General features: G+C 36.4%; 2 protein-coding genes across 5 annotated transcripts in view; one reads left to right on the top strand and one right to left on the bottom strand.

The window, feature by feature from the left end:
• Positions 1-10,385: 10,385 nt before the first annotated feature.
• On the bottom strand, positions 10,386-92,863 carry NiPp1 (nuclear inhibitor of protein phosphatase 1). 4 transcript variants are annotated; one of them, XM_090372119.1, is made up of 8 exons: positions 92,650-92,863; positions 81,735-81,795; positions 70,302-70,544; positions 28,009-28,162; positions 22,781-22,998; positions 22,513-22,648; positions 17,972-18,036; positions 10,386-10,847 (listed from the first exon to the last, which is right to left on the bottom strand). In XM_090372119.1, the coding sequence occupies exons 3-8, from the start codon at positions 70,356-70,358 to the stop codon at positions 10,491-10,493; spliced, it is 987 nt and encodes a 328-aa protein (XP_090228245.1). In that variant the 5' UTR covers positions 70,359-70,544; positions 81,735-81,795; positions 92,650-92,863; the 3' UTR covers positions 10,386-10,490. The 4 variants fall into 4 exon arrangements, with proteins under 4 accessions (XP_090228245.1, XP_090228244.1, XP_090228246.1 ...); XM_090372118.1 differs by lacking the exon at positions 70,302-70,544; XM_090372120.1 differs by lacking the exons at positions 70,302-70,544; positions 81,735-81,795; positions 92,650-92,863 and adding an exon at positions 72,497-72,551.
• An 11,811-nt stretch (positions 92,864-104,674) lies between these two features.
• LOC150087555 (transmembrane protein 14C-like) overlaps positions 104,675-121,896 on the top strand; it is a 17,731-nt gene continuing 509 nt past the window's right edge. Inside the window, exons 1-2 of the mRNA XM_090372534.1 lie at positions 104,675-104,923; positions 112,457-112,558. Coding sequence (XP_090228660.1) covers positions 104,848-104,923; positions 112,457-112,558 — 178 coding nt within the window. The 5' untranslated portion in view covers positions 104,675-104,847. The remainder of the gene's footprint in view (positions 104,924-112,456; positions 112,559-121,896) is intronic.

The raw sequence follows: 121,896 nt of genomic DNA, 5'->3' as shown, positions 1-121,896 counted from the left end.
ATCCATAAAAAAGTCAAAAAACAATGTTTCTGGGGTGGGCGAACGGATTAATTGGATTTGCATTAATTTCAATGGGAAAAATTATTTTGGTTTGCAAATGGAGTCAAAGAACGAATTAAATTCGTGACCGGAGTGTACCACTGTACATGTTTGAACATTTCTTTTTTGATTCAATCAATTCAGCGAGCACAGTTGCGAGTGCTGCACAAGCATGAGGGAAATTCCAACTTACAGTGTTCCATGGAACACGAACATAACCCTTACGTAAGTCGGGGAGTTCCTGTATATATATATATATGATCGACCACCATTTCGCAGACACCCTGGAACTGGTCTACGGACTGGGGTCTGCAGATCCCTTGTGGGTCCGTAGACCCCGGTTTGGGAAATGCTGGTCTAGAATGTTTTATATGGCTTTCATACCATTTGGAAAATCATCCCTGAAAGGGTTAAATAGAATATATGGTAATATATACAGTACTACTCAATACATTATGTACCGAGAAATATTAAGTAATTTATTAGGCACTGCTTTAAATGCTCCACAATATTGAAATATTTGCCTTTCAGAATTCCTTTTTGTAGATAACACCATCTATAGGATTAAAACCCAACACACTTTTAAAAGTATAAATTTTCTTTATTCCACATATAACAATGACATCCACTTTACACATGTTATAAAAACCCATAACTATTCTCTTCCAGTTGGGGAAGGGGATATATCCAAAATACATTTTTTACATTTTGTAAAATAAAATTAAAATATCCCTGCTCAAGTATTTAATTCTCTTTTCATTAAAATTTTTTTATGGAAAAGAAATTATTCATAATTATTTAAAATGGCATCTTTTATTACTTTACTTAAGTAAAATCAAAACAAATCCTGCCCTCTACTAATTTATTAAAATAAAATGATAGGTGGAGGCATTTTGAGTATTCCAGTTTTTTTAAATTGAAACATACTATTAGTATTTATATGTACATAAATAAAATTACTAAAAACTTCTTTTATGATATTAAAAATAACCTATTGGTAAAGAATGCCATTATGGAGCATCCCAATGTGCTTTAGCCAAAACACATGAAACTACTTTATAAGTTACACAAAAGAGAATCATATATTTCATATACAAAAATAAAGTGCAAAGTCTTTAATGGTCATAAACTTAGGGAAAAAAAAAAAAAAAAACTTGCCAAAATGAGTCATAAGTAAATATTAAAATAGTGCCTTTTTATTGTATTTGTACCTGGTTAGAATGTTTTATATGGGTAATTAAGTTCTGAAAGGCATTATTTGCACTGCACATTGATAAGGAGTGTGCAGTGAAAGACACAAATATACAAATTAAAAATTAATTTCCAAAATACTTAACTTTATAGCAGTTGATTCCTTCCCTCCTTTTGATTAGTCAAAGGACATAATTACTATTTATATACTGATACGGCTAAGGATTACAAAACAGTTCCGTTGGATAGATTGCAAATAATCAGAATGAAGTTCATTTAATTATATATTAAAAGCAAATCTACTGGCAGCATTTCAGTTAGGATGCATGCTTCAACATTTTTGTTCATATTTTGATGTTCAAGTTGGTCCAAATTTTGAAAGGCACATTAATAATGCTAAAACTGCTGGCTGCTATTTTAAATCTATTGGTTCTACCTGCACAATAGAGTGCAGGTAGAACCAATAAATCACACACAAAGTATTTCACACAGATGTGAAATACCATGTGTTAACATATTTTTAGATCATCATATATGTGAAAGCTGAATATAAGATCCACACTTCAGCCCAGTGTTTCATATCCTGTGTGATCAAATGTTATCAAACAATCAAGTATGAAACACATGTAATGAAATAAAATAAGACACATTCATTGAAAGGACATAACACTAACTGCACGGTAATAAATTAGAATTTATTCACTTATTTGTGAGTTTTGCATACAAATAAGTTTAATTTATTACTCTAGAGTTATGCTGTTATACTTTTATAAATCTTTCATTCACAGCAATTGCATTTATTATTATAAAATTTTTAAAGCTGCAAAAAAAAAAAAAAAAAAAAAAACACAAAATAATAAAATCTGCAACCTTTAGAACCATAACGTTTCTATAGGTTGCAGAAATTGTATTATGGAAAACTTTTAATACAGTTCAATTTCCAGCGAGAGAGAGAGAGAGAATTAGGTATTATGGAAAATTTCTTCCAAATCATTAATAATAACAGGTAATGAATGTGTGCCATACAACATAACAGGAAAATTATGCATGTCAATATAAACAAGATAAAAAACACTGTACAAAGTCTCACTTCGTTTATGTTTAGAAGGTACTTAAATTTACTTCACATATGATTTTTTCTACTGTTTTCAATTAACTATCATGTTTTTACACTGTGGTAACCATAATATCAATGGATGGCACTTGTTTTTAAGGATCCATGTAAAAAAAAAAAAAAGTGATACTTTCTCTATTTTAATACTATTGCTTATTTAGTAATCATAACTGCACAAAATGCAAAGGTTGTTGCAGCAAAAGTCTATTCATAGTAAACAAACTGCAGTTAAACATGCAAAAAAGGGAAAAAAAACAAAAACAACAGTAGAAATGGAAATGGCAGTGATGTTTGCTTGATTATGTAGCACTAAAGAAATGGCTCTCTCACTAATATCCCAATATTTAGACAAGCAGATGGTCACACTCTTTGGTATGTATTCATGAGTTTTCTGCCACCCAGTGCAATTTTCTCATACTACAGTAACCTTTTGATTTACAAACAGTAGGTGCTCCTGAAATTATAAATCGGGAGGGAGTTCATAAATTGGGAGAGAGATTTTCTCATAGATACAATGATACGAGAGGGATGTGTTTCAAAAACATGACAACTAGAAGAACCATAAGATTTATATATTTTCTGACAACAAAATAATTTTTTTTTTAAAAATGATTTTAAAATAATAACATCTTTATGCATTATACAGTAGAGGTGGCCTGCATGTCAGGAGCATACTTATGAAACATATGAGTGCAAGAAAACATTCTGGCTTAAGGAAGTCACTATAGCACTACAGTTTAGCCCAAAGGTTCCGAATTGTTATGTGCAGAGGATGGTTGATTACAAATGATTAACCCTACCCCACAGTCAAATTTCAATATGATTAATGAAACTCTGCACTTTTTGCAGCTGAAATAAAATTTCAAAAAGCTGTTTAGTTACTTGCTAGCAACATGAAAGACTTTGTTAAAAATAGCAAATAGTTTCTGCAGGCAATAAATTAACTATCCTAAACAGAAGTCGCTTTTATATAATAGTTTATATATAGCATCATGGTAATTTTGAACTTTCAACATATGTGCCCGATGTTATGTTTTAACAAAAATGTATTTTACAGTGTGCTATATTTAACTGTAAGCTTTATATTTAACACAACTATGTGTTGTATATGAATGTGTTAAATATGTTAAACCATACATAAAAGCTGATATTATTTCATTCTTACCTATTTTACTTTTGAAAGGTGATGCTTTATGAAACTGTGGAAAAGTCTGCAAGATCCTATTCACGAGATTATATAAATCAGATGCTTGGAGTTCATCACAGTGTTGGACTTCATAACGACATAACTATAGCTAAAATGTAAAGTGATCTAAGCTATTTTCTGTGATGCAGAAATCAGAAGTATTATTAGTCAACATCCTCTCAGCACCAATACATGATTATCAAGAACTGAAACCAGCCGACCGGGCTAGCCGGGTGGGTAAAGTGCCTGCCTGGCAACCCAAAGGACGCGGGTTCGAATCCCGCCTCGGGATTTGAACTGAGTACTGCAAAAACCTTGGGAGGTGCATTATGGCCATAGAAGCCGATGCGCCAACAACTACAAAAAAAACAAAAAAAAAAAAAACTGAAACCTCAAACTATTCACTATTCATTATTTTTGAATAGCAAATGGTTTGATGAAATAATCTTTGTGCCCAGTCAGTGTACACAGTGTTAAAAGATGCTATAACATAACTGATTATCTGTTGCACTCAAATTTTGTAATATTATAAATGGATAAAGAAAATCATATTAATAAATAACGTAATTACTGTTTTCTTACAAATTAAAATGAATATACTGCTGATACTAGAGCAAATTTTTATTTCAAAAGGAAATACTGTTACCTTATGTGAGCAGAAAAAAAAAAAAAAAATATATATATATATATTTTTTTTTGTATGAGGTTTCTATATTCACCTTTAGAATGTCCTTGCAGTCTTCCTGCTTAATTAAAGTACTAGCATCACTATGGCAGAATTCTGTGTTCGTTGCCTCTTGAAGTGAGTGTAGACACTATTTCTTTTTGATTTTCAGTCCTTAATTAATTATGTTTATTTTATCCTTTTACTTTTTTAAATTTATTTTATTTTTCTTCCATCACGGTAACAGCAGTTCCTATTTAACAAAAAATAGCTGTAGCGAAAACATATTTCAACAATATGTTCACAAGGTAAAAAAACGTTGAATCATTTGTGATAATTCTGTTTATGTTTTTGTTATTTAATGTACCAGGAGATATGTTTCTTTGTTAATATTTTATGTAATCAGTTCTATTCTATCTCTAATTAGTTTCATTTATCTTACCTGTGTCAGATGTAACAACTGTTCCCTTTCAAAATATCTTCAATAAATGCTGTGTTAAGCATTTATTGTACTGTCATGGAGGAAAAAGAAGCAAGGATTTTAAATATCCACTGTCTCAAATTCAGATATGTAAATGTTATGTGGGGGTGATGTGAATCTTACCTAAGTATAAATATAGGGAATAAATATATATATATATATATATATAATAGGCTGGGAAAATTAATAGAAGGTAAGAATTGTAGGACACATAAATTACGGAGTGTTTTACTAGGTATGGGATGAGAATGTTAATTAAAGTAGTGACTATAATGGAATTGAAAATAAGAACGCCCTGGGGGGAGGGTAGAAGGGTGACCCCATCAAAGGCAGATTAGCAGGTCAAGTTCGATACAAGGGCGAATACATCGGTGAATTAACGGCGATAGATGTCAAACTGTAGGGGGGCCGAATGACATACATGGAGAGTTCAGTCACTGTTCTTTGGGGAAGGAGTGTCCGTGGAGAATGAGACCATTGCCAAGGGGGATGAACAGTTATGGATATTAAGGAAACAGCCAAAAATAAGGTACTATAAGTGAATAGAATGAAAACCATGGGTTGAGTGCACTTGTTCGAATTACAAGAATGACAGGTGCTATAGGCATGACCCAATGGAAGTAAGGATTAGTGGGGCGATGACAAGGAAGGTTCTGGAAACTAGAGAAAAATATACTGTCCTCATCCATGAACATATAGTCATCCAATGAGGATGGGGGCCCTGAACAGGTAGAAAGCCAGCAACCGAATGAGGGGAGGATGATGTAGGAAGGAGAGGAGTGATTGGTCAGAAAGTGAAGTTAGAGAAACAAAGAAAAAGGCAGGAAAAGAGCAGGAGAACGAGGAGAGAGGGCGAAGAGAGAAAAAAAAAAGGTGCACGTCCGAAGTAAGGACATGGATGAGGTGTGCAGTGGGTAAGGTTAGGAAAGGAGTTATGAAAGTGGGGTAGTTCAGGAAAAGAATGTGAATAAAAATGCAGCAGGGAAAGCAGAGTAAGAAAGAAAACAGAGAGAAAGGGATTGAAATAAGAATAGAAGAAGGCAATTCTGCTTAAGCAAAGAAGAGTGATTCAGAAAGGAAGGGAGATAGTCCGGTAATTCTACACAACCACTTGGAAGACTGCAGGACATAGGAAATCCAAAGGAGGAAGCCCATCGAGGTAAAGGAAAGAAGTATAACAAGGACAGAGAATGTAATTTTTTTTGTTGATTATAAAAGGAAAGAATTAAAGCATGTGAAACTTGATGAGTCGTCTGTACCTGAAATTTATATTGGACAAGTAATAAGTAAATATAACCAGTAGATTTTAAAAACAAGAGAATTCTATTGCTAAATTAATAATAGTGAAAGAGGTTAAAGGCTCAGTAAGCCCTCGATGAACTAAAAGCCTTGGTAATATAAGAGTGTAATCCTGGATCATAACTAGAGAATTTTAACAACAGTGAGAATGCTATGTCACTCCTACTACATAAGAATATAATAATATGTATAAGCACTTTAGGCACCTAACATAAATATAAGAGATTGAAAAGGATTGTAATTCCAGGATATAGGCTGTATTGTAGATCTTGAAGGTTATAAATTTACATATAAATATATAGGTATCTTAATTATCTGTGTAAAGAGGTTAAAGAAATGGTATAAGAAACTGAAGCCATATCTTTTATCCTAGAGCAGCCATGTGTACATATAGAAGAAGCAATATAAATTGCAATTATACTTTAATATGTATATGAATGTCAATTAGATGTATTATATGAAATTCCTTAGAAGTGAAAATTAAATCTGTATTTTTGTTTACCTTACCAAATGATTTCTATTAATCTAGAGAAACCACACAGCCGAAAATACTCAATGATACTATCTTGGATGGGAAAGTAAGCAAGAAAGCCTCAGAACTGAGATCTCCTGATCTAAGTAGGCAGTCAGATGATAGGGGGCTTTGGGAGGTTGAGGCACCAGCTGGATATACAATACAGTTATGTGTATGTAACAGCTACCTATAGGGTCCCAAAGAAAGCTCGGTATATTAAGTAGGCCCAAAATTAAGCTTATCAAAGCCCTTGGATATAAATAATAAACCAAAGTCCCACAAAGGTGAATTCTACAACACATTATCAGTGTCTCCTAACATTCATTTACCTATGGAATCAGAAGGCAATGGCTACTCTACAATTTATTGATGTGCTGGTGGAAAATACAGCTCATGCATAACAAGATATACCACACAAAACACTTAAGTATGCAGGACAATTTTTAAAGTATAAAGTTGTGTCATTAGTGGGAATGACTTCTACTGGGATGTAACTTGGGAGGCTTTGTTGAATGAAATACTGTCAACTATAGTGATACTGAAGGGAGAAAATCATAGATGGCTTTTCGAAGGTGTTGTTACCTTGTAGAGCATTTTAGGAGAGTGTTAACAATGGCAGGCCCAGAACCTTGCATAGGATTATTCCTGCCATAACACTGTCCTGCTATTGCTGATCTTATTTGTAGGTTTCTTTGAGAATGTAGCAGCAGCAGCAGAAAATATCTTCAGGTGGGCAGGAGCAGCAGTGCGTAGCACACGCTTCTTGATTAGACCGGGGTTCGAGCCCGTGAGCCACCAAATATGGAGGATGCGGAAAGGTTAGGGAATGACCACCACATATCCCCGGAGCGATATGGCCTTAGTTGCTAATGCTCCTAAAAACCAAATAACAACAACAACAACAACATAAAATATCTGTACACCTATGCATTAATGTTATTTACAAAATAAGATGTCACTAATGTAATACAAATATATAGGCAAAATGTGTATTAAGTCAAAGAATGGATCAGATGAGAATAGGTGTTATTTGTATAGTTAGCTAATCAGTAATCACTTAATAGTTTTCAAAAGGGGGGGGGGAGGGCAATGAAATGGATCATTTGTGGCAAAATTAGTGATATCTAGTTCTTGTGCGATAATTAGATAGAAACCATGCACTTAAAATATGGACAGATGTTATTAATAGAGGGGGGGAAGAGAATGAATATACAACACCTGACCTTAGAATCAGCAATTTTGCGATCACTGGCAAGGTGCTGAACAAAATTACTGTAGTCACCTATATGAAGTGACCATTGCTATCACAAAGATGAGAAAGGTAGTAAGACATTAATGAGAAAGAAGGGTTCTCAAAGCATTATCAAGATCAGATCGTATATTCTTATATATTTGTTTACAGTGGTGGACAAAAAAACTGCATCACCTTAAAAAAAAGTAACATTTGTAGTGAAACGTATAAGATGTTGTTTGATTACAGTCATTTTGTTTGTCACAAAGCAAAGGTATTGCATCAGATAATGCTTCTATTGCACTAGACAGTGATTGTATCAGCCGTTTCTATAAATACGGTGTTGGAAGGGTATACATGCTCATTAGTATCCTGTTTTGCGGAGGTGTAAGCATGGCTTCATATGTTCAGTTGGCACCAAGAAAAAAAAAGTGTAGCTGTTGCTCTGTTCTAGGAAGGGCTTTTTACGTGTGCTATCACTGATAAAATAGGCTGCCAACCAGTCAACAGTATCCCAGGTGCTGAAATTAAAGCGTGAAACTGGTGATGTGAAGAGAAGACCTGGATGAGGCTGTAAGAGAGTGACTACGCCTTCCCAAGATCAATATCTAAAACGGCTATGCCTTCGTAATCGCCGTGCTAGTGCTCCTGATCTAAAACTGGACTCTGAGATGGCCTCTGGTATTGAAACAAGTGCATGAACTATCCAAAGACGGCTTTCGGACATTATGTACCAGCAATTGAAAATTGGCTTTAGATGGACATAATGTCATCTAACGTTGCTCAGAAGAAGCCAACAAGTAAGATTTAGCTGCAGGAGCATTGGGCAACTGTGTATCCAGAAGTTGATTAACTCCATGGCAGATTGTTGCAAGGCTGTAATTGCAGCTCGAGGAACAACAACAAAATATTGAGGACTTATTTTGCTGATTTACAGTACATAATACTATTACGTTAACTTGTCTTTGGGAAGATATTTATGGCAATTAGGTGTATCAGGTGGAGTCTTTTTTATTGAATTTTATTCAAGAGATATATATTCCATCTAACAAATGCATTTCGAACATTTCTAAAACCCACAATGCAGTGCAAAACACATTATTTGCAAAATTCACAAGTGATGCAGTTTTTTTGTCTGCCATTGTATTTTTAGTGCTTGTAATTTTAGTACTTATTTTAATATAATTTTATTTCTACAGCAGTTTTATTTTATGATGTTATTGGTCTTGCACCTATTTTAAAATCTTCTGCGTTTCACTAGGTATGAAAATTAAATTATTCAAATTATTCTCTGGCAACCCTGTACAATCAAGGCTTATTATAAGGAATGGCAAATTAACTAAATGATTCATATTTATCGATTATTCTTATGTTTGAAAAGCAGGCATAAGTTCTCTTTCACCACACACACACACACACACACAATTATAGCATATGAAGACATGTTTCTCAAATAAGATAAAATCGCCGCCATTTAAATGAAAAAATAAATGACTTAGATATAAATATAATAAATTTTCATTTGGATTTGTAGCTTTTATTCATTTCAGGATGATTTCCTGATATTATATCAGAAAACCACAGCCATGAGATATATTAGCTGCACCACTTAGTTATGTTTGGATAGAAATCATTAAATGAAAACTGAATAATTTCTATCCACATTATTCACATTTGAATGACACAAAGAATCTTAGACATAATAGTTACCTATGCGTAAATTTTTCATACACTAAATAAAGAGGAATTAGCACTAATAATATAACCAATACATAATTTGTAAGCATAAAGTTACAAAAGAAAACATAAATTAAAAATATATATATTTAACTATCATGAAAGAAAAGTTCATATAAGCAGAAGAGGATAAATGTAATATAAAATATGGCAATATAGTAATATCACATTCAAAATACTGAGTCTTCTTTTTTAAAAATCAATGATGATTTTAATCAAATGGTGTAAGAGTTGCATTATAAATAAAAAAAATTTAATACCTTAGGGCCTCAAATATGATAAGAACATAAATTATTTTTATGCAGTGAAGTATCACTCTCACACATTCTTACGTAGACAGAAGTGAACAACTCTACTTACTAATCAGATTTACTTAAAAAGTCAAAAATGGTATACTGAAATCTTTTAAGTTACAGTTATTATTACTGCACAGTTTAAAATATATCTGCTGATGAACAATCTTGGTAGTAATTCCTATGCAGTAATATAAGTTGGAAAACCACACAATTTCAATAAAATTTTCAAATAGTGAGAGGCCACCACAAAATACTTTTTTTTAAGACTACTTCACTACTCTTGCACTAGTAATATATTTTATAAAAACTATTAAAAAGGGCAGTTTTCAAATTATATTTTAAATTTTCCAATGTTAGGAAACAATTTGTGTTACTTGCTACATATGTAAGATTCACAAATTAGATTTTTATAGTAATAAAATTTAATAGAGTAAGGATTTTTGAAAGCTTGCACCAAGTTCAAGTTTTTGGAATGAAAAGTAATTTATAAGGAAAAAAAAAAAAAATAAAAATAAAATAAACAGAAATTTAAAAAAACATTACAAAATGTTTGGATGCTTTTTGATTTTGTGAAAGTTTAAATGAAAGAATTTAAGAAAAACAAATAGCAGAATAAAAATAAAGGCAATGAAGTGAAAGGAGGCTGTTTATTAAGAAAAAAAAAATTGTTGATATGCATAATTGCTACAGAAAGAAAACACTGTACAAGAAAATTATAGGCTCTGCTCTTTCTCACACCTATACCAATAAAGATGGTGTAGGCTTTTTTCCTGGCCAGGCTTCCTTGGCATATTTTTTCTTTTTTGGTTCCGGAGGGATATTTTCAGGAACAGCAGCATGATGCGCAAGGGCAGCATTATAAGCAGGTGTTTCAATTGCTGGAGTAAGATCTACATCAGGAGCAGGATCTGGTAAATGTAGTCCTAATTTGCTTGATAATGAGGAAGAAAATAAAGGACTAACATGACTATATAATCCTAGATCACCACTTAGTCTTGTGTATTCATTAGCACTATATGAATGTCCACTTGAAGGTTTGGTAGATTCTGCATTTAATGTAGGCCCAAAAAGACTTGGTGTGTCTATCTTCTGTCTCTGAAATTTGAACATTAAGAAAATAAATTTAAAAGAAAACAAGCAACAGGTTATTTCCAAACTGTATTTGTGAACTTTGATATAATTTGTGTGTGCATGTACATATACATATGATAATTTTAAGAAAGAAACTATTAAATATTAACTATAAAATACTGGATAAGATCAATGCTATTGGAATCAACTAAACATTGCATCTCTTGAATATATACAAATTTATTTAAGCTTATTTAATAACTGCTTGAAATCGCCATAGTGGCACAAACAAGTGTCTGAGAATACTTATGATATTATTACATTCCTTCAGCAATAACATAAGTGAAATAATATTCAAATATATCTCTCAAATGTTCAACAGGGTTAAGATCTAGAGAATGTAACAGCTACTAGATAGTAGTGACAGAGACATCAAGCAAAATGTATAGTGGCATTACTATCCTGAAGCAAGCATTTTGATCAGAGTAGAAATGAATAACTTGCAGGATGTATGTAGTTGCTTAATATGATTATATACACATTATAATAATTTGCCATGGCAAAAGATCGATTCTATATAGAAGTATTACCTAATAATAATAATTATATATATATATATATATATATATATATATATATATATATTAGTAATATATAGAAAGTGTACAGGAGAAGGTTATTACTTTGGAACCTACAGTATACATGAAGAGTTAAAACAAAACTAATATATAGAACTAAAAGAAATTAATATAAAATGAAATAAGGTGAAAGCAGTTAAGATAAAATAACACATTGCCGTATAACGATAATTTCGATGTCTTCTTCAGAGGCCATCCATTAAAATTATGAGAAAGAAGGCAATACGTAGGTCACTGTTTCCGAAATGGTCTGTATGCTTGGTAACACACGTGAAATGAATTTGAATTCAGCAGCAAAAAAAAAAAACAGGGCCGAATAAGGTATGCCAAAAATTATATGTAGAGCATACAGGTTAGAAATGACCTTACAGAGGTGGGAAAAGATCAGAACAACTGAAGTAGGAATAAAAAAAGTGAAGAAAAAGCAAAAGAATGAGAGGGTAACGAACTTACCTTTGTCATGTGGTTCAGAAAATGTTAAAATGGAGTCTGTCAAAATAGTCTGTTGAACTAGCAGTCCCAAGTGTTAGAAATCAGAAGTGATAGACATAAAAAATATATTTAAATAACTAAGCTAAGCTGGAGGGATGTGTGAATATATATAATAATGACGTGTTTGGTGATAAATGTAAATTAAATACATGAAGGACACACTTCCCAGGATAGGTGAGAATTTTTAATAACTACAAAGTATCAATAAACAGAGGCTAAAACTCTGTAAAAGCAAAAGACAGTTTGGGTAAAGGAAGGAGGTAGCATCTCGATTTTGCGTTCGTAAAATTAATGGCTCATGAGAAATAAGATGCAGAGGAAAGTAGAAAGATAAATGAAGTAGAGATAATTAGGTGGACTCGGGTAGTAATTCCATTCCTGTAGATAGGACCCTGAACATAATGTTCAGGGTCCTAACTACACCTTGAACATTATGTCCAAGGTCCTATCTACATGAACGGGATCAGCCACCCCGAACTACCCGAGTCCATCTAATTATCTCTACTTTCTTCTACCTCTACATCTTATTTCTCATGAGCCATTAGTTCTACAAACAAAACATCGAGATGCTACCTCCTTCCTTTACCCAAACTGTCTTTTGCCTTAACAAAGTTTTAGCCTATGTTTATTGCTGCTTTGTAAGTTATTAAGGTATAACTGTTTTTTGAAAGGTTTAAAGCTGATTTTCAGCTGATATAGACCATACTTGAAAATCAGCTTTAAACTTTTCAAAAAACAGTTATACCATGATTTGCTTAATTTCTGTTTTAAGCTCTCTTACCATCATAACATCCCCATTGAAGCCTTCCAACTATGGATTAATTCAGTGCTAACTATGATGCTACATTATAAGTCATCGTTGCCACATGTACAACCTAGAACCCACTGCTTTACGTACCATTGTCATTATTATTACTATTTTTATGTTAATCTAATTTAATTTCAGGTTACCCTTTTACCTTGCTGGCAGTCAATTTTTTCCACAGTAATTAGACTTGACAGGTCAGCACCCCTACTCAATATAACCATTTGTCTATATTTCATTATGGTTGCTGGGTATTTCTACTAGTTATAGTAGAAATACCCAGCTCCACAGCCCAGTTTAATACTTTTTCTTGCTTGCTTAGTCGTTCAGTAATGTGATTATATCCTATTATTTTTATCAATATTATATATATATATAAAAATAATGTGTAGTTCATAGAATAAATAGTGTCTGCAAAAATGGAAATGAAAAGTACACAAGGTGCCAGAACTAAGAGAAGTTTAAGGGATAGTAAAAAGTGGAAGTGAAATAGTGGTTAAACAGGTGAAAGAATTTGAAAAACCTAGTGTAAAAATGAACTGGGACTAAGGGGAAGGGGAAATATATATACAAGTAAATAAATAAATAAATAAATAACACTATATTCAGATATGGGAGGGCAATTTTAGCAAGAGGTCGAATCAGGGGATGGCAAATATGCAGAATCTGAATATAGTAGATGAAAATATGATACATCGCCAGGAAATTTATCAGAGGACTACTCCTGACCATGTATCAGGCACTGCATTTCCAAACTTGTCTGTAGTATTAGAAAAGGAGGGGCAAATATGTGACCTTTTATCGTAATAATAGTAGACAAGGTAGTCCCTAAGCAGTGTAAAAAATGTAAATGAAAATAAATACAAATATATACAAATTTACAAAAGTGTAATGTGGAATGCATGAAAAAGAATAGACAAACAAATGGTATAGGGAATGGTAAATTCTAGGGGAGGGAAATCGGAGAAAAGATGTTCAAAAAAAGGCAAAAATAGCAATAGGATTAAGGATAGACAGAGCGTTCATATCACTCTCATATTGCACTAATAGTTTTATGAACGAGAAAAAGATAGAAAAGACAGTATAAAGATAAAAAGTGTAGAAAGTCATTAAAAATACCAAACTTACTGGGTGTGTAAGGCCCAATCTTAAAGAAACGGTTCTGGCATAAGCAAGCATTAATAAAAATGGGTATTAATACCATAGGCTTGTAGAGAAGAAGGGAAATCGAAACCAAAACTAAAAGTCACCTGGAGTCATTCAGTAGAGCGGAGAAGCAAAGAACACAACCAAGATGCAAAAGGGAGAACATGACAAGTCACCGAGTTTTTACAGATAGGGATGACCTCTATCGTTGAAAAAAATTATGGGAAAGATGCCTAAAAACATGAAACGTCAGACAGAAGACTGCGGACATACCAAAATGTGAAGGAATATGCGAAACAGAAAATAGAACAAGAATAATTCCGAACTACAGGAGATAAAATTCGGTAAAATTTAGATGATCAGATATCAGGGTTTGTAGATTATGGCTCCAAATTTCCAAGATGACAAACTGCAGTAGAAAGAGAAAAGCACAGTTAGGCACATCTGCAGTTGATTGGAGGTTTAGTGAATCCACTGAAGAGCATGACAAAAAACTTTTCATGGAAACATAATTAAAACATAATTTCCTATGTTTCATGTTTTTATGTCATCTTTCCCATAATTTTTTTTAACGATAGAGGTCATTCCTATCTGTTGTTCTAAATCTATAAAAACTCGGTGACTTGTCATTTTTCCCCTTTCGCATCTTGGCTGTGTACGTCGCTCCTCCACTCTACTTAATGACTCCAGGTAACTTTATAAGTTTTGGTTTTGATTTCCCTTCTTCTCTACAAGCCTATGGTATTAACACCCATTTTTACTAACGTTTGCTTATACCAGAACCCTTTCTTTAAGGTTTGGGCCTTACATACCCAGTAAGTTCAGTATCTTTAATGACTCTTTCTACACTTTTTATCTTTATACTGTCTTTTTCTATCTTTTTCCCGTTCATAAAACTATTAGTGCAGTACGAAGGTGATACGAACGCTCCGTCGTCTATCCTTAATCCTATTGCTATTTTCGCCTTATTTTGAACATCTTTTCTCCCCTTCCCCTCCCCTAGAGTAAATTCTAGGGGAGGGGAATTTACCATTCCCTATACCATTTGCTTGTCTATTCTTTTTCATACGCTTTACATTCATTTGTATTATATTCCATATTACACTTTTGTAAATTTGTATTTATTTTAATTTACATTTTTTACACTGTGTAGGGACTACCTTGTCTACTAGTATTCCAATAAAAGGCCGCTATATTTGCCCCCATTTTTCTAATACTACAGACAAGTTTGGAAATGCAGTGCCTGATACATGGTCAGGAGGAGTAGTCCCCTGATGAATTTCCTGGCTATGTATCATATTTTCATCTACTACATTCAGATTCTGCATATTTGCCATCCCCTGATTCGACCTCTTGCTAAAATTGCCCTCCCATATCTGAATAGTGTTATTTATTTATTTATTTACTTGTATATATATTTCTCCCCCCCCCTAGTCCCAGTTCATTTTTACATTAGGTTTTTCAAATTCTTTCACCTGTTTAATCACTACTTCACTTCCACTTTCTACTATCCCTTAAACTTCTCTTAGTTCTGGCACCTTGTGTACTTTCCATTTCCATTTTCACAAGACTATTTATTCTACAAACCATACATTATTTATATCCTTTTGCTTACTTACTGCTGCACTGTGCATTTTGGAGCATTAGACATTTTGGAGCATTAGATGCTTTTGTTATTTTCCTTTTTTTGCTTATTTTGCTTCTTAACTGTTATATATTCCTACTATATATACAAAGGGTACTAGGAAAGTTTTGCAATACAGCTTTGTTTATTTAATTTTTTCAAAGTAATTTCCTCTACATTCAATACACCTCTCCATCCTCCGAAACCAATCTTTAAACCAGTTCTGCCAAGTTTCATTAGGGAGTAAAGCACACTCGTTGTCCCGAGCCCGTAGAAGGTCCTCATCACTGGAAAACCGCCTCCCTTTTAGCTTCATTTTCACATGCGGGAACAGTGCAAAGTCGCAGGGAGCAAGGTCTGGACTGTAGGGAGGTGCTTGAGAAGTTTCAGTCCTGTCGTGGTCAAATATTCGGTGCAGGCTTTGGCGCGGTGTGCTGGAGCATTTTCGTGATGGAGGTACCAGGTGTCCATTCTTGACTTTGGCTGAAGGTTCTTCATAGATCCAATGACTTTAGGCAGGCATTGTTCAGTATACCACTTAGCTGTGATTGTCTTCTGCGTGTCCAAAACGATACGTTCCACAATTCCACTCGATTTGAAAAATACAGCTATCATTTTCTTCTTTACAGATCGGGATTTTCTGACAATTACGGGTGTGTCGTCATCATCAAAGACCCAAACTTTGTTTTGAGCCTTGGTCGGCAGATCGTAATAGTACAGCCAAGTCTCGTCACCTGTCACGATGTTGTTCACATACCGAGATTGTCCCTTGTCAAACTTTTTTAACATCTCCCGGCACCAAGTCACACGTCGTGTCATCTGCTCTTCAGTCAGTTGATGCGGCACCCAGAGAGAACAAAGTTTCTTCACGTGCAAATGATCTTGCAGAATCGAACGAATTGCTGGTGCATTTAGGCCCAAAGTATCCTCTATCTGTTGGTAGGTCACTCGCCTGTTTTCGTCAAGCATTTTCCTCACAGCAGTAACGTTTTCCTCCGTAACTGACGTTCGTGGCCTTCCCGGCCACTCAGAATCCTCCAGAGTGAAATTTCCCCTTTGGAATTCTCTATACCACCCGAATATCGTTGTACGATGTGGACAATCATCATCTTAGTCATTTCTTCTAAGCACTGGTCTATGGTTAAACCACGCACGAAATTATACCGCAAAACTGTCCTTATCTCATTTCGTGACCACGATGCCATCGCAAGCACTTTACACTCTCACTACTAATGAATAACTGAGCCCATCGACTTGGCGCGGCGGCTACTATGCACGTATGAACATGTCTCAACATGCAGCAACAAGCAGCTTCCTGTGATTCATTGTTGCGTCATATTGCAAAACTTTCCTAGTACCCTTTGTATATTGAGGAATTAGAATTTGCAAAATAGAACAAGAGTATCAGATCAGATTAATGCCATCAAAATATTGATTAAACATTACATCAGTCTGTAAAACATATATTACAGTATTTATTGAACTTGATGCAGTATAGCATGATACAGTATAATGAATAGCATGCTGTGCACATACACTCTCTCTCTCTCTGTCTTACACAGACACAATTAAAATGCCTGGGTCTGATTCTGAATGAAGTTGAGGGATGGATATATTTATTATTTTTTTTAATCAAGGAAGGCAGGAGCCTCTAAGGATAAGTTTTTAAGGGCTGAGTTAATTCCTTTTTTTTTTTTTTTTTTTGTCCATCATGGCACTATGAACCACGAATTCATTCCTCAAGGTGCCAGTGGATAAAGGAAAGATATGTAAAGGTGTTGCACTGGCTATGAGGGGCAATTTGGCAAGGCACCCAGAATGATGGGCAGTGAAAGAATGGAAATTGTTACATGACACTGCACCAACATACAATATGTTCAAACCAAACACTTGCAACAAGAGCTTGTTAAACACAATACTGTTTTGTTACCATCTCACACCCTCCTCTCCCCCGACTTTACCTGACCTCTCATCATGTGATTTTTTCCTCTTCCCTAAAATGAAACACTCTTCAAGCGGCTGTTGTTTCCCGCCAGTGAAAATAACTTATGATGCAAATCAAGATGTTCTCCATGCTATTCAGCTAGAACATTTCCAGAACTGGTTCCCAGACCTGCAAATCAAGTATAACTTAATATACAGACCTGAGAACTTTTTGATCATATTTATTATTCTGTAAGTGTGACTATTTACAATCTGTTTAATTGCTATTTTTATAAAGTGTGAAGTTAGATAAGCAAAAGTATCAAAATCAGCCAAAACTATCTCCAGTCATTACATCAACAAGGAAACCCAGACCTCACTGGAGCTGACCTTGAAACTATTCCTAAACTTAAAGGCGCCTCAGTAGCCAGGTGGGATAGATGATATAAGTGACACTCTTCATTAATAAAGACGGATTTCGCATCAGCAAATATTTTAAAGTTTCTGATGATCAACCTACCTTATTTGGAATTATAGCTGTCTGGATCAAATTCCTAAATTTTCCTACAGATGGGTCAACATCCTCTGAAAAACCATATTTAATTATTAATTATAATATAACAGAATCTAATTTAGTAACACTCCAGTAGCATTTGCTAGTAACATCTATCTTAATCAATCTCTTTCTCTATGCAAAAAAACAGAAACACCACACATATGAATTCCTTAAAAATCATTTAAGGAATTCATACATGTAATGAATTTTGGTAAAGCAGTTAATGTTTTTTTAAATATATGATTTCTATCAAGTGCAAAATGTGGATATCTGGATATAAGCAGCAGTTTTAAGAAAACAGAATTGTTTTGTAAAGGGAGAGAACTAACCTGGTTAGTAATTATGAAAGTCACGCATGGAGTGGATGCAGGAAATAATTCTGATATTGTCTGGATTTAAGCAGAGCATCTGGGTATATCCTACACAAGGGTTACTGTAGATGCTAGAATATGTTGGTATAGGGGGTAAGATCATTAGGTGGATTGTGAGATGGCTGCAGGAGATGAGAGAGAGAGAGAGAAAGTTATTCTTTTAATGGTACTAGCTGCAGTTTGTCACTCACACACGCATTGTGTATACTCACAGGCTGATTTGGTATGTGGGCTGAAATAGCTCATGAGGGAGAACCCTATTCCCTCTTCCTGAGATTCATTAACTACAGCCTCCAATGAAGAGTTCTTTAAAAATTTCTCCAGTCGTCAATGGGAATTGACTCCAGACCTCTTCAAACAAGTGGCAGGGGGGGCCATTTGTTTGACAGGTTTGAGTTTGATTTAAATTTTAAAATAAATTTTTCATTTCATTGGAAAAAACTATTTGTAAGAGGGATGCTGTATAAATAAAATAGCAGATCCTTTATTTTAATTATATCATACAAGCTTATGCTCATTGTTCAAGGATGAAACATGAGCACACACTTCAACAAAGCATGTGTTTAGTACATACTATTCTCATCTCCACGCAGTAACCTGTTCATGCACTTATGGAGTTTGTTCAGTTGATAATGATGTGTTTTTCACATCTTGTAATATTTCAAAATGCTGAAGTGTATTGAACAGCATGAGAAAGCATGTGTGTTAAACTTTGCTTTAAAATCAGTTGCTTTAAACTGCAAGTAAAACATTCAATCTTCATAAAATACCATATAGAGACTTTGCAATGGGCTATACATAATTTTTCACCTGGTACTGTGCAATTTCAAAGGTAGGGCACCTGTTGAAACTGATCTGGGCAGCCCTCAACAACAAATGAAATCATGTTGTTGAGGGCTGGTTTGTTTTGGAACAGCAACTTGGATGTGCGGCGTCTCAACCACGGACCTTACAGGAGTTAAAAGATCTGCTGGTTACGTGTTGGAACCAGATATCACAAGGCACATTTAGAAATCTTGTAGCATCCATGCCTTGCCGGGTATGAGCTGTTTTGGCTGCAAGTGGAGGACCAATGTCATATTAGGTAGGTGGTCATAATGTTTTGGCTCATCGGTGTAAATAAAAAATCTCTGGCTTGGGCTTTATTAAAATATATCAGTTCTTCCTGGATTGAATATATATTATTTTTTTTATTCAATAACTAGCACATAATTATATTTGATGAAGTATGCCACAAAATTCACATTTTTCAAGTATGTCTGCCTGCCATGAGCCCAAAAAGGTTGAGAACCACTGCCCTAGCGGGTCAAACAATAAAGATTTCTGTTCTGAAGTTCTCAGACACTTTCTTGATGTGGGTCAAAGAAAAACTTGGAAAAGTGGGACAACACAAAAGACTGGTTGCTTTGCCATGACAACGGGCCATCACTTTGTTTCCACTTGTGTTATAGCCAAACATGGAATTACTCAAGTCCACCAACCTCAATTCACCATATATGACTCCATGTGACTTTTGTTTTAGTTTCCTAAACTGAAAAAACACTGAAAGGATGTCAAACTGATGTCATCAAAACAATGAGTAATTCAATGTTAGCAATGCTTTTGGCAATTTTGAAATTGGCTTTGTAGAATATTTTCAAGAGTAGGAAAATGTCGGGCACTATTTTGAAGATAAATTGCTCACTCTATAAGTATGCTCATATATTGTAGTAGGATATTTTAAAAGTACTTCATTGTATTATATATATTACATTATATTGTATTATATATCTAGTAGTAAATATATTTTCTGCAAAATGTAAGTAAGAATAGCATAACTTGGGAATGGTCTGAATAAGGGTGGGGAGGTCATCTAACAAGGTTTACAAGCTTGTACTCATTATGGCACATATGCAACACTATCTTTAGCTAATGGTGATCACTTCTGCGTGCCAGATGTGGGTTGTGCAAAGATCATAAGTTGAAACTGACCATACATTGTACAAAACCGAGTTGCAAAAAGCAAGTAGATGCCCTGGAGGATAAAAAAAAAGTTGTGTATGGTGGGGGGGGGGAGCAGTTACTTAAATGTCCAATTCTGGCCACACAAAGGGATCAATTGTGATATTTTAACAAAGATAAATTTTAGAAGTTATTATTTTTGGAACTTAACTCTCCATTTTTTTTTTTTTAACCTGGTAACTAATTACCTTAAGTTGGAGAAACAACTGCAAAAGTAACAGATTTCACATTAAGTTAGTTCAGAACTAATACCTTGTATTTTTAATTTTTTTTTTCCTTAAGAAAAAGAAATTACAAAAATAAACTTACAAAAAAAAAAAAAAAAAAATTCATTATCAAAATCATTATCAGAGGGTTAGCTTGGATTTCATGGTATGTGAATATTTGGGTCACAGCCAAATATTCACATATTCACAAACTGCAACGCAAAGATTGTGAGGATTCTATAATCTAACACACAAACTGTACTAAACCATTGGAAGGATATTATAATAAAACTATAACTTGCACTCAACTGCTGGTTCCTATTTCTAGGAAAGACTCTACTATTCTCTAAGACAAAATAAAAGTTTAAATAAAGAAATTCCATTTATACTCTGGTTGAAAACTTCAATGTCATTGTTTTATTGCAGCCAATGTAACAGCACAGAAGCTAACAATGGGTTGAAATGTGTTTACACATACTACCCCCAGGGCCACAATCTAAGTTCCCAAAACAATATCATTTTATATTTTGTTGTTTTTTTTTTTGTTTTTTTTTTAAGATTGTGGGTTGTAATGTGAAAGAAAATCTATTGACAATACTTTAGAATAGCCTCAGCAAGATAATTCATGCCTGCATGAAAATTAACACCAAACTGGAAAATTAGAAACAGTGAAAAATTGATAAACTTCTGTAAATTATGAAAGATATAAATAATATTAAATTAAATATTTATAATTTCCAGAGAAAACTTCAGCAGGTTTTAACAGTTTTCCTGTAAGGAACAATTGATGTTTTATTGTCATTAACTGTAATCACTACACAAAAGAAAATTTTATATCCAGTGCAGAGAATATCATGGCATTTTCATGTGATATTAATATGACATTGCAGAGACATTATTTAAAGAGATGAGGAAAATCATCTGATCTGGTACAAATTTTGAAACAAAACTGTTACTGAAATCTAATAATATTTTATATAACTGAAAATATATATTTTATATATATATATTACAAAAACAAAAGAATAAATATATTTTTCATTTCACATATTCCCTAGTTCCAGTATTCTTTAATTTAAAAACTTGCATTCAATGTGAGCTCATGGGATTTCAAAAAAAAAAAAAAAAAAAAGAAATTTGAAAGTAGGGCTGACAAGTCAAATGAGAGAGTGCAGTTGCACATGCAGTTGAGTTCAAGCACACATGACTCCTAAATATAGTTAATAATTGTACTCATTATCAAAAATGTTGAGTTCAAAGCCTATGACTTAGCGGTCATGCTGAAATATAAACAGAATTTTTTTTCTGTTACTTTCCATGAAATAACAATGAATTACTGATAAAATTAAAAAAGTTGTTCTCAGAAGAACTTTTTTTACTTTCATCAGCCAACTAACTTAAGTGGTTTTTAAAAAGTAACTTACCCTTATCTGATTATAATGCAGATGAGCAGATTTTCTGTTACATTAATGAAGTACAAACTTATGATCTTTTAACAAAATTTGGTGTTTCTGGGATCACCCTTCTCTATTTAGTATGGGAGTGTTTGTAGTATGACTGTGGGGAACATTGCTATTAACTGTTATTTATAAGAACTGACCATATTTCTATAAACAAAGAATTTTAACATTTCATAAAAACAAGAAAATATAGAAATCAAAAAAAAAGGTTGTTTTATTTAATAACCACTTTGATATAGTTAAGTGTTTTAGACACTGTAATGTATTTTGCAAAAATTTGATTAGAGATATTTATTTTTATTATCTCACAAAAGTTTAATAAAACACAAGAGAAGAATTTCTTTCTCTCCATAATACCCTCTCCTCAAGGAGGTGCAGTTATCTAGGATAAATACAGATAATTTTCATGAATTAAACTTATGACTTCAAAACATGTTATCTGGGAAATGCAGCTTAAAATAACCTACCTGGATTGATTATTTCTTCTCCATCTATGAACCTTACTATAACACTTTTTCTTTTCCTATTTGATTTCATTTCTTCATCAGGAATGCCCAACATACTTATTCTTCTGTTATGAGCAGTATTAAATTCTGTTAAATTCTGCAGGATAAAATTTAAAGCACAGATATAAGTGGAGAGGTGGCTGTAGAGAAAAATTACAAAATAAAGAAAACTATTTTTAAAACTTGGCTAACAACAGTATTAAAAAGAGATCAATGCCACCTCACTTACATCTAATTCAGTTTCTGTTTCTGGTAAACCTAAAAGTCCTCCTTCTATTTCTTCTCCTTTTTTTTCTGGCTCTTCAGAAGAGGGTCTGTTGGCTTTTTGAGGTCTTTCTCTTAAGATATATGCACGAGTTGAGGCACCAAAATGAAAAGTTGTATCAACAGGAAGTTGGGTTGGCTTAAATGATTCCAGTCTCACACTACCAATGAATGTGCCATGGGCTAAAGAGAACAATAATGCAATTAATTCAGAGAAACAATAATGCAATTAATGCAATCAATAACATCAATTCCTTATTGATGTTGTGTAAAACAAAGGACTATCATATATGTACAATTAAGGTAAGTGAAGAATTTTAGATTTCACAGTTAACTTGCCAAAAACCCATTAATGACAAGAACAGTAGAAGAGTCAACAGATATGAGAATACCAAAGAAAGGTTCTCTATATATATCTATATAAAACAATAACTTTGTATTAAATTCACAAACTAACTAAAGAACCATGCTAAATATACTACTACTTGTATATTAAAATCTTGAGTCTGTCTTAATATTGAAGAAGGCAGTGACTGAAAAGTTTTGAGCATCATCATATAGCAAGAAGGATGAACTTGTTATTTTTTACATAACTTCCCTCTTTATGGATATTTCTGCCACAATTTCTGTAATAATTTAATCCCATGCTCAAATAAAGTTTTTATCCAAGTTCTCCAAATACTGGCATCAGTCATGACACCTCAAAATTAACTATGCATTAATAATTTTTCATATGGCCAAATATAAAATAGTTAAAAGACACATCTAAAATTTTCCAAACATTGCAACATTATGCAGTATGCTGTAAAATTGATTAATATTATAAAAGTGGTAATGATATTAAAATAAATTAATTTCTCAAAGCATCTCAGTTATGCTGAAGAGTTTTTTTAAGGAAATTTAAGCAAAATTAATTCATAATCATAAATTGTGAAATATTGTTGAATTAAAAATCACACAGGTTTTATAAAGAAATAAACTATTCCAACACTTTATAAGAAATTTGGTAAAGGCAAATATGTATTCTCTGTTCTTACTCATTGTACATGTGAATAAGAACATGGTATGGGGTTTGCAACGTGATGCTAAATTTATTATGGTGTATAAAGTATTGGAATAGTTCAATTTCTTAATGGATATCACCCATGAAGAAAAAGTCAAGTTTAATGGCTTTAAATGTCTTTCATATCTTAACCCCATTAATTTTATAATAATTAACCCACTTCTTGGTTAGAACTAGTAATATGATACACCATGTCCACATATTGCTAGTTCCAATGTTGCCAGGTTCTCCTCATTCTCTTTACTGCTTTATTTATCCTACATTTGCATGTGACTTTTATAGCTATTATTTTCACAGGAAGGCATGCATCTCCTTTTTGTAATATGCAAATTAATAAGATGGCCTATTATCACCAAGTGCTCAATCTTTTAATAATACCCTTGTTACTCTGGTTTTTAAGCCTACCATAACAGGCACATCTCAAATTAAGTGTCAAGCAGTTTTTTAAAGGAATTCCAGATGTTTTCACATTGTTAAGGAGAGGCCCAATGTTGTACACTGTAGAGCCACCTTCCAATACTGGCACAGAGAGAAAGCCTCTTTCGATTTGATGATGAAAACAAAGGACTAAATATATATATATATATATATATATTTTTTTTTTTTTTTAAATTATTATTATTATGAAAAGTCACCACAAGATATAGCTTGAAATTACTTTGATTACTGCCATGAATTTATAGCAGGGGTGACCAACTTAATTTGTGATGCAATCTACTTTTTTTTTCTTCAAAATGTGCCACAATCTACCATCTCAAAGATTTCATTGCGCATGGTTAAAAAAGTTAATCAACACATACTGAAAAATGTTGTTTATAAATTTTAAAATTGAACACAATTCAGAATTTTTAAATTCACACGTATTTAAATTTTTAATTTATGTGAAGTTTGTGTCTTCATGTCATCTGCAAAGTTTTCAAAATTGTGGATATACTGTGATAAGAATCTTCTGTATGCAAGTCCGTAAGAGTAGAGCGATTCTTCGTCTTTGTTTGTTTCAAATACGAAAAGGCAGATTCACATAGATATGTGGAACCAAAACAGGAATTTAAAAGTTCAATGCATTTTTTTACATTTGGGTACTTTTTTCGGCTTACATAATTCCAAAAGTCTTTTTCTGATGATCTGTCTTTTAGGACGATATCGTTTCACAGTGTAATAGTTTAATTTTCAAGTAATAGTTTCTGCATGTGAAAAATCTCAGAGATTTTTTCTGTAATTTGTTTTTTATCTAAGTCAACATTAAATGGATAAGAAATATATTGAACAGTCTTCAATTGTTTTAAAATCACTGAATCTGGTTTTAAAATCATCAACAACTTTTTAAATTTCAGAAACATATTTCTCACTATTAAATGCAAAAACAGGATATTTTTGCAAATGATCTTGATATTTACAAAATGATCAAATTTTTTTTCTTTGAGATCTTTAGCCATTGTGAAAATTGATATTTATATGCAGAAATACTACTAATCATGTCACCCACATTTTTATTTTTTTTCCCCTTGTAATTCCAAATTCAGATCACTTAATTTACTGGTGAAATTTGCCAAAAAAGCAAGATCACACAACCACTCTGCATCTTGTGGCTGCTGATAATAAATTCCCATTTGATCAACAAATTTTTTAATTTCATTCAGCAAATTTCAAAATCTCTGTAGAAACTTACTCCAACTCAGCCACCTCACATCTGTGTGTAATATCAGATCTGGTTCATTTTCATTGAGTTGCATTTTGAAAAGTCTCCTTTGAAGAGATTGTCCTGTGATGGAATTCACGAGTTTTAAAGCTATGTCCATAACACTTTTAGTATTTAATCTTTTGCTGGCTAACACTTGATGGTGGATGATACAGTAGTAACTGAAAAAATCTGGGAATTCATTTGGCACAATGCGATGAATCCATTAAGATGCCCCATCATTGCTTTAGCTTCATCTGTTGTTATTGATAGGAGCTTAAATAGTGGTAATTTAAGTTTTTCAATAAAATTTTTGAATGTGTTAAATATATTAAGCCCTCCAGTTCTTTCTTTTCACAAAACTATATCCAACGCTCTTCTCTAGTGGCAGAATCATCAAACACTATATGAATAAAAATGAGCAACTGAACTGTATCACTGATGTCTGTAGATTCATCCAGTTGTAAAGAAAAGGATGCACAATTAGCAATATGAGCACACAATTGTTCCCTCACATTTTTACTGATTTTTTTGATGCGTCGCATCATAGTATTTTGAGATAATTGCAGATCTTGAAGGGCACTTTTAATTTAATTTTTGTACTTGAAATTTTCAAAAAGAGAATCTGTTATTTCTAAAAATGCATCTTTGATGAATGACCATCAGAAAATGGTTTACATTTTTTTGCAAGACAGCTCACTTCAAATGATGCTGCAGTTGCAGCTTTAGATTGTAAATGAAGAAATTTTGTTGTGCGAATAATCTGGATTTAAATTCTTTTAATTTATTTTTTCAAAGGTCACTATTAGGTGGATAATCCAATTGGTATTTACCATGGAGTGCATTGAAGGGACTTTCTAAATTTCCTTTTTTGGGTATAGCCACGGAAGCATTGCAAATCAAACGACAACATTACAAAAAAGTATTGTAGTTCCCACTCTCTCTTGATAAAAATGATACGTTTTACTCTATTTCGTAGTATTCATTTTAAATCAAAGGGTATTAAATTAATGTATAAGTACTGCCAGTTATTAATATTAAGTGAGCTAAATAAGAATTCGACACATACACGATGTTCTCCACAACGTAACAGCGTGAATTTTCACTAGACAAGCCTAATGGCTGCATGGTGACAAGAGTAGTCACGTGGTTCAGCAGATTTGTAATAAGCTTATGCAGTGGAGTGCATAATAATAATAATATTTAGATTTTGACTAATCGATTTTTTATATATATTTAAAATTCGCTGTGATCGATTGAAATTAAAGCCGCAATTGACTTGTTGGCCACCCCCGATCTATAGCAACTGAAAATGGCCAATTTCACAGGCATTACAAAACTCTCCTTTCTATTCCAATTCACCATCAGAAAACATATTTCTGAATAAGACGTGTACATAATCAGCAAAACAGAAAGAAAGATTATATTCTATGACAAAAGATGCAAATAAACATTCAGCATGTATGACATCATCACAATGAAATGATAACATCTATTTTTGCATTTTTTTCTATGCACTGCACACTGGCCTTATGTTTGTCAGCATAAGGACAGTGTGAAGCACATACACTTTTTTTCAGATTTTACAATAAATGGAAAATCTTGCATATATGTCTTCTGAAATTTTTGTTGTTGTTGTTGTTGTTGTTATTTGGTTTTTAGGAGCATTAGCAACTAAGGCCATATTGCTCCGGGATATGCGGTGGTCATTCCCTGACCTTTCCACATGCTCCGTATTTGGTGGTGACGGGCTCGAATCCCGGTCTGATCAAGAAGCGTATGCTATGCACTGCTGCTCCTTCCCACCTGGCTACGGAGGTGCCCCTGAAATTTTTGTCATATTTCTTTAGCATCTTACTGAAAGATACTATGAAACAGCTTCATGATACACAAGTATTATTAAATGATCACAGAGAACATTATTATTCTGGGTTTGTATTTTGATGTAGCCTAGCACATCTGACAGTCAATTTGTTAATAAAAATAATCAGAAATTCACAGATTTTTTAAAAATTCCAATTTTAAAGTAGTTTTACTATTTTTTTTTGTAAAAAAAAAAAAAAAAAACTTTTTTGCAAAAAAGACTAAGAAACTCTGTAAATCTGTCAAGTTGGCAGCCATGTTAATTAAACCAAGTGAACTGTTATGTGTACAGTATTACGAAAATTAAGTGATGCATGCACACAACTACTTAATAATTGGCAATATTTTTGGATTACATGTTGAATCCAGTCATCAGACATAATCAGGAAAGACAAAGCTGGCTAATTCATCCATTTTCATAAAAATTACACGTGATACAAGAGTAGAAGACTGAGACAGAATTGGCTAAACAACAGAAGTAGACAGTTCTAAAAGAATAACTTAAAGTATTGAAGAACAAACAATAAATATTTGCTTGAAATTTTAAAATGGTACAACAAATTAAGAATTTCAATAAAATTATACATACTACTGCCAAGGTCCACTAAAAAAGCTCGATTAAGATGCTTGTGATATACTAAGGCTGAATGCACTCTAGAACACGATGCATGATCAATACAGAAGTCATTTAACTGGGGATTTCGTCCAAAAAGATAGCATTTCTTCTCATCGATCATCAATTTCTAAAAAATTTGTGTAAAAATAATTAGTAACTTCTTTTTATCCCTCTTTGGTAAACTTACCATTTATCCATAAAAAAAGTTGTATGTTAGTGTAGAAAATTGGTGCAGAGTTCATTTACCTGCTGAAATGGAACACAAGGAAAAAGCTAAGTATCCACAATAATTAAACAGGGTAAAAAAAAAAAAAGTAAATTTCTTCTTCAGTAAATTTTGGTGATTCTTAGCATATGTTAATGCTGACTTTAGAAATATTTCTATCACATTAATAGCAGAACAGCTAAACGATGCAAGGAAGTGGACCAATCACTCAACTTTTTCCAACACCAAAAGTGTGACCATTTGATCCTGCATTAAACTTTTACCTCAGCCACCTTGGAAAGCAAATTATGTCATGATCTAAAAAATGCTGCTCAAAGATAAACTTCCTGAGATCCAGCCTCTATTACATCCCCCAAGATTCTGCATTTATTCCCTCATCCCAATCATGTCTCTCCTACCAGTTAGAATACACCATTTATTCAATTTACTGATCCCTTCAAGGCCTCATACACCTCAATCAGGTCTTCACCAAGATGATAGTCACCAAATTTTGCAGTACAATCATTGTGAAAAATTCATTTCTGAGATTGTATTTTGCAAAAGCACATCAAAACCTAAATGCGTGGTAGTACCGCAATGTTATGACAGTGCAGAAAGGGCTGATGTACTGTTTACATATTTTGGGCATTTTGTTTCCGAAGTTTATTATTATTAATATTTTTTTCTTTTTACTACTTTATCATATGTCACTGTAGACTGGTAAGGGGATGTTGTTCATTAAAAATTTCATTATAAATCTATCAACAATTAAAATGTTTTTTTTTTTTTTTTTGTTAGTTGTTGGTGCATCGGCTTTTGTGGCCATAATGCACCTCTCAAAGTTTTTGCATTTTTTTACTCTGATCCAAGCCCAAGGCAGGATTCGAACCTGCAACCTTTGGGTTGTTAGGCAGGCACTTTACCCACTTGGCCAGCCCGGAATTAAAATGTATAGCCAAAAAGCAAGTAAAACAGAAGCTGTACCAAAATATAAAGAATATTTAATCTTGCCATGATGTCCATCATAACCTCAAAAGCCATTAATCATACTTGCACATAATGGAAGAGATGGGGATTAAAACTTACAATAAACAAAGTGTAGGTGTTACACTGAATGAAAGTCATCTATCACTTAGTAATACCTGGTAAGAGAGGGGCAGCATTGCTTTGTGTGAAGTGGATGTCACTCCCTGCCTCACCTAGGTGGTTATCTCGAATATACAAATTTTGTACTAAGGTGCAGCATTTCAAACCTTCTATATGGTGGTGGTGGTGGGAGGGTAAACCCAGGGTTAATAAAAATCTCATCATTGTGAAGTGAAAGCAGAGGATCTAGATGTCACAGAATGACAGGGCTTAACTGAAATTCAGTTTTGACTCACAAATGGGACCTGAATATCAGTTCCATTAGCATTCTAGACTCCTAGGCAGCAAGGCCTAGTCTGTCATGCCTCAGAGAATGTCTGTTACAACCCTTGAGGACTATCACTTCATTTGCCCATCCCTTCTATTAATTTATCAAATCTTTATTTAAAATTACTAAAGCTGCCCACTTTCACAACATTAAATTTTAAATATTCAATTACTCTCTGGCTAAAGGCAAACTTCTGTACATATTTCATCCTTAATTGAAAACAATTAAAATGTATATCCCCTTATATCATCTGAGAAGGAGTAGAGATGCTATGAGCATTTACTTTACTTAATGCTTTTAAAGCATTAAACATCTTAATTACATCTCTTAGATGCCAAGTAGACATTCATCTTTCTTGATAGAGAATAATTTTTATGCAAAAAACTAATCTTGTTGCTCTTCTCTGTGCCATTTCCAACAGATTCATACCATTTCTAAAATTAGGGATCCACACTTACATGCAGTATTCAAGCTATGACAAAACCACTGCTTTATACACTAGATAATCACCTCTTTATCCCTTCTGGTAAAGTTCCTGTATATTGCAATTGAAGAGTAAAAAAAAAAAAAAAAAAAAAAAAAAGCACTCTTTCATATATGTGCTAGTAATACTGGTTTATGGTACAAAAATTAGAATTACTATTAGTAGCGGCACATGATGCAACAAAGCAAGAACTCAAACATCAGTTAAAAAAAAAATCTGTCCATCTATAATAAATTGTCTAATTCTTCCTTAAAAATATTAAAACTACCCACTTCCACAACAAGAATAAAAGTTTGTTACAAAAATTTTTTTATGTGTGTTGTCTGATTAAAGATGCCATCAGCATTTAGTTTACTCAATCCATTTAAAGCCCTAAACACCTCAATTGGGTCTCTTTGTAGGTGCCATTTCCAGAACTGAAGTCTTTCACAGTAACAGTACCCTTTTGTGTTCTTGATTAATCTTGTTACTCTTCTTTGCACCCATTCCAGCAGATCCATCAAATGCTAGTCTTTTACATCTGATTGAATATCTTAAGCACTTAATAGTTTCTAAGAATGCAAGCCTTATTAACAGTACAAATTCCTGATAATTTCATAATTAATTGTTTTCATAGTAAAAAAATAATTCTAGCATGATTTGTCAGTCAATCTAAGTTTTTTCCTTCTTGAGAGATTTTTATTCAGAGGATGAATGTTTTCCCTATAGGGCATAAAGATAATACCATTTTACATCTCCTGTAAATATTTTTAGAAATCTTGGATCACAATCATAAATTTTAATTTTTGAATGCTTCTCTCTTGTTTTCATCTGATTAGCAGTTAAAAACTATGGAACAAAGTTACATAATTTTTCACATTTAAAATATCAGATGTGGTACCCTAGAGAATTATACAAGGAGCGAGGGAATGATACCAGAAGTGGGGAAGATGGATTGCAAAGTAGCAACACATACGACATACCCGATATTCTTCCTGATGAGGTAGAACATGCATTGAAGAGTTGCTTGTTAGTTGGTTGCTTTTTTTTTAGGAGCATTAGCAACTAAGGCCATATTGCTCCGGGATATGCGGTGGTCATTCCCTGACCTTTCCGCATCCACCGTATTTGGTGGTGACGGGCTCGAACCGCGGTTTAATCAAGAAGCGTGTGCTACGCACTGCTGCTCCTTCCCACCTGGCTACGGAGGCGCCGATGCATTGAAGAAAATGAAGAATCGGAAAGCCCCGGGGGAAGATGAAGTTACTGTAGAGTTGTTAAAATTGGGAGGAATAGACATAACACAAAAACTGGCAAGGCTTTTCACAAAGTGCATTAGAAAAGGTGTGATGCCTAAGCAGTGGAATAATGCAATCATAGTTTTGCTGCATAAGAAAGGAGATAAATCAGAAATTGGAAATTATAGACCAATTAGCTTGTTATCCCATATCTACAAGTTGTTCACAAGGGTCATTACTAACAGATTAGAAAGAATACTTGATGAGAATCAACCGAAAGAGCAAGCTGGCTTTAGGACAGGATTCTCAACTATGGATCACCTTCACGTAATATCACAGCTAATGGAGAAAGCAAATGACTATAAAACACCATTATGCCTGGCGTTTGTGGATTATGAAAAGGCATTTGACTCCATACAGCATAAGGCAATGTTTTGGGCACTCGAAAGACAAGGCATAGATACTCCATATATTATGATTTTGAAGAAAATATATGAGAGTGCTATATCCTTTATTAGACTAGACAAAGACAGTAGCAAATTTAAAATCGAGAAAGGAGTTCGACAAGGAGACACAATATCTCCGAAGCTGTTTACTGCTGCCCTTGAGGAAGCCTTCAGAAGATTAGACTGGTCGCAGAAAGGAGTCAATGTGAACGTAGAGTACCTAAACCATTTACGATTTGCAGATGACATTGTGGTCATAAGCCACGATCCCAAAGAATTAGAGGAAAATCTTAATCAGTTATGCACAGTTAGTAAGGATTTTGGACTAAAGATGAATATGGCCAGAACAAAAGTAATGATGAACAAGTATGCCACGGAAAGGGAAATAATGATTGAAGGAGCAGTAATTGAAAAGGTGGAGTCGTATACTTATCTGGGACAAGTTATTAGCTGTAATAATGATAAATGGCTGGAAGTCAAGATAAGAATAAATTTTGGATGGACAGCATTCAGGAAATATAGTCACATACTGAAGAGCAATATCCCAGTTTGTCTGAAACGTAAAATAATGAATCAATGTATACTCCCCACCATGACTTATGGAAGTGAAACTTGAGCACTCACCAAAAGAATGGAAGAGAAGCTAAGAACTACACAGCGAAGAATGGAACGAATTATATTGGGAATCAGACTGTTAGATAAGAAGAAAAACACATGGATTAGGGAGCAAACTCAAGTAAAGGACATTCTTATCAAAACTAAAGAACTAAAATGGTTTTGGGCAGGACACATAGCTCGAATACATGATGACAGATGGACTAAGAAAATAACAGAATGGTACCCAAGAGGAGCTAGAAGAAAACCTGGAAGACAAAGGCGGAGATGGATAGATGAAATTCATGAGTTTTTGAGTAGTAAATGGATGGCCAGTGCTCAAAACAGAAGGAACTGGAAAGTTGCTGGAGAGGCCTTCATCCTGCAGTGGATTGAAAATGGCTGATGATGATGACCCTGGAAACTACCACATGATATTCCAAGACTTAAGTCTTCAATTTTATTTAATGATTAGCCCAAAGATTGCTACTATATAGAAGACAAATATTCATCATTTACAGACATGCTAGGTCTACATTATTATCCTTGGTGATAATCACATTCATCTTTAAAGACTTTATACTTTTTAAATATCCTAGTTTTTCAAATACAGATATATACAGTTATACCCAGTTATTTATTAACAAATAAAGTACAAATAAAATAAAAATATAAGTACAAAAACCAGTAGCTTTCGGAACACATGTCCCTTTATCAACTGATAAGTTAATATAAAATTTGAATACATTACAAGCAAAGTGTGGCACGTTAATCATGCGTCATTGTTGTAGCACGGACGTGTGCTGCTTTACGCCAGTGATCATCCATCAATAAAACGGTTGTCTCTAGGATGGGATGTAGACGCATGCCTTTCTGGCGATTTAATGCCTTAGGATTGTTTATTATGTTTAGTGACTCTAGCCATAGGCGGTGGCGAAAGTGTTGCGCGTGGTCCACTATCTCAAAGTCGCGCTTGGGGTCAAGATCGTGGTTGGTAGCCAAAAATGTTCTGCGAGTGCGAACTGGTCAGTTTCGGCAAGCCGGATTGCTCTGTCGTGTTCTGTGAGGCGATCCTGGAGACGTCTCACCTACGTAGCAACTGTTACAGGCCCTACAGGTGATACGGTACACTACATTGCTGCGTAAGGCAGGTGTGGCAGGGGTCTTCACACTGGAGACAAGTGAACGTAGGTTCCTACCGGGTAATTGCACACATTTGATGTTGTAACTTCTAAGGATCTTCGAGATACGTCCTGACACTCCTGGATAGTACGGAATGTAGGTGGACGATATGCCGACTTGCTTCGGAGGTCTTGGGTTGGATGTAAGTTCTTCTGCCTGTAACAAGCATCTGTTTAGTACATGGGATGGATAACCGCATCTGGTTAGGTCCGCCTTCACACGGGAGATCTCGTTACGTCTAATTGTGTCGGTGCTGGAATGGCTCCAGGCCCTGGAGAATAGGGTGCGGGCAGTGCTATTGAGATGGCTTGGAGTGTGGCCGGACCCGTAGTTGGTGAATTGACCGCACCACATGGGTTTGCGGTATACTGAGGTCTCTAGACGTGGGCCTACGCGATGCACTAGCACGTCCAGAAACGGGAGCGAACCGTTCACCTCTGATTCTACGGTAAACTTGATGAAATTGGATAGGGAGTTGAGGTGTTCTAGTAGTACCGTTTCAGAACCACGTGGTATTATGGTAAAAATATCGTCGACGTATCTACACCACGTTGTAATAGGTGTAGGTGGGTTCTGGTGTATCTGCTCCTCCAGATCTTCCATGGCGATGTTAGCTACTACGGAACTGACAGGGGCACCCATAGCAGTGCCATGTACTTGTTTGTAGAGTGAGTCTTCAAAGGTGAAGATGCTGCTAGAGAGGCATAGGTTGAGGGCGGTACAGATGTCATCAGTGGATAGTGACGTCCTGGATTGGAGGCTTAAGTCGCTCTCAAGGAGCCTTCTGGCGCAGTGCACGGCCTGTTGGACGGGAATCGAGGTGAATAAAGAAACCACGTCAAATGATGCCATGACAGAGTTGTCAGGGATTGAAATGTCCTTAATGATCTTAATGAATTCACTGCTGTTTTTAACGGTGTGAGATGTATTACCTATAAGAGGCGAGAGGAGGCTCGCGATATGTCTGGACAGTTCATACGTTGGGGCACTGCAGCAAGACACTATAGGTCTGAGAGGAATACCCGGTTTGTGGATCTTTGGTAATCCGTAGAATTGCGGTAGTTGGCAGCCAGTAGCACGTAGAAGATGGTGAGTCGTGGTCAGGATCTTCTTATCTTTAAGCCATGCGTGGACAAGTTTATTAACATTTGCTTCCAGACGTTTCAAGACTTTAACGGGAGGATCAGGTAGAGGTTCATATACGTTAGGATCGAGTAATAGGGCCAAGGCTTTCTCTCGGTAGGCTGATCGGAAAAAAAAGGAGTTAGCTTCTATGCTTAAGTTTATGAACTTGCGCTGTTGGCGTGAACGGTAGGTATCCGAGGTCTGACTAGCCCGATGGCAGATGGTATGTATAAGGTTTGTAAATACAATAGGCGAGACCTTACAAGGTAAGGTCTCGCCTATTTACGCCAACAGCGCAAGTTCATAAACTTAAGCATAGAAGCTAACTCCTTAAAGGCGAACACTCGTTCAAGCGACACGACTTCTTTCGTCCTGAATCTAAGTAACAAACAACTGTCCAACGAGCAGCTGAGTGTTTTATCAAACGGTATGAAATTCGCTGTTATACCATCGAAACCTCCCATCACACAGCTCGCTATGGGTATAGAAGCCAGCATTACCAACCTTCCCGAAGAAACTGCCAACGAGATCCGATTCAAGACTGCCGCAATCCTCCGCAACACTCGAAAAACGTACTCAAACCTCAACCACCGCCAGCGTGCCGCCCTGTCATCTATAAGAAAAGACAACTCCATCATTGTACTTCCTGCGGATAAAGGGTGCCGGACTGTTGTGCTGGACCGATCAGCCTACCGAGAGAAAGCCTTGGCCCTATTACTCGATCCTAACGTATATGAACCTCTACCTGATCCTCCCGTTAAAGTCTTGAAACGTCTGGAAGCAAATGTTAATAAACTTGTCCACGCATGGCTTAAAGATAAGAAGATCCTGACCACGACTCACCATCTTCTACGTGCTACTGGCTGCCAACTACCGCAATTCTACGGATTACCAAAGATCCACAAACCGGGTATTCCTCTCAGACCTATAGTGTCTTGCTGCAGTGCCCCAACGTATGAACTGTCCAGACATATCGCGAGCCTCCTCTCGCCTCTTATAGGTAATACATCTCACACCGTTAAAAACAGCAGTGAATTCATTAAGATCATTAAGGACATTTCAATCCCTGACAACTCTGTCATGGCATCATTTGACGTGGTTTCTTTATTCACCTCGATTCCCGTCCAACAGGCCGTGCACTGCGCCAGAAGGCTCCTTGAGAGCGACTTAAGCCTCCAATCCAGGACGTCACTATCCACTGATGACATCTGTACCGCCCTCAACCTATGCCTCTCTAGCAGCATCTTCACCTTTGAAGACTCACTCTACAAACAAGTACATGGCACTGCTATGGGTGCCCCTGTCAGTTCCGTAGTAGCTAACATCGCCATGGAAGATCTGGAGGAGCAGATACACCAGAACCCACCTACACCTATTACAACGTGGTGTAGATACGTCGACGATATTTTTACCATAATACCACGTGGTTCTGAAACGGTACTACTAGAACACCTCAACTCCCTATCCAATTTCATCAAGTTTACCGTAGAATCAGAGGTGAACGGTTCGCTCCCGTTTCTGGACGTGCTAGTGCATCGCGTAGACCCACGTCTAGAGACCTCAGTATACTGCAAACCCATGTGGTGCGGTCAATTCACCAACTACGGGTCCGGCCACACTCCAAGCCATCTCAATAGCACTGCCCGCACCCTATTCTCCAGGGCCTGGAGCCATTCCAGCACCGACACAATTAGACGTAACGAGATCTCCCGTGTGAAGGCGGACCTAACCAGATGCGGTTATCCATCACATGTACTAAACAGATGCTTGTTACAGGCAGAAGAACTTACATCCAACCCAAGACCTCCGAAGCAAGTCGGCATATCGTCCACCTACATTCCGTACTATCCAGGAGTGTCAGGACGTATCTCGAAGATCCTTAGAAGTTACAACATCAAATGTGTGCAATTACCCGGTAGGAACCTACGTTCACTTGTCTCCAGTGTGAAGACCCCTGTCACACCTGCCTTACGCAGCAATGTAGTGTACCGTATCACCTGTAGGGCCTGTAACAGTTGCTACGTAGGTGAGACATCGAGACGTCTCCAGGATCGCCTCACAGAACACGACAGAGCAATCCGGCTTGCCGAAACTGACCAGTCCGCACTCGCAGAACATTTTTGGCTACCAACCACGATCTTGACCCCAAGCGCGACTTTGAGATAGTGGACCACGGGCGACACTTTCGCCACCGCCTATGGCTAGAGTCACTAAACATAATAAACAATCCTAAGGCATTAAATCGCCAGAAAGGCATGCGTCTACATCCCATCCTAGAGACAACCGTTTTATTGATGGATGATCACTGGCGTAAAGCAGCACACGTCCGTGCTACAACAATGACGCATGATTAACGTGCCACACTTTGCTTGTAATGTATTCAAATTTTATATTAACTTATCAGTTGATAAAGGGACACGTGTTCCGAAAGCTACTGGTTTTTGTACTTATATTTTTATTTTATTTGTACTTTATTTGTTAATAAATAACTGGGTATAACTGTATATATCTGTATTTGAAACTATGGACCCCAGTACTCCAAGCCCATTTGTTACTATCCTAGTTTTTAATAAATCTTTTTTGCCATGGGCCATTAATAATTATTCAATCACTTATATAATGTCTTGTATATATAATGCCTTGTATCCCCCCAATCTAGCAGCACACTGCTAGATTGGGGGGATACAAGGACTAATAGATTAACAGTAGCCACTGGCAGAGGTGAAAGTGATTCTTGCACTGCTTCTATTGGAATGAGCCGCAGCCTGGAAAATAAGATGCAGGATATTTCAGAGACTGCTGGGAATCATTGGGGTACAAGTAAACACATGGGTTGTGTTAGGGTAGCTAAGAAAAAGAACAGGTGCATGTATACTTGTGTGTACACCAATGCTAGGAGTTTAGTAAATAAATTTGATGAATTTGAGGTATTGCTCAAAACATCAAAGGCAGATATTGTGGGGATTTCAGAGACGTGGTGTCACACAGATATAAGAAATGCAGAACTGGAATTTGGGGAGTACAATGTCTACAGAAAGGATAGACAGGATAGGAAGGGAGGAGGGGTTATGCTATTAGTTAAAAAACACATAAAATCCAAGGAAGTGAAGCCAGTCGACATCGCTGGACAGTGCAGTGTCGAGTCAGTTTGGTGTGACATAAGCATTGGGAGATCAAAATTGAGAGTAGGAGTGTGCTATAGGCCTAATGACTCTGATGAGTATAATAAGAAACTGTTCGGAGAAATAGAGTGGGCCAGTAAATCAGAGTCTTATAATGGGGGATTTTAATTTCCCAGATATTGACTGGAATTTGGGGGCTGGTCACTCACACAGTAGCAAGGCTTTTGTGGATTTATTGGATGATTGTTTTCTACATCAGCATGTTCGGGAGGCAACTAGAGGGAGTAATACTTTTGATTTGATTATCAGTAGTGATTCTTCATGCATTAAGAATCTGCAGATAAATGAACCACTTGGTGGCAGTGATCACAGTGTGCTGAAGTGGGAGTTACTCAAAGAGGTAACTACCATTAGGGGTAAAGGGAAGGGGTATTGCTTTCGTAAAGGCGACTACAATGGACTGAGACAGTATTTAAATTCTATACAGTGGGATCAACTGATGATATTGCCAACAGTAAATTCAAAATGGGAAGCATTCAAAGAACTTATCGTGGAAGCTACTAGGCTTTACATACCAACTAAGAAATATTGTTCAAGGTTTAGGCCTAAATGGTTGTCAGATGAACTAATGAGGCATATGGCAGAGAAGAAAAATGCATGGGATACATACAAATTAACACGTGACACGGACGCCTATGATAGATACAAGTTGATCTGTAACCAAGTTACAAAGGAGGTTAGGCAGGCGAAGGCAGATTACGAGAGATCCTTGGCAAGGGATGCGAAGAAAAACAGCAAAGAGTTCTTTACTTATGTAAACTCTAGAAGGAAGGGGATGAATCAGATTGGTCCACTTGAGATCGATGGGTCAACTGTTGATGACCCTGCTCGGGTAGCTAACAAACTAAATGAATATTTTGCATCGACATTCACACATGAGGAGTTATTCAGCGAGGGGAATGCCAGAGGTGTATTCAATTCTAGCAGTAAGCTAGAGAATCTTGTAATAACTGAGAGCAAAGTGGAGGAGAAATTGTTGAAGATAAACACAAGAAAGGCACCTGGGGTGGATGGGATCTATCCAGTTATATTAAAGGAGGCAGCAAAGGAGGTAAGCAAACCCTTAGCCATAATTATGAGAGCTTCCTTGGACTCAGGGGAGGTACCCATTGACTGGAGATGTGCAAATGTGACCCCAATTCACAAAGGGGGATCAACGGCTGACACAAGTAATTATAGACCTGTGAGTTTAACTTCTGTTCCCGGAAAATTAATGGAGGCACTGGTGAAAGAAGCACTGCAGGATCATCTAGACAAGACTTCAGTTATAGCTAGGACACAGCATGGTTTTGTTAAGGGGAAGTCTTGCCTGACCAATTTGATTGGATACTATGATGCAGTCACAAAAGAACTGGATGCAGGGAATAACTTTGATATTATATACTTGGATCTTAGAAAGGCTTTTGATACTGTTGCACATGGAAGACTGCTGCACAAATTGGAGCAGTGTGGCATTGGAGGCAAGTTGCTGCTATGGATAAAGGGGTGGTTGAGGGGGAGAAGACAGAGAGTGGTAATCAATGGACACTGCTCATCGTGGACTAATGTTATTAGTGGAGTCCCTCAGGGTTCAGTATTGGGGCCTTTATTGTTTTCTGTATTTATAAATGATATTGATGATGGTATATCAGGCTTAATGTCCAAGTTTGCAGACGATACGAAGGTTGGCAGGGTTGTCAAGGACACTACTGACACTATGCTGCTGCAACAGGATTTGGAAAGGTTGAGCAGATGGGCTTCGAGGTGGCAAATGAAGTTTAACATTGACAAATGTAAAGTACTACATATGGGAAACAGCAACCCCAGAGCAGCGTATCACCTCTGTGGTACTACACTGACAGTGGTAGAGAATGAAAGGGACCTGGGGGTGGTGGTGCAGGCAGATATGAAGTTCTCTGAGCAGTGCAGACGAGCTGCAAGAGTAGCTCATGGTGTATTGTCAATGATATATAGGAATTTTTCTAGCAGGGATAAGGAGGTGATTATTCCCTTGTATAAGGCAATGGTCAGGCCACACCTAGAGTACTGTATACAGGCCTGGAGGCCTCATTTCAGGAAGGATGTAGAGCTGCTGGAACGAGTACAGAGAAGGGCAACTAGATTGGTGAATGGGACAAAGGGGTTCTCTTACGAAGAAAGGCTTAAGTTTTGCAAATTACAGTGTCTGGAAACTAGGCACCAGCGGGGTGATCTGATAGAGGTGTACAAAGCCTTGAATGGTTTGAGCATGCTCAATGCTGATGGGATTCTTCCTCTAGCTCAGAAAAATCACCTGAGAGGGCATAAATTCAAATTGAGGAAAGACAGATGTAGGATAGATGTGCGGAAATTTGCCTTTAGCCAGCGGGTGGTTGGTGGGTGGAACAGACTTCCATCCCTTGTCGTGGAAGTTGATAGCCTAAATAAGTTTAAGGCTCAGCTGGACAGGTATTTCGAACGAACAGAGGGGTGAAGTGGAAGTGGTTATTTTTATTTATTTATGTTACTTTTTTTTTTTTTTTTTTTTTTTTGGCTGATGCTGCTTAAGCTTGCTTTCTTGCATCAAATGCCTCTACTAATGCTAATGCTAATGCTAAACAATCCTAAGGCATTAAATCGCCAGAAAGGCATGCGTCTACATCCCATCCTAGAGACAACCGTTTTATTGATGGATGATCACTGGCGTAAAGCAGCACACGTCCGTGCTACAACAATGACGCATGATTAACGTGCCACACTTTGCTTGTAATGTATTCAAATTTTATATTAACTTATCAGTTGATAAAGGGACACGTGTTCCGAAAGCTACTGGTTTTTGTACTTATATTTTTATTTTATTTGTACTTTATTTGTTAATAAATAACTGGGTATAACTGTATATATCTGTATTTGAAACTATGGACCCCAGTACTCCAAGCCCATTTGTTACTATCCTAGTTTTTAATAAATCTTTTTTGCCATGGGCCATTAATAATTATTCAATCACTTATATAATGTCTAAGGCTGATATCTTAAAAATATGAAATTTTAGAAATATTTTCAAAAACAATGATATCAAATTACTCACCATCATCAACATAAATCAATATACACATAAAACTAAAATACCACATACTGTAAAAATTCTAGACATTCTAGGTTAAAAATAAATTTATAACTTTTTATTTAATATTCAGATATTTCGAACAAATTAAGTGCAGGAACATTTTTGATTCCTAGCTTATATTAAAAAACCATTTAGATGTTGTTGCTCTAAGTATGACCTGCTACTTATTATGGGCCTGAATGGAACCTTCTTTATGTGCTTTTATGCTAGCAAAATTCTAGGAACTTCAGGATTGTTGTGGTTGAGTTTGAAGAAGTGTATTTGTTAATCTCATGCATTCTGAGTTTTTATTTTAATTTTTCTTTTGTATGCTTTTGAGTTTCTCTTAACTGCCTTGTAAATGGTCATGTCTCAATGAGAATACTCTGACTCATTAAGCAAAGAATGATGTGTTTTCTGTCCAAGAGATGGAAATAGTCTTATTTCCATCTCTTGGACTTAGAAGTCTGAGATTATAAGGCTCTTGTTTTGAGGGTTTGTAATTTTGCAAAACAATAATGGGTTTTGTGCAAACTCAGGTTGATCAATTGACCTCTGGAAAAAACAGGTGTGTGTGTCCAAGAAATGGTGACTCATTTTAAGTAGGCTCAATGTTTCTTGGGTTCCTCTAGGTCAAGGATCGGCAACCTGTGGCTCTTTAACTTTTAGCCCACATATACGACAAGCTATGTATTTCGGCGGGCAAATATTTTCGAACATGAACTATATTAAAAATAAATCAAGAAATTGTCTGAAAACAATGTGAGTCTCTCAGCATGTTTAAAGATGAAAATTATGGCATACTCGCCTGGTGTTGAGAGACTCACTCAAGAAATTCAGCAGTAAAAGTCACATTAATTTGTACCTAATTGGATGTTTGTTATGTTTTTTCAGTAATAAACAATATATTTCAAAAAATATATTTTTTTGATTGAACACCTTCCCACTCTATTCAATTTCTTAAAAACCATCAGTAACAGACACTCTTGGGATGAGGCCTTTGGAATGTTCGGTACTTAATAAAACAGTTTCTATTACTAATGCAGAGTTAATTACATTCCTTTTAACCAAGCAAACTGATGTATATATTATTGTGATGCAGAAAATTCTAACAAGAATATCAGGAAACTAATATGTAAAGTCGAAGTTACTGTGTAACAGAGCATTAGGATTGCATTTAGATTTCATTTTATTTGTTTAGTTGGCTGTTTTGGAGATTTATTGGATACACTGAATACTCTGGTCCTGGTGGTTATATGATTTATTATTATGAATCAACAGGGCTTACCTTTATTTTTTATATAGGAAGCTTCTTTTCCAACTCTCCTTATCCATATTCTCCATATTCAACACAACTACTACAAACTACTTATTGCAGAAACCTTAGAGATGAAACTACATGCAACTTCAATCAATATCAGTAGGCCATTCCTATTGTCCGATGATTGGTCACTTATATGCATGCGTGAAGAACAAATACTACAACATAAGACAAAAGTTTCGGATTAATTGTGAGTAGCTCTCTTCCTGTGAACATGACACCCCGAAAAGTTCTAGTCCGACTTAAGGAATGTAGAGAATAACCCCCCACCCACCCCCATATCCAATTATTAGACCCCTAAATTTAAAAATTACTCAAAATTCCTGCCACAGCACCAAAAAGAAAAAATCGATCCTTAATTATTAGCCAGTTTAGACCCCCAAAATCTAACTTTATGACAATGTCTTGCAAAATTGATATCGCCTTCCCCATGAATTATTAGCACGTTGGACAAGGAGAGTTGGAAAAGAAGCTTCCTATATCAAAAATAAAGGTAAGCCCTGTTGATTCATAATATAATAGAATATAGGAAATATTGAGCACTTAAAAGCTCTCTAGTATCAAATGATTTATTATATATTATGTCTGTAAAAGTGTGTCCACAGATTGATTTGCATATTGTGTGGGCTGAAAAACTTTGAATAAATCATGGAGAAAAACCCCACTCCCTCAACCTGAGGTGAGCTAACTAAATCCAAACTAAAGAGGCCTTTAAAAATTACCAGATCTCTGCAAATTATAAAAAGTGAGAAATCTGATATAGTGTCAGAGAGAAACAATTTCATTAGACTAAGGATTAAATTTAATTAACACATACCCATAATAAAATATTAAATTAAAATAGTGTATATGTGCTGATAAAAAATTATAATTTGTTATTTCATCAATAGAGAGTATGATTAATATGCATATGGAGAGTATATGATTAATAAATAATAATAATAACAAAAATAACATTAAATGCAGTTACAGTACTGAAAGCTTTCAGTAAATTCTGTCAGGAACTGCATTTCACTGTCCAGCACTGCTTGCTACTAATCCTACAACTCTACAGTGGTGGATGGCCAGGTGTCAGAAACATAATCACACAGCGGGTTAAGGATTCCTAATGGATTGACCTGAATGCGACTGGATGACTTCTTCAAGGATGCACAGATAGAACTAGAGGAATAAGGACAAGCATGAGATGGTCTGCAAACAGTTCTTTTTTGATGGTACTGTCACACTCTCAGTTTAAACCGTTTACTTAGTGATCACTAATAGTCTCAGACAGAAACTGCACTGCCAAGATTTTTTTGTGTCATTAGTCAGTTTTGCAATGCTTTTCAATCAGCTTGTGCAGCTCTTCACTTGTGTTTTTCCTACTGCAGTCAAGAAGCTCTAATGATCAGTATTAATTACTGGGATCTCATATACAAAACTAACTGACTGTTTCTTCCAAGCACAATCAAATAGATGGGGTCAAATGCTTTCTCTTTCTCACTGATTTTAGTGCCTTCAGTAACATTATGGGATTTCAAGAAGTCCTTTGTTAGCTGTTGTTGTTCACTATCAGACTTTATCAGCTGGTAGAAAGTATGTGAGATCTGGAATACACTGATCATTTTATTCAATGAACGTTTGTCACTGGTCAAATCTAATGTGTGATTTTTTCTTTTTTTTTTTTTCTTTTTGTGAAAAAAAAAAAAAAAAAAAACTTGCTTAATTACATAAAGGAGTTTCATTGAGGTACTGACATATCTTTCAGTCATTTAACATCTAAAATGCAGAATTTTGTTCCCTCCTTGTCTTCCCTTAAGATCAGAGTTCTTTTGAAATATTGGTAACACCATATGATATAGCTTATGATATAGCTTATCATTAGAAATGATTTAGAACCTTCTAATTTTAAGCTGCAACATATAATCAATCAGTTATACTTTATTTTTATGTTGTAAATTTCAAAGTATATACTTTTGATTTTTGATCTTAATTAGCTTACTGTGTTAACAAAATCATGAAGTTTATAAATGTGGTGTAGAAAAATAAAAATATTTAAACAAAAACTGTTACCAGCACTATATGTACAAGCAGAATGAAAGATTTATAAGAATAAATGCCTATAACACTGAATTTTTAATGAATGAATAGTCCAAATTTATTGTACCAAATATAAGATTACCTGAAAAAAAAAATAATAATAAAATAATAATAATATATATATACAAAGCAGAGACAGTCAAATAACAAATGTTTTGTGACTTTTCTAATTTAAAAAAAGCAAACTGACTTTGGATACCAATTTCGAAGACATTATTCACATTTTGGATCTATTTATGATAAAATGTTTCATAGTTTAAGAACAAAATTTCTTTCTGAGCATGAGTCAAATAAGCTTTTTTAAACATGCAAACAACGATATGGTTGGCTAACATATTTGTAAACGGGTAAGTAACGTGAGTAACAATGAGGACAATGGATGGCTAAAATATTACCTTTGGTATCTCTTTCTATCATCAAACATTATAAAAAAAAAAATAAATAAATATATATATATATATATATATATATAGTAGATATGGCAAATAGTTAACAGTTGAAAGGTAAAATATTCAATTGTGAAGGTGATGCAAACAGTGGAAACTATAGCAAAAACCAAAAAATCAAAGACCTAATAAAGGTGAGAAGAGCTGATTAATGCCATCAATGTCTAGATAAAACATTACATCAGTCTTAATAACTATGAACCTAGTATGAACAAGTAGGTGGTAACTAAGGGATGTGATATCAATCCTAGCTGACTTTGGTCCATGGTATAACCTAGTAGGGAAACATATAATTGTTATAGGCAAAATAAAACAAATAAATAAGGATAATTACTAAATTCCCATGTCAAGCCAATTGCAGTATAGATTGGTGGATACACATTACAAAGGACTTTATCGAGGGCTAACCCTTGCAATGTGTTTACCTACAATTAGCGAGCTATCAGTTTCTGTTGTCCTCTGCTTGTTATACCTGATGAATCATAAGGTATCATAAGGATATATAATTCGTTAAGATATACTAGATTATAGTATGAGATATTTAGATAAGGTGGGGGGGGGGGAAACAATTTTAAGGTGGTTAACAAGCTAGATGACTTTAGCCCGACCGATAGCCCAGACCATGAAAACAATGTAAAAACCAAATAATGGTGATAGTAGAGAACCAATAATGCTTTATAAACTTGTTATTTGATGATAAAAGATAGTCAGCTATGCTAAAGAAAGGAGAACGGAAACAAGGTTATAGGAAGGTGATAGCACCTCAATCCCCCTCGAATTGCTCTAATAGTTCTTGAGGTATGAAATGTAGAAAAAGATAGTGTATAGTTAAAGTGAAGGAAGAGTGGTAAAGCAATTACTTCGGAAAATACCGGGAGCGTAACTTCCCGTCTCTTGTAGTAAGAGAACCTGGTATTGCAGTAGAGTTGTATAGCCAAAATTTGGAAAGCATAAAATAATATAAAATAAAATAAAATCAAATAAAATAACATAATAATATAAATTATTGAATGAAGAAAAGAATGGCTAGTTCCTGATTACTTACAGCAATGTGTAACTAGTAAAGCAGACTTACCACAAAGCTAGGACGCGGGAAAAAAAACCACGTTGTGGCATGCGTGTTAAAATATATAGGTATTGTATATGATGCCAGCGCCCTCTTACTGGCAAGTAGTTGGATGCGAAAATAATTTATAGCTTAAACCAGGATGGCCTGCGAGCCAACGGTAAGCTAGGCAGGTGGTAGATGGTTCTCCTGAAAATGAAGGAAGAGTAAGGCAAGAAAGAAGCTAAGAATTGATTACTGCCTTAGAAGCAAATACAGGTACAACTTTTTCAATGAGTGTAAGCTGTATTAAATATGCTCCTAAGGCAGTGCCTAGTTATATACATATTTACAGGCTCTGTAAAACCGTCAAGATAATATAATCCAGTGGTGGAAGATTTACTTCCTCAAAACAGCAGTTATAATATGATCGTGGTCGGTGTTATTATGGTATTTTTTTAAGGCTATTTGCATGGCCGTATGTAGGTTTATATTTGTGAAGCGTATTGGGAATCCATTCTCAGATAACTTATGCTTAAAGACTGTAAGAGCTCTAATTATGTTGTCTGCGTTGTTGCATATTTTAACTAATCTAATACTCTGGGATAATATTAAATTTTTTTGGATTCTTATGGAGATGTTTGAGTGCCAGTTAGTAAGGCTGATGGTGTTAAAGCCAAACGTATTTCGTTTGTCATATACGGAGGTATTTAACTGATTATTATTGTGCAATTGTATGCTGATATCCAAGTAATTGGCTTTTTTAGTGCTATCTATGTTGGTGGCCACTATTTCTAAATCAGATGGGTAGACATGGCCGGCATCAGTGAGGAAATTAGGATGATTAAAGACGATAACATCGTCGATATATCTGTAAAAGGTTATATCTTTGTTGATATTAACTTCAAAGTGATGTAGGTACAGATTTGCTACCAGACTAGAACTGCAGGCACCCATGGCGATCCCAGTTTTTTGTTTATATATACTGGTGCCATTGTAGATGTAGCTTTTGAATATGCATATATTTGTCAGGTCATTCCAATATGGAAGATTGCATGGTAACAGGTTATTATGTTCTTGGTAATAGTGGTCGAGTACATGTTTTAGGCTATCGTGCGGAATACTGGTAAAGAGATTTTTAAAGTCATAGGTGCTGATATGTTCAGTGGTATGTTTATTGTGCTTTAGAAAATCCAGAATAGGGTTGTTATTGCGGATAGCTCTAGTGTTATCAATGCTGTTGAAAATGATGTTTAGTAGATAGGCCAGTTTTTTATGTGGCTTTTTAGCATAACTATTCCTACAAGATGTAATAAATCTGAAGCTGATAGGTGTTTTGTGGAATTTTGGTATACAGTAGACAAATGGAAAATTAGTGTTTGGGTTGTTAAATTTTAATTTTTTATGCATAGCTAATAGTTTTTTCCTGATGGTGGTATTATTTGTGTATATATATATATATATATATATATATATATATATATATACAGTGTATATATATCTGTGTATATATATATGTATATATATCTGTGTATAGAACAGTGTATATATATATATATATATATATATATATACACTGAATTTTTAATGAATGAATAGTCCAAATTTATTGTACCAAATATAAGATTACCTGAAAAAAAATAATAAAATAAAATAATAATAAAAAAAAAATAATAATTTTAATAAATTTCTACTTTGGAAAATTTTCAGACATTTAGCTAGTGGATAATATTTAGGCTGCAGGGTAATGACATTCAAGAACTAATTTAAAAGAAACCATCAAACATTTGAATAACTCAGGGATACATACAATACTCAATATTAGTTTATTTCTTATCTTATGATGCATTAGAAACACAGATACTGTGGTAGTGAACAGTTCAATTATCAGTATTAAAGTAATAATTGCTTTGATTCTAATAAAATCCATTATCTTAACATAGTTCCTAATATAATAAATAAAAGAGTGCATTTTATATATAAAATGTCTTTACATATTTATATATAGATCTAAATCTACTGTCTTATAGCACTACTTATTTATGTTCAACTCTGATGAGTTTCTACAGGCTGGTTAACTGTAGTCCTGGGATAGCATATACAGTAACCATTATGCATTTGAATTCACACACCACTGAAAAATATGCACAGCTCAGTTTACTAAGCACTATTATAATGATGTATAAAATGAAGTTGTTAAGCTCTATTTGCTACTTGTAAATGTACTGGAGTATAAAAAAGAAACTTTTTTTTTTTTTTCTTTTGAACAAAAACACACCATGACTTTATTTAATCTGGGTGAAAACAATTTGGAAAGAAATTCTGAAAGAAGAGTAGGAAATTGAATGATGTGAAGAAGGTGATCAAACAAGAAAGAAAAAATTTTATTAAAGAGGTAAAACTTGGGACGTATTTCTGTAGGTAAAAAAAAAAACCACCCCTAATCCCAAGTGCTTTGCCAGATGATGCTTGTCTTATCAGCAAGGATGTGTTGTGAAGAGGAAACACAATGAGGATCAACTAATCAGAGGCCATCAGAAAGCAGTATATCAAGCAGGCTGGAAGGAGAAGTAGCATCCAACAATGTACATGGAAGCTAGATTTCACAGGTACAGTGATCATAGCATATATTTTTTTAAGTATCATCAATCATCTGATATTTTTTATATAAACGAAGGATATTTTGTGTGATAAACGTAGGTAGAAACTTACCCTCTCTCCTAGGAGGAACTAATCTGCTGTTCCAGCCTTACAGGAAGAGCAGTGTTGTATAGAGTGCACTGTTGGATAATGATGCAAAATATATTGGGGGAAAACAGAATTACAGGGAAAAGACTGAAAAACATTACTAGAGTTAAAAACAGGAAAGTCTGGTAAAGTAGCAATTGCTGAGCACTCCATGCAAGAGCATGCTCACATAAATCACAGGAGCAAAAATTATCGATATCTCCATAGTCACTATTTGCAGAAGTGGTTGGAGTTGAGTTATAATGAAGTAGTGGTGACATGAACAAGGACTGAAGTACAACCGTAAATTCAACTACAGTCTGTAATAACCCAATATATGGCAAAGGAATAACAATCAGTTACATGATAGGCACTAACTCATATTCCTTTTTAGCAGCATGTTGGTGCCAGCCTACTTTGTTATTAATGATATGAGCAGTGCTTTTGCACATAGCTTCATAACATTTAAGCCATTTCAAAAATTATTTAAGTTGCCTTTACAGCATGTTTCATGGTTTTTGACCATATATGATAACTTATATAGTTTTTCTTCTTTTTTATACCACTTTTTGCTGTTAAAGTTTAATCTTTTGAATACATTTTTAATTGAAGTATGGGTCTTAAAAAACCCACCAGTGGACCTAACTTAATTATATAGTTTTTCAGAGAAAATAGTGAAGGTGCAATTTTTGTAATAACACTGCTGATAATATCAGTACAAGTTAATTAAGACAATAAACACACGAGACTGGTTACAATTATATTTTTAGAACTTTTAGCCTCATAAAATTTAAATCCAACACACTTTATACATAGTTAAAATAATACAGTGCACTATTGTAAAAAACGATAAGTATAATTTAAAAATGTGCAGATGATTTCTTTTGGTACATCCTGCCTGGAATATCACAGTACACCATCCAGCAGTAGCCTGCCAACATATTCCAGAAAACTAGGTTAGCAATTTTTTCCATTGTCCTGATGGAATTGTTGCACTTGCACACCACTCAGAGAGCTGAGGTTTTGGGGAAAGATGTCTAAATGAGAATCCAGAATTGAAATTTCAGTGACATACAACAACCCATTTCTTTATAAACATACAATTTCTGAACTCCATCTTTACATGCAGGAGACCTGTAGTTACCCAAAATGTTTTCACAAAGTCATCTGAAAGCCTGCCATGCTTTTAGTTCTAATATACTGAAGCATTTTTCAAAGCTTTCATCCTGCAGAAGCTCTGTTTTGAGAGCTAAAAAAGATTGCCTCTTTCACAACACTGATCTTTGGAAATGTCTTACTTAAGTAACGAAATCCTTTTAAATTCATCTTATCTACTGCTTTCACACTAATGGAACATAATGCACACTACTATGAGTAGCGTGCGTCCTGGCTCATACATGCTTAGAGGTCAACCATATCTGTTGTAAGTCTATAGCAGAGCAGCTGTCCCACATGCACAGTAAACAACATTTTTGGAAAGGCAAAATCAGAAATGTGTGGAGGGGGGAGAGAGATTGGCCATATGACATAAGCCAATGCAGAACTTAAGCTCTGATAACATCAGTGTGATTCCATCATTGTCTTTTTTTTCACTAGTTACATTATGATTATTTTAGATGAACAAAGGAAGCAATGAATGGGGATTGATGGCCTTAAATTGCCATTCTGCAAGAGACAGCTTTTAAACTTTGCTGTGAGGAGTCAATGAAGTGATGCCCTTCAGATGTAATGTGTCATTGTAGCAATTGCTCAAAAAACTCCATTGATAACAAGGCCACAGCAGAGTGGACCATTTACTGTAAAAAATATAGCCAAAACTGGTTTCTTTTTCAGTAGTGAGACACTGATTAACCAAGTGTTTCTGCTTTGGTCTTGGGGTAAAAAGTTTGGCTTTATCTCTGGAGAGGGTTAGATCTCTAATGAGGACATTATGATTTAGTTAGAAAAGAGCACATATAGCACAATCTGCTGAAAATTGATTTTTACACTTTCGAGGGATGATTATGAACGTTTCAGTACATTCACTCAATTTTACCTGAAATAATTTATAATCAAATAACTACAATATAAAATAAGGATAGACATATTCAAACAATTACATAAACACAAATGTATAAACAACAATAATAAATAAATAATAATTATATTTATGAATTTTGGCTGAATAGGTATGCAAGTGCTTACACAAATGCTAGGAGTGCCAGAAGTATTGTAAACGAATTTCATGAATTTGAAGTGCTGGTCAAGATATCACAGAGAGATATTATTGGGATATCAGAGATATGGTGTTACATGGAAATAAGGAATGCTGAATTGAAATTTGGGGAGTACAATGTGTACAGAAAGAATAGACAGGATAGGAAGGGAGGAGGGGTTATGCTGTTAGTTAAGAAACACAAAATCTAAGGAGCGCATCCAGTTGATATAGATGGACAGAGCAATGTTGAGTCAGTTTGGTGTGACATAAGCACTGGGAAAGCAAAAATGAGGGTAGGAGTTTGTTATAGGCCTAATGACTGAAGAGTACAAAGAACAATTATACAGAGAAATAGAGTTGGTCAGTAAATCAGTGACTTATAATGGGGAATTTTAACTTCCCAGATATTGACTGGAACTTGTGGTTTGGTCACTCGCACACTAGCAAGGCTTTTGTGGATTTATTGGATGATTGTTTTCTCCAGAAGCATGTTAGAGAAGCAACCAGAGGGAGTAACACTCTTGATCTGATTATCAGCATTGATTATTCATGCATTAAGAATTTACAAGGGGATAATCACCTCCTTATCCCTGCTAGAAAAATTCCTGTTTATCACCATGAGCTACTCTTGCAGACTGTCTGCACTGCTAAAAAAAATTTATATCTGCCTGCACAATTACTTCCAGCTCCTTTTCATTCTCTACCACTGTCAGTGTAGTACCACAGAGTTGATACGTTACTCTGGGGTTACTGCTTTCCATATGTAGTACTTTACATTTGTCAATGTTAAACTTCATTTGCTACCTCAACTTTTCTAGATCCTGTTCAACAGCGTACTGTCATTAGTGTCATTAACAACCCTGCCAACCTTTGTATCATCTGAAAACGTGGACATTAAGCCTGATATATCATCAGTATCATTTATAAATACAGAAAACAACAATGGACCCAACACTGAACCCTGAGAGACTCTACTAATAACATTAGTCCACGAAGAGCAGTGTCCACTGATTACCACTCTCTGTCTTCTCCCACTCAACCATTCCTTCATCCATAGCGGCAATTTGCCTACAATGCTGGCACTACTTCAATTTGAACAGCAGTCTTCCATGTGCAACAGTATCAAAAGCCTTTCTAAGATCCAAATACAGGATATTAAAGTTATTCCCTGCATCCAGTTGCTTTGTGACCACATCATAGTATCCAATCAAATTGGTCAGACAAGACTTCCCCTTAACAAAACCATGCTGTGTCTGAGCTATAACTGAAGTCTTGTCTAGATGGTCCTGCAGTGCTTCTTTAACCAGTGATTCCATTAATTTCCCTGGAACAGAAGTTAAAACTAACAGGTCTATAATTACTTGTGTCACCTTTGATCCTCCTTTGTGAACTGGGGTCACATTTGCACATCTCCAGTCCATGGGTACCTCCTCTGAGTCCAATGAAGTTCTCATGATTATGGTTAAGGGTTTGCTTACTTCCCTTGCTGCCTCCTTTAATATAACTGGATAGATTCCATCCACCCCAGAAGCTTTTCTTATGTTTATCTTCAACAATTTCTCCTTCACTTTCCTCTCAGTTATTATGAAATCATCTAGCTCACTGCCAGAGTTTAGTTTACCTCTGGCATTCCCCTTCCTGAATAACTCCTCATGTGTGAATGTAGATGTTGTTATTTGGTTTTTAGGAGCATCAGCAACTAAGGCCATATTGCTCTGGGGATATGTGGTGGTCATTTCCTGACCTTTCCGCATCCCCCATATTTGGTGGTGACTGGCTCGAACTTCGGTCTAATCAAGAAGCTTGTGCTATGCACTGCTGCTCCTGCCCACCTGGCTACGGAGGTGCCTGAATGTAGATGATCATTCTCAGATGACTGCCAACTAAATAAGTATTTTGAATCTACATTCAAACATGAGGTGTATTCAAGGATGAGAGAGCCACATGTTTATCAAACTCCAACAGGAAGTTAATTGATTTTGTAATAACTGAGTTGCTCTCAGTTTTGGAGAAATAGTTGAAGTTAAACATAAGAAAGGCATCTGGGGTGGTTGGCATCTATCCAATTATATATGTGACATGAGTAATTACGGATCTGTTAGTTTGACTTTGGTTCAGGGAAAATAATGGGGGTCACTGGTTAAAGAGGTGTTACAGGATCACCTAGACAAGATAACAGTAATAGCTCAGACACAGCATGGGTTTGTTAAGGGGAAGTCTTGTCTGACCAATTTGATTGGATACTATGATGTGATCACAAAGTAACTGGATGCAAAAAATAATTTTGATATTATATACTTGGATATACTTCAGGAAAGCTTTTGATACTATTACACATGGAAGACTGCTGTACAAATTAGAGCAGTATGGCATTAAGGGCAAGTTACTGCAATGGATAAAAAGATGGTTCAGTGGGAGAAGACAGAGTTGTTGTTGTTGTTATTTTGTTTTTAAGAGCATTAGCAACTAAGGCCATATTGCTCCGGGGATATGCAGTGGTCATTCCCTGACCTTTCTGCATCTTCCGTATTTGGTGGCTCATGGGCTCGAACCCCGGTCTAATCAAGAAGCGTGTGCTACACACTGCTGCTCCTGCCCACCTGGCTACGGAGGCGCCAGAAGACAGAGAGTGGTAATCAATGGATACTGCTCTACGTGGACTAATGTTATTAGTGGTGTCCCTCAGGGTTCGGTGTGGGGCCCATTGTTGTTTTGTATGTTTATCAATGATATTGATGAAGGTATATCACGTTTACTATCAAAGTTTGCAGATGATACAAAGGTTGGCAGGATTGTTAATAATAGTAATGACAGTATGCTGCTGCAACAGGATCTGGAAAAGTTGGGCAGATGGGCTGAGAAGTGCAATTGAAGTTTAACATTGACAAATGAAAAGTACTGCATATGGGTAGCAGTAACCCCAGAGTAATGTACCAACTGGGTGGTGTTACACTCAGGATAGTGGAGAATGAAAGAGACCTGGGGGTAATTGTGCAGTCGGGTATGAAGTTCTCTGAGCAGTGTAGATGGGCTGCCTGAGGTGGTCACGGGGTTTTGTCAATGATATACAGGAATTTTGCGAGCAGGGATAAGGTGATTATTTCCTTGTATAAGGCAATGGTCAGGCCACACCTTGAACACTGTGTACAGGTCTGGAAGCCTCATTTTAGGTATGTAGAGTTGCTAGAATGAGTACAGAGAAGGGCAACAAGACTGGTGAGAGGAACAAAAGGGTCCTCTTACGAAGAAAGGCTAAAGTTCTGCAAACTGCAGAGTCTGGAGACTAGGCATCTGTGAGGCGATCTGATTGAGGTGTATAAAGCCTTGAATGGATTGAGCAGGCTTAATACTGATGGGATTGCTCCGATTACAAACCCGAGGGAACATAAACAGAAACTGAGGAAAGACAGTTGTTGAATAGTGCAGAAATTTGCCTTTAGCCAGCGGGTAGTTGTTGACATGACAGCATTGTGGAAATTGATAGATTAAATAAATTCAAGGCAGAACAAGACAAGGTTCTTGAGGTTATCGCAGACGTTCTCTCAGACATGCCAGACAAGCTGTACTTGCTACCTGGGAGTCTAAAACGCTGAAGGAACTGATATACGGGTGACACTCAAGTCAAGCAGACCCAATTTTGGCGAAGTCTGGATGGTTTGTGACAGCCAAATTCTCTGCTTGCACCTTCGCGATGGTGGGACTGTTAGTAATCCTGGGTATAACCCCCCCCATGTGCAAGCACACTGTGGTTGACCACCCAGGTAAGCAGGGATCGGGATGTGGTGGCCACACCACATGGGGGAATGCCACCCGTCTGTGTTATCAGGCAATACTAGGTGGTAGATGACTCTCACCAACTGGTGCAAAACTACCACTTTGCTTATTGGAGGCTTGAAGTGGTGGAACCTATGTTTAGTCTCCAGAGCTAAATTCCTGTCAACCTTTCCCATCTCTTCCATTATACAGTATGACTGATGATTTTTGAAGTTATGATATACATCATTGGAGAGATCCAATCTTCCTTACATTTCAAGGAAGATTTCAAGGGTACAGCTCTAAAACGGTGTTTGCAGGCCGGCTGCTAGTTAGTACACTGAACCGAACCTATTGGTAACTCTCTAGGAGGCTTCCGGATCAGCTAGTGTATAATCGTGCTACCTCTACTCTGCCAGATAGTGACTGGAGGGAGTCCGAGTAGTGTGTATGCGGGAGGCATTGTCGAGGCCATGTTATGTCAAGGATTTGGGTATAATTCTACCATGTGTACGGCATATCCAAAAATTTCATTCCTTCATACAGCATGTCCCCCCCCCCACTTTTTCTTACTATTGAATATACCACAAATTGTCAAACCAATAGGGTAAGCTTATCTGCGAAACGATCTGAACCTCGCAAACACTTCCTACTTCATTTCACAAATATACGTGGTCTCAGTTCTAACCTCAACGATGTCCATTTCCATTTGCAATCTGCCAAACCCCATGTACTTTTTTTGACAGAATCTCAGTTATTGGTTGATTCAACTACTACTCATCTCAGATGCCCAAATTATTCGCTGTATGTTTCCTTTCACCTCAAAGGTGGTACTTGTGCATATGTCCATTCTGATATTCCCTGTCAGAGACTTGGCAATTTGGAATCTCCTCTCTTTGATCTTCTCTGGCTTAAAATCTCTCTACCTCATTCTGGCAAATTCATCTGTTGTCTCTACCTTTCTCTCAACTCCACTAATCACTTGAAGCTTTTTTTTTTTTTTTTTTTTTGATTTGGTAGTTGTTGGGGCATCGGCTTCTGTGGCCATATTGCACCTCCCAAGGTTTTTGCAGTACTTTGATCCAAGCCCGAGGCGGGAATCGAACCCGCGACCTTTGGGTTGCCGGGCAGGTACTTTACCCACTCGGCTTCACTTGGAGCTCTTTGACTTCCTCCCTTTGCAACTTGACTTTCTCCAGTCCAACTTTCCTAACAGTGAGGTAATTTTCCTTGTTGATTTTAATGTTCACAACTACAGCCGGCTTCCATTTTCTAGTCACACTGACCGAAATGGTCAAGATGCTAAAGCTTTTGCAATTACTAATGACCTCGCACAGATTGTTCATTTATCTACCAGAATACCGGACAATCCTAACCATACAGCTAATTCGCTTGATCTTTTTCCCACAAACAACCCTTTTAAGTACACGGTCAAAGTGAGTGGTCCTTTAGGCACCTAAGATCACAACTTGGTGATTGTCTCTTCTCCAATGGAGCCTTTATCTCATGGCTATTCCCAACCTCATGTTGTTTGGCATTAAAGGATGCAAAATGGGATGACCCAAAGGATTTCTTTTCTTCTTTTCCGCAGTCGAATTACTGTTTCAAAACTTCTGATGTCAACATTTGCTCAGATTGTGTCAGTGAAATTATTCATGTAGGAATGGAATACTTTATTCCACAAGGCGCCTCCATAGCCAGGCGGGCAGGAGCAGCAGTGCTTAGCACATGCTTCTTGATTAGCACAGGTTCGAGCCCGTGCCCACCAAATACGGAGGATGCGGAAAGGTCAGCGAATGACCACCGCACATCCCCAGAGCAATATGGCCTTAGTTGCTAATGCTCCTAAAAACCAAATAACAAACAACTTTATTCCACACTGCACTTTAAAATCTTGTCCTTTATCTAAACCTTGGTTTTCCAATAAATGTGCTAAGGCTGTTCAAGAGAAGAATGTTGCATATTGTAACTGATTTGTTTCCAATTCTTCAGTTTCATTTCTGCCTACACCAAAGCTCGCAACAATTGTAAAGCAGTTATTAATCAGTCCAAACTAGAGTTTGAACAGGCTAAGAGTAGAAAACTCGCTTCTTGCCCTAATGGTAGCTGAGCATTCTGGTCTCTTGCCAAAGCTATCGGCCGCAACTTTTGCCCATCTATGTCAAAACCAGATGGTTCGTCAATTCAATCAAGGATAAAGCTGACTTGCTGGCATCCTATTTTTCTTCCAATGTGTGTATTAATGATCTTGGTAAAACACCTCCCACCATTCCTGGCATGCTCCATTCACTGCCTCCTGTGGTCTTCCGTCAAAAGGATTTTGATGAAACTTGATGCTCGGAAAGCTCCAGGTCCTGATGGTATTTCTCCACTTGTTCTCAAAATCTGTGCTCCTGAACTTACTCCTGTTCTTTGCCGCCTTTTTTCACTTTCTTATTCCAAAGGTGTTTTTCCTTCTGCTTGGAAATTTGCTCATATCCAGCCAGTTCCTAAAAAGGGTGACAAATCCTTCCCATCCAATTATCATCCCATTGCAACTACTTCTACTCTTTCTAAAGTAATGGAGAAATCAATTAATCACCAACTCAAACTATCTAGAAACCTTCCATCTGATCAACGATCGCCAGTATGGATTCTGTCAATGTTGGTCCATTGGTGATATTCTGGCTTATGTTACCCATTTATGGACAAATTCAATGGAAAAGTTCGGTGAAACACAAGCAGTTGCTCTTGACATCTCAAAGGCTTTTGATCGTGTTTGGCTTAAAGGTCTTCTAAACAAGCTTCCATTTTATGGTTTGCCAACTGTTTTTTGTAATTGGTTATCCAGTTTTCTCTCTAATCGCTCACTGAGGGTGATGGTAGATGGCTCTCTGTTTTCTAACGTCTCTGCGAGTGCTGGTGTCCTCCAAAGTTCAGTTCTTTCCCACACTCTTTTCCTCTTGTATATTAATGACCTTCTTCCTTTGACTGGAAATCCTATCCATAGTTTTGCCGATGATAGCACATTGCATTCCACTTTCCAGTTTGAGAAACCTTGTCCTGCTCAATCACCTTCAACTTCTCGAATATCCACTACCAATTCCTTAAATGCCAATCTCCAGTGGGGCAAAGACAACTTAGTGATGTCAATTCTTCTGTCTTATATCCCGCAAAAAGGAGTCTTCTGCTCCTATGCTTATCTTTGGTGAGACTTCGATTTCTAGGCAAGATGATATATCTCTTTTGGGGATTACCCTGACTTCTTATGACCGACACAAGCACGTTAAAAATATTGCTTCTTCTGCATATAAAAAACTTGGTTTTCTCTTTCACTCTCAGCGTTACTTTTCTTCCAAACAGCTGTTCACTCTGTACAAATTGCAAATCCTCCCTACCATGGAATATTGTTCCCACATCTGGGGTGGTGCCCCCAAAACCTCTCTGAGGCTTCTAGATTCCATTCAGAAGAGGGCAGTTAGGTTAATTAATGACTATTTTTTAACAGAGTCTTTTCACTCGCTGTCTCATAGACGTACTGTTTCTGCTGCATGACTTTTCTACAGATACTAACATGGTCACTGTTCTTCTGAATTGGTTTCTATAATTCCCGCTCTCTCTCTTTCAAAACAGTCCGAACACGTGCCACCACCAGGCAACATCCATTTATTGTCTCACTTCAAACTCACAGAACCAGCTTTTCACCTTCCTCATTTATTCATTCAACTGCCATTTTCTGGAACAACCTTTCTTCGTATGTATTTCCTGAAAATTAGTCTTCTTCAGAAGTTCAAATCTAACGTCAACAAATTTCTTTCGTCTTCTCAACCTCCAACCCAAGCACAGTACTAAGTACTATAGGTTCTAATACCTCTCGTGTTTGGGGTTTTCATAAAAAAAAAGAAAAAAAAAAAGAAAAAAAAAAAAGACAAACATCTGGAATGAATGGATGGGTTAAATGGGAACTGTTTTTTTTTTTTTTTTTCTGGGTTATGCTCATGGGTTTGTTAAGCTTGTTTTCTTGCATCATATGCCTCTACTAATGCTAAGCGTATAAATCAGTCTTATTTCAGTGTAATCGGTATCATCACATAAACTACACAAGCTAGAGAAAAACTGAAAACAAATTTGGAATCATCATCCAAAGATCTATCTAGTCCATGCATTTTTTTTTTCCAATGAAAAATACTTGTTGATGTGTGTAAATACTTGTTGATGTGTGCATTATCATGATGAAAAAAAAATCATCAATTTGATGTGTTCTTTTTAAATATCATTAAAAATTAAGGCAAGCTAGTAAAAATATTCCATTTTCATCAATATTTCAGAGTTTGGAATTCCTATGGTGGAGTAAAGTCACAATTACAATCCACATGTTACGAATAAACTCACTTTTCCAAGTCAGGTTGAAGTATACCAAGTCTGCAAAGCTGAATAAAAAAATTATCAGTAATGAGAGTGATCAAATAAAAAAGGTATATATATATATATATATATATATATTATATATATATATATATATATATATATTATATATATATATATATATATATATACACCTTTATACTTTTATTTATTTTTAGTGCATTTTTGTGGAAAGATAAAAATATTGAAATCAATGTACTGTGATCAGTGACCATTCTGTATACCTTCCAACAAGCATTGTTGGAAGGTATACAGAATGTTAACAGGAGAGATTGGCTTACAGGGATGGGATACAGTTGTTTGTTTGTTATTTGGTTTTTAGGAGCATTAGCAACTAAGGTCATATTGCTCCAGGGATATGTGGTGGTCATTCCCTGACCTTTCCACATCCTCCGTATTTGGTGGTCACGGGCTCAACCCCAGTCTAATAAAGAAATGTGTGCCACGCAATGCTGCCCCTGCCTACCTGGCTACGGAGGCGCTGGGATACAGTTAAACAGAAAGGGTGCAAGAATATTTACGGATGCTATCTAGGCAGTGTTAGGTGGGTTGGAAAACTGCTAGCTTGGGGGAGATTCACAGACTAATAGATTAACAGTAGCCACTGGCAGAGGTGAAAGTGATTCTTGCACTGCTTCTGATGGAATAAGCAGCAGCTTGGAAAGTGAGGTGCTCAGGATTTCAAGGACTGCTGGAAGTCATCATGAAACAAGTAAATACACGGGCTATGTTAGGTTAACTAAAAGTAAGAACAAGTGCATGTATATTTGCATGTACACCAATGCTAGGTGTATAGTAAATAAATTTGATGAATTGAGGGGCTCGTCAAAACATCAAAGGCAGATATTGTTGGGATATCAGAGATGTGGTATCACACAGATTAAGGAATGCAGAATTGGAATTTGGGGAGTACTATGTGTACAGAAATGATAGACAGGATAGGAAGGGAGGAGGGGTTATGCTGTTAGTTAAGAAACACATAAAATTCTAAGGAAGCACATCCAGTTGACATAGATGGACAGTGCAATTCTGAATCTGTTTGGCATGACATAAACACTGGGAAAGCAAAATTGAGAGTAGGAGTATGCTATAGGCCTAATGACTCTGATAAGTATAATGAACAACTGTACAGAGAAATAGATGTGGGCCAATAAATCAGATTGTCATACAATGGGGGATTTTAACTTCCCAGATATTGACTGGAACTTGTGGGTTGGTCACTCACACACTAGCAAGGCTTTTGTGGATTTATTGGATGATTTTTTTCTGCAGAAGCATGTTCGAGAGGAAACAAGAGGGAGTTGCTCTTGATCTAATTATTAGCAGTGATAACAGTGTGCTGAAGTGGGATTAATCAAAGATGTAACTACCATCAAGGGTAAAGGGGAGGGGTTTTTGCTTTTGTAAAGGTGACTATAGTGGTCTCAGACAAGTTTTAAATTCTATACAGTGGAACCAACTGATGACGTTCCCAAAAGTAAATTCTAAATGGTAAACATTCAAGGAATTAATCTTGGAAGCTACTAGGCTTTACATACCAACTAAGAAATACTGTTCAAGTTCATCTTATATCCACTTAGGCCTAAATGGACGTCAGATGAACTAATGAGACTTGTGACAGAGAAGAAAAATGTGTGGGATGCATATAAATTATCAGGAGAGACAGATGCCTATAATGGATATAAGATATTCTGTAATCAAATCACAAAGGAGGTTAGGCAAGCAAATTTAGATTATGAGAAATATTTGGTAAAGGATGCAAAAATAAAAAATAAAAATAATAAAACACCCTAAACACTTCTTTAATTATATAAACTCTAGAATGAAGGGGATGAATGAGATTGGTGCACCTGACATCAATCGTTCAATTGTTGATGATTCTGCTCAGGTAGCTGACAAACTTAATGAGTATTTTGTATCTACATTCACACATGAGAAATTCTGTAGGGAAGTGGAGACCAGAAGCTTATCAATCTCTAACAGGGAGTTAAATGATTTTGTAATAACTGAGAGCTAAGTGGAGAATTTGTTGAAGTTAAACATAAGGAAAGCACCAGGGGGGGTGGATGCAATCCACCTCCTCTGAAGAGATGCTGTATTGAGATGGAAGTGATGCCAAAATAGAGGAAAACACTGCCATTGCAGCTTGAGCCATCCATATATACTGACAAGAAATCACATTAGTTTTGAATATAGGAACTGCATGGAGCTGCTTCACGTTTAGTGTTGGTAGCAGGCTCTTTCCCAACTGACAAAGATAAGTCAGAAGTCAGTTGAGGGGATGGGGTCCATGGAACACAAATAGTGGTGTTTCAATTAATCAGCATAATAATGTATTTTACTTCTTTGTGTGTGTGTGTGTGTGCTATAGTTATTTCATGGTTAAACTGGTCTTCTCAAACTGCATGAATATGCCTCATAAGTATGTAATCAATGCAATTCTTATGCATATCATCTTATTACAAAAAGTCTGTAGTTTATTTGCACATAAAAAAAAAAAAAACATAGCATGCACTGTCATTGATGGATTGGCACTGCCATTTTTATGTTGTTCAGAAGTTCTGATACTCTGAAGAGCAATTTACTAACAGTGTACACCCTCCTGGATTTCAATCTGTAATATGTCTTTATACTGCTGTAACCAATTGTCTTATTTTGTTTCTAGTAGATATGGGCCACTTATAAAAATACATGAGACTAGCCTCCATTACATGCTCAGGAGCAGAATAAAAGTTATTATTTGCATTTGCTTATATCTTTTGCTAATGGTGTCTCCATAATGCACTACTGGATCAATTACTCTTACACAAGTGACCATTCTTGTCAAGTCCACACAAGACTGCAATCAAATGTAATATTACTTCAATAAATATAATGAACAGATAATGGAATCCCATCAGTGTACATACTGTTATCAATATGTGGCCGAACCTGCAAGCATCTAGAGCAAATTTTCTTCTCAAAAATTATATCTTAAGGCTGCTTTGTCTAATATTTGCAAAGGATTTAAAAGGTCCAAGCAAATACTGGCATTTGTTGCAGTTCAATGCAGCTATTAAGATATTATCTGTACAATATCTGTTTATTTCTGTATGTATGATACATATTTCCTATTAAATGCTATGTTTTACATAAATCAAAAAGGAAAGCTATTATGCTCTATCCTACTAGTTTGGGCTTATAACTGTGAGTTAGATCACAACTGAGTTGTCAAGCTTTTCCTCCTCACTGATGAAGTGCTAAAAGGCACATACAGCCATTAGGAAAGCAGTACTAAATTACTAATGAGTAACAATATACTTCTTTTAGGAGGCATGTTACTCATTAGCAGTGCAATAGAGAGGAAACTGATTGTCATAGCCTCCCATTACAACAGCTAAATGCCATTGTATTATGTTTTTTTTTTTTTTTTTTGTCTTAACAGAATAATAACTCCTTGTGCTGTTTATATTTCTGTATCAGAAGTGTGTGAATATGCAGCTCTTTATACAGCCTACTTAGATACTTTAGTTTTAGCCTACTTAGTAAACCAAACATTCCAGTAATGGATTATCCAGATTTTCGTGCTATAATTCTCTTGTTTGAATGATACAAACAAAGTTTACATACAGTAAATATTTTCATTAATTTCACTTTTGTCATGATATAAGCAATTACAACTATTAAGTGCTTTAACAGTCACTGTACCAACTGCAGAGCTACAAACGTGAGCACACTGATTCCTACATCTGCCATCTGCCAGGTCGTCTTGATTCACACAGTTATATACCACAATACTATTTAATCCTGCAGGATTTTCCTTTTCATGTGAAATTATTTTTATTTTATTAAATGGGGAAGAACCCACATGCCAATAAATTTAGTAATTCTGATTACTTCTTGGCAGGTAATTTTCGTGTGTCTGAACAATACTGAATAAAGTTTATTCATTTTCCCTTAATTTCATCTGTAAGCAATAACAACTAAGTTCTTTCATAGTCATTATGTCATAGTACGAAAGAGCTAACATTAATGCTAATAAAAAACTACTTACATCCCTTTTTTTTGGCACGAGATTACCTTTATATATTAGCACTACCTTCAGGACTTGCTCTCAAACTAATATGGCTATATTCTGTCCTTAAGGATTCCTTTCCTAGAGGACTACATGTACTGCATTACTGCAGTTTGTTTTAAATTGTGTTATTCATTAAATGCCTTAATTGTATATTAAGTGAATATATACCCAATTTACAACAATAAGCAATTCTATTGTTTTGACTTAAGCCCTTTCATCTGCATTTATTAATGAGATAAGTTAAGTTATCTTAATTTCCAATTAGCTTAAACTTTATATTGTGTATCATATGTCCAATCTTATATAAATGTTGCACAATCTCTGATTTATCAATTCTGACTCGTTTCATGTCTTTTATATGTTCTTTGATAACATGTTCTAAATTCCTTTTGCACTCACACACATTGGCATAAACGTAGCCCATAGTGCTGGGTGAAAACACAACCAGGAAAAAAAATGAATTTTAAACTTAAAATCTGGGATAATTCTTATATACAGGTAGTTCTCAACTTTACGAGTTAATTCGTTCCTAGCACTTGCTCGAAAAGCGGGAATTTATTTCCCATAGACATAAGGTTAAAAATACGGGTTACGTTCTTAACAATGAAATTAGTTAGCTAATTAGTTTATGTTTAAACAATGATTAATTTATCCAAAGAAATGAAAACGTAGCCTGTAAAATAAAGCAAATTATAATAATAGAGAAATTATTTATGACTTAAAAATGTTAAAGAATGTTTATTCTTCATCATCATTGACTAAATGCACACTCTTTAATCACTCATATTGGCTCGGCACTCGGTTTGTTGCACAAGGAGTCATCTTCTTCAGAAATGTTTTAAGAGGTGTTTGTTTCCAAGATAATCTTCTCTTTTAATTATAAATTTCATGATTGCATGCATAAGCATTTTTTAATGGCACACACAAATTGCAACTAACATGATTTGTGTGGAGTAACAAGTTTACAAAGAAAAAAAAGTAATGAAGAGAAGATTCTGAAAATTTATGTTTTTTATACGATTGAAGATTTCAGTAAAGGGGAAACTCATTTCATCATAATAACGTAAAAAACCACACAGTTCCTGATATCGGTATTTTTGCAAATGCAAGAAGATCGAGTTTACTACCCGTTTATAATTGCTTGCAATAACAGAAAAGCCCAATAAACCAGAAAGTGCAAATTGTTTTTATTGTTTTATGGTCATGACCTCCAGAAATGTGCTTTAGAAAAATATCACAAAGGCGTTTAAAATTGATTCTTATAAGAAAACATATGATAATGATGAAAGTGTAGTGCATTTTAATGATTTGAATTGGTATCTAATAAAATTTACAAACCACGCTCACGACCTTTTATATGGCCTTAAGGTCATGAGCGTGACCTTAAAAATGATAATTTAGAGAGATAAATAGCTTAGTTATACAGCGAAAATTTCAACTTCCAAGATCTTGAAATGAATTATCAAAAAACAATGTGTTATTGGGTTCACATTACGATATTTTCACAATATGGTGGTATTTCTGGAACTGATTAATATCGCAAAGTGGGGTACACTGTATTGTATAGCTACATACGTGGTTTGGAATGCTGTATTTACGAATGTTTAACATTCATTTTTTGCAATTAATGTTCATATTTTCAATTTTGTTGATACATGATACTTGGGGGGAAAAAACTCATAAAGCGAGAACTGCCTGTATGCATATATATTTGTTCTTAAAATGAAACAAATATTTATAAAAGGGAAAATATGGCTTAATACACTGAGTGGCCACTACACTAGGTACCCTAACATTACAGGAACCAGTAACAGGAAACTTCTACGGTACATGATGAAGAGAGAGAGAGAGAGAGAGAGAGAGAGAGAGAGAGAGAGAGAGAGAGAGAGAGAGAGAGAGAGAGAGAGGTAGCAGTAGTTAAAGGCAAAGGAATGGGTTATAACTTCAGGAAAGGAAATTACGATGCCTTAAGGTGCTACATGGCCTCTATTAACTGGGTAGATATCTCACAGAGAGCGAATACAATTGAATTATGGTATACCTTAAAAACAATCACGGAAACCTTGAATGCTTATATACCATTAAAAAAGTACTCCACAAGGAGGATTCCAAGTTGGATGAATAATGAAGTTGCCAAATTACTTGAGAAGAAAAAGATAGCATGGAAAAGTTACAGAGCAATAAAAAGTACTGAAGCCTATAACAGCTACAAATTGATCTGAATAATGCCACTCAAAAGGTTAGGCTGGCAAAGAGAGCAAAGGGGCAGGGGGGGAATAAGGAATTCATCACGTATATAAATGCGAAGAAGAGAAGGGCAAACCATATCGGACCCTTGTGTAATGGACATGGGATGGTATTAGATACTCAGCTGAAGTTGCAGATGAACTCAATAGTTACTTTGCATCGATATTTACAAAAGAAAAACTCTTCGCATCAATGAGCTATTCTGGCAGTTGAGTTGGAAAAAAAAAAAAAAAAATGTAATTAATGATGTTGAAATTTCACACGTTTATTTAATGAAAAAACTTTCGAGCCTACAGGCCAGTAAGGCTCCCGGGGTTGATAGCATTTAATCTATAATCTTAAGGGAGGCGTAAGTGAGTGCATTGAACATTGAGGCTAATTATGAGAGCATCAATGGGCTCGGGAGTGATTCCATTAGATTGGAAAAGTGCCAATTTATCTCCAATACATAAGGGCGGTTCTAAGAGTGAAGTGGGAAATTACCAGCTGGTTAGTCAAGGGTGGAATTCAGGATCACTTAGATAGAAATGGAATTCTGAAGGATACTCAGCATGGTTCTGTAAAGGAAAAATCATGTTTAACTAATCTGGTTAGCTATTTTGACAGGGTCGCTCAAGAGCTGGACTTAGGGAATAATTTTGTTGTTGTTTATTTGGATTTCAGCAAAGCATTTGACTCAGTCCCACATGAGTGGTTACTTTATAAGCTGGAACAGGTTGGAATCACAGGGAAAATCGTTAGCAGGATAGCAGGGTGGCTTCAGGGCAGGAGGCAGAGGGTTGTGATAAATGGTTATTCCTCAGATTGGGTTGATATAAGAAGTGGGGTTTCCCAAGGATCAGTATTAGGACCATTGTTGTTTTTGATTTTCATAAATGACATCGATGAAGGAATAGAGGGCATGATGTCTAAATTAGCAGATGATGTAAAGATTGGTAGAGTAGTTAATGATTGCCACCAAGCAGAGCTTCTTCAGAATGACCTAGATAGACTTCAGAGATGCTCAGAAGAATAGCAGCTAAGCTTTAATCCAGCAAAGTGAAAGGTATTGCACCTGGGGAACAGTAACCCCAAAATAAATACACTTAGGGAAGTTGAACTAAAGCTGGTAGTGGAGGAGCGGGACTTGGGCATTACGATACGGTCAGATATGAAGTTCTCCGAGCATTGTAGACTGGTTGCAAGGAGGGGCCCATGGTGTGCTATCGATGATTTATTGAACAATCGCCAGAAGAGATAAGGACGTCCTAATCTCATTATATAATGGCTATTGTTAGACCACACTTGAAATACTGTGTTCAAGTATGGAGACCGCACCTAAAGAAAGACACTGTTCTTCTTGAAAGGGCCCAAAGATGGATAACTCTCTTGGTGAAAGTGGTAAAAGGGCATCCATATGAGGAAAGAGTTCGAATATGTGGGTTGCAGAGCTTGGAAACTAGGTACCTTACAGGAGACTTGATTGAGGTGTTTAAGGCTCTGAGAGGCATAATCAAAATGAATAAGGACGAAAGTTTCATGGTTTTAAATTATTCTAGAACTAGGGGCCATAATTCAAGTTATGGGGGGGAGAGTAGTTTAGACTGGATTTCAGGAAGTTTTATTTTAGTCAGCGAGTTATAAATTACTGGAATAAGTTACCTACGTGGGTGGTAGAGGCTGACAGTCTGCAGAAATTCAAAGGTCAGCTGGATAATTACCTAAGAGAGGAGGAAAATGCATAGGTTGTCCATTTCCTTTTCTCTTATTAATTTTATTTTTTTTCTTATTATTATTATTAATTTGTTTTTATTCTTATTATTTTATTTTATGTATTTTTTGTTATTTTATTATTATTATTATTATTTATTTATTTTTTTTTTGGCTGGTGTAGCATAAGCCATAGGCTTCCTTGCACATGTGGCCATTACTAATACTAACCCTTTTCGTGGAATAAAGCATCCTTTGGTAACAGCACTGTGTGCTCATACCATGCTACATAAAGCAGGTGGGCAGATACATAAGGATGCTACATGTATGCAAATCAGTGCAAAAAATAGGTAAGACATACCATAACTTTCAATGTGGAATGGTAGCTGGCACTAGATGCACTAATATGAGTATCTGAAAAACTGCAACCCTACTGTATTTTTCATGGAAATCACAGCAAGCTCATTGGATGTTATTTGGTTATGGGCTCAACCTGGATAAACCCAAGATACAGTTGTCATGGGTGTATCAAGGCTGTTCACTAACATCCAGCCAACAGTGATCCTGTGGTTAGAAACAGCTGGTTAGAAACAAGAGGCCAACAGAAAATCTACAGCCAATCAAATAATAACCAAGTACAATGGTGGTAACCAAAGAGGCAGTTCAGAACTTTAAACTTATCGTATCCTGTTGTAACACTAATACTAGACAATGGAAGATCAGAAAAAATGTTGCTCGGTCTGATGAATCCCAGTTCCTGCTGATAGCAGGACCAGAATATGGCAAAAACAGCACAAGTCCATGAACCCATCCTGCCAGACATCACCATTGCAGGCTAGTGATGGCATGCTACACACTGAGGCCCTTTGATAGTAGTAGAACAACATTTGGATACCACAAGTTATCTGGAAACTGTTTCCAACCAGTTGCCTCCGTTCATGGCTATTCTGTATTCATATGTGAATGGGTTCTTATGACAGGATAATACAATGTGTCACAAGGTCAGAATTGGACAGAAATGATTTCAGTAACACATAACTCCAGGGGCTCACATCTGATGAGTATAGGCTTGGCACACCGAGGGTCCTGAGCTGGATATCATCATTCTTCTCCTTGCTGGTGATTCTTTTCTGCCCTGCCCCACCTCTCTCTCTCTCTCTGGGTAACTCAAAAAGTTTTTTTTTGGCTGGTGCAGCATAAGCCTCAGGCTTCCTTGTACCTAATAATAGAGTGAATTTAGCCTACTGCTGTGGCCTCCAATTAATGTGGAATGAAGTGGAATCAGCTTTCTGGAGTAAAGAGTAGAAACCATCCAATTTTCAACAACTGTGGAGAAAAAGTTTCTTTTGGCACCACTGTTGTTGTTGTGAGTTTACTGGTAACTATGGCCATAATATTCTGATACTACTTGTGGAAAGAGGAGGTCAAATCATGTGATATTTATTAATTGCTTTCTTAAAAGATGGTAAAAGCCTCTGCAATATCCTGTCTGTCCCCTAGTACACACTGTAGTGTTAAAGATTCATAAAGGTTTGAGAGAGGTAAATGTCGATTATCATCTCTCTCATGAACACCGTCCAGTCCAGTGTTGGTGAGAGCAATGTGAGTTGACAGATTGGATGTCCATTATTAGATGTGAAACTGTGAGCTGGGTCTCACAAATTTGGCACTGTAGAGGTTCAGCTTTTTTGAAGGTAGCTGTAAGCAGGTTATGTATGTCCAATACAGATCTGGAAAAGAGCGACTTCCTCTCTTCTACTTGACCATAAACTAGAAATCCACTGTTCGGGTTTATGTTTGATTTGAAACAGCTTGTTAGAAGTTTGTCTTCCCTAAACAGCTATCCATTGTCTTTTTACATGTTTTTTTTAGAGTCAGTATATGGAACTTTAAAAACAGATGTAATTGGATCTAGGGCATTTTTGGTATTATAATCTGCACACTTATTTCTTGGGATTACTACATGACCAAGAATCCAGCAGAATCAGATTACCTGATTATTGCTTTGAAGTTGCATAAATGTGGTTTGGATTTTCTGCAACAAGAGAGGGTTGTCATCACTATGGCTTGCTTTAAACACCTTGTTGATTTAATTTCATGAAAAATCAAGGTTTTCCTGAGGGCTAAAGGTAGGCATACTCACTATTAGGCAGGCATACCTAATCAAGTGGTCACTCGGGTGACATACTGTAAAATAATATATTTAAAAAATAATTAAGTAGTATTACAATAAAATAAATCAGAAGTCAAAGGGTTTATGCAATCATATTATACTGAAGTTCTTTCTGCTCTAATCACATTTTAATCAATAAATATCTTTATATGTTAAATTTATATTAAATTCACATAACATAATGGTATTAAAGGTTTGTACATCCAAATGATTTTGTCCATCTGGCCAGTGAATGCTGTCAGGATAAGGGGGAGCGTTGTACACAAACACTTCAATTAATGTGATCTGTTAAAATTACATTCCAAGAAAATAAAGTTTTTTAGCACAACTGTTTAGTAGAATATAAGTTACAAATTTTTTAAATGAATTATAGATCTTCTCAAATATATTTTGAGAATTCGATATCGGTGTGGTCAATGATTATAATTTTGAATGATGTTTCATGAATTTCCAAAAATATTCCTTCAGCATTTCCAACATGTGCTGGAATGGCAAACAAAAAAGCCAGATAATTTTTCAGTTTTCAAGGTTTACTCTTGAAATGCAGAAAAAAACAATGACCACTGAACTGTAAGAAGATCTAACAACTCAGAAATTATTCCTCTCTTTTAACACTTCTAAAATTAAATTTTAAGCAAAGTTTTGTCAATTTGAAACTCTATATTGATAACATTTTTATACATAATGATACTTTCTCTCAAACTGGTGTATCTTTTAAAAGTGTCCATTTCACAAATTTGAATTTATTGAAAGGTTCAGCCCATTTTTCTATGCATAAGTCATTTTACACATAACAAATATTTCATCTTTAAATAATATAATTTCTTCACACTGAATTTGTGATCAGTTAAAATTTTGCAAGCAGCTAAGAGAAATTTTCTTCAATGTATAACTTAAGCATTTTGATCATCCAATGCATGCAACTTGTGAGCTCCATTATGCAAATTTTGGAACATTCAATTTTTAGCAATTACCTGTTGAATATGCCAAATGCACTTCACATAACACGGGAGTACATGTCATTTAATGGCAATTCAAAAAATTTTACAATAGATTTCAATAGTTTTTCTCCAAAAAGAAAAAAAATGCCATCAATACTCTAAAATTTTTAATACACAATCGGTTGCCTAGTTTGTTATATATTACATTTTCTAAAGGACAGAATTCTCGAAATTACAAAGTTTGACAAACTAATAATGAAAATATCATCCCAACCTTGAGCAAGGTCAATGGAGCAAATTGTTCCAAAAACAACACAGATTGTCTGTCCATGTGGAATTCTGCCTTTTGGCTCAGGAAGTTGCTCTGCAGGATGGCACAGTAGGTGTCCTCAAATTCTGCATCACTAAGACCACTTATAGACAGAAGAGAAGGAAGGGAAATATATGTCAGCTGTCATCCTTGTTTTCTTAGAATCAGTTCTTGGTGAACTTATGTGCATAAGTTACTCTTCCACCACTAGAAACAAGAATACCTTTTATAAAGTCATATTTGGTTGATCTAGTTTGAGACTGAAAATGCTAATGGTAAAAACTGTTAGGTAAGCCAATACGTTTAAAATTTCAGAAAACTGGGACATTTATGCATCCTGAAAAGAAACTTTCGGAAATGTGAAAAACACACCAAAACATTTGATTGCTCTAGTATGCTGTGTTACTTTTCTACTATCTCTGATTTCTCTTTATATCTATTATTTAGACTGCTGATTAGTTTATTATAATCTTAAAATAGTATTTTATGTTAAAAAAAAACAACAGTATAATGCCAGTTAATATTCCTTCTTTTATATACTACTAATAATAGCTGGGTATGCAATGTTCCAAAATTTAGCAATGTTATTATTAATTTGGGCAGAAATGGTAAATCAGCAACTGCCAAATATATTTTTAAGAAACTGGACATATAAGACAGAAATGGTAAATCAGCAATTGCTAAATATACTTTTAAGAAACTGGACAAAAATTTGAAGATCAGTGGAAACAATAGCAGGCTCAACAATTTAAACTGCAAGCATATTTGATTAATATGCTTACAGCTATTAATACATACTTCAGGTAATTAATTAGTAATGCATACCTGAAACACCAAATCAGATTAATGCTACACATGCAGCCTGGGAAATCCTCACTCTCAGGCATTCATAAGACCAGAGTAAATCCTATTAGTTTCAGAGCAAGTCACAAAAGTTACAAAAAGTGACACTACAATTGACAGTTCATATAAGTGGTTACTGACTCATTGTTTTCTAGAGTATATGTTGTATTTGGCTATTGAATGAGTACAGGTTTTCAAATATCCTGTTTTTTTTTAAATTCTTTTCTTTATTCCTAATTATTAGTATTACAATCTACAAATCACATTATTCCTTCAAAGATATTATTAAACATAACTGTACCTTACTTAAAAAAAAAAGAAAAAAAAAAAAAAAGAATCCCTAAATAGCTTTACAAATAGTATGGTAGTATACTAAACTATAGGGTGATTATATTTGAACCACATCATTTTGACTGGCTGCGAGTAGAAAGGCAACTATTAATGGTAGAAAGATGAAATTTCAAATGGACATTATTCAATTTATGCAGAAATAGAGCATGCTGAAAAAAAAGAGAAAAACATTTCTATATATTCTGGAAGGGTAATGTGTCAACTACTGCCCAAAGCATGTTATTGGGATTGTTAGTGACATGCCTTGAGATGCTTCCCTTCAGCAACTATCATATGATGAGGTCAAATATACATTCTGGTACACACCAGCACCAATTTCTTCCTAGCTGCAATTTTTTTTTTTTTTTTGCACTTTCCATTTCGCGACATGCATTTGGATAATATCCATTCCAATATAATCTTTTTACCATTAATGGTTCTCCACTTACAGCCAGGTTAAGTGAGGCACTTTAATTATAAGCACCCTGTATATTAGATATTATATTTATTATTATTTTTAATAATCTAAAACAGCAGCTCCCAACCTGTAATGCACAAACTGGTGGTACAAGAAAAGTGTATATTTCTGATAGTTATTTGAATTAAAAAGGTTGGGAACCCCTGCACTAAAACTATAAAGAAATAAAGCCATGAAGCAAACCAGTCCTATTTCTGAGAGAGAGTGAAAATGTTGACCAAGAAATCACACAGTACTTGGTGCATTGTACCCTGTTATAATATGAACTAAGCCTTTAGATGATACTCTAAATTACGCCAAATCAGATACAAAATGCAACCAACATATATATCAAGTAGCATGCTACAGTAATAATAAATAATATGAAAATGATATTTGGGTTGGAGAGAGAAATCTTTATTGAGGCAAAACTCCAGACATTGGTTGAATCAAAGAAGCTGATGGGGAAAAGGAGCAGCTGAAGTATGAATAACAAATGACAAATAAGTACTATATAAAGTTTGTATACCTTGGCAGCATGATGATAACCAAAATTCAAAGATTAAAAATATAGCTATAGGCAGACATTGCCTATATGTCTTTCCTTGATGTATCTGGAAAAGAAAAAGAAGAAAAGTATCAGTAAAAGCACTAAGAAACAATACAATGCCCTGAGAGAGTACAAAGAGTAACTGTTATCATATGGTGCTCAGCCATGAGAAATACAGGAAAGCATTATGCCTTTAACACCCCTCCCCAAGATAATTGAGAATTTTTTTAATTTATAACTATGGGATAGGTACTACAAAAAACAGGTATGTTTTCCCTGTCTTTCATGTCACTCATTAAACCTTTATGTTTAATTTTTAAAATCATAATGTCTATGAACTATATATTTTTGCTATGTAGGTATATAAAAATGTTTTCCTTTTATTTTTATAAACAATGCATGCATATTAAGCTTATTGCTATCAGAATTTTTTTAACTATAACAGATGGAAATGATTACCTTTTTTTTTTTTTTTTAATGTAGTGTTTGAAGAAAGGAAAAATGCAGCAACATTTTCACATTTATTGTTATTTCTGAGATTTTATTGTTATTCAGAGTTAAACATATAAGAATTTATATGTAAGGTAATATGGTCCCAAATACTTTCAAAACTGGCATTAAAGCAAATTAGTGTGCTCTGGCTATAAAATTATTATGGAATGCGATATAAATTAGTAGCGAATAAATATTTGGAGGTTCCAAATGAACAACTAATCCAGTGGTTTTCAACAGGGGTGCTGCAACAACAACATTCCACAGATCCATGTAATTTGGGTTTAAGTTACTTAAATTTATTTTTTTTATAATTTATATATTTATTTCATTATAAAAAGGTGTTTGGTATCGTTTTAATTTTGTTGTGATCTATAACTGATGTTTATTTAGTACCTCTATATAAAGAATAAACTTGTTATATATATATATAATTTGTATTACGAATTTTGTTTATAGTTATATTATTGTAATAAATATCATATAACATATTTTATATATATATATATATATATACAGAGAGAGAGAATCGGATCTAACAGGCAGAAAATTGAGTAGGGGTGCCGTTATTAAAAAAAAGGTTGAAAACCACTGAACTAATCCATGAGTATAAATAAAGATTTACATTTTCATTTCTATTATCAATATTTTTAGGGAGAAAATCTTGAGGTGACATGTACACCTCAAGACATGTCACCTCAAGGTGACATGAGGTGACAATTACTCAACTAGTTGGCATATATGCTGTTAAATATAAAACAAGAAATGTGTAAGAAATATGTTGCTACTTGCTGTTCAACAACATATACTCCAGAGTGGGAGATGCATAACAATGAAGTACTTTATATACTTTCAGTAATGATGCATAGTGACCTTGATCATTATTAATGCAGGTAAGATTTAAAACAATCTATATGCTTTTTACAAACTAAGCTTAAAATAAACTGACTCTATAAACTATAAATTAAGTGTAAAAAAATTACAGGCCCTAGATTAAATAAATAAAAGAGGTAGCTAACACTTCCTTCCTTTCTTCTTGCCCCCCCTCACCCTTACTTCCTCATTCATTAATTAAATGACATAATTAAGAGTGGCTAATCCTAAATAACATCAAATGTATAACTCTAGATTTTAAATTTAGTCTTTTAAGCTGTTTAGAAAACATATCATGGTATATCAGACTGAAAAAAACATGATTCTACTATTTTTTCTGGGTAGAAAATTTCTTGAATACTTATTTCGCTTCAAAATCTAATATTTTTCCAAAAGTACTTTTCCATAAAGCAATTTAAACAATATAATGAAGCAACATTTGTGAACGTTATTTCATACATTGTTTTAATACTAAAAATATTATATACACCACATTTACACAGAATTCAACAATTTCAGATTGAAAATATATTAATACTACAAAATTAAATACAGCTAAGGAACAAATTAAACAACAGTTAGAATGATGTTGGATTTCAAAAGCCAATAAAATCTGATGAACTAAAGCAGATTTACATTTCTTTTTAGTATATTAGAGCTGTTCAAGTTTTTTTTTACCGACATATGGGTTAGTGCAATTGCATCATTTTTATATGTAGTAAACTACAAGGTGGATGAATTGACACCATTTTAAGTATATCTCATATTGTGAATAATGCCACGATATTGCACTACTTTGAATAAGTAATGCTTCACCAATGGAGAAGACTATTGTTACTTATTCTTGGCAGATACCACCACCCAGAGGGCACTGTTTCAAGGCTTATTGGCGTTTACTATGTATAAAAATGATGCAACTGCACTAACCTATATGTCAGTAAACTTCTTCGTAGTCTAAGGTTCTAGCTATAAACGTCATTTATTTTTTTTACCACAATTTTTACGGTGCTCTCTCTATCCTCAAATTACCTAACTTACTGCACTCTCATTTACTGAAGTTAATGTTTTAATCAAGATTACCAATATTAAAAATATTACGTTCATTTAATTTAAATATTAAGTGTATATGGTATACCTAATATGTATACCTTATACACTTAATATTTAAATACCTTATACAACGTATAGGGTAATACATATACAGTAAACCACAGCTATTCGCGGGGGTTACGTTCCTGAGAAATGCCACGAATACCGAAAACGCGAATACTGAGTTATGGCTCCCATAGTAATACAGGGGTTCCGCTACAAAGTATGAAATATATAAGAAAAACTAGTTTAAAATTTTGTCTATGTATGTATTATATGTACCTTCATAATATGACTATGTACATAGACAGTACGTAGTGAAATGCAAGCATAAGGCATCAAAATGGAAATAAGGAACAATTTAATATTAAATGTAATATTTATTAGAAATTTCAAACAAATCTTTCAATCCAGTGCCTTTGCTATAGCTAAAAAACTTATCCTGCCAGTGCTATCACCAGTTTCGCTATAGTGTTGATAAAGGAGTTTTGCTTTTTCACGAATGATGAGTGAACTTAACGGAATTTTATTTTGAGTTCGGTCTTCTATCCACAGATTTAAAGCCTTTTCCATTTTTTCTAATTTAACATCACGAGTTACAGAGCAAATTTTTTAAGCAATTAGTGCGTTTTCACAGACACTACGGCGGATTTTTTCTTCCGATTTCTTGATTGATCGTACCGTTGACTAACTGATTTTATAATGTTTTTCCACTGACGAGACACTTTCACCATTAAAAATTTTGTCTAATAACTGAATTTTACTCACTAATGTCATCACCTTCTTTGATTTTTTTCACAATTCCCTTGTTATTCGTAGCCATATTTTTGTAGGGGTTAGAAAAGAACTTGTCCACAATAAAGTCACTTTTTTTCCATTAACACACTTGAAAAAGTCTGTTTACACTAACACACTGCAAGTCTGTTTACACTAACCATATTGAAAAAGTCTGTTTACACTAGCCATATTTTTGTGGGGTTAGAAAAGAACTTGTCCACAATAAAGTCACTTTTTTCCGTTAACACACTCGAAAAAGTCTGTTTACACTAACACACTGCAAAACGGTAGATTTTTCACTTTTGTAAGCATATCAATTTATAAAATTAAAAGCAAACGACGAAACATTCCATGACAAGCGTATAACACATACTGAACAAGGATTAGAGAGAAACATCCATGCTCGCGATTTTGTCACCCCTCTCCCCGAACCCACTGAGCGCTGTTTTGACAGGGAAAGATGATTTTAGCCACGCCCATGTTTTTTTTATGGCGAAAAATGTTCACGGCGATTTAAAATTCACATTTTTTTTAGGTTTCATTTTATATTAAATCAGCGACCACGAATAGCGGGGGTTTACTGTATAGTATATTCAATGCTAAGGATATTTCAACTGATGTATGTTTATGATATAGTTTAAAATGCATATAAATAATGTCAAAAATTGTTAATAAATTATTAATTTAAAAACTAAATTAATTAAAAATTATTAATAAATAATGTTAAAGATTTATTTAACTGCTTTCTAATATTTTAAAAATATGAAATATATATATATACATTGGATCAAATATAGTAGCAGTTGAAATCCTATATTATCATTTTTAAAATTCTCTATTCAATATGGCAAATTCTCTTTCTAAATTGCAAGTGGATAACTAATTTACTCACAAAAAACACTATTTCACACACACTTTCAATTGTTACAATTTCTTCACAAAGATATCATCTAATACACATAAAAATGAGGGGGGGGGAAATAAAACTGCAATACATTCTTGATGAAATAAGGACTGGTAACATCTAAGGGCTGGTAACTTGATGGAATAAGTTTTGATAACTGCATCCTGAAAAAATACACCCAATGAATAGAATTATTGTTAACAAAAAAAAAATATTTCACCATTTGGTGAGATACTGGAAGATCAGTTAAGTGATCTCTCTGCATAACCATGCATAAAAGGTAACCATAACAGTCATACACTAACCCTTTGAAGCAACTATTTATTTATTATTCTCTTTTAAAGAACTGTGTAAAATGCTTTGTTTCAAATTCTGAGATGCTTCAGCAGGTTAGTTTGCATTTGGAATATTAATGTTACATACAGCTGGATACAGCAGGATGATTTTAAAAAAAATGAGATAATGATACATAAAAAGCATAAGTTAAATATAAAAATATTTCATCATTATTATTCAAATTTCACAGCAGTAATGCAAAATTCTAATTATATTTTATAAACTGCACTTTATAGGCAACTGGTATCTGTGTTTCATTTCTGCATCATAAGACAAATTAGTGAGGCTGTATGTTATATCACAAACTTCTCAATGAATTATTGATAATGTAAACTGATGCCAGCAGCAGTACTATACAAAATAAAATATTAAAAATAATTGCTAAAATATATAATTCAATTATCAATTTTTAAAAATATTTTAAAACAGCTTTTGGAACTTTTTTTTTATAAGGCAATTATGACCAATTTTACAGATATTTACCAACTCATTTATTTAAGTCTGATAGAAACAAAGGGCAGCCAATTTCCAAAATACTTGGTATACTTTTTAAATGGAGTTTTTTCTAGTTAAAAATACTTATAAATAAAAATTAACAATCATACTTCACTGAAATGATATATCCCAATGCAACCTTCAAATGAAGGTTGGAATGGGGGAAGAGAAACTTAATGAGCCTAGTTAAGGTCATTAATAAGGAAAAGGACTTGCTTTGAATTTAAACAATTAAAAAAGTGTCTCCCTTATTATGCCATTTTAATCTGCAAAAAATTACCTCAAGACTTATAAGGGCATTAAAAATAAACTTTTATTAATTGATTATTTGTTCCTACTTAACATTTGAAATCTTTCTTTTCACTCGGAAGCAACTCTCACCGCTTTAAAATATTTTTTTTCCCCAGTTTGTTTCTCTATTACAAATTTAAGAAATCCCAAGTGAACAGGACCACAATTACTCTTAAAGTGGCAACACCTGTTTGATTTTAGGTGCTGCTAGCAGGTTGAAAAGTGAGAGTGGTTTATTATACTTATAATAAAAAAAAACTAACTGATAACCTAACAGCTAAGAAAACAAAGTATATCCTCCACTTTTTTTTACAGACAAATATATTCTTAATAGTATTTTAAAATAACCAGGAAACAAAGTTTCATTATAATTTATCCTTTGTGATATAGTTGTTTTACCAGTTATCACTCCCTTGGAAAGGTTTGGTTTCAAATACTACTGATGAGTGGAGGAATTTCGCAGATCTCTTCATTTGGTGTGGCAATTGGCTGGTTTTACAGTAGAGAGTAAAACTTCTCCAAATAAGATATGGAATTTTCTTCCTGCTAACACGCGTGCCTACAGAACAAGTTGCACAGATATGTATCCATGCCACAACTTGCATTTCATCATTGCTTGGCCATCTCACTCTCCAAACCTTAATTCTTGTGGATTCTGGTTATGGGGATGGCTGAAGGGCAGTGTTTATAAATCGACAACATGGTCTAGACATTCTCTGTTCCAAATTTCACCAATCTTGATTTGCCATCTGCAAGCAGTCATGCAGACTGCCATTCAATCATAACCACTCTAAATTTTTTTTAGTGTGGTTATGATTGAATGTATTTATGTATATAAATGTATGTACTTAATTGACTGTGTGTACTTAATTCAAAGCCAATGTTTTTTACTAAGCAACAAATAGGAGTCAGCAAATAAGCAGTATAATGTGAAAAATCAGAGTGGAACAAAATCTGAAACATACTACCTGGTATACTCAGCTGTGAAATATACATTTTTGTACTAATTCGCTAGAATTTTAATTCTTGTGTGCATGTTGTTGTTGTTATCTGGTTTTAAGGAGTATTAGCAACTAAGGCCATATTGCTCCGGGAATATGCAGTGGTCATTCCCTGACCTTTCCACATCCTCCGTATTTGGTGATGACGGGCTCGAACCCTGGTCTAATCAAGAAGCGTGTGCTACGCACTGCTGCTCCTTCCCACCTGGCTACAGAGGCGCCTTGTGTGCATGTGCTCCACCTCTTAAGTGAGGAGACCCACAATAATACTGCTGTATATTATTTGAATATTAAGTAAAAAAAAAAGAATTTTAATTAGGTTTAAAGAACTTTAATTAGGCTGGCATTTTATCAAATTGAGCACAGGACACTAATCAAAATTGTGAGGGCTAGCCCCATTGCTACATTCATGACAAGGCTGAGAAGGAGGATTCATTATTAGTAATCCATTAGTAGTATATTAGTAGTAAAATTCCATTACATAATGGAAGAGAAGTTAGGTTTCTGACCATCCAAAATTTACCAATGAAAGAATATAAAAGGGTTTGGTAGTATTTTATAAGTTTCTTTTGTTTTTATTGTACATCAGCATCTTAAGCCACATGCCAGTGTATTATGATAACTTAGAATAACTCATGAGAATGAACACCATTGACTAAGATTGACTAAATATATCCAGAGATAAAAAAAGAATTCCTCCAGTTTCTGAAGAATTTGAAACAACTCTCCAAAAAAGCTAGTGACAAAACCACTAAACTGTTATGGAAGACCACCAAAAATAACCTATATTTCAGGAATATAACCTCTATTACAAGACCTTGCTTTAAATCACAGAATAAAAATCTAAAAGTAAACATCCACATCATGAGATTTATATTTAGGTTAATCATACATATGAAATCACTCTAATATCCCAGAAGTTACCTTCCACATCGGAGATGATGTAGTAATGTAAGCAAACAATAAATAAGAAATCTAATGCATAAAACAAGTAACACTATGACACAAGAATAAAATTATATGGAAACTTAATCGAGGATGCGATATACTGCAAAATTAAAGAGTAACAATACAGTGTATTCAGTGACAAAATTTTTAATAACTAAGTATGGAGCTTTCAGGTAAACGAATCCCTTCTTCAGCAAAAGACGTATATAATATTAACAAAATATAGACGTTAGAGATAGAATTAAAATAAAATAAATACCAAGTGAGTCGAGCATGCCCTAATGCACACGTGGCTGTGTGATTGAACATTATTCACTAGATTGGTGTTCATTGTTGGTGCACAGACGAGTGCGGGTTTGCTGCCAGCGCTTGTTAAGTTTCAAGACTGTTGATTCCAAGATAGGGCGTAGCCTCATACCCTTGCAGTCATTCAAGGCTTTTGGACAACATGATACATTCAACGATTCTAGCCAAAGGCGGTGACAGAAGTGTCGGGATTGGTCGATCACTTCACAATCGCGTCTGGGGTTAAGGTCATGATGTGTTGAACAGAAATGTTCCACGATTGCTGAGTGGTCAGTGTCATCTAGGCGAATCGATCTGTCATGTTCTGCAAGGCAATCCTGAAGGCATCTAGGGCTCTCCCCTATATAGCAACTGCCGAAATCATTGCAAGTTACGTGATATACTACTCCACTATGTAAGAGAGGGGTGATGGAAGTCTCTGTAGTCTCTAGTCCACCTAGACTAGAGACTATAAAATAAATCTAAAAGATACAGGAAAGTTAATTTGAGTTGTTAGTTTGACTTCCATTTTTTAAATAAAAGTCAAAGAGAACTAAAGTGAATATTATTTGGCATATATATATGTATGGAAGAGTAGATTTTGAAGTGCCTCCCATGCCTATATACTACCATTTGGACTCCAATTTGGCATGATCTATGGCAATCATGTGTACAGCTAGAGATTTGGGGGGGGGGGGTATTACTTCTTCCATACCTCTCCGATGTCCATGATGATGGCAACAAGATTATTTACATATCTAGAAACATTCTGTATGGCTGCACTCTATCTAGTAATCAGTTTACAGGTTTCATCTGATGATGAACTATAATTGAAAAATAAATATAAACTAAATTTCTAAAAATTTATATTGAAAAATATAAGCTCATTATGCTAGAATGTTAACAAGAAGTTTACCTTAACAGAAAAAATTACTGTTAGTATTTTGAAAGTGCTAATACATTGTCACTATCATACTAGCAATATTTTTAAATAGCACCCTATTTTGATTTCTTGTGGTTGTTTTCCTAAAATCCATGTGTGAATTGGCAACATTTATCTTTATGCACAATATTAAGTTGTTTTTTTTAAATATATTTCTTTATTTGACTATTTTTTAATTAATAAAGTAGTTTAGAGCATATTTCTCAATCTATTTTAATTAATAATATAGTCCACCTAAAATTCAAAAAATTTCATGCAGTCCACAGAATAAATACATAAAATACAACAGAAAAGAGTTGATCATTGTATAAAAATGAAATATAACATATAATGTACCTATAATTTGACATTAGATACCATGCAGTTCCTACAGAGATCTGAATTTTATAATGGCAAAAATGTATACAAAGGCACTGAAAGAAACTGAGAGTATATAAATTTGGAATTCTGAAGACCAGAAGTTATTCTAACAGATGTCAAGAGGCAAATCGGTGTCACAGAGCTTGAACAGAAGTCCAAAGCCACTTTCAAAAATGTTTAAACACATATTAGAATAAAAAAATAATAATAATTAAATCCTGAGATTTAATTATACTGTACCTTAGAGTTCATAATTTAAAATATCATAATAAGGTTTCAGCTGTTAAGAAAATGAATGAAAAGAGTAAAAGAAAATAAGCTGGAAATGTTTGCCAATTAAGATAATTTAAAAGTACTAATATAACTATATAATGAAAACAAAGTAGTCAAAGCATTTTACTCAAGGCTAAAAATAAAACTTACTTGAATTAATTTATCAATTTTCAATACATCTAAATGCAGACCAACTGGTGGCTTCCCTGCCCTGCAAAACAAATTAAAATTACTAAAAATTTAACTTAGAAATCAATATGTAAGGGTTATTTTATTATTATTATTATTAATAGCCATATGGTGCAAGGAAGCCTGAGACTTATGCTGCACCAGGAAAAATAAAAAGGTCCTAAATTACCCTGAGAGAGAGAGAGAGAGAGAGAGAGAGAGAGAGAGAGAGAGAGAGAGAGAGAGAGAGAGAGAGAGAGAGAAGTTGAAGGTAATCACCAAGAAAGAGAAGAATGATGATATTTGTTCAATTAAGACTTTTTTTGTCAATTAAAACATTTTGGGTAGGATATGTGATATGGAGACAGACATGCTCAAACCAACATGTCAGCTCATAACAAGACCTACTTCATTTTATTATAGTTGTGTAATTTCCATATATATTTCAAATACATCCAATATAGATCAGTATACTCCAATTCAAAAAACTGAATCAGGCAGGGCATGCTGATCTTAAAATTTTGTTTAAGCATTTGTTACACTATTGAAGAGTGTTTATGCCTGAACTGAAGTTCAAACTTCATAGTATGCAGTGAAAGTGTTCCCACTGTTCAGGAGATAAAAAATGTTGATTTCAGATTTCTAGAAGGTAACCATTTTCTTTGACCAATGTAATCTTTTGATAATTAGATTTGAAAGAACCTGATGCCAACATTAAATCAAAGTAGCATGCTGAAACCCTTGAACTGTCCGCCTCACAGCATCAAATTCAAATGAGTGTGACATTTGACAAAAGGAATCATCTTGCTTCATGATAATGCATGCCCATAGGATGCCAATTCAATTCAGGTCTTCCTATAAAAAGATGTATTAGGAGACACTTAAACAGCCTGCATGCAGTCCAAATTTGTAACCACATAATTCCACATGTTTAGTCTACTTAAACAAGCTTTACTGTAAGTGGTAGCCAAAGCTGCTCTTCTTATGCAGAATTGGATATGGAGACATGCATTTCTTATTCATTGCCATGTATTGCTACTTAATGTACTGGTCTCATATTATTGAAACACCTTCACTACAACACATGCATATAATCAAGTTCATGAATTTTTCTTTATTATACAATAATTAATAGATATTTCTGGAATTTAGAGTGGAGAAATCAAAGAAAGCATTTTCAAAAACAGTTAACAGCCTGGGAGTTTCAACTGTGTGGATGGAGCAGATGAGAAACAGCACGAATTGCTGAAATACTGTCCAAAGTCTAATTGACTCTGTGCTCCTAACTCAAGGCTAAAGAAACTTCTGAACATCAACTGAAGTGACAGTTACCAGAATTGTTAACTTTATTTTTAATACTATATATAGATTTGGATACATGTTCTCTACATAATTAGAACAGTGTTCTTAAATAATTACACTTGAGAGGAATAATATATCAAAACAATTTTAATTCCTCATCAGAAAAATTTCCATTTGTAAAACTATATGGAGATCTTTTGAATACTTTTTTGAGACTGCCATCAACCATATATTTCAAATCATTAACACTGAGTAAAAATTCAAATATAGCAAGTTAACTTTTAAAAAAATATTAGTAACAGTTAATTAGTACTAATTAACTGTTACTAATAAGGCATTAATCAATAATTTAAAAAAAAGTTTTTAAAAATACCATATATTCTGGCATATGTGTTGACTTCTACTTTGTCACCTTGCAAATACAAGTTTAATAATATAGTTACTGTATAAGCTAATCTTAATCATTTTTCATATCTGACATGGTGGTAATTACAGTCAAAATCAGTATTAAGAATCCCTCTCTACCTTTTATTTCTGTTCTTTCTTTTAGTGTGACATTTTATTACACTGCACAATAACTGCAAAGAAAGCAGTAAGAGTACAGTGCAGTTCAGTACACCCATAAGGTGACAAACACCAAAACCTACAGGAATAGATGATGATGGGATACTGATGCTATATATGTGTTCATGGGAAGCTATGATTATGTAACTGAGCCATCCCTTGTTGCCTAGTTAGTACTGTGCTACAAATTTCTTTCTATGTAAACAATGCCTCAATTTAGAAGTGTGTTTGCTATAAAAAATTGAGAATCTCCAAAATTTACTTTTTTTTGTGGAAAAAAAAAAAAAAAACACAACCATCTCTCAGTGAATTTCATGAACTGTTTCATTTAATGAAGCAGATGAACAAATTCTTTGGTTTTAAAAGGTGAACAACAATTTATATTTGTGTAAAATATACATGTAATACATTGTAAGTAGTGGTATTATTTTGTGTCTTTCTAACCCTAAATGAGCTTTAATTCTAGCTTAGGATTTTATATTTGGCATATAAATCAACCTTAAATTTTTCAACTTTTTTTTAGTGCTTTAAAGGCTGACTTATATGCCAGATTATACAGTAATTCTGCATTAGCATTAATTGCTGGATTTTGTGTAAAAAGTGTTTTTCCTATAATTTTTACCCTAGAGGGTTGCTATAATAGATCGAAAGACTGGGACATCAGGACTGAAAAGGAACGGGGATGGACAGTATGTTGAAATTAATGTCATTGAATCAGCTCTTTATAACATGTCATCTGATACTGAAATAGAATTCTATTCAAGTGATGCAGATTCTGAATCTCATCCAAATACATCCGTTGATAATAGAACACTACAACAGATGCCAGTGTTACTTGGAGTGATGATTCTTGACAGATGAAATCCATTTACTAAGAACAAGTAGCACCACAGAAGTGGTGCTACTTGTTCCAGAGCACCACAGAAGCACCCCAAGGCATGAATAAAGGACACTTGCAAATATAAGTGGAAACGAATGTGTTAACATAAGCATCTGTGTCTCCTGCTAATTTATATTCATCCCAAGCATATTTATTCTTTGGTACTAGTCTCATATTCATTTGGCATCCTTTAGGTAAATATCTTTTAGTTGGAATAAAAAGCTTAATAGTTTCTATGATGACTTTTCCTGGACATGTTCCATTTAGCATTTGCTAAATCCCAATATCAGTTAATCCCACTGAAAAGAATTTAAAAACAGTCTAAGACCAGTGGAGTAAAAGGAATTTTGCTTTTGCAACATTCCTTTCCTTCTCTTCAAATTAATCCCACACTGATGCACTAGGGTTGTTGCTAACTGGTGTTTTCTTTATGTGAAGATTCCTAATGCATGAAGAGTCACTGCTGTTAACACTGGTCTCTACAGATTTTGATGTTTCAAATTTCACGGTGTTTCTGGGTATACTTTTAGTGCTAATTCTAAAAATCCAAACTATTTTTATGTATCATATACAACTTTTTAAAAAACAACTGTTTTCTTAGAAACACGTTTCATGTATATGTAATATGTATATACTTCATAACTGACAGGTATAGATGCGACTATATCATGTCGAGACCTGTACATCTATCTATGTTCGACTTAATACAGCAGATCGCCGCCTTGTCGTTCCCATTTTCCAAAGTCGCTGGACGTGGGCATCTTCAGCTTTCAAATTTCTCTTTCTCATGGCTGATAGTGCACTTTCCTTCCATGTTTTTCTAGGGTGTCCTCGCCTTCTCTTCCCTTGTGGTATCCACTTATGTATAATTTTAGACCATCTCACTTCATTCAAGTGCAGCAGATGTTCTAACCATCTCAATCTCCTATTTTCTATTCGTTCTATAACATCTTCATCTGTGTGCATACGTCTTCTTATTTCCTCATTCGTTATCCTCTCTAGCCTAGAAACCCTAGCACCTCGACATAGTTACTCCATCTCTAGGGCTCTAAGCTTCTTTTTGTCACCCTCTTTCAGTGTACACACCTCACATCTGTAGCAAAATACTGATTCCACTAACAACTGCCCAATATGTTTTTTAGTTCTACGGGAGATATTGTTGTCCCACCATATTGAGTTTAGGGCATTAAGAATCTTCCTACTTTGACGAATTCTTGTGTAAACTTCCTCTTTTCCCAATCCTTCTTTAGTTAATCTACACCCAAGATATTTAAAAAAAGTCAACAGGTTTTAGATGTATAGGCTGTAACTTCATCAGGATGTTCCGCTGTGCTTAGGTATTCTGTCTTTGTAAAATTGATATTGAGATCCCATTGGTCATATGTAAGATGCAATTTTCTCAACATGTATTCTACATCATAAGCTTCTTGTGCAATGATAACCTGACCACTGGCAAAATTTAGACTCAAAAGTCTAAATTAATGACAGGTATCCAAAGATACCTGTCATTAATTGGTACTCCCATTCAATAACAGCTTCTTTTCCATTCACATTCCAAGAAAACATTAAACAATAAAGGTGATAGGCTACTTCTTGTCTCAGTCCCTTTGTTGGATAGATTGGGTTAGATAAAGTATTCCCAACTTTAATATATGCCATGTTGTTATTGTACAATTCCCTAATCAGTTCCACAAGCTCTGGATCAACCGACATATTTTGAAGGGCTTTTCAGAATTCCTTTCTTGGAAAGGAGTCATAAGCCTTTTCTAAATCGATGAAGGCAAAGAAGGTATCTTTATTCTTTGCTTTTCTTTTCTCCACCAGCTGTTGTAGACAGCTGGTGAAGAAAAGAAAAGCTCAAGAAAAGTCAGGACACTCTTATGTGGACAAGCTATTCTACAGCTTGTCCACATAAGATCAACCTAAATCCACCTTGTTCTTCACTTATCTTATCCTTTACCTCCTCTCGTAATTTTAACTGAAGAACTTTAGAGTATAGTCTGGACATAGCGCAATTAACACTTAAGCCTCTATAGTTCCCCTGATCCAGCTTATTTCCTTTTTTATATATGGATGAAATATAACTTATTTTCCATTCATTTGGAGTTTTCCTTAGCTGTGTACATCACTGACTGACAGGTATAGATGTGACCAGATCATGTCGAGACTGTACATTAGCTAACTGGTATATGCTTCTAACATGATTTTCATATTCTTTCTCTGATAATGGCAGCTTGTGATTGTGGGAACAATCCAAATAATTTCGTTACATTCGTGGTTAATATGTTTGGCAAAACAAAGGCAGAATATAATATTGTTTGTGAAAAATGTATATGCTACGTATTTGGAAATTAAATTATGTGATCAAGATAAAAGTTGGGACCTCAAAAAGTATGCCATTTGTACAGAACATGTGATTGTGGAAATGTAAAAAGAAAGCCATGGCCCTTGCCATTTTCATGGCATAAATAGAACCTTGGGATCACATTAGTTCTGTAAATGTGAAGAACAAACAGAGCATTGTGTACCCCAACATTATTTCAAATGCAAGGCCAGCACCAAACAGACCTGAACTGCCAGTACCAGGCCCCCCCCCCCCCAGTTGTTCTTGGACATTAGCATTAGTAGAGGCATTTGATGCAAGAAAGCAAGCTTATGCAGCATCAGCCAAAAAAAAAATAAAAAATAACCACTTCCACTTCACCCCTCTGTTCGTTCGAAATACCTGTCCAGCTGAGCCTTAAACTTATTTAGACTATCAACTTCCACGACAAGCAATGGAAGTCTGTTCCACCTACCAACCACCTGCTGGCTAAAGGCAAATTTCCGCACATCTATCCTACATCTGTCTTTCCTCAATTTGAACTTATGCCCTCTCAGGTGATTATTCTGAGCAAGGGGAAGAATTCCATCAGCATTGAGCATGCTCAAACCATTCAAGGCTTTGTACACCTCTATCAGATCACCTCGCTGGTGCCTAGTCTCTAGACACTGTAATTCGCAAAACTTAAGCCTTTCTTTGTAAGAGCACCCCTTTGTTCCATTCACTAATCTTGTTGCTCTTCTCTGTACTCGTTCCAGCAGCTCAGCTCTACATCCTTCTTGAAATGAGGCCTCCAGGCCTGTATACAGTACTCTAGGTGTGGCCTGACCATTGCCTTATACAAGGGAATAATCACCTCCTTATCCCTGCTGGAAAAATTCCTATATATCATTGACAATACACAATGAGCTACTCTTGCAGCCCGTCTGCACTGCTCAGAGAACTTCATATCTGCCTGCACAACCACCCCCAGGTCCCTTTCATTCTCTACCACTGTCAGTGTAGTACCACAGAGTTGATACGTTGCTCTGGGGTTGCTGTTTCCCATATGTAGTACTTTACATTTGTCAATGTTAAACTTCATTTGCCACCTCTCAGCCCATCTGCTCAACCTTTCCAGATCCTGTTGCAGCAGCATAGTGTCAGTAGTGTCCTTGACAACCCTGCCAACATTCGTATCGTCTGCAAACTTGGACATTAAGCTTGATATACCATCATCAATATCATTTATAAATACAGAGAACAATAAAGGACCCAATACTGAACCCTGAGAGACTCCACTAATAACATTAGTCCACGATGAGCAGTGTCCATTGATTACCACTCTCTGTCTTCTCCCCCTCAACCACCCCTTTATCCATAGCAGCAATCTGCTTCCAATACCACACTGCTCCAATTTGTGCAGCAGTCTTCCATGTGCAACAGTATCAAAAGCCTTTCTAAGATCCAAGTATATAATATCAAAGTTATTCCCTGCATCCAGTTCTTTTGTAACTGCATCATAGTATCCAATCAAATTGGTCAGGCAAGACTTCCCCTTAACAAAACCATGCTGTGTCCGAGCTATAACTGAAGTCTTGTCTAGATGATCCTACATTGCTTCTTTAACCAGTGCCTCCATTAATTTTCCGGGAACAGAAGTTAAACTCACAGGTCTATAATTACTTGTGTCAGCCTTTGATCCTCCCTTGTGAATTGGGGTGACATATGCACATCTCCAGTCCATGGGTACCTCCCCTGAATCCAAGGAAGCTCTCATAATTATGGCTAAGGGTTTTAACTTCCTTTGCTGCCTCCTTTAATATAACAGGATAGATCCCATCCACCCCAGGTGCCTTTCTTGTGTTTATCTTCAACAATTTCTCCTCCACTTTACTCTCAGTTATTACAAGATTCTCTAGCTTACATATGCCATTCAGAACGCAAATCTGACATTTGCAATCTAGAGGATTATATAAACTATTGTGATGACCACAGCTGTTTACAAAGCAAACCTGATGATCATGAGAGAGATTTAAATCTACACAAAAGGTGCTGAGCTTTTAGGTTAAGACTGAAATCCAAGAATTTTCCAGCCCCAGGAAGTAATTTCATGGTGTAGACATTGTGATAAAAAATTGGTTTCCTATTTTTCTGAAGTGAGCTCAATAATATTTCTGCATTTATGAACATACTTATAATTTTCTACACAACCAAAAGAGTAGATGCTAGTCATAACTCAATGATGCGAAGTGTGAAAGAAATTCTCCTTCATAATGGAAACAAGTATGCACCTATTCTTGTAGCCCATTTGGCACATTTAACAGAAAACTGAAAATCTTGAGCTATTTTAGAGAAAAAATTCAGTGCAAAGAGCATAGTTTTAAAATCTCCATCTATTGTGTGGAGACTAAAGTTATTGGTCTGGTATCTGGCCAACAACTTGATTACACAAAAATGCCTTGCTTTCTATGCAAGTGGGATAGTCTAACAAAAAGTGAACTTGGAAAGTGTGGCCACGAAGATAGTTTCTGACACCATGTTCAAAGAACATTAAAGACCACTAGTAGAAAGAAACAAAGTACTGTTACTTCCTCTGCATATAAAGCTAGGTTTAAAGAAACAGTTCATCTAAGCCACGAATAAAGAAGGAAATTGGTTCAAGTATGTCTGCACTAAATTCCCATTACTTGCATATGAAGAAATGAAAGTTGGAAGTTTTGCCAGACTCAAATCTTTAATCTGCTGCTAGACTCTAGTTGAAGGATCCTTGCATGAAACTGAAAGAAATGCAGCACATAATTGTTTGGGAAATGATAAATATCCAAATTATAAGATGCTGGAGAAGCTCAGAAAACTAGAATGAATGTGAGTATTAAGGTACACTTCCTGCACTCTCATCAATTATTTCTCAGAAAATTTAGGTAGTTTAAGTAAACAGCAGGGGAAAGATTTCATAAAGATATAAAAGAATTGGAAAAAAGCACCAAGAAAATGTTTTGTCAACACGATGGCCGATGGGGAAGTCAAAAGGCACAAGTCTAACCCAGTCTAGTATATAAGAAATCCAATTTGTGACTATCTATGCTTGATGGGCAGAGGGGGTAGTTAATTTTGGAATTTATCATGTCATAACTAAACATAATACTGCATATGGCATTAGTATATGAGCAGGTCTCATGTTTCATTGTACATTATTTTTTTCTTTTTCAAATTTTCCATTTATTTTCTTTTTTTTTTTTTGTAATATAAGGAATTTTGCCAAATTATACAAATAAATAAATCAAAATTCAAGTAAAATTCAGAGGAGGACCACCTATCAAAGCTGATAGATACCCTGGGACTATAGTAGTAGTAGATGCAAATGAGGAAAGAAAGCAAGCTTATGTAGCATCAGCCAAAAAAAAAAAAAAAGGAGTTGAATTTGATTTTTTTTTTTTTATTTGGGAAATATTAGCAAAATTCCTGCATATATCATTGACAATATCCCATGATCTTCTCTGGCAGCCTATCTGCATTGCTCAGAAAACTCCATATCTGACTGCACAATTACCTCAAGGTCTCTTTCATTCTCCACTACCCTGAATGTAGTAGGTTGGTTAGTTAGTTAGTTATTTGGTTTTTAGGAGCATTAGCAAGTAAGGCCATATTGCTCCGGGATATGCGGTGGTCATTCCCTGACCTTTCCGCATCCTCCGTATTTGGTGGTGATGGGCTCGAACCCCGGTCTCATCAAGAAGCGTGTGCTACACACTGCTGCTCCTTCCCACCTGGCTACAGAGGTGCCGAGTGTAGTAGGACACAGATGGTACGTTTCTCTGGGGTTACTGCTACTCATATGCAGTACTTTGCATTTGTCAATTTTAAACTTCAGTTGCCACTTCTCGGCCAATATGCCCAACTTTTCTAGATCTTGTTGAAGTAGCACACTGCTATTACTGTCATTAACAACCCTGCCAACCTTTTTGTATCATCTGCAAACTTGGACATTAAGCCTGATATACCTTCATCAATATCACTGATAAATATACAACACAACAGTGGGCCCAACACCGAACCCTGGAGGATTTCACTAATAACATTTGTCCATGAAGAGCAGTGTCCATTGATTACCACTCTGTCTTCTTCCACTCAACCATTCTTTAATCCAGTCCTGGCCAACCATAACCCGCAGGCCACATGCAGCCCTATGGTTGATTTTTATACTACTGACTACATCAGTGGGAAATCATTCACTAGGCAAGATAAATAACGAGAAATATAATACTAGACCACCTGTACTTTTTGAATCCCCACCACTCATTCCCTTCTTCGAACCGGAAACCTGCAGATGGAAGTAATTGATTCACAGTGCAACAATGAATTAAAACACATTCACGCCACAACATCAAAAATCAACTTTTACAAAACATACGTGACAGTGGAAAAGTATCCCAAATTAAGATTTTTTTGCACAAAAAATTGTGAGCCCCTTCGGATCCACATACGTTTGTGAAACTTTCTTTTCAAAAATGAAATTTAATAAAAGTAAATCTCGAGCGCTTCGATAACAAATCAATTAAGATGATGTGTTATTCAATAACAAATCAATTAAGATTTAATCTACTTCAATATTGATATTGAAGTAGATTAAAAAAAAAAATGAGTGACTGCAAAGAAAAGCAAATATCTCATTGATGTAGATATATAATAAAAATGAATGAATAAAATAAATTTTTATGGAATTTGATTTTTTATTTTTAAAACCTTCTTTTATTTAATGTGCAGCCCGCAGAAAATTTGTAGTTCATCAAGGTGGCCCACAGAACAATTTGGGTTGGCCAGGCCTGCTTTAATCCATTGTAGCAATTTGCCCTTAATACCATACTGCTTCAATTTGTACAGTAGTCTTCCATATGCAACAGTATCAAAAGCTTTCCTGAAATCCAAGTAAACGATATCAAAGTTATTTTTTGCATTCAGTTCCTTTGTAATCACATCTTAGTATCCAATCAAATTTGTAAGGCAAGACTTTCCCTTAACAAACCCATGCTGTGTCTGAATTATTACTGCAGTCTTGTCTAGATCCCCCCATCCCTCCTAAATGAGGCCTGAATATGCACTAAACTCCAGCTTAGCTTACTTTTATATTAGGGGTTAATGTTTTGTTGTATTTTTGTTTTATTTCCGATCCTGCGATTATGTTATTTAGTATATATACTTGGCTCAAAATCTACCAGTCAATCTTACTTGTTTATTGTTTTTTTTTTTTTAATTCATTATTACAAACTTTTTCATTTTATATAACAATTTCGTACTTAACTACACGCCAAATCTAAACCTTTAAATTTCTCTACTTTAAAAAAGACTCTTTCATTCATATAAAACAATCAACATACACAATGTATGATTATATGGGATGATTAATAAGCGACTGAAAAGTTTTTCAACGACTATACACTGGATGTTTTTTCCGTATGAGCCTCTTGATGGTTATAGGTCTCGGTCTCAGAAAGTAGAGGCATTCTATTCGACATGCACTTTAAGGAAACCCGAGGAGTTGTTAGCACCGGCGGATGGGGTTGGTATTGCTATCTGATAAAGTTGAACCTGTCTAAAGTTGAACGCGAATACACCTGTAAGTGTATTCGCGCATGGATGTAAATGAAAAACTATTTAATTACAGTTAAAGCAAACGAAACTTGCATCTGTCAATGCTTGATTTTAATCGACAAGACAATAGAATAAACACACACACAAACTGACATGCAATGCTGTTCAGTATTACGCAACTGATACTTTATATACTAGATATTTTATATATTAAAGTGCACCAAGTGCTACATACAATTTTTTTAAAATCTGCTTACCAGGATGGGACTTCGTAATGATTCGCCATATTTAAAACACTAGGTTAATAATAAACCTATTAATGCATAATTTCAGCTAGCTCAATTCCTGAAAACAAAACTTCCACTTATTACGGTGCACACTGTAACACTGGATTTCTGATTTAATAAGAAAAGATAATTCACTGTAGATTAAATTATCTAAATAAGTCCAGATCATAACGTACTAATTCAGTCCATCGAAATTTTTGCTTCCTAAAACGGAAAGCTAATTTGTAACACCAGGTGGAGCTAGATAGACTTTCGAGGAAAATCAGCAAATTTTCAAAACTTGCTCCACATGAGATCTCTGGCACCTAAAACACTGGCCCAGGCAAACAGACTGCAATCTCTGTCGGCTTAAGAGCAAATCTGGATCATTGACTCAAATAGTTATAACATGACAACTGATTCAGATGGAGGGAGACAAAATTGTTGGGAGCAATCAGTAATAAAACTTAACAACCCGACCGACGTTGCGGACATTCCTTGCTTGACAAAATTTCATAATAACAACACTTGAAAATTACAACCCGTCCCTCATCGTGCTTTTTTATAACGACACCTTAACATAATTTTTAGAAATTAAAAAAAAGACGTGCTACCTAATAATAGCGTCCCAAGCTGCACAACAGTAACCATCTTTGCGATGGTTACTGTCCCCCCCGTGAAAGTCATTTAGTAAGCAGAAGTGTACCATATAGCCCTCGTACGTAGAACAGTTTGTAGACCGCCGTCCTCCCCACATTGGGTGAAAAAGACTTGAGTTCGAGTCCGGTTGATGATGTTGCTGTGAGTTAAAGGGCCTTTTGCACAACATGGCTAAGTTAATCGGTCTCAGGGAAGGTCAGCAGCGTTTTTTCTCCCAGAAACTCGGGTCTTATGTGCAGCAAACAGAAAATGAAGAGAAAGACCGTATATATTATTTTTAGTTGTTCTTTGTTTACTTGATTAATTTTAGCTGTTAGTAGTTCATTTGCAATGGATCCAAAATTTTCTTGAAGTGACAGGCAATCAATTCCATATATAAAAAAACTAGAAAGACAATCAGTCATACCATTAAATTAGAGGCTTAAGATCCAATTCCAGGCTTAAGAAAAGACTGTAGCTATAAGTCGCACTTCAGAGTTTCCTAAACAATTGGGAAAGCCATTTGTGATAAATCTGAAAAAAAAAATTTAATACGTGATCAAACAGTTGGATCTGTAAGTGCTAGAAAGTGATAAGAACGAGATCAGAAATTATGTTCGACATAATGAGACTCTTAAATGTTTGGATAGAAGACTAAACCTAAAAGCATGTTCAGCTAAGTTAAAGAATTATTCAAGTTAGAGCTTTCGTATAAATAAATAAATATTTAAGCTCCAAAGAAGCAGACCAGCCTAATCCTCTAATTTTGTTGCAAGTTCAAATTAATTTCGGAGATTTAAACAGCTTAAAATTTTACACAATATAAAATTCCTCGAAATTTTCAAAAAAAAAAAAAAAAAAATTTGGAAAATGTGATTGAGGATGCTGGTTCTCGGCAGATTATTAATGTTGATATTAAAGACTCGAAGCCTTAGCCTTTTGCTTGGCGATAATGCCTCTAGAGATATAGACGTTCTTGTAATTTGATCTGTAGGTAGTAGTAATAGTAGTAGTGGCATGTGATGCAAGAAAGCAAATGTATGAGCTTATGCAGCATCAGCAAAAAAAAAAAAAAAAAAAAATCACACCATTCCCTCCAAATGTCTGTCCAGTTCCTCCTTAAATTTATTCAACCTATCAACTTCCACAACGATAGATGGAAGTTTGTTCCAGCAATTAACCACCCGCTGGCTAAAGGCAAATTTCCGCACATCTATTGTACATCTGTCTTTTCTTAACTTGAATTTATGCCCCCTTAGGTTCATAATCTGAACAAGTGGAAGGATCCCATCAGAATTCAGCGTGCTCAACCCATTCAAGGCCTTATACACCTCAATCAGATCACCGCGCAGGTGCCTAGTCTCCAGCCACTGCAATTTGCAAGATTTAAGCCTCTCTTGGTAAGAGGATCCCTTCATTCCCCTCACCAATCTTGTTGCCCTTCTCTGTACACGCTCAAATAAATTTACATCCTTCCTAAAATGAGGCCTCCAGACCTGTACGCAGTACTCAAGGCGTGGCCTGACCATTGCCTTATACAGCATTAGCATTAGCATTAGTAGAGGCATTTGATGCAAGAAAGCAAGCTTATGCAGCATCAGCAAAAAAAAAAAAAAAAAACCCACTTCCACTTCACCCCTCTGTTCGTTCAAAATACCTGTCCAGCTGAGCCTTAAACTTATTTAGGCTATCAACCTCCACCACAAGGGATGGCAGTCTGTTCCACCAACCAACCACCCGCTGGCTAAAGGCAAATTTCCGCACGTCTATCCTACAACTGTCTTTCCTCAATTTGAATTTATGCCCTCTCAGGTGATTTTTCTGAGCTAGAGGAAGAATCTCATCAGCATTGAGCATGCTTAAACCTTTCAAGGCTTTATACACCTCTATCAGATCACCTCGCTGGTGCCTAGTCTCCAGACACTGTAATTTGCAAAACTTAAGCCTTCCTTCGTAAGAGCACCCCTTTGTTCCATTCACTAATCTTGTTGCCCTTCTCTGTACTCGTTCCAGCAGCTCTACATCCTTCTTGAAATGAGGCCTCCAGACCTGTATACAGTACTCTAGGTGTGGCCTGACCATTGCCTTATACAATGGAATGATCACCTCCTTATCCCTGCTGGAAAAATTCCTGTATATCATTGACAATACTCCATGAGCTACTCTTGCAGCCCGTCTGCACTGCTCAGAGAACTTCATATCTGCCTGCACAATCACCCCCAAGTCCCTTTCATTCTCTACCACTGTCAGTGTAGTACCACAGAGTTGATACGCTGCTCTGGGGTTGCTGTTTCCCATGTGTAGTACTTTACATTTGTCAATGTTAAACTTCATTTGCCACCTCTCAGCCCATCTGCTCAACCTTTCCAGATCCTGCTGCAGCAGCATAGTGTCAGTAGTGTCCTTGACAACCCTGCCAACCTTTGTATCATCTGCAAACTTGGACATTAAGCTTGATATACCATCATCAATATCATTTATAAATACAGAAAACAATAATGGACCCAACACTGAGCCCTGAGGGACTCCACTAATAACATTAGTCCATGATGAGCAGTGTCCATTGATTACCACTCTCTGTCTTCTCCCCCTCAACCACCCCTTTATCCATAGCAGCAATTTGCCTCCAATGTCACACTGCTCCAATTTGTGTAGCAATCTTCCATGTGCAAGAGTATCAAAAGCCTTTCTAAGATCCAAGTATATAATATCAAAGTTATTCGCTGCATCCAGTTCTTTTGTGACTGCATCATAGTATCCAATCAAGTTGGTCAGGCAAGACTTCCCCTTAACAAAACCATGCTGTGTCTGAGCTATAACTGAAGTCTTGTCTAAATGATCCTGCAGTGCTTGTTTAACCAGTGCCTCCATTAATTTTCCTGGAACAGAAGTTAAGCTCACAGGTCTATAATTACTTGTGTCAGCCTTTGATCCTCCTTTGTGAATTGGGGTCACATTTGCACATTTCCAGTCTATGGGTACCTCCCCTGAGTCCAAGGAAGCTCTCATAATTATGGCTAAGGGTTTGCTTACTTCCTTTGCTGCCTCCTTTAATATAACTGGATAGATCCCATCCACCCTAGGTGCTTTTCTTATGTTTAACTTAAGTTTCTTATGTTTAACAATTTCTCCTCCACTTTGCTTTCAGTTATTACAAAATCATTAAGTATCCTGCTACAATTTGATAACCCTGGGGGTCGATATCGACCACTGGTGTACACTGTAGCTACTCCGTGAATGTGTATATCAGTGATATGATGAAATATGAGTTAAAAAAAATAACCTGAGCAGAATCACCAAACAGTCGAACTATCGATATCAAGTGGACCAATTGGATTCAGCACTTCCTAGTAGCTTCTGTGGATTTCACTTAATGCTTCCCATTTGGAATTTGCTGTTGGTCACATCATCAATTTGTCCCACTGCATAAAATTTAAAAACGCTTTGAGATCGCTATAGTCATCCTTTCAAGAGTAAAATTCCTTCTGTTTATCCTTGGTGATAGTTACAATTTTTAAGTAAATTGCTAATCAATGCAGTATATTTATTGCCACCTAGCGGTTCTATTTTCTGCCGATTGAAAAAATGATTGAGAACCAGCTGATTATGTTCTTTTCCTATCTTTTCTTCGTAGAATTACCAAGACCGGTTATGTCACAATATGACAGGAATGGATCAGACACTCAAGCATATAAAACTTGATGTTCGGCGTCCATGAACACAGTAACTGCTTCCATCATGGGCAAAGCACGCGACCTATGAGATCTGGAAAAAGGCATTATCATCAACTATCGGGTCAGGGGTGCCAGCATTTCCGAAACAGTGGACTTTGTAAAATGTTCACGTGCTGCTGTGGTGAAAGTGTATAAAGATTGAACAAATGGAACAGTTTTGACCACCCGACGTGCCACTTTGGAGCCCCGTGCGCCATTGATCGTCGGCTGAAAAGCTTGGTCAGGACAGGTCGGCGCGCTATTGTTTCTCAACTGGCCGTCCAAATAAACTGTGGTACCAGCGGAAAGGTCTCCAACACGACCCATGCGCCACTGATCTCCAGGTGAACGTCGGCTGAAACGCTTGGTCAGGACCGATCGGCGCGCTACTGTTGCTGGCCGTCCAAAGGAACTGTGGGACCAAAAGAAAGGTCTCCAACACGACAGTGCAGTGAACGCTGTTGCGCATTGGGCTCCGGAGCAGACGCTTGGTGACAGCACAAATGCTGACGGTTGTTCATCGCAAACAACGCCGGCAGTTTGCACAGGAACACCGACACGGGACCCCGGCCGATGGAAACGGGTGGCCTTCTCCGATGAGTTATCGTTTCTGCTCCACCGATGGATGGATGGTGGCGTATTAGGCGTAGTAGTAGTAGTAGTAGTAGTGGCACTTGATGCAAGAAAGCAAGTGTAGGAGCTTATGCAGCATCAGCCAAAAAAAAAAAAAAAAAAAAAATCACACCATACCCTCCAATTGCCTGTCCAGTTCCTCCTTAAATTTATTTAACCTATCAACTTCCACAACGACAGATGGAAGTTTGTTCCAGCAATTAACCACCCGCTGGCTAAAGGCAAATTTCCGCACATCTATTCTACATCTATCCTTTCTTAATTTGAACTTATGTCCCCGTAGGTTCGTATTCTGAACAAGTGGGAGGATCCCATCAGAATTCAGCGTGCTCAACCCATTCAAGGCCTTATAGACCTCAATCAGATCACCGCGCAGGTGCCTAGTCTCCAGCCACTGCAATTTGCAGAACTGAAGCCTCTCTTGGTAAGAGGATCCCTTCATTCCCCTCACCAATCGTGTTGCTCTTCTCTGTACACGCTCAAGCAAATCTACATCCTTCCTAAAATGAGGCCTCCAGACCTGTACGCAGTACTCAAGGCGTGGCCTGACCATTGCCTTATACAGAGGGACAATCACCTCCTTTTCCCTGCTAGCAAAATTCCTATATATCATTGACAAAACCCCATGACCTGCCCTAGCAGCCTGTCTACATTGCTCAGAAAACTTCATATCTGACTGCACAATTACTCCCAGGTCTTTTTCATTTTCTACCACCTTAAGTGTAGTACCACACAGTCGGTACGTTTCTCTGGGGTTACTTCTACCCATATGCAGTACTTTGCATTTGTCAAGGTTAAACTTCAGTTGCCACTTCTTAGCCCATCTGCCCAAATTATGTAGATCCTGTTGCAGTAGCACACTGCCATTACTGCATTAACAACCCTGCGAACCTTCGTGTCATCTGCAAACTTCGACATTAAGCCTGATATACCTTCATCAATATCATTGATAAATATACAAAACAACAGTGGACCCAACACCGAACCCTGTGGGACTCCACTAATAACATTAGTCCAAGAAGAGCAGCACTCATTGATTACCACCCTCTGTCTTCTCCCACTTAACCATCCTTTTATCCATTGTAGCAACTTACCCTTAATACCATTCTGCTCCAATTTGTACAGTAGTCTTCCATGCGCAACAGTGTCAAAAGCTTTCCTGAAATCCAAATATATGATATCAAAATTATTTTTTGCATCCAGTTCCTTTGTAACCACATCATAATATTCTATCAAATTTGTCAGACAAGACTTTCCCTTAACAAACCCATGCTGTGTCTGAATTATTGCTGCAGTCTTGTCTAGATGATCCTGCAATGCATCTTTAACCAGTGACTCCATTATTTTACCCGGAACAGAAGTTAAACTAACTGGTCTGTAATTATTCGTGTCACCCTTCGAACCTCCTTTGTGAATTGGGGATACATTTGCACATCTCCAGTCCGTGGGAACCTCCCCTGAATCCAAGGATGCTCTCATAATTATGGCTAAGGGTTTGCTTAGTTGCTTTGCCGCCTCCTTTAATATAACTGGATAGATCCCATCCGCCCCAGGTGCCTTTCTTATGTTTAACTTCAACAATTTCTCCTCCACTTTGCTCTCAGTTATTACAAAATCATTAAGCACACTGCTACAATTTGATAACCTTCTTCCATTTTCAAACTGTAATGATTCCTCACGTGTGAATGTAGATGCAAAATACTCATTCAGTTTGTTTGCTATCTGAGCAGGATCATCAACAGTCGAACCATCGATGTCAAGTGGACCAATCATATTCAGCCCCTTCCTTTTAGAGTTTATATAAGTAAAGAAATCCTTGCTGTTTTTCTTAGCATCTTTTGCCAAAGATTTCTCGTAATCCGCCTTTGCCTGCCGAACCTCCTTTGTGACCTGATTACAGACTAGCTTATATCTGCTACAGGCTTCTGCGTCGCCTGATAATTTATATGCATCCCATGCATTTTTCTTCTCTGTCACGAGTCTCATTAGTTCATTTGATAACCATTTAGGCCTAAACCTTGAACAATATTTCTTCATCGGTATGAAAAGTCTAGTAGCTTCCATGATTAATTCCTTGAATGCTTCCCACTTAGAATTTACTGTTTGTAACATCGTCAGTCGATCCCACTGTACAGAATTTAAAAACTGTCTGAGACCACTGTACTCCCCTTTACGGAAGCAAAAACCCTTTCCTTTACCCCTGACGGTAGTTACCTCTTTGAGTAAATCCCACTTCAGCACACTGTGATCACTGCCACCTAGTGGTTCCTTTATCTGCAAATTCTTAATACACGAATGATCACTGCTGATAACCAGATCAAGAGTATTACTTTCTCTGGTTGCCTCTCGAACATGCTGCTGCAGAAAACAATCATCTAATAAATCCACAAAAGTCTGACTAGTGTGTGAGTGACCAACCCACAAGTTCCAGTCAATATCTGGGAAGTTAAAATCCCCCATTATAAGACTTTCTGATTTACTGGCCCACTCTATTTCTCTGTACAATTGTTCATTGTACTCATTCGAGTCATTAGGCCTATAACACACTCCTACTCTTATTTTTGCTTTTGCAGTGCTTATGTCACACCAAACTGACTCAACAGTGCACTGTCCATCTATATCAACTGGATGCACTTCTTTTGATTTTATGTTTTTCTTAATTAACAGCATAACACCTCCTCCCTTTCTGTCCTGTCTATCCTTTCTGTACACATTGTACTCCCCAAATTCCAGTTCTGCATTCCTTATATCTTTGTGACACCACGTCTCTGCTATCCCAACAATATCCGCCTTTGATGTCTTGACCAACACTTCAAATTCATCAAATTTATTTACTATACTTCTAGCATTGGTATACATGCAAGCATACATGCTCCTATGCCTTTTCCTTGTTACCCTAACACATCCCATATACCCAACTATTCCAGGATGACTGCCATCCGTCCCTGAAACCCCCAACACCCCTCGCTCCAGGTCGCTTCTTATTCTAATAGAAGTTGTGCAAGAATCACCTTCACCTCTGCCTGCGGTTACTGTTAAACTATTAGTCTTTGTATCCCCCCAAGCTAGCAGTTTTCCGACCCACCTAACACTGCCTCGATAGCATCAGCAAATATTCTTGCACCCTTTCTATTTAAGTGTATCCCATCCCTGTAGAAGCAATCTCTCCTGTTAACAAGTACAGTCCAGGCTGAAAAAAATTCTACCCCTTGAGCCTTGCACAATCCCTCCAGGGCCGAATTGATCGACAAGGCTCTCATCATATACTCCTCCTATCGTGTCTGGGCAGAATTGCAGACACTTTCAAATTTAACCCTAATTCTCGGCTTTTTTTCAACAGTGACCTGTATTTGTTGAGTAATTCTGCCGGTCTCCTACTCTTAATATCATTAGTGCCAACGTGTACAACTATATCACCTTTTGTGCCCTTGAAAGATGATATCCGCTCTACAACGTCATCAACCTTTGCCCCTGGCAGACATACCCTGGTCCTGTTCCACCTATCCTTTTTACATAGCATGTTCCCCGTTTCCCTGACAATAGAGTCACCAACAACTAATAGTTCCTGTGGGACCAGCGCATTCTGCCTTGGGGGTTGCCGCTGTGTTGCGTGATGACCAAGTGCAAGCTCTGGCGTTGATGTGGGCAGCTGAGAGCTTGATGGGCCCCTCAATTTATTTCCTTCGAGGGCATCCACCCTGTCCTTCAAACTCTCATATAGGCCCATAACAACGCTGAGTTGTCGCCTGATTTCCTTACACTCCTTACATCGCGCACACACAAAGACATCCCCCATGGCAATATCATGTTCCGTTCCAGAGAGTTCGGCAAACATTTTACAAGTTGCACATTTTTTTAGGCTGTGACGCGTTGGAGAATCGCCCCCCTCAGTTCTCCCCCGAGTCACAACACTCCTGCCACTTTGTGCCCGTTGCTTTGCTGCTCTAGTTCGGGGCATGGTAGTTCAAATTAATAAAATCAATAAATTAAATATCAATAGTATTTGAATAGAAACTATGAAATAGAAACAGTGAAGCGTATTACTATATAATTATGCGTTAGAGCTACCTCAATTAAAAAATTTGAATTCCCTACAAAAACTTTGAATTCCCTGTATACAAAAACAATGGCTACAAAAATCGAACAAAAATAACGGTTTTACCTATCGTAAGTAAAATCCACAAAAACTCTTTATCTAAATTAAAATAAAAAACCTCCGAGAATAGACACAGTGACACGATTGTTGACAGAAGGCAGGCTGGTTGGTGAGGGCGGCGTTATGGTCTAGGGAATGTTTTCATTGCATGGCTTGCGTCCTAATACCTCTGTAGGGCACCCTGAACGCAAATGGACGTCGCCTATCAGGTACACCCGTACATGTGACCGTGTTCCCTGAGGGCGATTGTATCTATCAGCAAGACAATGCGCCATGCCATATCACCAGAATTGTCGGTGAGTGGTTTGAGGAGCACGACGAAGACTTCAAGCTACTCCCTTGGCCATTGAATTCTTCGGATCTTAACCCAATTAAAAATCTATGGGACCACTTCGATCGACAAATCAGACGGATGGATCCTCCACCAAGCAACTTAGAGAAACTCCGTGGTGCAATGCAGTTTGCATGGTCACAGTAACTTTCCGCGGACTTATTGAGTCCTATCCCACTGCGGCTGGTTGCTGTGCATGCTGTGACAAATGCATATTCTGGATACTACATCATAATAATGTGTCATAATAATGGTCATACTAGGTCATAATAATGTGTCTGGACCATTTATTATAGATGTATGATGGGAAAGAATGGGCATAAATACTACGAAAAACTTGAGAGTGGGGTGACAGTAGGGTGAGTTGTTGAGGACAGCCAAGGGCAATTTTTTTAACTGCAATCTGGTTTGCCATCCTTGATTGAATGTGGATTGAGTGGACAGAAATCACGGGATGCCTACCTAGTAACGGGTAGACCAGCCTCTCGCCCGGATAAAGGCAGTCACAAACCGAGGCATTGAGTTCGCTAGTTCATGAAAGCGTTCCGTAGGTATTTTCACTCATGCTTGCTCGACCACTGTCCATAATTCCATCGCATTCCTGGATGGAGGATCCAAAGCTCGAACGGACCTTTCCACAGCATCCCAAAGATGCTCCATAGGGTTATGTCATGGGGAAGCCATTCCATGAGGTAAAATCTGTGAAATGCTCTTCGAACCATGTTCTAGTCACCACGGCTCTGTGGGGAGGCGCATTGGTCTGCTGGAAGAGTCCATTGCCCTATGCGTGCACGATGACCACGAAGAGATACAGATGGTCTGCAAAGATGTAAACGTAACCTGCACCGTTCAGAGATCCGTTTAGACGTACTAGGGGGCCCCAACTTGTGCCAGTTGAATATGCCCCAGACCATTACCGACTGTCCAATTGCCTGAACTGTTCCTTGTTGACGTGACGGTGCATAGCTTCCCGCGGTTTCCGCCAGAAACGCACCCTCTCGCCCGGTCAAAATAACTGGAAACAGGACTCATCAGACCAGGAGAATCGTTTCCAATCATCCAAGGTCCAGTGCCGATGTTCTTTCCCCTGTTGATGTGTAGAGTCCTGTGTCGTAGTGTTAGCGATGGGACTCTGGTGGGTCGGCAGCTCCGATAACCTGCTGCTGCTAATGATCGCCTGATGGTCTTGGTTAAGACGTTTCCGATACCTCCCTGTTTGAAGTCGGCAGTGAGGTGATTTGTGCCACTGTCGCTCTCCGGTTGGCTTAAACAACGCGAGAGAGACGTTCATCCATCATCTTTCTCCGCCTACAGTGCTGCCCAACTTATATCCCCCAGTCTGCAGTCTCCCCACCCATCGTGTCTACTTCTCACAGTGTATGCCCCACACAGTCGAAACTTAAAAGTACTAAAATTCTGTTCGCCCAATTTTTCGGCCTTATACACCTTTCTGCGTATAATGCCTACAGAGTCGATATATATATATATATATTTTTTTTTTTAATTTATTTATTCGTTTTATTTTATTTATCTATTTATTATTATTATTTTTTTTTTTTAGCCCTTGCCATTGAAATCCCAGGAAATTAGGTGGCAGGGCCTGCCAGAGTTCAAATTATGTGCTGGTGTACCTGGTCTGCCTCAACGGCGTGAAATGTGGTCAATGTTGGGTCCCATTAGGGGCTCACCGGCTAAATGACCAGATGAACAACGGTACACAATACTACACTGTACAATATCCATATACAGTACTTTTAAATCTCTGGCATTTACAGTGTACTGTATCACACGACAATGTCAACTCGCGGTGATGGGAGAAACCCCTGGTACCGTTTGACTTTCAACGCACTGAACACTGAGTGCTGTCCACGATGAGATGTTATTCTGGAAATGGCGTATTCCCAATACTGTCGAACGGGAATAGTGCAATTGCTGTACCACCTCCGCGATAGATTTACCAGGGCACTCACTATCATCACTCTTTCAAAGTCGGGATAAACGTCGTTAACTCACGATGTTTACCATACTGACATCGAATTACCGTCTACGTGAATGCAGTGTACCTATATACCTGACAAGCGGTGGGTTTGTCCACTAGCGAGAGAGGTGATAGCGTCACGTTGCCAGGGAATCAGGTGTCTCATGAATTCTATCCTTTCAGTGTATTGTCAAGTGTTGATGCTTGCAGAGTTTACTGTCAGCAGTCTCTGGTGCGTAGCACAATTCGTTGAACCGCCGTCCTCCCCACACCGGGTGGAAAAGACTTGAATTCGAGTCCCATCAATGACGTGAGGAATTTTTATGGTCCTTGTTCACAACGTGGCTGAGTTAGTCGGTGTCAGCGAGGGTATACATTGTTTTTTTCTTACCGAATCTTGGGTTTTTCGTCCAGTAAACAGAAAATTGACCACAGAAGACACGCTATTTACAGACACTATACACTGAGTAATGTGGTCTTAGTCGCTGGTGCCCTTAAAACCCTACTGTTACTATTACTGTCAACAGTGGGGGACTGCTGTTGAGAACTCCGTTTTTGATGGCAACGATTTGGCGCTGAGAATCGATCAATTCACGAAAGGCCTGTCGCTACGTACGGTGGGCGTTTTATGAGTATAACGCGCGTGCCAGAAAAGGCCTTGTAAGTTGGTAATTGCGGATAGTTTCATAATTTATAACTTTAATTTGCTCTGAAATTATATTCTTTGGAACTGCAGATAATGGCTGTTGATGTAATCTCAGCTGCCTATGCAATAATATTAACATGTGGTGGCATTTTTGGTTATGTAAAATCAGGTAAGTGTAATGCACGAAAATGTAATGTATTACGACAATGTTTTGGGGTTGTAAGAAGTTTACGCAATGTTGTGAGAAGATTGAAATGTGTGGGAATGCACACTTTTCTTAAGAAAATTTCTTAATATATGTTTTTATCTGTTCGTGTAGTGAAACAGCTATTTTTTAAATTCTTAAGAAATGTGTTGTGCTGCGTAACATAAAAGTGAGAAATTCAGCTGTTTCAGAAATTATGTAGTGTAATTTTCTAATTAAGGGTGAGGTTAGGGGATCACTCGGTCAATCAGGAAAGTTTTCTTATTAAAAATCGCTTTAATTGAAACAGTTTTTGCCTAGAACTAATCCGGCAATATACTGGGTATGTATAAAGCTGGCTCTGAACTTACATAAATAATAATAAAAAAAAAAAATCAAGCGTTTTTCCCCTAATTAAAACTTTTGACTGCTTATTATGGGGTATGTCAATTTTCAGCTATGAAGACACTTCCTGTTATATTCAATACCATTATGCAAGGCAGGAATAACCAAAGAACAATATGCCACTTACATGTAGAAGTATGAAAACAACAACCTTGAACACTGCTGCCTCTGTGGTGGTGATGGAGTGTTCCATTTAAGGCCATATTACGTGCAAACTTGAGAATAGCTCCATGGATTCAGATGGTCACTTTACGTAGTATCTCCACTCTGGCAGAACTTCTGATTGGGAGTTTGGATGCTCCTCAAATTGAAAACCTTGTGGTCGGGACTTGCCCTGATGCCAGGCTCAACTACCCTTGTAGTCTTCATAGTGCTCTCAATAACACGGAGAGATTAAGGTAGCTGTTTCCTGCTGATACTCTGGAGCTCTTTAGGGACTTCAAAATAGACTCGAACAGGTTCTGCTATGACAAAACCTACAGGAATCTCATTGCAGTGGAATTATATACAAAACTACAAATTTAATGAAGAAAGACATTCAGGAATGAAGAGTTATCATAACAAGAGACTTTGAGTGCCTATGAACTCTCAATAATAGGTGCTAAATAGTCTTCAAAAGATTCTAGAAAGACTGAGGAATACCATCGAGGTGAGAATGGATTGAGCAAGCTCAATGCTTATAGTATTCTTCCTCTTGTTCAGGCTATGTACATGGGAGCATAAATTCAAATTCAGGATGGTTGCAGGATAGATGTGCAGAGATTTGCCTTCAGCCAGTGGTCAGTTGATTGTTGGCACCAATTTCCATATGTTTTATGGAAGTAGGCAAATTCAAGAAAGAACTACAGGGTGTTTCATAAGTCCCAGAACATTGCACAAAATACACTAGCTTCTGCTATACATTAAAGGAGGTGGCAAAGGAAGTAAGCAAACCCTTAGCCGTAATTATCAAAGCATCCTTGGACTCAGGGGAAGCCCCTGAGATGTGCAAATGTATCCCCAATTCACAAAGGGGTATCTAAGGGTGACACGAGTAATTACAGACCTGTTAGTTTAACTTCTGTTCTGGGAAAAATAATCGAGTCACTGGTTAAAGATGCACTGCAGGATCATCTAGACAAGATTGCAGTAATAATTCAGACACAGTGTGGGTTTGTCTGACAACTTTGATTGGATATTATGATGTGGTGACAAAGGAACTGGATGCAAAAAATAATTTTGATATCATATACTTGGATTTCAGGAAAGCTTTTGATGCTGTTGCACATGGTAGACTACTGTACACATTGTATCAGTATGGTATTATGAGTAAGTTTAGCATTAGTAGAGGCATGTGATGCAAGAAAGCAAGCTTATCAGCATCAGAAAAAAAAAAAAAAAAACACTTCCATTTCACCCCTCCATTCGTTCGAAATACCTGTCCAGCTGAGCCTTAAATTTATTTAGGCTATCAATTTCCACAACAAGGGATGGAAGTCTCTTCCAACAACCAACTACCCGCTGGCTAAAGGCAAACTTCCGCACATCTATACTACATCTGTCTTTCCTCAATCTGAATTTATGCCCTCTCAGGTGATTATTCTGAGCATGAGGAAGAATCCCATCGGCATTGAGTATGCTCAAACCATTCAAGGCTTTATACACCTCTATCAGATCACCTCGCCGGTGCCTAGTCTCCAGACACTGTAATTTGCAAAAGTTAAGTCTTTCTTCGTAAGACCAACCCTTTGTTCCATTCACTAATCTTGTTGCCCTTCTCTGTACTCATCCCAGCAGCCTACAGACCTGTATACAGTACTCAAGGTGTAGCCTGACCATTGCCTTATATAAGGGAATTATCATCTCCTTATCCCTGCTAGAAAAATTCCTGTTTATTATTGACAAGACACCATGAGCTACTCTTGCAGCCCGCCTGCACTGCTCAGAGAACTTCATATCTGCCTGCACAATTACCCCAGGTCCTTTACATTCTCTACCACTGTCAGTGTAGTGCCATAGAGTTGGTATGTTGCTCTGGGGTTGCTGTTTCCCATATGTAGTACTTTACATTTGTCAATGTTAAACTTCATTTGCCACCTCTCAGCCCATCTGCTCAACCTTTCCAGGTCCTGTTGCAGCAGCAGCATTGCATCAGTAGTGTCCTTAACAACCCTGCCAATCTTTGTATCGTCTGCAAACTTGGACATTAAGCTTGATATACCATCATCAGTATCATTTATAAATACAGAAAACAGTAATGGACCCAACACTGAACCCTGAGGGACTCCACTAATAACATTAGTTCACAATGAGCAGTGTCCATTGATTACTACTCTGTCTTCTCCCCCTCAACCATCCCTTTATCCATAGCAGCAATTTGCCTCCAGTGCCACGCTGCTCCAATTTGTGCAGCAGTCTCCCATGTGCAACAGTATCAAAAGCCTTTCTAAGATTCAAATATATAATATCAAAGTTATTCCCTGCATCCAGTTCTTTTGTGACTACATCATAGTATCCAATCAAATTGGTGAGGCAAGACTCTCCCTTAAAAAAACCATGTTGTGTCCGAGCTGTAACTGAAGTCTTGTCTGGATGATCCTGCAGTGCTTCTTTAACCAGTGCCTCAATTAATTTTCCTGGAACAGAAGTTAAACTCACAGATCTATAATTACTTGTGTCAGCTTTTGATCCTCCTTTGTGAATTGGGATCACATTTGCACATCTCCAGTCTATGGGTACCTCCCCTAAGTTGCTACAAAGGATAAAAGGATGGTTGAGTGAGAGAAGACAGAGTGGTAATCAGTGGGCACTGCTCTTCATGCACTAATGTTATTAGTGGAGTCCCCCAGGGTTCGGTGTTGGGACCACTGTTGTTTTGTATATTTATCAATGATATTGATAAAGGTGTATCATGCTTAATGTCAAAGTTTGCAGATGATAAAAAGGTTGGCAGGGTTGTTAATGACAGTAATGGCAGTGTACTACTGCAACAGGATCTAGAACATTTGGCCAGATGGGCTGAGAAGTGGCAACTGAAGTTGAACATTGTCAAATGCAAAGTACTGCATATGGGTAGAAGTATCTTCAGAGAAACGTGCCATCTGTGTGGTACTACACTTAGGGCGATAGAAAATGAAAAAGACCTGGGTGTAATTGTGGAGTCAGATGTGGAATTTTCTGAGCAGTGCAGACAGGCTGCCAGAGCAGGTCATGTGGTATTGTTAATGATATTCAGAATTTTGCTAGTTGGGAAAAGGAGGTGATTATTCCTTTGTATAAGGAAATGGGCTGGCCACGTCTTGAGTACTGCGTACAAGTACAGAGAAGGGCAACAAGATTGGTGAGGGGAACCAAAGGGTGGTCTTATGAAGAAAGGCTAAAGTTCTGCAAATTGCAGCATCTAGGGAATAGGCACCTGCAAGGTAATAATAACCTGCATGTTATTATTACAAGTGGTCAGGTTGGGATTGTGCACTGTCCACATCAGTATTGGCAAAGATCTGCCAATACAATGGTTAGAGAAAATGTGGCTGAGATAATTTTCGAACTTCAGATTCATGATGTGCAGGTGCTCCATCCTGCAGAAAATAAATTTCATGGGTTATATCATTGATTGAGGTGTATCTGATTGAGGTGTATGAGGCCTTGAATGGGTTGAGCAGGCTCAATTCTGATGGGATTCTTGCTCCTTCTCAGATTACGAACCTGAGGGGCCATAAATTCAAATTGAGGAAAGATAGTTATAGAATAGATGTGTGGAAATTTGCCTTTAGCCAGCGGGTAGTTGATTGCTGGAACAAACTTCCATCTGTTGTTGTGGAAGTTGATAGCTTAAATAAATTCAAGGCAAACGTTTAGAGGGAATGGATGTGTGAAATTTTTTTTTTTTTTGCGCTGATTTACTTACTACAACAGTACAACAATATCATGTGGTTTTGGCATCATGTACATCTCTATGACATCTGCTGTTGTCATGGCATAAGATAATTCTCCATGTACAGTGTTGAAACCAACACAACAGTGTGTGTAATCATTGGCGAATGCATCCTAAATTCATTTTTTTCAGTTCATCAAGAAGTGCTATGTGATATTCCACAACCTTGGCTTTGACATGCTCCCACAGGTTATTATTACTAGTGGTCAGGTTGGGATTGTGCACTGTCCACATCAGTGTTGGCAAAGATCTGCCAATACAATGGTTAGAGAAAATGTGGCTGAGATAATTTTCGAACTACAGATTCATGATGCGCAGGTGCTCCATCCTGCAGAAAATAAATTTCATGGGTTATTCCATGTCTCTCAACAGGGTTAGGCTGTTGGTATCCCATAATTAGGCATTAGTAGAGGCATGTGATGCAAGAAAGCAAGCTTATGCAGCATCAGCCAAAAAAAAAAAAAAAAACCCTCTCCCATTTTTACCCCTCCATTCGTTCCAAATGCCTGTCTAGCTCAGCCTTAAATTTATTTAGGCTATCAACTTCACAACAAAAGATGGAAGTCTGTTCTACCAATCAACTACCCACTGGCTAAAGGCAAATTTCCACACATCTATGATACAATTATCTTTCCCCAGTTTGAATCTATGCCCCCTCAAGTACTTAATCTGAGCAAGAGGAAGAATTTGATCAGCATCCAGCTTGCTCATCCCATTCAAGGCCTTATACATCTCAATCAGATCACCTTGCAGGTGCCTACTCTCCAGGCACTGCAATTTGCAGAACTTAAGCCTTTCTTGGTAAGATGACCCCTTTGTTCCCCTCACCAATCTTGTTCCCCTTCTTTGTACTCGTTCTAGCAACTGTACATCCTTCCTAAAATGAGGCCTCCAGACCTGTACACAGTACTCTAGGTGTAGCCTGCCATTGCCTTATATAACAGGATAATCACCTCCCTGTCCCTGCTAGCAAAATTCCTATATATTATTGACAACATTCCATGACCTGCCCTGGCAGCCCATTTGCACTGCTCAGCAAACTTCATATTTGACTGCACAATTACCCCCAGGTTCTTTTCGTTCTCTACCACTGTGAGTGTAGTACCACAGAGTTGAGACGTCACTCTGGGGTTACTGCTTCCCATATGTAGTACTTTGCATTTGTCAATGTTAAACTTCAGTTGCCACTTCTCAGCCAATTTGCCCAACTTATCTAGATCCAGTTGGAGTAGCATACTGTCTTTACTGTTGTTAACAACCCTGCCACTCTTTGTATCATCTGAAAACTTTGACATTAAACCTGATATACCTTCATTGATATCATTGATAAATATACAAAACAACAATGGGCCCAACACCGAACCCTGGGGAACTCCACTAATAACTTTTGACCACGAAGAGCAGTGTCCATTGATTACCACTCTCTGTTGTCTCTCACTCGACCATCCTTTTATCCACTGTGTATCAACTTACCCCTAATGCCATACCTCTCCAATTTGTACAACAGTCTTCCATGTGCAACAGATCAAAAGCTTTTCTGAAATCCAAGTATATGATATCAAAATTATTTTTGGCATTCAGTTCCTTTGTGGCCACATCATAGTATCCAATCAAATTGGTCAGACAAGACTTCCCTTTAACGAACCCATGCTGTGTCTTAACTCTTACTGCAGTCTTGTCTACCTAATCCTGTAATGCTTTTTTAACCAGTGATTCTATTATTTTCCCTGGAACACAAGTTAAATTAACAGGTCTATAGTTACTTGTGTCACCTTTTGAATCCCCTTTAGGTGACACCCTTGGATACTGGTGGCAAATGCTTTCAGCATCTCTTAAGAGATAATACTAAAATGGCATAATAATGCAAGGATTTCAAAGTTTATGTAGCATCTTCCATCAAAAATAATATAATTAAATAAAAATAATAATAAACATGTTTTCATCCAAAATTTACCTCATTGCCCTTTAAATTTTCATCTGGTGTTTTGGAAGTGGGTAGTTTGAATGAATGGTACAGACAAGAGCATTGCGATTAGTGATGGGAACAAAAGGTGCTCTTACCAGGAAATGCTTTAGTTCTGCAAACCTCAATTCTTGGAGACTAGGCACTTGGGAGGAGTTTTGATTCAGGTGTTTAGGGCTTTAAATAGATTGACTAAGCTCAGTGCTGATGGGAATCTTTCCTCTTTAACTACGTACACGATGGGACATAAATTCAGATGTAGGAAGAATATTTGCAAGATCAGTGTGCAGAAATTTGCCTTCAGCCAATGGTAGTTGATTGTTGGAACAACCTTCTATCTGGTGTTGTTGAAGTGGATAATTTGAATGAATTCAAGGAGTAACTAGACAAACTATTAGAGGTGATGGATAGGTGATATTGGGAAGGTTTTTTTTGGTTGATGCTGTATAAGCTTGCTTACTTGCATCGTTGTCACTACTAATAATAATAAATTTAAGGATGGAACTAGTCAAATTATTATTTTTTTTTTTTTTTGTTTTTGTTTTTTTGGCTGATGCTCTATAAACCTAGCTGATATACTTCAGGACTAGCCTAAGACTGACTTGTTTGAGTTGAAAAGTGCAAATAACATGTCCAGGCCACCAAGATAAAATTTTTGATTTTTGGTCTTTTTGTTCGGCAAGCCAAAAGCTCTTCTGTTGCTGCTGAGACTTCAGTTCTTTGAAGTACAGATGGGAAGCCACAATCTGTATTCCAGATAGTGGCTGAAGGACTAGCTAATATGTACGTTGTTGGGCATGCTTAGAAATGTGTAAAGCACCTATTGTCTTACATCCACATGTAACAACTCTATTCCCAGTGTCTGATCAGTATCAAATTAAATTTTTTCAATATATGTTTTGTTTATCCCTGGAAAGATTGTAGGTCAGATTTAAATTCTGAAGCCTCAGTCCCCCCCCCCCCCCAGAAACATTACTATAAATTGAGGACATCATTTCTAATTCTCAGAATTTGTAAACACTTCAGAAACATAATACAGAGGCTTTTTTTTTTCCATAATGGAATACTCCTGAAATGTAATGTATGCAATGCTATGAGATGGCAGACACTTCTAACTTTTTTTCCATCCAAAGTATTCAGAAAGTTTTTTATTTTGTTGAAATAAGATGTAGACATAGTGTTCATTAGTATATCTGATATTAGTAATTTCAAAATTAACTTTTTTTTTTTTTAATAGGAAGTGTTCCTTCCTTAGCTGCAGGTTTGATTTTTGGTTCGCTTATGTTTTATGGTACATATCAGACATCAAATAATCCAAATGATTACCATTTATCTTTGGGTAAGTATGCAGTTTTTTTTTATTGTTGCTTAAATAAATATATTGACTGATTTAGATAATTGAAAGAATTGATTCTGAATATGCCATAGTACAATGTTGGATGTTGAAGAGATGCTGCCTAATGGGTAACTAATTCCAGATTTTTTAATTTAAAAAAATTCATGCCTTTTATTGTTATAATAATTCATGCCATTCATTCATTTTATCGTTATAATAATTCATAATAATGTAAGAGTAATAATAACGATCCTTTATTAATATAGTAACCACCATAAGGCACTACACTTGTGTGTAATAGTTTTGGCTTGATAGGCCAATCCACCTGCCATGAAATTCACTTGCTTAATTTATTTCAGTTTTGTGAGATGTAGCATGCACTTTTCACTATGCATTTTATACTATGGACAAGTAAGTGGCCTGGGATCAGAATATGATATGTGAAACTGTATTAGTTAATTGGGCTGCTTTATTTGAACACCCCCTTTAAATGTTTCCTGTAGAAAAAGACATGTTTCATTTTGACAATGAAAGAGTGATCAGCTAGGTAATCACAAGAGTTAGTTCACATTTCTTCTTAAACCTAGTTGGTCTAGTTAGTTTAGATAGAAACAGCCATTGATTGATAGAATTGAAGGCTTTTGAAAGATCAAGGAACAAGTCCATGATATAGTAGCCTGCTTCTAGGTTGTCAATGACTCGGGAACAGAAATCAGCAGTTGCTAGGTCAGTGGATATATTTGGGCTGTAGGCATATTGTTATGGATGAATTACTTGGTTGCTCTGTAAAAATAACATTACTCTACTGTAAAGAATTTTTTCAAGTAATTTTACAGAGGTTGAAATTAAGGTAATTAGATGGAAGTTGTTAATACAACTCATGTTGGTAGCCTTGGGAACTGAAATGAAGACAGTTTTCTTGAATTGATATGGATATCTTCTAGATTGAAAGAAAAGGTTAAAAATGTTTTAATGGGTCCAGAATTAAAAGTACATTGAGAACAGCAGAGGTGATTCTGTCATAGCCAGGTGCACCTCTTTCTTCAGTTTCTCAGTTAGTTTTTTCTCGGTTGGTGACTGGAGTAGGGTAAAAAGAGTCTGATTGTCAAGGAGAGGCTAGAGAATGATCATGATGGTATGATTTGCCAGTCTTAAAAGAGTTCCTCTACACTTGATGAGAAATAGTTTCAGAAAACTTCACCCTTTTCAAAGTTACCTGTCATTGTCGATCTACATACCTTTGCTTTTGATTTCCTATCAGGTAAAAACGTATTCAGTACTTCCCATTTTTAATACTCGTCACTGCTCCTGCAAGTTCTCTCTCATAAAAATTTCTCTTTTCTTTCCAAATACAGTCAGCTACTCTGTTTCTATAAGACATATCTATCCTTGTCAACTGTGTTCTCTCTGCTATTCTCACTAAACTATCTGATTTTTTAGCATGTTTTGATTTTCTTTGGAAATAAGGACAGATCATTTTAGCAATTACTTTAAAGTGATAGACTTTTGTGCATTTCTTTATAATGAATACATCTTTCAAAGCAATCAAAGAAGGATATAAATGGGTGATCAGTTAGTATTAGCATTAGTTGAGGCATATGATGCAAGAAAGCAATCTTACACAGCATCAGCCAAAAAAAAAAAAAAAAAAAGCCCTTCCCATTTCACCCATCTGGTCACTCCAGATGTTTGTCTAGTTCAGCCTGAAATTTATTTAAGCTGTCAACTTCGACAACAACAGATGGAAGTCTGTTCCAGCAATCAACTACCTGCTGGCTAAAGGCAAACTTCTGCACATCTGTTATACAACTGTCTTCCTCAATTTGAATCTATGCCCCCTCAGGTTCTTAATCTGAGCAAATGCAAGTATCCCGTCAGCGTTGAGCCTGCTCAAACCATTCAAGGTCTTATACACCTCGATCAGATCAACTCGCAGGTGCCTAGTCTCCAGATGCTGCAACTTGCTGAACTTAAGCCTTTCTTCATAAGCGCACCCCTTTGTTCCTCTCACCAATCTCGTTGCCCTTCTCTGTACTCGTTCCAGCAGCTCTACATCCTCCCTAAAATGAGGCCTCTAGCCCTGTATGCAGTACTCAAGGTGTGGCCTGACCTTTGCCTTATACAAAGTGATAATCACCTCCTTGTCTCTGCTAGCAAAATTCCTATATATCATTGACAAAACTCCATGTCCTGCTCTGGCAGCCCATCTGCACTACTCCGAGAACTTCATGTTTGACTGCACAGTTACCCCCAGGTGTTTTTCATTCTCCACCTCCCTGAGTGTAGTACCACACAGTTGGTACATTTCTCTTGAGTTACTGCTACCCATATGGAGTACTTTGCATTTGTCAATGTTAAACTTCAATTGCCACTTCTCAGCCCATCTGCCTAACTTTTCTAGATCCTATTGCAGTAGCATGCTGTCTTTACTGTCATTAACAACCCTGCCAACCTTTGTATCATCTGCAAACTTGGACATTAAGCATGATATACCTTTATCGATATCATTGATAAATACACAAAACAACAATGGACCCAGCACTGAACCCTGGGGGACTCTGCTAATAATATTAGTCCATGTAGATCAGTGTCCATTTATTACCACTCTAATATAAGTAACTTCCCTTAATGCCATACCGCTCCAATTTGTACAGCAGTCTTCCATGTGCAACAGTATCAAAAGCTTTCCTGAAATCCAAGTATAGCATATCAAAATTATATTTTGCATTCAGTTCTTTTGTGACCACATTGTAGTATTCATTCAAATTGGTTAGACGAGACTTCCCCTTAACAAACCCATGCTGTGTCTGAACTATTACTGCTTGATACAGGATCTCCTTGTCTAGGAGATCCTGTATCATCTCTTTAGCCAGTGACTCCATTATTTTTCCTGGAACACAAGATAAACTAACAGTTCTATAATTATTTGTGTCACCCTTTGAACCCCCTTTGCGAATTGGGGATACATTTGCACATCTCCAGTCCATAGGGATCTCCCATGACTCAAAGGATGCGCTCGTTAATTATGGCTAAAGGTTTGCTTACTTCCCTTGCTGCCTCCTTCATTATAACTGGATAGATTCCATCTGCCTCAGTTGCCTTTTTTATGTTTAACTTCAACAATTTCTCCTCCACTTTGCTCTCAGTTATTACAAAATCACTTATCTCCTTGTTAAGAGTTTGATAAACTTCTGGCATTCCCCTCTTTGAATAACTCATGTGTGAATGTAGATGCAAAATACTCATTGTTTATCAGCTACTTGAGCAGAATCATAAATAGTCGAACTAGCTATGTTAAGTGGAACAATCAGATTCATCCTATGAAAGAGATTCTTGCACTGCTTCTATTAGAATGAGCAGAAGCCTGAAAAACAAGATGCATGTTATTTCAGAGACTGCTGGGAGCCATTGCGGTACAAGTAAACACATGGGTTGTGTTAGGGTAGCTAAGAATAGAAACAGGTGCAGGTATACTTGCGTGTACACCAATGCTAGGAGTTTAGTAAATAAATTTGATGAATTTGAGGTATTGCTCAAAACATCGAAGGCAGATATTGTTGGGATATCAGAGACGTGGTGTCACACAGATATAAGGGATGCAGAACTGCAATTTGGGGAGTACAACGTCTACAGAAAGGATAGACAGGATAGGAAGGGGGGAGGGGTTATGCTATTAGTTAAGAAACACATAAAAACCAAGGAAGTGAAGCCAGTCAACATCGCTGGACAGTGCAGTGTGGAGTCAGTTTGGTGTGACATAAATATTGGGAGATCAAAATTGAGAGTAGGAGTGTGCTATAGGCCTAATGACTCTGATGAGTATAATAATGAACTGTACAGGGAAATAGAGTGAGCCAGTAAATCAGAGTGTTTTATAATGGGAGATTTTAATTTCCCAGATATTGACTGGAATTTGGGGGCTGGTTACTCACACACTAGCAGGGCTTTTGTGGATTTATTGGATGATTGTTTTCTACATCAGCATGTTCGGGAGGCAACTAGAGGGAGTAATACTCTTGATTTGATTATGAGCAGTGATTCTTCATGCATTAAGAATCTGCAGATAAATGAACCACTAGGTGGCAGTGATCACAGTGTGCTGAAGTGGGATTTACTCAAAGAGGTAACTACCATTAGGGGTAAAGGGAAGGGTTATTGCTTCCGTAAAGGCGACTACAATGGACTGAGACAGTATTTAAATTCTATACAGTGGGACCAACTGATGATGTTACCAACAGCAAATTCAAAATGGGAAGCATTCGAAGAACTTATCTTGGAAGCTACTAGGCTTTACATACCAACTAAGAAATATTGTTCAAGGTTTAGGCCAAAATGGATGTCAGATGAACTAATGAGGCATATGGCAGAGAAGAAAAATGCATGGGATACATACAAATTAACACATGACACAGAAGCCTATGATAGATACAAGTTGATATGCAACCAAGTTACAAAGGAGGTTAGGCAGGCGAAGGCAGATTACGAGAAATCCTTGGCAAGGGATGCAAAGAAAAACAGCAAAGAGTTTTTTACTTATGTAAACTCTAGAAGGAAGGGGATGAATCAGATTGGTCCACTTGATATTGATGGGTCAAGTGTCGATGATCCTGCTCAGGTAGCTAACAAACTAAATGAATATTTTGCATCGACATTCACACATGAGGAGTTATTCAGCGAGGGGAATGCCAGAGGTGTATTCAATTCTAGCAGTAAGCTACAGAATCTTGAAATAACTGGGAGTAAAGTGGAGGAGAAACTGTTGAAGATAAACACAAGAAAGGCACCCGGGGGTGGATGGGATCTATCCAGTTATATTAAAGGAGGCAGCAAAGGAAGTAAGCAAACCCTTTGCCATAATTATGAGAGCTTCCTTGGACTCAGGGGAGGTACCCATAGACTGGAAATGTGCAAATGTGACCCCAATTCACAAAGGAGGATCAAAGGCTGACACAAGTAATTATAGACCTGTGAGCTTAACTTCTGTTCCAGGAAAATTAATGGAGGCACTGGTTAAAGAAGCACTGCAGGATCATTTAGACAAGACTTCAGTTATAGCGCAGACACAGCATGGTTTTGTTAAGGGGAAGTCTTGCCTGACCAACTTGATTGGATACTATGATGCAGTCACAAAAGAACTGGATGCAGGGAATAACTTTGATATTATATACTTGGATCTTAGAAAGGCTTTTGATACTGTTGCACATGGAAGACTGCTACACAAATTGGAGCAGTGTGACATTGGAGGCAAATTGCTGCTATGGATAAAGGGGTGGTTGAGGGGGAGAAGACAGAGAGTGGTAATCAATGGACACTGCTCATCGTGGACTGATGTTATTAGTGGAGTCCCTCAGGGCTCAGTGTTGGGTCCATTATTGTTTTCTGTATTTATAAATGATATTGATGATGGTATATCTGGCTTAATGTCCAAGTTTGCAGACTATACAAAGGTTGGCAGGGTTGTCAAGGACACTACTGACACTATGCTGCTGCAACAGGATTTGGAAAGGTTGAGCAGATGGGCTGAGAGGTGGCAAATAAAGTTTAACATTGACAAATGTAAAGTACTACACATGGGAAACAGCAACCCCAGAGCAACGTATCAACTTTGTGGTACTACACTGACAGTGGTAGAGAATGAAAGGGACTTGGGGGTGGTTGTGCAGGCAGATATGAAGTTCTCTGAGCAGTGCAGACGGGCTGCAAGAGTAGCTCATGGAGTATTGTCAATGATATACAGGAATTTTTCCAGCAGGGATAAGGAGGTGATTATTCCATTGTATAAGGCGATGGTCAAGCCACACCTAGAGTACTGTATACAGGTCTGGAGGCCTCATTTCAAGAAGGATGTAGAGCTGCTGGAACGAGTACAGAGAAGGGCAACAAGATTAGTGAATGGAACAAAGGGGTGCTCTTACGAAGGAAGGCTTAAGTTTTGCAAATTACAGTGTCTGGAGACTAGGCACCAGCGAGGTGATCTGATAGAGGTGTATAAAGCCTTGAATGGTTTAAGCATGCTCAATGCTGATGGGATTTTTCCTCTAGCCCAGAAAAATCACCTGAGAGGGCATAAATTCAAATTGAGGAAAGACAGATGTAGGATAGACATGCGGAAATTTGCCTTTAGCCAGCGGGTGGTTGGTTGGTGGAACAGACTTCCATCCCTTGTGGTGGAGGTTGACAACCTAAATAAGTTTAAGGCTCAGCTGGACAGGTATTTTGAACGAACAGAGGGGTGAAGTGGAAGTGGGTTTTTTTTTTTTTTTGGCTGATGCTGCATAAGCTTGCTTTCTTGCATCAAATGCCTCTACTAATGCTAATGCTAATGCTAATCCTCTTCCTTCTAGAGTTTACCTAAGTAAAGAACTCTTTGCATCCTTTGCCAAAGATTTCTTGTAATCTGCCTTCGCCTGCTTAACCTCCTTTGTGACTTGATTACAAGACTAGCTTATATCTTCTGTAGGCTTCTGTGTCACCTGATAATTTATATGCATCCCATGCATTTTTCTTTTCTGCCACGAGCCTCATTAATTCATCCGACATCCATTTAGGGTTGAACCTTGACAGTATTTCTTAGTTGGTATGAAAAGCCTAGTAGCCTCCAAGATTATGTCCCTGAAGGCTTTCCATTTAGAATTCACCATTAGTAACATCATAAGTTGAGATGTATAGAATTTAAAAACTTTCTGAGACCACTAGTCACCTTTATGAAAACAAAAACCCTTCCCTTTACCCTTGATTGTAGTTACATCTTTAAGTAAATCCCACAGTACACTGTGATCACTGTCACCTAGTGGTTCCTTTATCTGCAAATTCTTAATGCATGAATAATCACTGCTGATAATCAGATCAAGGGTATTACTCCCTCTGGTTGCCCCTCGAACATGTTGCTGTAGAAAACAATCCTACAATAAATCCACAAAAGTCTTGCTAGCATGCGAGTTACCAATCCACAAGTTCCAGTCAATATCTGGAAAGTTAAAATCCCCAATTACAAGACATTCTGATTTACTGGCCCATTCTGTTTCTCTGCACAACTGTTCATTGTACTCATCAAAGTCGTTAGGCTTATAACATACTCCTACTCTCATTTTCCCTTTCCCAGTGTTTATGTCACATCAAACAGATTCAACATTGCACGGTCCAACTGGATGTCAACTGGATGCACTTCCTTAGATTTTGTGTTTCTTAACTAACAGCATAACCCCTCCTCCCTTCCTACCCTATCTGTTATTTCTGTACACATTGTACTCCCCAAATTCCAATTCTGCACTGCTTATATCTGTGTGACACCACATCTCTGATATCTCAACATCTGCCTTTGATGTCTTGATCAGCACTTCAAATTCATCAATTTTATTTACTATACTTCTAGCATTAGTGTACATGCGTGTATACATGCACTTGTTCTTGCACTTAGTTGTAATGGTTGGAGAAGGACAGGGGAAATATGTGGAACAATATGGGTTGCATAGGCAGAATCAGAGAGGGGAAAGGTTGGTGGTGTTTTGTGAACAGAAAGATATAATGGTAGCCAATACTTGGTTTAGACAGCATAAAGGAAGGAAAAATATACAGGGAAAATGCCTGATGACAGAAGTAGAATTCAGCTGGATTATATCTTTGTTTGGGACAGATACAGAAACAGTGCAAAAACACTCATACATACTCAGGAACAGACATATATTGTGATTACAATATTGTAATAATGGATGTGGAATTAAAAGTTGAAAAGGATTAGAGGGGGCACAGAAAGATAGAACTGCAATAATTAAAGACAAACACCAGCCAAGGAATTAAAAATTTACTATAAAAATAAAATATACAGAAATAAAATATAATGGAAACACTATCGGAAGACTAAAATATTACAATAAATTACGATAAAATAAACTACGATAAAAACATTAAAAATATAGTTAAAAATACCGAAGCAATAAAATTATCTAAAATAAACTGGATTAAAAGCGATAAAACCTGAAGCTTTTGGAGACTGCTGTCTCCTTCTTCAACAGTATGAAGAATACCATTGCCTTATATAAGGGGATAATCACCTCCTTATCCCTGCTAGAAAAATTCTTGTATATCATTGACAAGACACCATGAACTACTCTTGCATACTGTCTGCACTGCTCAGAAAACGTTATATCTGACTGCTTAATTACCCCCCAGGTCCTTTTCATTCTCTACCATTGTCAGCGTAGTACCAACAGTTGATATGTTACTCTGGGGTTACTGCTACCCATATGCAGTACTTTATATTTTTCAATGTTAAACCTCAGTTGCCACCTCTCAGTCCATCTGCTCAATGTTTCTAGATCCTCTTGCAGTAGTGTACTGCATTAACAACCCTGCCAGCCGTCGTATCATCTGTAAACGTAGACATTACACCTGATATGCTGTAATCAGTATCTTTAATGAATACAGAAAACGACAATAGACCCAACACTGAACCCTGGGGAACTCCACTAATAACATTAGTCCATGAAGATCATTGTCCATTGATTACCTCCCTCTGTCTTCTCCCACTCAACCATCCCTTAATGCCATACTGCTCCAATTTGCACAGTAGTCTTCCATGTGCAACGGTATCAAAAGCTTTCGTAAGATCCAAGTATACGATATCAAAATTATTTTTTGCATCCAGTTCCTTTGTGACCACATCAAATTGGTCAGACAAGATTTCCCCTTAACAAACCCATGCTGTGTTCAAACTATAACCGAAATGTTGTCTAGATGATCCTGCAGTGATTCTTTAACCAGTGCCTCCATTAATTTCCTCAGAACAGAAGTTAAACTAACAGGTCTGTAATTACTTGTGTCACCCTTTGATCCTCCTTTGTGAATTGGAGTCACATTTGCACATCTCCAGTCCATGGATACTTCTCCTGAGTTCAAGGAAGCTCCCTATCCTCCCAGGTGCCTTTTTTATGTTTATCTTCAACAATTTTTCCTCCACTCTGCTCAGAGTTATTAAAAAATCATTTAACTCGCTACCATAGTTTAATACACCTCTGCTATTCCACTCCATGAATAACTCCTCATGTGTAAATGTCGATGCAAAATACTCATTCACTTTGTTAGCTACCTGAGTAGGATCATCAACAGTTCAACCATATGATTTAATCTATGAAGAATACGAGCATTGGGAAAAAGGAAAGAGGGGAAAGTACATATATTCCTTCCCTTGGAGTGTTATAGAGGTAAAGAATACGAAGTACCAAGAAAATAAGAGGAAATAAGGGAGAAATGATTGGAATATATGGGAATTATGTGGGAAAAAATTGATATTGTAGAAATAATGAATCAGGACAGCTTGGGGCATCATAATGGAGCAAGAGGTA

Source organism: Mastigoproctus giganteus, chromosome 4, assembly GCF_048544385.1.
Source record: "Mastigoproctus giganteus isolate SK-2022 chromosome 4, ASM4854438v1, whole genome shotgun sequence".
NCBI lineage: Eukaryota > Metazoa > Arthropoda > Arachnida > Uropygi > Thelyphonidae > Mastigoproctus > Mastigoproctus giganteus.
The sequence above is the reverse complement of the archived record's forward strand: the minus strand, read 5'-3'. Positions and strand labels throughout refer to the sequence as shown.

Excerpts from the sequence above, each read along its gene's own strand:
- NiPp1 (XM_090372118.1), bottom strand. The coding sequence starts at position 92,678 with ATGGCGAATCATTACGAAGTCCCATCCTG. Across the intron at positions 81,796-92,649 it reads CATTACGAAGTCCCATCCTG|GGCAGGGAAGCCACCAGTTG; the intron begins GTAAGCAGATTT and ends TTTGTTTTGCAG. Across the intron at positions 22,999-28,008 it reads TTTAGTGGACCTTGGCAGTA|CCCATGGCACATTCATTGGT; the intron begins GTATGTATAATT and ends TGTTCTCTTTAG.